This window comes from Leptodactylus fuscus, chromosome 1 (assembly GCF_031893055.1).
Source record: "Leptodactylus fuscus isolate aLepFus1 chromosome 1, aLepFus1.hap2, whole genome shotgun sequence".
NCBI lineage: Eukaryota > Metazoa > Chordata > Amphibia > Anura > Leptodactylidae > Leptodactylus > Leptodactylus fuscus.
In genome coordinates this window covers 270,485,333-270,613,832 of record NC_134265.1, presented here as the reverse complement: position 1 = coordinate 270,613,832, position 128,500 = coordinate 270,485,333, and the positions used below count along the sequence as shown (strand labels likewise).

The 128,500-nt window shown below is 42.6% G+C and overlaps 1 protein-coding gene across 4 annotated transcripts; it reads right to left on the bottom strand.

Annotated features, from left to right (window-relative positions):
• Positions 1–9,883: 9,883 nt before the first annotated feature.
• JADE1 (jade family PHD finger 1) lies at positions 9,884–70,462 on the bottom strand. Of its 4 annotated transcripts, none has more exons than XM_075287497.1 (11): positions 70,190–70,462; positions 43,871–43,949; positions 33,196–33,275; positions 31,918–32,075; positions 25,146–25,336; positions 23,188–23,399; positions 21,369–21,536; positions 20,968–21,084; positions 15,573–16,094; positions 14,517–14,637; positions 9,884–12,253 (listed from the first exon to the last, which is right to left on the bottom strand). In XM_075287497.1, exons 2-11 carry the CDS (start codon positions 43,920–43,922, stop codon positions 11,370–11,372), a joined length of 2,505 nt encoding a protein of 834 aa, XP_075143598.1. In that variant the 5' UTR covers positions 43,923–43,949; positions 70,190–70,462; the 3' UTR covers positions 9,884–11,369. The 4 variants fall into 4 exon arrangements, with proteins under 4 accessions (XP_075143598.1, XP_075143617.1, XP_075143609.1 ...); XM_075287516.1 differs by lacking the exon at positions 70,190–70,462 and adding an exon at positions 69,852–69,952; XM_075287508.1 differs by lacking the exon at positions 70,190–70,462 and adding an exon at positions 69,331–69,949.
• Positions 70,463–128,500: the final 58,038 nt, after the last annotated feature.

The window sequence follows — 128,500 nt, the reverse complement described above, 5'->3', positions numbered from 1 at the left end:
CAGACAATGCTTCAAATACATGTACATAAGCCCCATCCACCCAAAGTCCCCAATGGCCGCATAATTCTACAGTTAAAGGGATTCTACCATTAAACTACTTTTTTTTCTAATGAACACGTCGGAATAGCCATAGAAAAGGCTATTCGTCTCCTACCTTTAGACGTGGTCTCTGCCGCGCCGTTCTGTAGAAATACCGGTTTTAACCGGTATGCAAATGAGCTCTCCGCAGCAATGAGGGCGGGCCCCAGCACTGAAAGGCCGATGAGCGCATCCCCATTGCTGCCCGAGAGCTCTTTCCTGCGCCGCCTCCTTCTTCTGCAGCAACTCCGCCTCTTCTGGCTTCTCTTGCTCTTGTAGTTCGATACAGGAGCATAGAGAGGCCACCCCAAAATGGCCACCGGCCGGCTCCTGTATTGAACTGCAAGAGCGGCTACCCCATTTTGGGGTGGCCTCTCTATGCTCCTGTATCGAACTACAAGAGCAAGAGAAGCCAGAAGAGGCGGAGTTGCTGCAGAAAAAGGAGGCGGCGCAGGAAAGAGATCTTGGCAGCAATGGGGACACGCTCATCGGTGTTTCAGTGCTGGAGCCCGCCCTCATTGCTGCGGAGAGATCATTTGCATACCGGTTAAAACCGGTATTTCTACGGAACGGCGCGGCGGAGACCACGTCTAAAGGTAGGAGACGAATAGCCTTTCTTAAGGCTATTCCGAAGTGGTAATTAGAAAAAAAAAAAAGGTAGTTTAATGGTAGAATCCCTTTAATACTTCAGTCATTCTTAAAAAAGTCCAATAGTGTGCTCATTGTGTGCAGCAGGGATGTTAGGCTTTGGCTGTGTCTGTCACAATGTCTGAATGGACTTTGCTTTGGGTTGTCCTGTGGTTAGATGGAAGACATATCAGCTGTATAAATTAGCCCAGGTTCAGGGACATAGCTATAGGGGTGCAGTGTCACTACCAGGCCCTGGATCCTGAGGGAGCTCCATATGTCCTACTGCACACAATATACCACTATTCTAAATGGCATGATGTAGGAAGGAGCCCCATTACAGATTTTGCATTGGGGCCCAGAGCTATATGAGACTTGTCTTTGAAGCGACTAGCATAGGGGAATAGTCTGTGATGGGGTAGCACAGAGTATTAGGGTATAACGGGCTAACCTGCCGCAGAGGTTGACAGAGGAGACGTAATGTAATACATTAATATAGGGTGACACTGTCTGACTGATGGCAGCATATGAAACAGAACAGAACCAATAGTTAGAACGATGGACCCTTTGCACCAAAATACAACTTCCTCCCTTTGGTGTATTCATAGGAGTTAGAATTTTAGATTTTTTTCTTTTGGCAGATTTCGCTACTTTCAATGTAGAGCGATTACATCTGGAGTAGAATCATCTGCAAAACCCACATGTAACGCAGTATCACAGATTTTGGGGTGTTTAGTCTGAATCCCTAGGGCAGTGAGAGCTGTAAATATAGCCCTGACAGCAAGCACAGGAATACAGTAGTAGGTGAAGCACAAGCAAAAGTTGAACGTATTCATTAAACAGATAGGAATGGCTGCCGAGTTTGCCGAGGGAATCTGCAGCCAGTTGGACATTTCCTGTACAATGACCTTTCATGCAATTCCTGTATGTCTTGTGCCCTAGAGCGGCTCTATGTTCTGGCTCCTAGAGGGATTCTGAGCAGGGGATCTCCCTTATGGCATCCATATACTCTGACAAGGTATATTAACAGGAACAGGAGGGTTATCTATTAGGTTTCACCACCCACTGACTCGAAATCAACTGATCCAACCTTCTTCAGTCTTTGTTTATGGGTATCCTAGCTTTACAGGTATCAGAAAAGTCGCTTAAAATTATAAAAGTCATTCTTGTATTTCTAGATCCTTTTAGTTGTAAAAGTTGCACCATTTTATTTAGGATGATTTAAGAAGCTTTTCCCCTCTTCAGTCTCTTCCACTATGCAGTGTGAAGTGTGAAATACATTAATGGCATAGGGAGACTCAATTATCAGTGAAATGACTCTATGGTGAATAAAGTGGTCCTTGCCAGGGGGTTCCCTCTGCGATGACGGACTTTCTTCTGAAGGCTCGTTCCCAAGCATTAAACCTTTGAACAAACAATTCTGGAAATGTCATGTTATACAAGATCAGTCTTCACAGAAATATAGAAGATTCCAATCACGAGGAAGAAAAGATATATATATATATATATATATATATTTTTTTGGGGGGGGGGTTCTCCAAAACTGGATATTGATGGCCTAACCTAAAGATAGGTCATCTCTGTACAATCTCTCACACTCACTACACAGTATATATTGCTGTCAAACCAAGGACAGTTTTCATTTCTGCTTTCACTCCAAATACTGTTTTTTACTTGTAACACTGCGGTGCTGTCTTCTTCGCCCACATGACATCAACAACCTGCATAAGCTCTGAAATGTACTTGCATTTATTTATATACTATGAGAGTGCTAGACTTTGGCACTGTATCTATTTATATTATATTTAATTAATGGGAGTCTGTGACCAGGAAATAGCACAGGACCTTACACTGTGAGGATGATGTCACAACATGTTTTGTACATTCCTTGTAAAGTTGCACCAACTGCTGTTTGTAATAATCAGGGCCAGCGTCAGCATCCAACAAACCCAGGATGATGCCAGGGCCTATTGAGCTCAAGGGGGCCAACTACTCAGCTGAGAACTGAAAACAAATCCCTTGCTAAACTTGCTATCATCAGTCAGAAAACCATTTTTCTTCTCCAAGTGACACATAATGCTTATGTAACAGTTGGTATGTGAGTGACCACAGATTAAAGATAAGCAGTGAAAGCTTTAATACTGTTAATTTGCTAATGTTTATTAATTTGTTCACCATTCATTTATTCTGCTCTGGGACTTGTAGTACCGTACCTCACACCGTTGTTATACAGCGAGTGTCAGTGTATATATCTGTAGTTATGATGAGGAATTCTCACAACAAATGTCCAGTGTAAGAGCATGAAATGATAAGAGTAAGACTTAATAGATCACACTGTAAGTCAATGGGAATCTGTTGGGTAAAGGTAGGGTCTGCCATGAGTGCTTATAGTACGTTACAAGTAAGGCGAGATTCACACTTTTCAGTTAGTTGCTCTGACAGACGCTGCACTCTCAGTTTGCATTCTCCAAAAGTCACTGCAAGGTTATATTTAAAAAAGAAAAAAGGGTAGGGTGTTGTGTGTCCACTCAGGAAAAGCAAATATGATGTTCTTTTAGGAATTCCAGCATTCTGGATGTAACAGATTGGGCCTCTTACCATGATTGACAGGACTCCATGTCACCCATAGGCCCGCTGAAACCTGGAACCAGCACTAGTAACAGTGGTGAAGGCATCAGAAGCATGGTGACCTGACTATAAGGGAGGGGAGGAAACAAAACAAAACAAAAAAAACTAAACAAAAACAGTGGGCACAATCCTCATGTGTGAGGTCACATGGTAGCTCTGAATAGCATCCGCAGGCAACAGGGAGAGATCTCTTTTTCTAGCAGTGGTTGCTGTGTAAATAAAAAAAAGTCACACTGTGATCATGTGACGAAGAAGGTGAAAAGCACAGTAAGAGATGGTAGACAACTGGGGGCATGTTCTTTCAGACAATATAATGAATAAAAATAAATCAGTGGTGTTTCCCTGTAAAGATCTTAGTTTACATCTATTGAACAAAATGAAAATTTGCACGCATGTACAATTCCATCAAGCGAGAATGTGGCTTTTATCGTTCTTAGGACTGGTGTGACACAGTACACTTATAGAGATGTTATACACTCACCGGCTACTTTATTAGGTACACCATGCTAGTAACGGGTTGGACCCCCTTTCGCCTTCAGAACTGCCTCAATTCTTCGTGGCATAGATTCAACAAGGTGCTGGAAGCATTCCTCAGAGATTTTGGTCCATATTGACATGATGGCATCACACAGTTGCCGCAGATTTGTCGGCTGCACATCCATGATGCGAATCTCCCGTTCCACCACATCCCAAAGATGCTCTATTGGATTGAGATCTGGTGACTGTGGAGGCCATTGGAGTACAGTGAACTCATTGTCATGTTCAAGAAACCAGTTTGAGATGATTCCAGCTTTATGACATGGCGCATTATCCTGCTGAAAGTAGCCATCAGATGTTGGGTACATTGTGGTCATAAAGGGATGGACATGGTCAGCAACAATACTCAGGTAGGCTTTGGCGTTGCAACGATGCTCAATTGGTACCAAGGGGCCCAAAGAGTGCCAAGAAAATATTCCCCACACCATGACACCACCACCACCAGCCTGAACCGTTGATACAAGGTAGGATGGATCCATGCTTTCATGTTGTTGACGCCAAATTCTGACCCTACCATCCGAATGTCGCAGCAGAAATCGAGACTCATCAGACCAGGCAACATTTTTCCAATCTTCAATTGTCCAATTTCGATGAGCTTGTGCAAATTGTAGCCTCAGTTTCCTGTTCTTAGCTGAAAGGAGTGGCACCCGGTGTGGTCTTCTGCTGCTGTAGCCCATCTGCCTCAAAGTTCGACGTACTGTGCAGTCAGAGATGCTCTTCTGGCTACCTTGGTTGTAACGGGTGGCTATTTGAGTCACTGTTGCCTATCAGCTCGAACCAGTCTGGCCATTCTCCTCTGACCTCTGGCATCAACAACGCATTTCCGCCCACAGAACTGCCACTCACTGGATGTTTTTTCTTTTTCGGACCATTCTCTGTAAACCCTAGAGATGGTTGTGCGTGAAAATCCCAGTAGATCAGCAGTTTCTGAAATACTCAGACCAGCCCTTCTGGCACCAACAACCATGCCACGTTCAAAGGCACTCAAATCACCTTTCTTCCCCATACTGATGCTCGGTTTGAACTGCAGGAGATTGTCTTGACCATGTCTACATGCCTAAATGCACTGAGTTGCCGCCATGTGATTGGCTGATTAGAAATTAAGTGTTAACGAGCAGTTGGACAGGTGTACCTAATAAAGTGGCCGGTGAGTGTAGGTGTTCAGCTTTACCTTCCAAGTCTGAAAACCCCGAACAGAACAGAATTGGACAATTAAATAATGAAAAAGGACGAGACTCAATCATGTAGCAAAATGTACAGCATTTATTCACATACGGACAAAAAGGCACAATTCTACGTAGTATCAGAGCTGAAAAAATAAAGCTGTATTTTACTAGCTTATAAATATTTAAATAAACAACGAAAGGGACAAAGCCGTGAAAGCAAGTTCAGCAGATTACATAATGAAAGGACATGGCCATAATCCTTGTGTTACCTTTAACATTGTACACGTTCTGCAAGGTGACAAATCAGTGAAACAGAGGCTGATGATCGATGCATGAGAAGCTAGACATAGGAATAAATGACAGACTTCATAACATATTGCGTTAGATCTCAAGATTTTACCCTTAAACGCAAAGGGTGGCCTTCTCCTGCTCCCACCAATGTAACCAGCACTGATCCAGAATGACAGACTCCAGGATCAGTATTCCAGTGAGCAGTATGTTACATCAGTATAGATGACAGGGCACCCGCGCTTCATCCATTTAACTGGCCATCAATTGTTTAAAAGGTCAATAAAGTAAGCTAGAAAGCTACTAGTGGGGAACCTGCATCCCTGTTTAGCCAATCTCAAGACCTGATACAGTGCCAGTCTGGTAAGATGGTTCGAATATGAAGGAAATACAATAGTTTGCAAACCCTCCTTTATATTTCTGACCTACTGATCAAACACAACAGCCGATTTTAGGACTGGCAAATAAAATGAAGCTGTACAGAATATTGTAGCCTTATAGTACTGGCACAAGATTTGACCCTGGCACAGCCCAAACTAAGGCTTACAAGTTACATATCTGTGGGGAACTGGGAAAATGGAGCTGTCAGTTGCTCCTCAGCAACAGGCTACAAAATGACCAGGCTGTGGAGGTGAACTTCCATTTCTAAACAACTCTACATAAAACAGCAGGTGAATATAAAACTTTGTAATATATTGTAATAAAGAAAATACTTCTCCACTTCCAGAGTTACTTTCTACATACAAGTCTAAGAAGAGGGGAGGGTGAGGGGAGACTGCGAGAAAAGACAATGAATTACTGTTGCTACATTCTGCTACTCTGCGAGTGAATGGAGTTCTTCTGACACTGCTCCATAGAATGAGGCAATAATAAATCAGTTACCCAGCCGACAGCAGCCTCCTCCTCCTCCTCCCCTCTCCATAGAGTTCTATGAGCTAGGCTGGATAAGGATACAGAGTTTATGTAAACAGTCGAAAGATAAGGAGGAAGGAAGCAGCCTAGTAAGTGGCAAAGTAAACGTATTTCTTTAATAAAATATATGATAAAGTTTCTTTGAAAAAGTCCATTTAAAGCATACCTCCAGTTATATACAGCTTTTCATAAATGAATAGTACTGGTGAATATTCTACACATTATCTTTAATAAGATGTATTACAAACTTTCTTATATTCACTTGTACCATTTACTTATGAAAAGAGGTTGATAACTATTAAGTAGGCCTTAATGGACTTTTTAATAATACAGCACCTAGAGTCAATCTGCGGCAGGCTGGAAATTATGGAGTGTCAATTTAATTCCTTATTCCTAAATAGGATGTGATGGCATGGTTGGTCACCAATACTTCTCTTGTACTTCTCAGATCACTTTAAGTTAAAAAGAAAATATATATATATCTCCCCATGACGTCAAAGGCAAACAGCTTGCATCCTTGTAGAACCAACCTCGATTACAGCATGCAACCTGACTGAGAACACTTCAACGTATCGTCTCTTGCCAACTAAAATTTTATACATAGAAAACTATTTTTACAGGTAACAAACGCTTTAGAAATAAATGAAAGTTTTGATTATCTGTCACATAGGACTGCATAGGACATTCGTCTTTAGAAAAAGTTATTGAGAAAAGGGTCTGGCATGTAAAGAAGTTCATTTGCCACTATCATTACAGATAGTTGACAGATACAATATATCACAGTGTAACGCTCACATCTACACCCATCTCTCCCCTCCACAGAATACAATACAATCTGCACTTCTCCTCTACCAAATCTCTACACCTAGAAATCCTATGCGGAGTCAGTAGCACAACTACTAGTCAGGCACATCTCTAACACACCTCACTCATTCAAGTGGCCATGGACAGATGGATAGTACAATTACTGCAGATGTTGTAAACTGCTATACAAGCTTCTAGTCTTAAAGAGGTTTTGCAGGCTTACAGTATCGATGGCCACCAGATCAGTGGGCTCTAACTCTCACCTCATTGAAATTAATGGGACAGAGTTGTAATACTCTACAAGTACAAAGACCAATATAAACAAAACCTTGGCTGAAGTCCATGGCTCTCTGTAAAAGCTGATCGGCAGGGGATAGGCCAGTCATCCAATACTGTGACCCCGCAAAACCCCACTAAAGTTCACTTTCAGTTTGGATAGACACTTCCTAACATAATAGGGTAGTGCATTATATGTAATGACCTATTATAGACCCTGTTCAAGAACACTAGAGCAGCTAAGCTATAGGTACCCTCGGAGCCTGTAGACAAGCGGCGCTCCTGTTTATGGTGGTCAATAGTTTCTCTATGAAGATAGAACTGGCTGCAGGGTAGAGCGGGCCATATGCTTACCTCATGGGTTTCCCATCCCTGTTTAGATCACGCCTACTGATTTTAGGAAGTATCTAATGCAGCTCCCCCCCCCCCCCTAATATTACACAACTGTATTTAAAATCTATGGGGTACAATTTATTTAATGTTTTATCTGTAGCTGCACTAGAAATATTGAGAATGGGTGGATAGAATAGCAATGTTCAGCAAACATTTTCCCACCTGTCTGAATTTCAACCAAAAAGGGAACCAATCACTACAGAAACACACGCACAATATATGGGCAGCTGGGAGGGATAAGGTGCTGGATGGTAGCATGATGTACATGTGAGTGACTGCTATCCCTCTATAGGCTAAGTGTTATGGAGAGGAGCACAGGAACCCTTAGGTAAGTGGTCACTCACTGACATCTATAGCTGTTTGTATTCTGCTATAAACGTGTCCCAGTCCTACACTATCCTATTGGAAGCACTCTAGTGGGCGAGCAGGGTGTTCAGGTTGTTTCAGGTGCAGCAACATCACTGCATAGTGTTCATATGTAGCCTCTTGTATTATATACACTTTACAGGATTAGCAGCCAGCATGGGCTATTCATGACCAAGTCACTTCTTGAAAACACTGGAAGAAAAGCAGATAGATAAGGCATAGGTTCTAAAACGCAACAACTCACAATAGTGCAAATTAATGATGCAAGTCATAAAGTGTCAAAACAGGCCTCATCGGACAGCTTTATGAAATGGCTTTGGAGGCTACAACTAGACTTGTCATTTTGCTTGTGACATTTGAATGGATTAAACATATAGTTTACAATTGTCAACATTTATGACAGAAAATTAAACTGCGGCAAACCCTCCTACCAAAAACTGTAAAGTAACAAAAAAAAAATGTAGAAACATTACAAACTGGTGTGAACCATAGTAACCAGCAACTTAATAGGACATTCATTGATAAGGGTCCAAGCTCCTGGACCACCAACCACTGGGACCCTCAAATAAGTGTCCATAAAACAAAGCATTGCAAAATTGAATGGCGTCTACAAATAAAACAATCCTGGTAGTGATAAAGACCAAATAGATTCAGGGGGAAAGCGCTCAAGTGTTTAAGGCTAGGGCTGTGTATTCAGTTTGTTATGAAGGATCCTTCAAAGTTTAATGGTTTGCTCAGATGAAAGAATCCCCAAGAAACAGGGGACACAAGGAAGTCTTAGGCTGAGGCCCCACATTGCAAAAATGCAGCTTTTTTTTGTTGCAGTTTTTTGAGCCAAAGCCAGGATTGGATTGTGCAGAAGTTAGAAGTTCTTCCTATATATTTTCCATTGGTTTTCAAGCCACTCCTGACCTTGGCTCCAAAAAAAACACAGCAAAATCTGCAAGAAAAAAACGTGGCGTTTCCGAAATGTGAGGCTTCAGCCTTACTGTATTTGAGGAGCTAGTCCAATAGAAAAAATAAGCTATGTCTGATACTGAACTTAACCCATATTACAGTGAATAGGGCACAGCTGACATACCAGACACGGCCTATGGACATGAGCGGCCTGATTTATATTGCGTAATAGGAAACAAGCAATGTACTCAGCCCAATCTGCAGACAGCAAGTTAGAGAGCAGAAGATCAGAAGATGAATAAATAGTTTTGTGGGAAATCTTTAAGTATAAATTGTATTTTATTCATCAAAACCCACCTCTAATTTTAGGAGTCCAGTGGGTGGTCCTTAGTGCCCGACCGCCATCTCACTAAGTATGACCAACCATTAGACTCTTCAGTATAATTTGTCATCTCAATGTTCTTTCTAAAGAATTGCTCCGAAGCATAAAAAAAATAAAATTAAACAAATATATTTAGGCAAAAATTGCCCAAACCTAAGAGATGGATAGATCAAATCAAAATTAAAATAAAAAGAGATGTTCATGTTTTTGCTTAAGAAGTAAAAAAGTTGAGTGAGCTGGCATAAGGAGAAGTCCCATATGTCTGATGCAGGCTTCCTTGTCCTACCACACAAATGCAGGAAGAGAAAGTCTTCATGAAAGATATCAGACTCCTATACATATATATACACACACCGTACATCAGGCTGAGCTCAGATAACATGCTGTCTGCAGATCGCAGCACTACATTAGGTTTGACGTGACAGATTTCCTTTAAAGTTAGTACAAACACACGTTTATGACAGGTGTACTAGCCATTATCAGGAAACCATTTTGGAAAACCTTATAAGGTTAAAAAAAAAATGGTCAGCGTAACCAGGTAAAGTCACTGGACCTGGTGAAATGGTTAAACATTCTTTAAAGGACTGTGTGATGAAAGATCATATCATAAGGGCGGGCTTAGGTGCTCCCATTACCTATGTAAAGGCTCTGATACGCATCCCAGCTACAAGATAAATAGTGCAGGGCAGTGTGCGGACGTGCCCATCATCAGCTAATCTGACTGGCTTAAGCAGCTTATTTGGACACTTCATTTTTACTGCATATATACTGCCCCTGTGAGTGCACCAGAAGCAAGTACACCATGGATAGATTCATTTGCATGGCCAGAAAAACCAGCATTCACTGTGTGTACAAACCCTTCATCCTCTAGGAATGGAAGGAGGTCAATTATTATTGTCTGCATTCAATAGCCCCAACTAAACGGAACAAATTATGTAGTAGTGAATACCCAAAAAGTGGGAGCGGAATGCATATTCATAAGTCCCCCGCTGTAATGATCCATGTATACCAATACACAGGAACATCACTGTCAGTATTTTGTATAAGTCAGCATCATTAGTTTTGCATGTGCAACCACCTTCAGAGCAATCTGACACCATAAGAACCACAAACACACAATATCTGGGTCTACCTGAAATAGTCTGTCAAGTACAGCTTAGAATCTCACCCCAAGAGATTCCCAGAATATTCTCGCCACCATGCCAGTTTAGTGTAGCTTGATAGTTGTGTTTTGGTTGCATTGCTGATGCTAGACATATAGCAAACCAAGAGATTATCTTGCAAATAAAAGATGGTATACAAGTGCCTCTATAGCCTAGGAAGTTTCCTTCCACATGAGCATGAAACCCAGACATGCCATAGGGCAAAGTAGTACGGACAGCTCATCAATACATGTGTACAGTGCAGTTTTATTTTGAGGAAGGAGGTGCTCCCTTTATTCCAGTTCCCCAAACTTCCAAAATCATTTCAAGTGCATATTGCCTCACGCACCCATAAGGTGGTGAACCAGAGCTTCTATACATTGAATTATATTATTGATTCCACTCCACCAAGTACCCAACACAATTGGCCATTGTGCTAACAGAACAGCTTAACAGGCAAATGAAAAAGATACTTAAGACCATGCCTGGGTAGCAAAATAAGTGCAAGGAAATGTAACGGGCCAGAAGTGCAAGTTGGTGTACCCAAGAACCAAACTGTGTATTACTCCAAAATGTCTTCATTGTGCTTCCAAATGGACAAATGAAAGCACTTCCAGTGCAACCTACCCTCAAGCCTGTAAAGCTGCCCTTGGACATACACTATGTCCAACATAAGCAGATATACTTCAGTTTTTCAGAAAAGTAGGGAAGAAAATATTGTGGGTAGGAGGAAAGTCCTGGATTTTCAAGTGCAAGTAAACACACTGGAGCAAGTATAGGAAGAGCAGACTATCGACCTGTCCATCACAGACATTATAACACGTCTCCTGTAAAGAACCAGTCTGTCCTGGACTATATGACAAAGTTGTCCAGTTAAGAGGCTAGGATGCTTCTCCTAATAATGTCTGTCTCGTACCCTCTGCTCATGGTGCTACTGGATGACAGCCTTTGTAGCGGACACTTCTCTGCTGATTCTGGTTCAGAGTCACTCATCTCTGCGTCGGGGGTGTAGCCATCATTGTCACTGACTAGCTTTAGTTTACCTTTTGTCCTGTCATTTGATGAGACAAGTCCTATGTATTGGCAGTTTGTGTTGGACTGACAAGTTTCTGATTTTTGTAGCTGCCTCTCTCCTTTCTTTGGAATTCGGAATCCCCCCCAGTTTTTCACAGGGCTTGTAGGCACTTTTACTGAAGTCTGGTTGCAATGTATTTTGATGATGGAGCCACTGTACCTAGGCAAGCTGTTTCCAGCTGAGCTCTTTTTTGTGGCTATGGCAGTTGTCTTACTACTACACTGGTTTAGGGTTCTCTTGTTCTCAGCCTGCTTATCCACTGGCTCTCCTGTCCTCGGAGTCTTATGGTGTTGCTTATGGGGTTTCTCCTTTAGCTCCGCTTTAATAATATCACACCGAGGGCGGCTGTCACGTCTTTTCCTGTGTTCTGGCATACTGGCCCCATTTTTCTGCTGTACTGGTGAAACCTTGGCAATGGCCTTCTCCATAGATAACGTAGACTCAGCAGAAATTCCGTCCTTCCTCTTATCGCTGCAAGTAGATCGAGAGTACTGAGTTTTCATGCGACTCAATGATCTTTCTCTTTCCCTGCTCTTTTTGTGGGACACTTTCATGGAGCGCCCCAATGAAGAACCAAGTTGTTTCCTGAAGTAAGCAGAATGCCACTTCAAATCCTCAATTTTTAGATCATCTGGGCCAGAGGGCTGTGTGTTAAAGAGAAGGTCGCTGTCTGAAAAGGCACCTTTAAAAAAAAAACAAAAAAAATACTACAGTGAGAAGCAACAACGGAGTAGGTCAATACCATAACAATGAAAAGGTCTACAGGCTAGCACTGCTCCTCTCATCACTCAAACTATGAGGCCGATTCTATAAGATTGACATGTATTGTGACGCAAGATGCAGAAATTATTAAAAGAATTCAGTTTTCTGTTGTAAGCTATAGTAAATCTGTTTGGTTGAGGTGTTCCCTCCCACCCACCTTCTCGCAAAATTGGTTAGGATGGTGGAAAAACCTCAAAAATTTTCAATTTTTCTCAGAAAAAAAACATTGCACTGTCATCATGCCTTGGACACCAGTTTTTTTTTCCTTTTTCGTTGATTAACCAACCGCTGGTCATTTCCCGCTCAGCGTAAGGGATTAAAGTTAGTTTATCTTTATATATCTATCATCCATCAGGATTTTCCTACTGTATCCCATGCTGAAATGAATGGAGTGTGCCACTTATAGAAGAAAGAAGCCTATTTATAGCATAGCAAGCTCGTGTAAATTCAAGACCAAAAACTTGTAACAAAGTATTTGTCAATGAAGGTTTAAAAACATATGAAAAGCTTATAAAGGTATGTTCACATGGTGGAATGTTTCTGCTTTACCAATAATTCCACGTCCAATTCTTGACCTGCCAGGCAGAATTTTCTACCTCCCATTCACTTCAGTAGAAGTTATCAGGTGGAGCCCGCCTGAACATCTAGCATCCAGCTCAAAGCTAGTAAGTTCATACACTTGAAAAAGGGCGGACAGCCTGAAACGCGTTGTGTTTTATTGGACATCAATAAAGAATATTTTCTTTAACGTATGGTGGAGCGCAGTGATCTATATCATCTGGTCCTATTGGCATTTCATTGATACTGAGAGTGGCACGGATCCTGCAGCTGTAACGCCTAGGGAGGGGCCCCCCTACAAAGTGGTTCATAGGCTTTCATAACAGTTGTGGTCACAACCGCTGAAGGTGAGAAGCTCTCTTTCCTTACTATGTTTTACATACCAAACGGTACATCACCATATACAGCTTGGTGCTGTTCTCTATTTTAATCTCTCCGTGAAAATCTAGCATGACTTTTTTCTCTGCCTTTCATAGATTTCAGTGGAATTTGGTTTCAGGCGGAAGCTGGAGCCGATTTTGAAACTAAATCTGCCTCAAATTCAGTGCTAAATTCCGCCATATAAAACATACCCTAATTGTACTTCAATAACCATACAAACATCTGACCACTGAAGCAGGGTATCCAAAGTGGAGACTTTAAAGATTTACTATACTGTATTGAAAATAGAAAAGGGAATCAAGTTTATGAATTACTGGTTATGATGTAGAATAAGCAGCAGATTCTAGGGGCCACACGGTGGCTCAGTGGTTAGCACTGCAGCCTTGCAGCGCTGTAGTCCTGGTGTTCAAATCCCGCCAAGGGCAAAAAAACATCTGCAAGGAGTTTGTATGTTCTCCCCGTGTTTGCATGGATTTCCATCCCATATTCCAAAAAAAGACATACTGAGAGGGAAAAATGTACATTGTGAGCCCTATGTGGGGCTCACAATCTACATTTTAATAAAAAATAAAATAAAAATAAGCAGCAGATTCTGACAATTCCACCTGACCACAGCCAGGCTGAATGTAGGCATGCTCATGCAGGACAGAACGCATCCACCCTCCCATTCACTTCAATGGGAGCAATGTAGATAGTCAAAGTATAACACTCCGCTATCTCCAGCACACTGATTGAAGTACATGGGACGCGGATGGGTCTTGCGCTGCATGGGCATGCCTGGCTGTGGTCAAGATAAATTCATAAGGAGGAAAAACACCCCCAATTTCAGGATGGGTGGGGTCTCTAACTACAGATAAGAGGATAAAAATTCTTGGTGGCATAATCCCTTTAATGATTACTGACCTTCCCCACTTGTGTCATACAAATTATAGTTATTGCCCATATAATATATTGGTAAATGTTGCTTATAGTGACCCTGATACTATGCTTCTTTCATTCCACCCCCAGTAATAGTATCAGTGATGGAAAGATCCTCAGCACTGACTTCTTAAACCAACAATATCTAGAGGTTTTAAAAACTTTTTTTTAATGCAACAGGGCTGAAATTTGAAAACAACCAAAGAAAAAAAAAAATATTGGTAATATTATAACTCAATTTTTCAGTCTCCTGACTTCACAGTCATTCCTGAGGAATACAGAGTGGGGGACAGATGACATTTGTTATAGTTAACCACGTATCCTACCAGCACTGCTTCGTTCCTGATCCATAAGCTTTGTGTAAAGATGAAAGATTTGTTCCTGAACTTTACAGACAGAGCGCTTCATCTTCTCCCTTCTGGTCACCATGTATGTCAGGTTGCGTACCTAAAACAAAAGAAAGGAAATCTCAGTTTGCGGCTAGAACATTTGTTTAGCACACAGGATGCACTTGACTTGATGCCAGAATCCTCCCTTGGCTTGATCGGGATTACCACACCACAGCAGATGTACAGACGACAATGTAAAGCCACAGGATTCATGTAACAGGATCCAAGGGATAAGCTCTGTGGGGAGACAATCCAGCCAGTTTTCAAGCACTACTGCAATGCACTATTTTCCTGAAACTTCAGAAAATAAGCAAGGCCTGAAACAGCTACTGGTCAGTTAACTACTGGGAACTCTGTATCTTGTGAACAGCCATGTTTACTTACTTGTGTGAACATTTTTTCCCCTGTTTTACAGCAAGTATAGCTACGCTATAGAAACACAGCATGTGGGATCGAAATAAGCAGCTCGCCTGATCTGCTAAAGCCATTTTGATAATACTCTAATGCATCGAAAATGAATATAAAGCAAAAGTCTCTATTAATAAAAATGCCCTGTTCTATTTCCATACCTCTCTAGCCTCCAAGATGACAGACTTGAAGGAACCTACAAACAATTTGGAGCCTGCATCTTACTAAACTACCAAATGTATGAGGGCAGGTAGAACTACACAGGGTTTGTTTGTTGTCCTTTGGCATGGAAACGGTAGACACAACACAATACAAAAAGTAGAATTTTGGATTATCTGTAACCCACAATAACTACAGAGGATCTGTGGTTTAGGGCTAAACAGCCCATTTTCTACCTATGCCAACAAGGATTATACAAGTGTGGTGATGTGTTGCTGGGCATGCCAGGAGGTTTCTGTGAGGATATAAGGTACATGCCAAATACAGTCTAATCCTAAGGGTAATTTGTAGTCTATTTTGATTCCTTGTAGAGTATTTTGAGATTTTATTGCTTGTTGTTATTCTGAAGAGGACCCAAGTCCTTACCCTTTCTAGATCCTGTCTCAGGTGAGTAAATAGTTGCAAGCGACGAATCAAAAAGTCTTGTTCCCGTTTAGCCAAATTGTCTTCCTCATCCTTCTTAGGAGTTATAAGTGGCTTGTTGAAGTTGGCTTTCCTTTTCAGTTTCCAGTACTGGTATACAAAGTCTGTGACATCATATGGGATTTGCATGGCCTGACTCACATCCTGTACATTGACAAATGTATAGAAGTCGTCTTCGAGCTGCTGGAGTTTCAGTTTACGCTGGCTCCCATTCTTGGCCTCCTGCTGGCAGGCAGCAAGACCTTGTAAATCATCCAAACAAGCTGGGGGAGCCTGGGGTGTGCCATTTACATCACTTGTGCTCTCAAGGATTTGCCCGTCCTCTGTTTTCTTGCTTCCACTATGCTTTGGGCAATAAGACTTAAATTTCACTTCATCTTCTTCTGTCAGAATAGTCTTCATCTCCAGGCCGCGATCAAAGGCGCATGTCACGTGGAAAGCAGTTCGGCAGTTTTTAACAGAGCACTAAAAGAAAAAAAAAAAAAAGAAACCTGGCATTAGAAAATTCTAAAGAGCAAGTCATGAATTAAGATAATTAATTAGAAAAAAGGCAGGAGAGCAGGAGGAGAGTTATCATTTCTGATTTACATAAACATATCAAAATATGGGAAAACCGCCTGCACATATAACTTTCCCAACACTTTATTGTACTATTAGGTGCCGGACCATATGACTACCAATACTGCTACAACACAGCACCTGCGGGGACAGCAGCCGAGCTATACAGCAGTATTCACTGCCAGGCTGGGACTCTTGGCCTCATTCCTCTACAAACAAAACAGTGCTGTGAGGTGTACTCTGTTCCTGCACCGACACCATGCAAAGGATTAAAAAGCACAATGATCTACAAGAGCAAGTGGCTAGGACTCAAGATCTTTTTGGTATCCACTCTACAATGCAATATAACACTTTGCATTTTCCACTGGAAAGGAAGACCTAAACTCAATTGTGAATAAAAATGAACAAGCCACAATCTTCAGGATATGTTCACATGGGTAAAATACTTGGCACAAAAGTCAGACGAGTACTTTGGCTACAGGGGCAGAGCTTCGGTTTTCTGGCATGGCTTTGTACAAAGCTTAGACCCAGCCAATGGACTAACCCCTGCTCATAGTATTTCCTACACTATTTCTGCAGTTGATGGCAGCTATAGTGAAAGACACTCCATTTTCTCAGTACACTGAAGAGAAGCATTGGGAGGCAGATTCATGTGAATCCTGCCTTACAACATTTTTTTTTAAATCTAAGTCTTGAAATAAAGAGTGTATTTTACACACCACAGTAGAAGCTTGAGACACTGACTTCTGCCATGAGTCCCAACAGGGATTAGCCCCATTGCCATTTAATAGAGCGAATGTGTTACTTGTCTGTGTGGATGAGACTTCATGCAGAATAATTCCAATTAACTTGCTCTGGATGTGGAGCATTGGCAGATATGACATTTATATGCAGGGAATCTGCACTTGAATCGTTATCAGAGCCTGATCATGTGAACATAGCCTTAGAAATGTACTAAGGATACAGATGAATTTTTAGGTTCTCTCAGAGAAGTACATTACTGAACAGCAATAATAAGTCTGGGCCATACAGATGGTGCACAGCCTACAGGCCAATAGTTACATATACCGGGCTGTGGTGGTGTTAGGCCAAACCAACGACTGACTCCAACCCCTCCATTTTCCCATACTCAACTCCAACTCCTTCATAAATAGCTGACAGCCAAAGTCAGTCAAAAGCAGTAAAGCTTCTCTAATTCATTAAAAAGCCAGTGATTGAATAAATATGGGAGTAAATCTGCAACACAATATGTATCTAATTATACAATACTAATAATTGTATAATATAAGAAAACATTTTATTTTGATTAGTCCCGACTCAAACTTCAGAGCCATGTACAACTATAATGTCCACATGACTCCATCTTCAGACCAGTAACTGCTTTCACTGGAGCTTGCACAACATATACAAGCAGTCATATTGCTCCATAGTCCAGACTCCTCTATACCTACATTATGGATTTATATAATACTTTGGGGTTAAAGAAATAAAAAAATACATGCATGCATTCATTCAATGTGATACTGACAAATCCCCTATGCTCGCTAGTACTTTAGTTATTCTCTACTCCTAAGGCTTCATGTCCCAGAGGAGTGTATAAATATGCAGCAGTGTCGAAATATACTAAGTATATCTGTTAAAATCTCCAGCGTATTGAGCCCTGGAAATAAGAAGTTTATTGCCACAGGTATATGTTGTGGGGGTTGTGAGTAATTTAACAAGGGATGTACTGCTATTGAATGGTTGTAAGGAAGTACCGTATTATATATATATATATATATATATATATATATATATATATATATATATATATATATATATATATATACGCACCGGACCATAAGACGCACTAAGGTTTTAGAGGAGGAAAATAGGGAAAAAAAAAATTAAGCAAAAAAAAATTGGTGAAATATTTAATAACCTAATAATATAATATTTCACCAATGTAAATAGAACCGGGGGCTTTCGGACACAGGGATACCAAATGTGTATGTGTTTCAACCGTAATGTTTTTGTTTTATATGTATTCTAGGGATATGGGGGTGATTTGAACTATATATATATATATATATATATATATATATATATATATATATATATATATATATATATATATATATATATATATATATATATATATATATATAATGTTCAAATCCACCCCCATAGATGGAAAGAGACACCCTGCAGTGAAGCTATGCAAGAAGAGAAAAAGGGGTGGGCCAGACGGGTGAAGGAGGTGTGGTTTTCTAAGCAAACTTGAAAACACGCCTCTTTCACCTGTCTGGCTCGTCCCTCCTTCACTGCCTCTCAGATCTTGCTCCTGCAATGAAGCCACACAGGCAGGGAAGTAGGGGCGGGCCAGACGGGTGAAGGAGGCATGGTTTCAAGCTTGCCGAGAAAACCACGCCTCCTCCCGTTTGGCCCGCCCCTCCTTCCCTGTCTGTGTGGCTTCATTGCAGGAGCCAGATCTGAGAGGCAGTGAAGGAGGGGCGGGCCAGACGGGAGAAGGAGGCGTGGTTTTCTCGGCAAGCTTGAAACCACGCTTCCTTCACCTGTCTGGCCCGCCCCTACTTCCCTGCCTCTCATATCTCGCTCCTGCAATGACGCGACACAGACAGGGAAGGAGGGGCAGAGCAGGCAGGCACCGTGCTGCTCTCCTTTTGATTCTCATAGACAGGACACAGATGCTGCATTTGGACTATAAGACGCACACACATTTTCCTCCCATATTGGGAGGAAAAAAAGTGCGTCTTATAGTCCGAAAAATACGGTAAGTAGGAAAATACAAGGTGCAGATACTTGTTGGACTTGGTCTACGTTACTGGAAAAAATGAAGTGCATTCATTTACTGAATATATCTAGCAAGAATGGGAAATACAACATTGATATTAGTCCTACTCATAAACCCTGTAGAGGTTTATTTGAGCTATTTTATATTTATACTGTATTGCCAGGCTATTAAACCCATCTGTGGCAGCATGCGTAAACTGGCAAAAGGTCCCTTAAAGCAAAAGTGCATGTTCAAGGCTGTGCTACATGACAGCTTTCTAACCTCAGAGACTAACACACAATGACAACAGAATATTTCTACGTTCCCTTGAAAAGAAGCCAATTCGCCTTCCTCTGGGTTTTCCTGCTCAGGTTGATTCAGCACGCAGATGAAAGGGAAAACACACAAGACAGTTATTAACTGACTTTACATCATCCAAGACTATGCTGTTCTGGAGTCAGAAATCAATACCGAGGAAAAAAAATGAACATAAAGGAGCAAAGGAAACAAGAAAATACAACACCATAAACTACAAAAGAGGTTATTGGAAAATGAAGAGAAGACTGCGGGGTGTAGAGAGGTGATCAATACGACATAGCACAGATGACTGCGATCACCTGGCCAATGGCAAACAATTAGACCACGGAAAGGTTTGATTCATTATCCCCTGGCATTTACATGACTGCCAACAATTATAGGGATTGCCACCGTGTATTCAGAGACGCCACTATATGGGCTGGATCTAGGTATACCTGACAAAGCACATACACAACAGGGTAACCAGATAGCTACATCAATTTTCTATCCCCAGGGATTATCAAGTAAAAATAAAATAAAAATAAAGATAAAAAAAGCTTCTATAATTACATCTGTGATTATGCAACATCCCTAGAGAAATGAAATTCATCCTGTTTTTCATGATGCCCACAGGGAATAATATGATAATGACGGGAATACATATTAAGGCTGAATTTATTTTTAAAAGGAAGCAGCATTTAACCCTTTTCCTTCTCAAGGAATTTGGGGCAATTTTCACACTTTTGATGCATAAACAAAAGAAAAAAAAAAAACTTTCTTGTTGCATTTTGTATTAATGTCAAACTTTACACTAATGAACATTTTCATGCAATTTTGCATCAACTATTTTGGACAAAAAAAAAAAGAAAAAAAGTTTGTGGGTTAAAATTTGGTCCAAGAAGGGTCACAGATTTAAAAACATCTCTTAAAACATAAAAACAACATAGTAAAACTACGCAAAAGGCAAAAAAGGAGAATATACAAGTTCACCAGTTCTGCGGCGCCTTCAATGGCTTCCCATGGATTAACCGTGTAATGGAAAGCATGGCAATAATAAATCCCATGGTAAACATGTAATTCCATGGAAAAAGCAATCTAGTCCACAGCAATATAAAGGTTAAGAATTAGAGATGAGCGAACACTATTCGAAACAGCCGTTCCGAATAGCACGCTCCCATAGAAATGAGTAGCTGGCACGCGGGGGGTTAAGCGATCGGCCCCCGGCAAAGTCTGCATGCCAGTCGCTTCCATTCATTTCTATGGGAGCGTGCTATTCAGAATGGCTGTTCCGAATAGCATTCGCTCATCTCTAATAAGAATCCAACTTTATTGTAATATCCATGTTAAAACACACACTCCATTCAATGTCTATAAGGTTGATGAAAAAGCTGAGCACAGCACATGGTTGTATCAGTCAGCCCCACTGGCACTATGATATTATTTATTATGCTTACTTACATAGCGCCATCATATTCCGCAGCGCTTTACAGATATTGTCAGTCACTGTCCCATATAGGGCTCACAATCTAAATTCCCTATCAGTATGTCTTTGGTGTGTGGGAGGAAACCGGAGTACCCGGAGGAAACCCATGCAAACACGGGGAGAACATGATACTGCACGTGACCACTACTTCATTGAAATGAAATGAAGGAGGGGGATCAGGACCCCCAAAATCACCTTAACAGATGTTGAGTTCTAGCAGCTCTTACCTGAATGCATGCCCCAAACTTTTCACTGCACAAATTGCAGAGAAGAGCCCAGCGACTGCTGGGTATGTGAGACACCTTTGTAATGGGCTCCATCTTCTCTGGACTGCCAATGCTCACCTAGAATAGCACATATAAAGAGTTATAAAGTAAAAGCTCAATATCCGTAGCTTCAAAACAGATTGTTATTAAGGCTTTCAAGGGAGACATTTCCAGGCAGTAAATTAACTGAATGCACATAAAAAGTCAAGTATAAGAGATAATAGGCTTTGTTCACATCATGGCTGAAACGTACATAAACATAAAGTGCCCTATAGACTTGTATTAGCCAGAACTGGACAATCAGGATAATAACAATGATTTATTAGACTGCTGATATTTCTGCTACAGTACTTAAAACTTACCTCAGGAATCCACAGAGCGCAGCTTACATGTACCCACTTCGTGCCACTCCTTGTAGGCTTCATGGCACCTCCTTTCTTAGGGCACAATAAGCATTTTGGCTGTACCCCTAAAGCACAAGTCCGGCACAACCAACTTCCTTCTGGTACTTTCAATATGCCATAACACGCCTGCAATCACGAGAAGAGAGATCATAAAACTGCTGCAAATACAACAACTACAATACACCCAAATAGAGGTAAAAACACACATATGCTTTTCCAGCCACATCCCAACTGAAGCAGCTTTTACTCTATGGAATTTCCATCAGTTTATCTATGAGCTGGAAAAGTTCTTTGCAAAGTTTTAAAAAGATTGCAGAAATGGATGTCATTGCAAGGAATAGCAAACGGTGCGGCCTTCCACCTGAACAGAAGCTTTTTAGCCTCCATTGGGTAAATGGCGGTCTACGCATCAGTTTACCACAGGCAGAGCATCCAGATTGACTATTTCTTACAGAACAAATTCATTATTCAGATTCCCGCTAAGCCCCATGCTTATCTGGCCATGATTTAATTAAGTCATCACATTTCATGGATAATCTATCTGGCTTTACCCAAACAGAAGGGACCGGGGGGAATGATGTGAGGCCTGGGGAAACCTGTTCCAGCCATTTACAAAGTGGGATATGTCAAGCATGAAGTGTCTATTGGACAGGCTTCTCATCACTCAGCTGAAGTGAAGATGAAGGTTCTTCCTGCAGCGCTTTCAACAGAAAGTTTGCAGAGTTTTCCTCCGCGGACTTTCTGTTACAATTACCGTATATACTCTAGTATAAGCCGACTTTTTCAGCACATTTTTCATGCTGAAAAAGCTCTCCTCGGCTTATACACCAGTCAGGGTCCACGGAGCACAGAAAACTGGAAGGACCTGGAAGAGGGAGGTCCTTTAGTGCTATTGCTCTGTGATTGGCTTGTCATGAGGTCACGTGACTGTGAAGTCATCAACGGTCCTGTAGCCAATGGTATGTAACATCTGCAGATAAGGTGGAGTCTAAATCCTAGTAGCTCCGCCCACACCAGAGTCCAATCACATGGTCACCACGTCCTCAGAGGTCCTTTAGCACACTAGGATTTAGCATTTACCTTGCAGATGAGTGGCCAGGATTGATTGTGTCTTATGGAAGATGTCTGTTGTATGGAGGAGAGGAAGCTGCAGTAAAGTGACATACACAGGGACCTACCTTTAGTTACTCTGCCTATTAATGTCAGGCATTTGGGGTCATTAATTTAGTTTCAGTAACTCCATGTGCCTCACATTAATAATAGTTAACCCCATCATGTCCCTCATATTAACCCCTGTGTGCCCCATATAAGGGTTACTAATATGTGAGACATGAGGGTACTAATGAAGGACCTTAATTATGAATCATACATAATTATTACCGCCATATGTCCCACATATCAGTAACTCTTATGTGAGGCACACAGGGGGTTAATGTGAGGGACATGATGGGGTTAACTGCTATTACTATGATCCCCATGGGGTTACTAAGCTGTAATGCACATGACCAGACTTTTTATCTGCAATGGTGCTTCCTCAATGGATGATGGGTCGCCATGTACATAGCTCATCCATAGTCAGCTCGAGTACGTAAAAAAAAACCAAACATCATTACGATGCTATGAATTGAGCGGGTTATGGCAATACTTACAGCCAGAAAAGGGCAATATACTAATGCATAGTTCACATTCAACAGACAAGCCAATGACACATTTCACAGCCCATTTGGTCTTATGACATTTTTGCAGTTTTTACAGAATACATAACAGATGTGCCTACCTGATGTACACAGATGTTACATTTATCACAGAAGACCATTTCATTGCCATCCTCTCCATCCGGGGACTGGCAAACGTCACATACAACATCTTCGTCATATTCTATCCCAAGGCCTTCCTCTGTTTCAATGGCATGGTTCATATTGTCATAGCACCTTTGCTCAAGCTCCTCCATTATTCGCTCCATGACGTACTCATCCAGTTGTGGCATACCTACAATTCAACAAGATAAAATCAGCTCTCATAAGGCGCCATAATATAATTAGAATAAGGCTCTATTGGCAAACTGCACTACTAGTTGTATCAGATTTGACAGTATTCAATGCCAAAAACCCAGTTAAGGTTATTTGTTGCGACGGGAATTTTTTTAATGTAATTTTATTAAGTTTCTTTTTTGTTTTTTCTTTTGCCTTATAAGACGAACAAAAGAAAATTATATATATACACACACACACATTATATTATATATATATATATATATATATATATATATATATATATATATATATATATATATATATATATATATATATATATATATACACACACACACACACCCTTAAAAGGTTTTTCCCATCTTATCAACCTAGCCTAAATCCACGGTCACTTAGCTAGTTGTAGTGTTCAGCAATCTTCACGGTGCCACTTTCGTCAAGAAATAGACATTTCAGAAATGACTTTACAGACACCAAGTATATTTATGCTTCAAACAACTAAAGGTCCAGCAAGTAGTTGCTCTGCACCTAAAACTTTAACCTTTACTCCAAGAACATTTAAAAGACATTGATTTTTAGTTTGCAATATATTACATGGTCACCTATGCAGGAGATGAGCGGAGTCATTGAGCTTCCAAAGGCAATAAAAGCTTAATCATATGAGGCTAATGATGCAGAGGTGGCTCTGGTGTCAAAGAGGTTGTACCATCTGGACACAGACTACTCATATGACTATACTGTATTGCATCCAATGGGTTTCTCCAATTCACAGCAACACAGCTGAATTTATACATGTCTTTCTTTTGTGTTCAATGTATACACACTAAGAAAAAGAATAGTTTCCAAAGCAGTTCTCAAAAATAAGCATTCATGACTGTCCCCAGACAAACCTCTAAAAAATAGGGCCAAGCTTATCAGACTGAGAAATCATGAACAATTTGCATGCTCCAGCGCCAGTAGCGCACCAGAGGGAGCGCTACTGCGCACACGTGTGACTTCAATAGAAACCACCGACAATGGAGGTGAATAACCAGGAGGGCTTGGAGGCAGCGGTGGGCGTCCAGAAGGTATGATGTAAGGGGGTGCACGGAACGTCCACTGTGCACCCTGGAGTTGATTTGCATATTAATTTCCATGGTAATTAACAAAAACGAGGGGGGGGCTCTTTCTACAAACGATTAGCAGCACATGAATAGCCTTTTTAATATATTTAGCTAAAAACACCAAAATCTAGTGACAGAGCCCCTTTAATGGTTGTTTTACATGGGCAGATGAATTACTGTACAAGCACTGACCAACAGGAAGTCAATCGACACTCACAATCATTTTCACTTAGCAGTTATTTAGGGGGATCTGAATTATTGTTGGGGTGCTCTGTGTAGGTGGACCACACATTTCTTCTAGTAATACAGCCCACAAGTGACCAATTTTAAATTTCATAATCTTTATTACAATGACATCAAGTCATTCCCTTTACATGCTGGTGATTTGAATGGAGTTTGATAATAGGAATATCTGCGATATGGGGTCTATGTTCCCTAAAGAGCCCTTCTATTTCAGAAGTTACTGGTGGTCCAGTTTTACAGATTTCACCAATGTGGTCTTTTCAAATGCATCTAACAATATGAAAAATGAGACTTTAAACCTTGACTGTCACATGGAAGCCTGTATTCTGCCTATGTGGCAGTAGAAATAAGCTTTTGTTACAGGGTAGCAAGTTAGAAGATAGGTTAGAATTATTTACCCATGTCTTTGAAGTCTTCATTAATCATCTCCAGCCAAGCAACATCCATCTCATTTAGGTCATAGCGACACACACCATCTGCCAGAGTGTGGATATCAACGTATCCCAGCTCAGGAGGATCTGACCCTGATGAATGAATATACTTTCGAGGTCTAGTGTATGTGACCACCTTGTCTTTCTCAGTAATAACCCTAGAAAAGGAAACAGAAATCGATAAATGAAGGTTTAGTGCTGACATTATTAATAGTTATTGAACATTACTAGTATACTCAAGTATACTATGGAGGATTTGGGAAGGAGAGGAATTGGAGGTGGTTTTCCGCCTCAGATTCTATTCCAGGGTTGTGGAACCCAGTCACAGGTTTGCTCCCTGACTAAGCTTGAGACACAATGGGTTAATCAGGGATTCTGCTGCTGAATCAGCCATGAAACGTGCAGGGAAAAAATTGGGCAAGATGCTTTCCTGCCTCCTCCTACTGTGTTGAGAAACCCCCCCCAAAAAACAAACAAGTAGTGTCACCACCTCCCAATGAAAATAAAAAGGATTCCATCTGAAATTTGGAGCCAGTTTTTGAAATGTACCGTAAAACCAGCTCCAAACTCCTCAGTATGAGCAACTGATCCTCTAGCCCTTATTACTACTCTCATAAGACTTCATAAACACTTATATAGTGTGAATACCCCTTGGCATAACAGTTTTTCAAATACTAAGTTAGGCGAAAGTAATGAAGAGAAGTATACAAGATATATGCTACTGTTCATACTGCTAGGACTCAAGTCACACTGGTTAACAGCTGGCGTTGCGTGTTTTTTTTTTTGTTTTTTTTTTAAAAAAAAGCTTAAAAAAAAGAGTACTATATACTGCTGGATAGCAGACAGTGCGCTGAATTCAGCGCTCTGTTGGCTTTCCCGATCTGTGCCCCGGGTAAAGAGCTATTGGTCCCGGTACCGTAGCTCTTTACAGTCAGAAGGGCATTCCTGACAGTCTGCCAGGAACGTCCTTCTGCACAGCAGGGCCTATCGCCCTGTACAGTGAGACCGGGGCGGAACGCCCCCTCCCTCTCCTCACAGTACTTGTCCATAGAAGAGTATTATCAGGAGGGGAGGGTGTGTTCCTCCCCGCTCACACTGTACAGCGCTATAGGCACTGCTGTGGAGAAGGACGTACCTGACTGACTGTCAATAACGCCCTTCTGACTGTGAAAAGCTACGGTACTGGAACCCAGGGGCACAGATCGTGAAAGCCCACAGTGCGCTGAATTCAGCGCACTGTCGGCTTTCCAGTAGTATATAGAACTGTCTGTGCCCCAAACCATGAAAGGTCCTCTTTAAAGGGGTTTTACAGTCTAACAATATTTATGACCTACTCTAAAAACAGGTCACCAATATAAGAGCTGTGGGTGTCTGACACCCGGCACCCCCACCAATCAACTGTTCTCACACAGAAAGATATAGGAAGCAGCCAGTCCTGTTCTCTGTGTAGTGGCCAAACTGAGTTGGTGCAGCTTAGCACCAATTCAAGTGAATGGAAGTTAATCTAAAGAAAACTGGTGTGGCCACTAACTACACAGAGAAGAGACCTGTCTGATGCCTGCTCCATTTTCTGTGCATCAGCGGCTGAGAACACCTGATCAGTTGGGAAGTCAGCTGCCGTTCACACTAGTGTAGGCTTATGCGATGTTCTGGTCAGTTAGAGGACCAGAATAACAGAAAGGCAGACCACTGTTCTAGCGATTACACATGGAGCCTGGCAGACCTCATTGACTATAAATGAGTCCATAGGGTGTCCGTCGTTTTAAAACTAAAAATGGTTGTGGTAGAGAGTCCTTTGTGCTGGAACTTGTCGCAATATTAGTCTGAAATTGGTGGATGAAATAGTCTCCAGTGGAGACTCCGCTGCAGATGTGAACTAAGCCTTCGGTGTACATTCCCATACTCGCGACTGCCAGGGTTTTTCAGAGTTAGATATAACGTGGAAACGGATAAATCAAAATTTATAGCAACTAGACCAGTAACTGGTAAGTCAACTTATCAGGGTAAAGGTATTAAATAATTGCCACTATCAGCATTACATAGAAGTGGTAAACATAACAGTATTGGAAGAAACAGCTCAGTAGGTATTTAACAGCCTTATCCAAGATACCTGCTTTCCCAGTAACCTGCAGGTATCATGCCAAGTAACCTAATCTGTATGAAAAGTAAAAAAAAAAATAAAAATGAATCCTGTCTTGTGTCAGAAAGAGGAGCGGAAGAAAATACTAAGTAATTATATGCAGGTAAACAGCTGCCGTATCTCCACAGGAGCCCTCTAAACAAATCTGAATGTGGAATAATACACAGGCAAGCACACTGATTTGCCTTCCCACGCATGCTTGCAAACCGCTGTTACAAGTCATCACTTCTCAGTTTGCAGTCCCTCAAAGTGCATCCAACGCTGAACCCAGACTAGAAATTAGACGTCAATTTTCACCTTTCAGGCGCAGCTGGGGAGGATCAACTGGGGGCTAATTTGTCCAGGATGACTAGAACCATGTTGGTGGCAAGCTGGAACAAAACGCACGCTTCATTCAATAAGACGACCAACTAAAAATAATTACATGATGAGCTCACCCAATCACAACATCTCATGACATGCCGCGCAAAAGCTAGCAGTAATACAGAGAGTCACAGTATACAGGGAATAAACTAGACGAATACAGTGTTGGCCAAAAGTATTGGCACCCCTGCAATTCTGTCACATAATACTCCTTTCCTTCCAGAAAATGATTGCAAGCACAAACTCTTTGGTATTAATATCTTCATTTATTTTGCTTGCAATGAAAAAACACAAAAGAGAATGAAAAAAAAAAAGTCAAATCATTGATCATTTTACACAAAATGCCAAAAATGGTCCGGACAAAAGTATTGGCACCCTCAGCCTAATACTTGGTAGCACAACCTTTAGACAAAATAACTGCGAACAACCGCTTCCGGTAACCATCAATGAGTTTCTTACAATGCTCTGCTGGAATTTTAGACCATTCTTCTTTAGCAAACTGCTCCAGGTCCCTGAGATGTGAAGGGTGCCTTCTCTAAACTGCCATTTTGAGATCTCTCCACAGGTGTTCTATGGGATTCAGGTCTGGACTCATTGCTGGCCACTTTAGAAGTCTCCAGTGCTTTCTCTCAAACCATTTTCTAGTGCTTTTTGAAGTGTGTTTTGGGTCATTGTCCTGCTGGAAGACCCATGACCTCTGAGGGAGACCCAGCTTTCTCACACTGGGCCCTACATTATGCTGCAAAATTTGTTGGTAGTCTTCAGACTTCATAATGCCATGCACACAGTCAAGCAGTCCAGTGCCAGAGGCAGCAAAGCAACCCCAAAACATCAGGGAACCTCCGCCATGTTTGACTGTAGGGACTGTGTTCTTTTCTTTGAAGGCCTCGATTTTTTCCCCTGTAAACGCTATGTTGATGCCTTCTCCCAAAAAGCTCTACTTTTGTCTCATCTGACCAGAGAACATTCTTCCAAAGTGTTTTTGGTTTTCTCAAGTAAGTTTTGGCAAACTCCAGCCTGGCTTTTTTAAGTCTGGGTAAGAAGTGGGGTCTTCCTGGGTATCCTACCATACAGTCCCTTTTCATTCAGACGCCAACGGATAGTATGGGTTGACACCGTTGTACCCTCGGACTGCAGGGCAGCTTGAATTTGTTTGGATGTTAGTCGAGGTTATTTATCCACCATCCGCACAATCTTGCGTTGAAATCTCTCATCAATGTTTCTTTTCCATCCACATGCAGGGAGGTTAGCCACAGTGCCATGAGCTTTAAACTTCTTGATGACACTGCGCACGGTAGACACAGGAACATTCAGGTCTTTGGAGATGGACTTGTAGCCTTGAGATTGCTCATGCTTCCTCACAATTTTGCTACTCAAAACAGTTCTTTGGTCTTCTTTCTTTTCTCCATGCTCAATGTGGTACACACAAGGACACAGGACAGAGGTTGAGTCAACTTTAATTCATTTCAACTGGCTGCAAGTGTGATTTCGTCATTGCCACCACCTGTTAGGTGCCTCAGGTAAGTAACAGGTGCTGTTAATTACACAAATTAGAGAAGCATCACATGATTTTTCAAACAGTGCCAATACTTTTGTCCATCCCCTTTTTATGTTTGCTGTGGAATTATATCCAATTTAGCTTTTTGACAATTCTTTTTGTGGTTTTCCATTGAAGACAAATTAAATGAAGATAATGATACCAAAGAATTTTGTGATTGCAATCATTTTCTGGAAGAAAATGAGTATTATCTGACAGAATTGCAGGGGTGGCAATAATTTTGGCCAGCACTGTAGGAATAGAAGTCTAAGCTTTCTCACCCCCCAAAAAAGACTACATTAAATGGACACCAATACACCCATCATAAAAGCTTACAAAAAGGGCATCACTCATCTTTCCTATATCACAGAATGGACAATCACTGGAGTTATTCTCCTGTACAGTAGGCAGATTTTGCATTGCTATTCTATGTGGATGCTGTAATGGCAACCATGTCAGCGGTTACCCAGCTTTCCCAGAAAAAAAAACAAAAAAACAATAATGATATGGTAGATGACTCATCAACTGCAGCTGTCTTTAAAGGGGTTTTCCTACGTCACTGTTTCAGCAGTTTGCCTGTTGTCTCTTCTTCTCACATCCTGTATTTCTCCCCCCTCTCCTCCCACTTGCTGAATGGGAAACTGAAGTATCACAATACTTATGCAGATCAGATCATATGCACATGCTTGTAAAGAACTGACTCAGTGTTATCTTGTGTTTAGAGAGAGATAAGAGACTATGCTTAATCAGCAAACTGCAATTATTTGAACTCATTGTCCTGCAGCAGAGCAGTAGTGAGTGATGTCACGTGTCCTATCTCACAGGTCCGTGGTTATGGTAACGCTGTGTAAATGCTGGGAGGAAATAGCAAGAGTTGTCAAGATCTGTAAAGGATCAAAGCACCTAAATTCTATTCTGTGGCATGTGGGAGGGGCATAAAGGCCAGACTGAAAGCATTTTTTTTTTCTTTTAGTAACATGAAACCTCACAAACCAGATCTAGTTGTGTGCAATGCCTCCTGTTCATCGACATACCAGTTAACTTTGTCTACAGCAAGAAGACAATAGATGGTGGAATGGAAGTTTAGTCCCTTCAGCAATGAGTTCCACTTGTGTGTCAGATGCAATGATAGCATGATATTGGGCTGGAACCCTGGGCAAAGCCATGAAGAGGTATCCACAAGGGAATACTACACTGGTCCTACTTCAGGCATTAGGGTGTGGGGCAGTATAATGTATGGTAGCTGACCCCTCTAGTTTTTATTTCAAGTAGTCGTCACCTGGCCAAAATGTGCAACCGTGACCTTTAGCGTCTCCAGACTTGGCTCCTGTCAAGCACATCTGGGATGTCAGTCAGCAAATGCAAGCAAAGCTGCCAACAGCCCAAGTGAATTCAGCATGGCATAACATTCCTCAGACTACCATTATTAACCTCTATCATAGTATGACAAGGCATGGAAGTGTATGGTGCTCATACTCGACAAAAAAAAACAAAAAAACAAAAAACCACTCAAGATGTTCTGAATATTTTGTTACCATTTTTTATCATTTCCATATCATTAGCCTTTTAAGGAAGTAATGTAGTTAGTACCGTATATTATGATCGACGACATTTTTCATGTATAATGTTTTTATTAGCTTTTATTCATTTCATTTTTTTAGTGGTCAATGTTAAACCTCCCCCCAACAAATTTATCATAATTTTTTGAACTTTGTTTTTATGGAATACACTCATACACGTGGGTCATTACAATTACGGTGATGCCATATTAATTTTGGTTTTATGTTTTACCGCGTTAACTTTATAAAATGAACAATTTTCCTGGGGTCATTATATTCTGACGCCTATAACTTTTTTTTAACCATTTTGTTGACAGATGTCAGGGCTCTTTATTTGCAGGACAAGTTGTACTTTTTATTGGTACTCATGTTTGATATGTATGACTTTTTAATCACTTTTTATTTCTATTTTTTGGGGAAAGTGAGGTGACCAAAATGTGTTATTTTGTTAATTGAAGTTAATTAATTTTTTTATGGCATTCATCATACAAGATCAATAATGCTATTTTTGCACATGGGGATACCCAACATGTTTTGTTTTTTTTTCTTAGTTATGGGTTGTTTTATGTAAAAGGTGGATTTTTTTTCTAACTTATTTGTTTATTCTTTATTTTTAGTGTTCGCAATGGCCAATGGCTGGCTTTTGTCTGCCGAAAAAAAAAGAAAAAAGTTTTCTGTCCTGTTGAGAAGTGTATGGCATTATGAGCTGAATTTGGCCAATCACTGTGTGTCAAAATTAACTTTGTGTAACTTGATGTTGGGACTGTTCACATAAAAGATCCCATCATCGATCAATCTGCACCATCACAGCTACTAATTTTTCTGATGTGTTTGGCCAGCTTCTGTGTACCAAGTAAATCTTTTAAGAGGTAGTTTAATTACCAACTTGTATATATTAAGCATATAATTCTAAGACTGTAACGTTTTATCCAATAAGTCAACACTCATATACGCTAGGCCAGAAAATACAGGCCTCACATTCACATCAGACTACAGCCAGCATTTATACAGGATCAATGAGCAACAGGATTTATGTTTCTGCTTCACCATGCACAATAACTGAGTGCAGCATATGGTGGTTTCCTGTGTGTATAATCTGCTGCTGTGCCTGGTCTTACAAAACAAGTTCCATTTTCTCACCTGGCAACAGGCTCCAGAATGAACTCTGGGTTCACAGGCACTTGCACCCCCTTTTCCCAATCCTGCCGCCATGGATCAGCCAGCACATAATAGTCTTCTGGGTTGAGCTGGTGGGAGTCGTGCAGTTTCATGGCCGTGATCAGGTCTGTTCGGAACACCTGCATGACAGCATGGAGCGATTAACATTTTAATACATTCCATTACAATGCTGGCAGGATGAAGATGATCACCAGGGTGGACATTAACTGTAAAAGGCCTATCCCACTGGGCCAAATAATAGCTGCATGGGATTAAATATGACTCATCCAGTCAGCCGTATTGCTAGACACTGGAGAAAATGTTGTGAAATTAAATGAGAAAATAGAAAGACACAAAATAAGCCAATCACAACATTAAAGCCAAATGAATAAAACCGTATAAAAATCTAACTCCAGATAGGAACTCCAGAAATAAATGCCATCTATACATACACTGTTGAAAAATTCAGAAAGGAAGACATAGTTCATATAAATATTTCATTACATGGTTATGGTGCATATAATGTACCAAGATGAAATTTAAGAGTATATTTGATAAACGCATTACATAATAACAGTAAATGGCCTTCATTTTTGCACATTTACCGTTTAATGTTTTGGTGGAGTTGTATTTATTAGTGTTGTAATAGAATTGTACTTTAGTTTTTGTTTAAGTAATATAAAGCAAGGAAGATTAAGATTTCTGCATGAGGGGGCGTTCACACTTGCGCCCCTGTGCACCCTGTTTCAGTCCGCTGGGTCTCTGTCCTATTCCCCAGGGAAACCGGATAGGGGTCGGCTTCCCGGCGGTCAGATTTAAAAGCAAACCACCGGTATTCGTATGATGCCTCTCTGCGAGGAAACATTTTGTTTTTTTTTTAGGGGCAGGACACAAAGCCAACATGCAGGACTTTGTGTCCAGCCAAAAAAACGGTTTCCCCGCGGAGAGGCTGCATATGGACACAGGCGGTTTGCTTTTAAAACCCATTCAAATGAATAGGTTTTAAAACTGACTGCTGGGAAGCCGTCCCATATGCAGTTTCTCTGGGGAATAAGACTGAGACCCAGCGAGCGGGCATGGGCACAAGTGTGAACACCCCCTTACTTGCATCTCAGTCTGAGGTTCAACAGGTCTGAATACTACCAGAGCCAGCCAAAAAGGCCACTTCAACCTATAGGTCAATACATTGTGGCCTTAGAATGAACACAGACACCACCAGCTCTTATCACTGTACACAGTTATAGACTATCCACACAGTACCTCAGAGGGCTTCCGATCTTCATGTCTTGACATTCTGCTATGTCGAGACCTTGTCTGCTGAGACCAAGACGTAGACAGGCCTGTAAAACAAGCAATAAATTAGCAACGCAAACAAATCATCACAGTTCAATAGAAGATGTGTACAGAATTTGCAGACACCTTTGGTTTGTCCGTTTCTAAGGGTCTATCATGGGTAAATCACAATTTTTGTCAGTAAATGCACTATGACTGAAACATGTGAATAGGCCCAAATGACAACATGTCTACTAGTGACACGTGAAATTCGTGGACAAGTCATTATTTTAGGTGGCTGCTTTCACATTACATTATTGGAGTCACTTATGCACTGAGAGTGCCCCTCGAGGATGTGTTACAATACCTGAAAAGACATTACCATAGAGTGGTATTTACCTTCCATACTGAAAGCAAAAATGTACCGCAATTGGATGCAGCTGCATAGAATAGTGCAGTCTGCAAACATCCTGTGTGGTGAAAAAATGCAAACCCTGACAGATTCCACCTCAACAAAGGCTGTTTAGTCTCTGTTAAATGTGAATGTAGGTTTAAGGATACATTTATTGTATGCACTGGAAGCTTTCCTAGTACAGAAGGTAGACAAAGTATGTGTAAATGTGTTCTGATAGAAACCTTCATGATAAAGAGGCTCTGGTCAAACTGGACTATTGTATTGTATATAGTGAATATATTCTATTCACTGAGAAAAACTATGAATGAACATGTGACATAGAAATTATGTTTACTATAAAAAAGGAAAATAAAAAAACACATGATGATCAATTACATTACTATTTATAGAATGAGACTAAGCTCCTACATGCTCTGGAGAAGTAGTGACTCATTTGAGATTCTCAAGAAGTCCATGTTCTATAGAGAAAGCTTTCTAGTCAACACAGCTTCCTATTAAATACACGTTCAGTCCTTGCAAGTATCACAACCAGAGGTTACAAGTATATTAGGATGTCTCTGATAATCGTTGGTTCGGGCAGGTCATTGCTCTGGCTAGCCATTGCTCTCCGATTTTATTTTGAGACATAGGAAATGCCTAGTGTGGCAAACAGGAGCAGCGAGGGGAGTAACTGATACCTCTATTGTGGTTTTAACCCATTTTTTTCTACACTGGACAATCCCCTCATCCCCTTTCTGAAAATCTGAGAAGTTGACGCATTTCACTGTACATGTAGGGCGCCATGATGGTGTGGACTGTCATTGCGCTAGCCAGGTTTTTCACGGTTAGCACACTGACCCATACATTCTCTCTCAAAGTAGCCAAATAAACCGTTTTACTCCTCCTCCCCCCCCCCACACACAAAAAAAAAATTAGCAAAAAAAAAAAAATGATCAAGACATCAGATGTTCCCTAAAATGGTATAAAGACTGTAGGCACAGAAACATAAAAAATACAGGCTTTAGAAAAAAATAAAAAAAATTGTCAGAAAGTTTGTATTTTTGCAAAGGTGTTAAAACATTAAAACTGTATAAAATGCATTTTTGCTGTGACCATGGCGACTCGTTTTAACCACACAGTGGACTCTATATAAACAAAAACCCTAAATTCGCCAGTTATACACGGAAGACAGTTCTAGTAATGATTTCCCTGCTTAAATAGCCACAGGAAAAAAAAAAAAAAATCACTTCAAAAATAAGAGCAATATTTTTACTCCTCTGGAAAACATGCAGTGCTATCTCCTGCACTCCCACTGAAGTTAATGCGAGAATGAATGACTCTCCTCCAGCAGGGGGCACAACTACACACAGTCAGCGACTAAAGACAAGCTGAGGTAAAATGAACCCAGTTCTCAGGATTGGTGGGGGCCCCCAATGATCACCTATAGATAGAGGATAAATATTCTTTGAGGCATAACTATATTAAGCTGTAGAGGAGAGGGAAAACAACAAAATGTTGCACATCATTGTGAAAATATGACACGTGCCAAAATGCGTGACTTCATAACGCAAGATGACTTCATAAATTCCCCAAATAAGACAAAGCTCATATACATCAGATTTGTTGTGACTGTTCCATTTATCTGAATGTTACTTGAAAGAAATGTAAAATTAAGGAGGACTGGTCACCAGGCCTGACATATCATCCGAGAGATTAGGTCACCCTGAGCATTTCGGTGTTTTGTTTATCCAAATCTATTCAGCGGTACAAAGATAGTAACCTGCTAGTGTCTATACAAAATATGGTCTATTAAAGTGTAGAATTCCAGACGGTGAGAATTCGTTAAAAGACTAGCCCTGCCACAGAGCTGTCAATTTTTGAAAAAAAAGCAGACAGATGCGGCAAACCCAGCTGCATAACAAGATGGCCAATGTCAACTTTATCTGAGTTCTTAGGTTACAGATAGAGATGAATAGAATGGGGACGCAGAAAGAGGTTGTGCAGGATCCAAAAATAAAAATGAATGAAACTGACCTGCAGCATAGCCATGTGACCAACAGACATGATGTCACTTCCTGAGAAGAAGTAAGCAGCCATGCTTTCGAAGTCCTGCACAACCCCTTTCTGCTCCACCTTTCAGGTTTCCACTACTACAGTCTGTGACTCGGTTCAGGCCTGCTGCATTCAGCAAAATTTCTACACTCTGACCAGCACTCCATAGGAACTGAGCTTGGCAAGTTATATCATACAGTGTTACCGGCCACCAGGCGCCTATCAGATGAGGGATGGCATTGGGCTTTTCAGGCCTGCTGACAGACCTGCTACATCAAATTTGCTGTGTGTCAATGTACTATATTAACACTGACTATGACTGCAGACAAAGATGAAACGGAGACTAGAGCTGTGTGAACAGAGTGTAAGAAGAATCTGATAAGTAATACTCCACGGACACTTGAGGTTAAGGCTTGTGATGCAATGCAATGCTTTTCATTTCAGAGCTACTGTGCTGAAGAGGCTTTGGCCAAATTGGTTGAACTTCCAGATGTCTTCTGGGCAGTTACTTTTCATGTCAGCGCGGAGCAGCTCTGCTGGCTTTCTAGACATCTGTGGGCACTTTTCAAGACATTCTTTGTGCACTTACTCATCACAGTAAACATCTTCTATGGAATAAGGGATTATACTTGCTGTATTCCTGGCATGTCAAGTATGGCTTTCTTGCTGAACTGAAATATGACCTTAGCTCCATTCCTACTCATTTCACAGCACTGGTGAATGCTACTGTTCAGTGCTCTGCAAAAATGGACTCATGCTTGCAGTATGGTCACTGTGCTGCGTAATACATAACTGGAATTTCACATTACATTTATGGTGACAACAGCATCAGTGCCTGGTGACAATATCAGATTTCCTCTTTTTACATAAACCTCCTGTGTATACATCTACAGCAGCTTTTTCCCTCAAACTATATACTTAAAGGGGCTCTATCAGCAAAATCATGTTGATAGAGCCCCACGTATGCATGAGTAGCCTTTAAAAAGGCTATTCAGGCACCGTAAATGTTATATTAAACTACCCCCCCCCCCCCCCGTTTTAAAATTAAACCCTAAAACAGAATGTGATAAACTTACCCATCGTGCATGGTGGGCGGGCATTCAGGGTCTGCCGTCTTCTTCATCCACACCTCCTCTTCCTGCGATGTCCTCGGGTCCAGTCTTCCTCCGGCACTCGCAAACTGACATGGCTAAAAAAAATAAAAAATGGCCTGGGCGCATGCGCAGTAGCCGTAGTAGAAGCAGCATGCTACTGCGCATGCGCCCAGGCCTGTTTTTTTTTTTTTTTTTTTAGCAATGTCAGTTCGCGAGCGTCGGAGGAAGACGGGACCCGAGGACATCGCAGGAAGAGGAGACTTGGAAGAAGAAGACGGCGGACCCTGAATGCCTGACCCCCGTGCACGATGGGTAAGTTTATCACATTCTGTTTTAGGATTTAATTTTAAAACGGGGGGGGGGGGGGGGTAGTTTAATATAACATTTACGGTGCCTGAATAGCCTTTTTAAAGGCTATTCACGCATACGTGGGGCTCTATCAGCATGATTTTGCTGATAGAGCCCCTTTAAAAAAACAACACATGCATAAATGTATTTTTTTTTCCTTTCACTACTTCCACCATCTACAGTTCTTAGCATCTCTCAATAACCTCTGCTATACTAATTCCAGTGCAGTTGGAGTTTTTTTTTCTCTATGCCCCACCATTCCTGAGCAATCAGTGCTGTTAGTTTTGGGGCCTGATGCTATTTAGCCTCTGTATGTCAGGGAGTGGTCTCAAGCAGTAAAAGGAGAAGAATGATGATTCAGAGATTGACAGTGTGATTGTCTACGCCTGCCAGTACAGAGTGTAAATAGCACAATCTCTGGGATTGGGAAAGGTGGGGGCTAGACAAAAAAAAAAAAAGAAAGAAAAAATTACAGCTGTGCCAGAATGAATGGGTCAGCACCTTGTAAATGGTGCAAAGAGCTGGACGTGATGAAGATGGTGAAAGGTCGTCTTTAAAGTGCTGAAGGTTTCACCATTTGCCCTTTTCCTTCCTGTGTACTAGCAGATTTTACGTGTGCAATCAAAAAAAGAAAAAAAAACAAAAAAAAACATGACCCCCTCCCCCCCAAAAAAAAAAAAAATAAAGAAAGAAATACAAATTCACTCAATGCTCGCAAATAGCAAATTGACTCAAATGGTAACCAAAATTTGGCAAGCCATATAAATATGCTTTAAAGGAAGTCTTGTCAGCAGGGGAACAACTATGTAACTAGCCCCCATACCTTTCAGTAGAAAGTCTGCTGGGTACAGTCATTACTATTACTCTTTCACTATGTGCAAATGAGCATAAAGTGCTTTAGGGAGTTCGGGTTCCCCTGCTGACAGACCCCAACTCTTGTTTGTTTTGCTAGGCATTCTGCTAACTCATTAAACAGTCTAGCAAAGAGAAAAAAAAACGCACCACCAAATCGAAACAAGCAGGAAGAGAGCTAGGCCTGACATGAAGACTCTGGTCAGTATTGGTAGCTTCCCTTTAAATGCTTAGTAGATTCCCAGAACATCTGATTGATGGGCGTTCTGGGTGTAAGACCCGTACCGATCAGATAATGGATAGGCCATCAGTATAAAATGCCTGGGGAACTCATTATGTCATAGGATAATAGTGTGAAATGATTTACATCAGAGTTGTTGTGACTGTGTCTATCATCTGTGTGGGACTTGCAGGAATCCATGAGTAAGCTATGGAATTAACCTCATTCACAGACATGGAACAGATTTTGTGTCACAGAAATCTCTACAACAAATGTGTGTGTCAATATACTACCTTAGCACTAAGGCTATGGCCACATGTCACTTTCTGGGTGACACAGAGGTTATTAGTGGATGGCACTATAATGGTACATTGACATGTGACAGATTTATTGCAGACATTTCTAAATGGGGATGTTGTGGTGCAAGCACAAATTTCTGCACACTCCATTTATACTATAAGAGATTTCTGCCATCCATACAGCATCAAACACAGGAATACCAATAACAGAGCTCATGACACGCTCTACGTTTTAAAGGCCCCTTGTGAAACGTGATCCGAGTCATATGGTTTCAATGACATTTCTTGACAGCCCGTGATATAGATCAGCCAGAATTTCCAGTATACGGGAACGCAGCTGTAAACAACTGTCTGGTGTGAAAATGCTACACGGAGCCACAACTGGCGTGCCCCTATTCTGCATATATACCGTAACCTGTAATACTGCAAGTGTGTAATACACCTAACTCTGGGGCACAGCCATAAGCAGACATTGTGTGTAGGCACACAAAGGGAATATATTGGCAGAAAATGACCTCTAGACCAAGTTTGTGTGTTTTACATTTTCTATGTTAACATCTGTATTGAAAGAAATCCTAAAATCTTGAAGCTTTTCTCTAGGCTCTGGGTCCAATAATATGTTAATACTTGCTATTTTGTAGGAGATTTCTCGTCTGCCAGAACCTCATTATCAGCACAGGTAAAATTACAATGACGCTAGGTTCACACTAGTATTTGAGTTTCCGTTCTTTAGGTCTGTTTGGGGACGCCCACTGATCAAGAAAAAGTTGTTTGGGCAGTGCACGTTCCCTCGATTAATTTCAATGAGCGTTCCAGAGCTGGCTGAGCATTGAACTTTGGCCATCTCCAGCACATTCTTTAAAATGAATGGAGCATTACGAATGATGCCCCACCACCACTCCATTCCTCTCATTCTCCTGGGTCTGACTGCTCGGACCCCCACTGATCTGCAATATAACCCCTATCCTATAGATATGGATAACATGCTTTTGAGAAAAAACCTCTTAAAAGGACCTTTTACCTTTGACAAAACTAGTGTTTGGATGGTGCCATGTAATGTACTGTCTATAGTAACATCCATTCCCTGGGCGGTCAATGCTTTTACTGCTCTATAAGTGAAATGCTAATAATTTCATCTAGATATTACTACTGGCCGCACAGTAACAGAAAAACTAATGACTAGTAATTATATACATGAGAAATTAATCAGCGTTTCACTTATAGAGAACTGACAGCACCAGCGGGCCAAGAACCAGATGCAGCTATAGCTGTATCCAGTACATCGTATGGCACCACCCTTTATGGGGAGGGTGAAGACGTGATTGATTATTACCGTATATACTTGAGTATAAGCCGAATCTTTCAGCACAGTTTTTGTGTTGAAAAAGTCCCCCTCGGCTTATACTAGAGTCAGCAAAGGGGTTAATAGGAGCACTACAGATACCCTATATTCAGCCAGGCTGAATTCCAAGTGGGGGGGGGAAACCTCAGTCCTGAAGCTCAGGGAAGGGGCAGACAGACAACCAAAACACCCCCTCCCCTTCCCCAGCAACTACTGCACCCAAAAAATTTTTCCAGTAGCTGCTGCATTTCCCCCCCTCGGCTTATACTCGAGTCAATAAGTTTTCTCAGTTTTTTGTGATAAAATAAGGGGCCTCGGCTTATATTCAGGTCGGCTTATACTCGAGTATATAGGTACTTGTTTTTTTGTTACAGAGACACATTTTTACCTACAAAATTTGTAACAAGCAATAAAGTAAAAATAGATAGTGAAATCATTTTTTTAACACTGCTTTAGCTGTGTAGATTTTTTAGTTCTATTTTCAGTATAACCTTCTCTGCTCTGTTAACATTAGTAATATGCTTTACAGCAGGGGTCTTCAAACTTTTCAAAAAGGGGGCCAATTCACTCAAACCACTGGAGGGCCAAAATATAGTTTAATTAAAAAGTTAAGATTACATGCTCCCCACACACAGTATTATCTGTGCCTTAGTACCGCCCCACTATATTATATGGTCCTCAGTACGCCCCCCACATACAGTATTATCTATGCCTCAGTACACCCCCCATCCCACTGTATTATATGCTCCTCAGTACACCCCCCACTATATTATATGCTCCTCAGTACAACACATACAATCACACACACTCTATCATACTTACCCATGAAGAGCCGCCGCAAGTCCTCCTCCTCCAGACTGCGCGTGCAATGACGTCATCGCGCCTGTGACAGGGCAGAGGTCACTCTCTGCAGTCAGTGTAGGCCGCCCTACACTGATAGCTTTCGGTTGTATGTGTATTTGCACATACAACTGAAAGCAGCGACTCGCTCACTATAGGGGAATCGGATTCCCCGTTAGTGAGCGATCCAAGCAACGACGTGCGGACCACATGCAGTGGGCCGGATAAATGTCCTAGGCAGGCTGCAAGTGGCCCGCAGTTTGAGGACTCCTTCTTTACAGCAACAGTCGTTGGAAGCATGTCGCCCTATGTAAAAAGATGATGTACTGCCAACATAGCAGAACTGTATAGATGCTGAACGATTGTGGTTCTGACTAATCTTAATGTACATTGTATGCACTCACCCATGTAAAGGCTAATACAAATGAGCACTGACCAACATCGTCCTTCCAAAGCACCGGCCTGTGTAAGAGGGCCCTGACTTATGCTCTTGATTTTTTTAACCCATCAAAATGAACCCACATAAGAATCATTTCAAAAACACAAACACAGTAACAGTGGCCAGCTACGGAGTCAGACATGTCCGAGATATACTGTAGGTGACAAGTCGTCTTTTAGGAAATAATTGTATTCCCAATAATAAAAACGATTCTAGAACACCTTTTCATATAACTCTGTCACTCTGTTATTTGTGCTAGGAAACTATGAATAAAGAAGATGACAGGTCAGACGAGATGAAGAAAGATGACAGGTCTTCTTGAAGAAAGACCCACTGTCTGAATGGAGGGGGGAGTCCAGCATCCACATTGCTGCGCCTTTCAACTCTGGGACTGCAGACGAGAAGCAGAGGACAATGCTTAACCACTTCCAGAACTCCTACAGTGTTCTCATGATCATGGGTGTCCCAAGAGAATCAGACCCCCACAGATCAGACACAGGGAATAGGTGAAAAACTTTTCCGTGTGTGTTCTTTATTTTAAGTCATAGATCTATTTGTTTTGTCGTTAACATTTATGACTTATTTACTGTATAAACAATTCCATTACAACAAGAACATGTAGGATACAAAATGTCTTCGTATAAGATTCCCACAACAACAATCATTTTATATGGAGGGGCAAAACAGAAGTGTCACCCACTGAAAGTAATTGGCCAAATCATGTATATCAATAAAAGAGAAAAAAACAAATGTTTATCTACCAGTGTGTGAGCACTGCTGACACTGGATACGTCCTATAGTTCATAGTTTATCTGCATGGCTGCCCAAGTTTACAAAAAAAAAGTTGGATGGAAAAACCCCTTTAAATCCACACAAATAGCAAAGACAGATCAACCTATTTGGTCTCTTCTATTTGACGAAATCCATGACTGCAGGATGGACACCTGTGCCTAGCCACATGCTACTGTCAGGACTTCAGCCAAATCATGACAGGTGAGTAAACAAAGAGCACAACCATACTGCCAAAATAAGCAACTCTCTGTTCTTCTATATGTGACCCAACACTAATCCTTCACAAACTACAGTAGGAGCTTCGGAAAACATTGTTTAATCCAGTCCAGCTGTAATACAAGACACCATCAGCTACAATTACATAGTAAGGAGCAAGGATCCATGTTATTTTATCTACTATATGAATATTTGATGTATAGGTCTATGATGTGTATGTGTATATAAGTTTATACTGTGTTCTACTTTAAGTTATTAAAGGAACGCCTAAGCTAAAGTGAAAGGTAGAAGTAAACAGAAGATTATCTTTCCCTCACTGTTTGATTCAGGAACATACAGAACTGCTGCAGACTGACAAACAGTGCTGTGGAAATCCTGCAGAGGACACAGGGGTTAATCTCCTGCTGATCTGTTTCTTTTCTGGCACAGGAACATGTTTGTGGCTCCTTCAGTGGAGACCGGAAGAGACACTTGTGAATGTGATGGACGCAGGTTATCAGGATTTCAGCTAGTGGACCGTGTGATTCACTTATCACTTGGCATATTCCACTGTGTCTGGGCTTTTTTCTGGAGTGCAGGGTTTTCCTACAGAGGAGGCGGAGTGCCCCCATATAATTACATGGTTCTCTAGATGGGAACACCATCCACAAAACACAGGGGGTCAGCAGAATAGGAGTGGGGTGACCTTATCTACAAGGAAAATGGCACCACAAAGTCAGTGGCAATGCAATTCACTTACAGCCAGCAGTCTAAAGCCAACTGAAAGAGGCCAACCTCTTTAATGGGAGTCTGTCAGCAATATATTGGTTATAAACCTAACCGTTGCACCTTGTATAGATACAGTATCCAAACATGTCTCCGTTTTTCATCCTTGGAGCCCCATGTTCATGTAAACCACTTTGTCATATGAAAAGGAAGGGAAAACTGCTCAGGAATCTAGAGCCGAAAAAAACCTAAAAACATCCAGGCAAGCTATGGCAAGACCCCAAAGAATCCCCCTAAAAAAAATGAGACTCCACAGATGAATAAGGGCTCATTCCATACGGCAGGATTTTCAGTCCGGCCGTGTGCTGGCGGTTATATTAATAGACATAGACCTCCATAGATCTATTGACACAACTGTTATTTTTTTTTCTCAGATCATTCACGCTGACCATTACAACAAAACATGCTATTCCTTGGGCCATTTTCACAGATTCCCTCAATAGGCTCATGTGAATAAAGCATCAGTGAAGACAGACCTGAGGTGTGAAGGAGACCTAACCTATTTGGAAACCATACAAGCACCTCTACAGGGTACAGAGATTAGGTTTACAACCTGTTTACTGCCGAAAGACTTCCTTTAAACATGCAGAGATTTCAGTGTTACCCGAAGACTTGCTCTTCCATGCTAAATAGCTACTTATTTTTTCTTTCAGACAGATGTTCCTTTACTATAAAGAGATCTAAAAGTATTAACCAAGTACTTCAATTTAAAAATGCAATCCAAAACTAAGCCTTTAGGGCTGCGAGGGAATAGATATACTAGATATCCCCCCATCACTGTCCTATACATGCAGCTGACAGAACATGGCCACATTTTTTTAAATTCTTTTTTAGCAGTCTAACCCATATCAATACAGTGCTGGATAATAATTTGAGATTAAAATATACCATAGGGATCTTCTTTACCCATGTACATAAAGTTTCCTCTTTATAAAGAACTGTAGTTTCTTTATGGTAAAATGCAGATTACAAGGGGAGAAAAAAAAAAACCAACAAAAAACACAACTTACTGGCATTGTCATCAGAGTCTTCACTGCTGCTTGGCAGTCGTGTACGTTTCATGGTTTGTACAGGAGTACAACAGGTAACCTGTAAGAAAGACAAGCATGTCAATAGTCAGACGCACTTAGATACATGTGCCATATAGCTCTGTATGTGTAATACTCCAGCTGGGCTGCCACACAAAGTACAGAGATGTCTGTTTTCAGCTCTATACACTATGCTCAGAACAGCTGATCGGTGCCGGGGATAGGTGTTAGACTTCCACTGATCTCAATGACCTGTCCTAAGGATTCATTTTTGGTCTTGGATACCCAATTTAATAGAAGGAAAATGACTATGTGACTTTGGGTTGAACAAATACAAGCCAACATGCTCATTCATACAATAAAGAGAAAATAGCAGGGCTTTAAGATTATCGCAAAAAGCATGAATGCCTGAGAGTCAAACAATATTTCCCCATTTTAGGGTTTTTGGTTGGTGACAATAGGCAAAATGGTTGCGGGTTATCCACCACAAATTCACTGGACGCTAACCTGCAGCAGACTACAGTTACAGAACAGTGAAAGGGATTTAAAGAAAAAAAAAAAAAAAAAAAACACAGCTCACATCATGTCAAGTAGGTTGTCCATAGGCTTCCACCTCTGCAGTGGTAGGTGGTTTGGCTGCAGAGATTTTGGTGACAAATGCTTCTGAATGTATTTGGCTATTCTGCAATGTTTTCACTACGAGTGGTCAATGGATGAGTGAACAGATACATGTTGGCCTAGCACCACCACCAGCTGATTTACCATAGAGGTAATAACATGAAAGAACTACTGTAACAAAAAATGGACCTGGACAGAAACGGAACATCCTGAGGATCACTGTCCCAAAATGTCCATAATACAGGACTATTACTTTTAGCTTGATCCCTCCACCAAACAAACCGTGAAGTCTAGGCTGTGTCCGGGACCATAAGGGGCACTATATAGCAGGCTCGGCCCAGCATTTGCAAGGTTTTTATCTCTCTTGTGTTCATTTATGAAAGAAAAAACATGTTGCTGTGAAGATGCTAGAGATATCAATTGTATCAGGAAAGGATGGAAACAATGAATATCGGCTGCGAATATCAATATAGTCATTCTAATTGCCTCCCGAATGCAGATTTTTTTTCTTCAGTCCCCTAAAACATAGTCTAATATAAGGATTACTTTAGGAAGTAGCTCTACTATATCTATAATCACATTGTGATTTTACAGAGCCCTTTTTTCGTTTAATTATTGTTATTAAGGGTTATCAGAAAATAAGGGTGATATAGAAATAAAAAAGGTGAAGCAAGGGTAGAAAATTCACAACCAGTGAAGTAGCACATAGTCATACATACAAATGCTAAATGAGTGTACTGCAAGAGTGAATATAGGGCACAACCCTACCCTAAAATGCTACCACAAACCATCCATATACAACAGATGATCATGAGTATTTAGCAGGGGTTAACCGGTGAGCCCCTTTAAATGGCATAGTAAACACAATGACAACAGCAAGGTTCCCTCTTTTCGGGAAAACATCCTATCAACCCATGACTTTCATGAGCGTTTATTAACGTAATGACATATTTATTATAATAATGTTTACTTTTCCACTGTAAACCTGTTCAGACTATAAAACGTCAGCACTAGTACCTGCACAAGAGACCTATGTCATCTAACGCTGGCTTCACACCAGCGTCTGGTCTCCGTTATGAGGTTTCAGAAGAGGGAAACCTGTCAGACCGAGTCCGGCCGTGAGCGCTGTATGCTCTCCGCAGCTAAACTGTTTTTTTTTTTTTTTTAAACCAGACACAAAGTCCTGCATGTCCAACTCTGTGCCCGGTTAAAAAAAAACCAAAAAAAAAACCGGTTTCGCCACAGAGCGCTCACCGAAGCTCACTGCGGGTTTCCGTCTCCTACCCAGTTTCGTGCAGAAAACAGAAACCTGCAGAACAGAGGCCGGGACGCAGATGTGAACCCGGCCTAAGAAGATAATTTTATAACTCTAAGTTCACATAATGTAAAAAAAATATAAATAAATTACATGCTTTTTGGATGCTTTTACAGCTCAGACATCTACAGGGATATGAGTTTGTGTACATACAATTCCACCTAGACTAATTAATACGATTTTAAGTAATTATTTCAATTTATAATAATTGACTAGAGACTGCTAGAGCTGTCACTGACAGTAGAGAGGAGGGGCCAAAAAGTTCAGGACAATTCCTGAGCGTTCACAAAAACACTTATCTCACGATCATGCAACCTACAGACAGGTCACACATGCCTACAGTGCTGTCAGCAAGCTTTCAGGGGTCAAACTGCTGACACTAGGTTCACACCTGCGTTCAGCTGTCCGTTCTGTGGTTTCCGTCTTCTGCATGCCAGAAGACGGAAACCACAGACCGGGTCCGGCCGTGAGCGGTGGTGAGCGTTTTATGCTCTCCGCTGCGAAACCGGTTTTTTAAATCCGGACACAGAGTACTGTATGTCCGACTCTGTGTCCGGATTATAAAACCCAGTTTCGCGGCGGAGAGCATAAAACGCTCACCGCCGCTCACGGCCGGACAGCTTTCTCACCCATTCAAATGAATTGGTGAGAAAGACTCCTGCAGGTTTCTGTCTCCTGCTCTGTTTTATGCAGGAAACGGAAACCTGAAGTACGGAGTGCCGGCGCAGATGTGAACGAGCCCTGATATATTAACTTTAAGGCCAGGGCCCCATGTGACGTAAAAGCTGCGGTAAAAAACGTGACATTTTACAGTCAATGTACACCGTGGAAAAATATGCACAGCAGACACGCTGCCATTTACAAAACCGTTGCCGTTTTGGAAATCACAGCATGTCAATTATACCTACAGAAACCTTGGCGGTTTCCCTATAGGTATAACGGAAGCAGAAAGTCTTTCTGTGAAAAGTGCTGCAGGAAAAACTGCAATGCGTTGCTAGTACGATTTTTCCTGCAATGCTTTTTTGCCGCGGTTCGCTATGTGGGGCCTTAGCCTAAAGGTGTTTTCCCCATGAATACAACCATAGTTACATTTATAAACCAAACTTTTTTTGCAAACATAAATAATTAAAATATTTTGCAGAGTTTTACAGATTTTCTCTAACCACCTCAGTGGGGACAATCTTTTGTCTTGATCAGTTGCCATTCAGGAAGTTAATATTACTTGACACTTGTCAGAAACGCAGCCGTGACTTCCTTATTGTGGCCAGGTTATATCCTCATGCCTGTAGTGTCTCTGCCTGATAACCTGGCCACAATAAGGAAATCATGGCTGGGTTTCTGACAGACAGTCTTACAGACGGTAATGCTGTGCAATATTACTTTGGCATTACACACTACCGAGTGGGCATATTATAGAATGGCGTAGTCCTGGAATGATAATACTGTGGACGAATGTAGACAAGCCAGAAGTACCGTCTTATACGTGAGGGTGTACACGTAAATAGCAGTGCTGCCATGGGCACCTATATGTTTAGTAACACCCCAACATTTAATGTTATTGAAGGGAAAAAGCAGCAATAAAAGAATATGACACACACAATATATAGTACATAGGCATTCTGTAGCAGTTGAGGGCTGTGAATGCTTTTGTTTGGCACGCTTCTTCCTGGGGAGAAGCCGCAGTCATTTTCCTGCATTCACCTCATCTGTCCATGTGCAGGCAGTCTGTGAGGAGCATATGAGCAATGAAGGGGGAGGACATTGATGGAAGTCTCAAAATGGAAATTGCTTATGTTCTTCTTTAGAAATAATTCTTTATCTGCGTTTTCACATTGACAAGAAAACCATGTTGAGCCGCTGCTTGACTAAACTGACATGTTTTGCCTGTAGGGGCATTTGCATTTCTAATATAGCATGCAAAGTAGTTATCAGAAGCAGGCAGCATAAACCAGCAGTCGTAGGCGACAGGACTTTTGGTCTTTCCTCTTTTACATGAAATGTCCTCAGAAATGGACTGTCTCCAGAATACCTTTATAAATATGACTGTACCAACAGTATTAACCCCTTCCCGCCGCAAGCATTCTTCAATGTTTGTTTTTGACACCCCCCCCTTCCAAACCCCATAACTTTTATATTTTTCTACATATTATGTCTTAAATGTTTGTGGGACACAATTTTCTTCATGATGCTACCATTAATTATTCTGTACAATATACTGGGAAGCTGGGGAAAAAAAAAATCAGAATGGGATGTATTTAAAGAAAAAGTGCATTTGTGCGACTTTTACGGGCTTCGTTTTTACGGCATTCACTTTGCAGCCAAATGGACACGTCACCTGTATTCAAGGTTTCGGTACAATTCTGCGGATATCAAATTTATATAGTTTTTATTTACGTTTTAACCCCTTAACAAAAATCCAAAACTGCCAATTTTTTTTTTTTTTAATAAAGTCGCCATATTCTGACACCTGTAACTTTTCATACTTCCATGTACAGTGCAATGAGGTGTTTTTTTTTTCAGGGCCTGGTGTACTTTTTAGTTCTATCATTTTGGGGAAATCGCTATTGCTTTGATGACATTTATTCAAATTTTTAGCAGAGGCAAAACAGTGAAAAAACTACGGTTTGGCACTTTTATTTCTTTCCCGCTACGGCGTTTACCATATGGGAAAAATATTTTTATAGATTTGTAGACCGGGCATTTTCAGATACAGGGATACCTACCGTATTTTTCGGACTATAAGACGCACTTAGGTTTTGGAGGAGGAAAATAGGGGGGGAATTTTGAAGCAAAAAATGGTAAAATATTTAATATATGGGAGTTGTAGTTTTGCAACAGCTGCAAGGCCACATTATATTCTAGGGAAAGGAGGTGATTTAGAACTCAATTATTTCATTTTTTTTATTATATATTTTTAAAGCTTTTTTTATTTATTTATTTTTTAACTATTTTATTAGTTCATAGGGGGCTTGAACCTGCAGTCATTTGATTGCAAGTCCCATAGACGGCAATACAACTGTATTGCCGTCTATGGGACATTTTGTACATTACTATTACGGCTGGACATAGACTAGCCGCAATGGTAATATATCAGTGACAGGCCTGGGAGCCTTCACTAGGCTCCCGGCTGTCACCCGAACAGGTCGGCTTCTGTGATATCGCCACGCAGGAGCTGGCCTGCAACTTTACAGGTATGGGGGGGGGGGGCGCCAATACAGACCTGGCATCCGCTGTAATAGAAAGGCGGATGCTGGGGAGGGTTAGACGCCGGCACATGTGCCGGGGCCTGAGACATCGCTACGCTCCTGCCCTGCAGGAAGCCAGCAGCGGCAGGAGCGATGCTGCTATTTGGGGGGGGGGGGGGAATCGGAGGAGCGGAATAACAGCATTGCTCCTGCTGGCTTCCTGCCAGCACCCTTTGGGAAAAAAAGTGCGTCTTATAGTCCAAAAAATACTGTAATGTGTTTCACACTTTATATGTGTTCTAGGAAAAAAGAGGGGTGATTTGACCTTTTATTATATATATTATGTATTTATATTATTTTTTTTATTATTTAACCACTTCCGGACCGCCCATAGACTATATACGTCCGGATAGTGGTTGTCTAGTTCTGCCAGGACGTACCTGTACGTCCAAGCCAGAACACAGCAGCTGCACAAGATCGTTCAGCTGCTTTCACTAGGAGCCAGCTGTAACTTCAGCCGGAGCTCCCAGAGAGATAACAGGGAAGGTTTATTACCTGCTCTGCTATCTCGATCGCTGTGTATACAGCTGAGCGCTGTATACACGGCTATGGACGCAGCCATAAATCAGCTGCCCTCTGACCCGGCAGACACGTGATCTGCCGGGAGCAGTGTCCTGCCAGAGCTTCTGGGTCCTACAGGACTCAGATCAGCTCTGCATACTGTGTATAGCAGTGTGCAGGAGGTTGTATTCCTCCTGTAACCGAGATTAAATGTAGCAGCCTCAGTTATAGGAGAAATCAGCCTCAAGTACAAAAACAAAAGTGATCAGATGTCCCCAAAGGTCTCTTATCACCTTATGGGGACACAATCTGGGAAAAAAATAAAATAAAAATATAATAAAGTTTTAAAAAAATGTAAATAAAATAATAAAAAACAAATAAATAATAAATACGCTAATAAAACGCCGTTATTAAAGGTTATAGCCCCACCCCCGACGACACCATACAAAATAAAAATTACCGTAACGGAGAGGAAAAACTATATTATAAAGTTTTTCAGTGACACTCTGTGTTATTAAATAAAAAAAAATTATAAATTGAAAACCAGACACAATTTCCCTCCTATTTTGTTTATATTTTCCTGGATATAAAAAAAATTAAAACACATTTGAAAATAAAAATAACATAAAAATAAAGCCCTATGTGTCCCCGAAAAAAGACGCAAAAATTAGTTGACTAAGACATACGAGAAAAATTTTACAGACCTCAAAACCGCACATAGAAAATAAAGCTAAAATGTGTCTGGTCCTGGACCACAAATTGGCCCGGTACTGAAGTGGTTAAACAAAAAAAAAAAAAATTATGCATTTAATAAACCAGTAGGGGTCTTGAACTCCACGGGGTCTGATCACTAATGCAATGCATTCCAATGCTAATGCACAGGAATGCTTTGCAAAGAGAAAAAACAAACAAAAAAACCCAAAAAAAACAGCCAGGTAGACACCCAGGGGCTATGCTGGCCGCCCAGCTCCTGAGTAGCCGCCATGTTTAAACACCCGACTAGTACGGCGGATGTCAGGAAGGGGTTAAATACTCTCTGGGAAGAGATGGTTTCCTATATTGACTACACTGGCACCGATAGCCCATTTTTACCTAGTTTATGAACTCTTCAAATTTGGAGCTACACTATTTTTCATAAAACTGTAATATTCTAGCATAATGTCCTGCTAGGCTCACACTAGCGTTTCTCTGTTCGGGTTCATTGGGGGATCGCTAAAATATCAGTTACACACAGAGCTCGGCAGATCCTACTGACTTCAATGGAGTTCGTCGTTTTTAATCTGAAATTGGCCGAGGAAAAAAGTCAGTCAAGGACTTTTCCCTTCACCAATTTTCAGGCAACTCTGCGACACAGTTTCCAATGGAGATGTGATTGCAGCCTTATACCTGCCATCAGCCACGTTGGAGACTCTGTTGCAATGTCCACCTCAAATTGGAGGATGAAAAAGTCCTGGATGGAGGACTTTATCCTCCACCAGTTTCAGTCTTAAAACAAAAGAGTCAATAGGGTCCTATTTTAGAGGTCCGTCGAGCTGTTCTTCTGGTCCTCCGATGGACCAGAACATCAGATACACCAACACTAGTGGGAACTAGTGTTACTGTATATGAGTTTGGTTTTATTTTTTAAGGTGGGACAGGTTGTAGTGTTTCAAGACACTATATTGGTGTAGATGTATCATACTGACTTGTATTAACTATGTTTGGAAAAGAATATAAATGTAAGTTCTGCATCTAGTAATAGGCTCCGCTCCACTGATTCCTATGCTGTTGGACTTTTCTCTCTAACCCCCACCATGCCCGCACAAACAATGCTGTTAGTTTTGGTTAGTTTGGAACTCCAATCAGAGGCAGCCAGTGTCAGAGCTCAGAATCACATCCCTTGTCTGCTTCTACCAGACACCGCCCTCCTGACAGTACAGAGCGTAAATAGCACATCAGGCACCAAAAATAACTGCATTGATTGCTCAATAATGGTGGGATTAAAGAAAAAACTCCCAACTGTGTCAGAATCAGAGGAGCAGCACCTATTAATTGATGCAAAAAGCTGGATTTGTTGGAGATGGTGAAAGGTCTTTTTTTTTTTTTTTTAAATGAATGTGATTGAGCTGCAATATCAAGCACAGTCACTATAAAATGTATGGCACTGTGCTTAGTAAGTGGCAAAGAGGCCACATCAATCACGATCATAGTCCCAAATAACCCCTTTATGGACAATCTGCCAGGTACAAAATGCACCCCTCCAACAATACTAGTGTAGAGTAGGAGCCTTTAACAGAAGTAGAAATCACAATGTAACAACGCAATGAGGGCTTTGAGGTAAAAGATATTTGAGGTAGAAAAGTTTTCATAGGTTTCACTAGAACCAGCAAGAGTAATCCCTACATTATTTCAAAATACCCCTAGTGTGCCTGCTATCTGTGGTGATATGGATGGCGTTCTCCATATGTCTTTTTCCTCTGTGTGTATTCTTTATGTTAGTGGAGCAACTGAACAAGGGCTGAAGGGAAGGAGGTAGTGGGCGCAGCTATAAAATGCTAAAAACAATTGGTGAGGAGACATCTTGAGTGATAGGAGCTCCTAGTGGGACAGCGAGAGGTGAACCCCCGAATATATTGGCTTTTGTCCAGCACTATATATATATATACACACACATACAGTATATATACACACACACAGGTTGGAATTCTGCAAGTTGAGTTGGTTCCCTGACTTCAATTGTATATCCTACTTCAGAGCCTGAAAGTGTGTACAAACATTTTGCGGTTTACAATGTGAAGTTATCTGCATAATAAAGATAATACTTGCTAGATTATTTGGGCATTTATTATCTTTATATGTAGAAATCTAATAGAAGTTGTAATTTTGTTGTTTGGGTATATGACAGTATAGGGGAATGAGGCCTTGTCTTATATAGAAGTTTTTTGCCTTCCCCTGGATCAACACTGTAGGGGACTGTAGGGTTATAGGTTGGACTTGATGGACTGATGTCTTCATCCAACCTCATCTACTATGTAAAGTTTCTGAATATATTTATAGATTTTCTTGTAAGAGTCTTCCAAGTGTCCTCTCAACCCAAATAAAAGCAGCAGGGCCCCAGCCAGTATCAGAGGTGCTGCTGCCATGCACTTGTAGCACTTTTACTCAATGAGAATGACAACAGGGCATCTTTACAAGGTCAGCGCTACCCCCAATCCCCCCAGTGACTACTGCCTATTATTAGACAGTGCAGCTAGAAGATTATTCATTGGGGAGCTCTGAAAGACTCCCTAATGAATAAACAGTGGCCTAGGGTTTTACCATTATTTCCATAGTATATGACGCTCCTAGGTAAACAGTTATAGACTAACACCGTACATATCTACACAAGCTACGGAACTTAAACCTGCAGGTCTGCATTTTGTGTATTTCTGCCCTCCAGCTGCAAGTCAGAATACAGAGTATACTGCTAAAGTCGCCTTGGGGACAGCAAGATCTACATTACAAGGTGCATGTAAGATAGAAAGAGGACCTGAAAAGGACCACAAGCTGACAGACAACATCAGTACATGATCACACTGGGCAGATATAAAGCAACAAGGAAACGTTATGACAGATGAGACTCCAAGTACAGAGCACATCGCCACGTGCACCCCTTGTAGTGACCCATTGCCACATACATACGAGGACTCTATTCCAGGTAGCTCTCCCGACAGGTCAGATTTACTTTCATTCCCTTTGAAGTAACTATTTCTTATAACTCTGCCTTGTGCTGTTCCTCTGTTATTCCTCCTAGAACTTTATGAATAAATTGATAACTGGGTGTTAATATTCCCCTTGTCAGTGGGTTGCATTCCTACAGTCTGATACTGACAGCATAAATTAGACAAAGTAAGGACAGACCCCTAATTGTAGAGCAACACCCAGTTGTCTATATATTTATAGATATTCTGGAGGAATATCAGAGGACCAGCACAATATAGAATTGAAAAAGATGCTTGAGACCTGTCTGAGAACAGGACAAACCAAAAAAAAAAGAAAAAAAGTTATCCATGTAAAAAGAATGCAAACGCGAACGTCTCATTGTTTTCAATGGGCGTCAATGATAGCTGCTTCTTTTTGTCACTTTGCACTGTCGCTGTGTGAACATATCCTTAGGCTTGCATCACACGCAGTTTTGTGCCTGATTTTTGGAGCTTCTAAATCACCAGATTTGGTCAAACCATTTTCCCTCTCTATAGGGAAGTCAATGGAAAAATACCTGAGACACCACACAAATACAGCATACTGCCTTTTGAGAAAATTATATAGATCCAAAATACACTGTAAAAGTAAGAAGAAAAAAAAAAACTACAAAGAAGTGTACAGTTTGTACTACATTTCATATTTCACTACTGTCAAATCTGGTTTTAGTTCTTTATGATGTAATATAATCGGCCCCGTTCAAATGGGGCAAGAGGGGGCGTATTTTGGCATGGAATCCTCAAAATTCACCCGCTCACAATAGAGGTCTATGTAGACCGCTAGCAGTGTTTTTTCCGCTAGCAGTTTCTTCCCGCTAGCAGGGAAAAGTAGCGAGCTGCCCTTTATTGAGGCGGATTCCGCCTCACAAAATCAACACAAGTGAATGGGAGATGGGAAAATCGGTAGCGGTTTTTGGCAAAAAAAAAAAATATATACATGTATATAAACACGTCACAATTTTTTAAGGTTCGTTCGCTGTGCTGGAGGGAAAAACTGCCTGGCGATTTTTACCAAAAACCGCCTCAATGTCAAAACCGCTTCCTAATTCCAGAAGCGTCCGGACCAAATACCGACACACCCTATTCACATGTGAACTAGCCCTTAGACAGGGGAATTACTTTTTCACAAAACCTTTAAGATGGGGCTTGACCAGGAAATGGGTTCTCTACCCACCAGGTAGGGACAAGAAACTTAAGAAATAATTTTTTTGAATGGGAATTTAGAAAATGCCATCATGGAGGTTTTTGTGAAAAAGGAATTACTGGTGAGTATAATTCCTGGTGGCAGCTGAACATAAGGACTACCAGATACAGTGCTATGTTTTATGGAGGGACAATAGCCTGGAAAAATTTTCTGCCAAAGGCCAAATCCTGTTGAGTATAAATGTCCACTCTATAATGCTTCACAAAAGTATGGGGATATAAAACAGGTAGCTGTCCTATAAATCTGCTTTATCAAAGCTGAATCCTTCAAGACAGACGGGGTTGTAGTAGAATAAGACTTTTGTTTTTCCAAAGGCTGCTTACCAATAGTTATACAAGTCTCAGAAATTGCTTGTCTGATTCAATGGGCCAAAGATCCTTTAATTCCCCTTCTTATTCCTAGGAATAAAGGGGATGTTGGATTTCCTCCAAGATTTGGTACATTAGAGAGAGATACTACCCATCTCTTTATGTCAGTTTATGAAATGTTTCCCCCCTGCCCCCATTTCAGATATTAGATTCCCACTGAAAGAAGGAAGTATCCCTTCCTCTTGCCCATGAAAATTGGTTGTAACTTTAGGAAGAAAGGAATGCTCAAGAGAGCTAAAAAGAGCTTGTCAATCCAAATGGCTTGTATTCACATACTGTACGGCTAACGCAATGGCGTCCAAAAATACCTGTTTTAAGGGGATATGTTTAATGTATGTCACTGATGTGGTCTCAAACAGTAAGAAGGTCAAATCAATATAGCACCAAATTCAGACTCCAAGGAAGTGTATCCTGGAATTTATTCAGTTTTCTCCTTTAAGAAATCAACTGACCCGTGGATGAGACAGCAATGTTATCATAGACTGAGCGTAAAGTACATTCATGCTCTGTTAAAGGGTTAGGTTCAAAAGACCTTAGTAAAATCTTACTACCGGATCCTGTATGGCCACACCAGAATCCAGAATGAAAAGGTCTTACAAATTTTGTCATACATTTTATTAACAATTAGAGCCAGTCTCTCAGATACCAAACAATTAAATGGGATGAAGTAATGGACCTTTTGTAAAGGATCCCTATGCCAAGCAAACATACACGGCTTCTCTATAGCCATATTCTTCTACAGAGAAAATTATGGGCAACCCAAATTGAAACCACAAAAAAATCTGCACTCTTCTTCCTGGACGTTCCTTAGCACCTTAGGAATAAAACAAAATACATACCCCAACTGGAAACTGCAGGGATGTACCAATGCAGGCAATGCCTACAGTCCTGGGCTTAGAGAGGAAAATTTGGGTAGTTTTGAAACCTTTGCTGAAGCAAATGGGCCTTCTTATGGAAAATCCTATTTCTGAATCTGTAACTGAAAAGCCGATGGACTCAGAGCAAATGGTCTCTGCTCAGAAAATCTGCTTTTATGTTTAAGGTACCCTTTAAGGTTAAAGTAGATGAATACATTAGGTTCATCACTGCCCAACAGAAATGGTTTTCTGCCAAAATTTGCCTGTAAAATGATACTACCATCATATTATCAATAGATTTACTGAAAATAACTTTCTGAAATATACACGCAGTGGAGCAGGTGGGATTTTTCATAGTTTACTATTAAACCTAAATCAGGCTAGAACGTGACAAGTCTGTTCTATGTGTAGACTTCAGGAACACCTCTGATTCTACTGTTTGGACAACCTCCTTCTGATGGCAAATTATCATAGGAAACTATCACATTGGACTTTGTCAAGAAGCCACTACATTCAGCCATATATCTGGGAACCATGGTGATTCCATAAGGTATAGCAGGAAACTAAAAAAGATAATGCTCCATTTCATGCACACTGCTAATCGCAGGGATTTTAGATCTGACACATCCTGAAGATCCAGGGAAGCCATGAACATCCTGTTCGTTAAAGAGGACCTTTCACCACATAGGGCACATGTGGTTTTATATACCGCTCGAAAGCCGACTGTGCTCTGAATTCAGCACACGGTTGGCTTTCACGATCTGTGACCTCGGTAAAGAGCTATCGGTGCCAATAACGTAGTCCTTCACCATCAGAAGGGCGTTTCTGACAGCCAGCAAGAGACGCTCTTCTTCACAGCAGCGTCTATAGCGCTGTACTGTGAGAGGGGTCGTTGCTTACCGCCCAGCCATGACGCTGAGTAGTAAGGAATGTCCCGCCCCAATCCTCGTCTATCGACAAGTACTATTAGGAAGGGAGGGGGCGTTCCTCACCGCACTCACAGTACAGCGCTATAGGCATTGCTGTGAGGAAGGACGTTCCTGACTGACTGTGAAGAATGCCCTTCTGACAGTGAAGAGCTACGGTACCAGCACTGATAGCTCTTCACCCGGGCACAAACCGTGAAAGCCAACAGTGCGCTGAATTCAGCGCACTGTCTGCTTTCTAGCGGTATATAAAACCACATGTGTGATGAAAGGTCCTCTTTAAAAGGCTCACAGTGGATTTCATGGACTTTGTATGGAACTTTTCATATCGATTCAGCTTGTTCAGACTCTTTATTATCAGGTGAAAGGTCCAGTTTGATCAGAACCAAAGAAAACTTTTTTCATCAGGGAAACAGCTTTTTCTAGGATTTTTTCTGGTCTAATCCCCATAGAAAGAAATACAACTTTATCTTTAATATACCTCTATATTAGACCTAATATCACCTGACCAGGCTGTCTAGACAGGGATCTAGAAACTGAAGTATCAGCTACATTTGCCGTTTCTCATGTCTCCCTATCCAAATGATTCTGCAGAGGATCCTCAAAGACAAAGCCTTATTCTAAGGCAACTTTAACAGGAAAGTGTCCAGTTTTGGCCAAACTTTTTCATCTTTATCATCAAATGAGCATCTTGTTCGTAGTATTAGGGGTAAAAGCTATCCTATCCAGAACCTTCTATTCCATTTAATAAGTGCATGTAAATGTACAAAAACACCTTTGTCCTCATCAATAACAGAGTGACTGCAAATGGATAGACAGAGGGGGCTCCATCTTGTTATTGTCCATCAATGGGTAAAACCTACAATAGCTGACATGCTGCAGGTTTTAGTCGCAGTATGTGAATGAGATTTATTTAGTCTGTAGGTTCTCCCCAAGTTTGTGTCGGTTTCCTCCGGGTATTCCAGATTCCTCCCACACTCCAAAGACATATTGATAAGAAATTCAGATTGTAAGCCCTTTATGGGACAGTGACTGACAATGTCAGTAAAGCACTGCTGAATATGTTGGCGCTATACAAGTAAAATAAAAAATCATTGTCTCATCCTCTCAAGGGAAAGAATATGCACAAAGTATAGCAGGTCAACAGAAGAAAATCATATTCATTCCTTGTCATGTCCAGCCTAAACTGGTCCCAGCATCAGGTGATGACCTCTACTATGATGGCCCTCACCAAGTTTACCATAAATAAAAAACAAAAACAAAAAAAAAAAAAGTTATAAGTTTTTTAAACCCTTATTTCAGCAGATAGTTTCTCTTAACTAGTCCTCACACTAAATATCACACCCTGTGTGAAGAGATCTACAAGTCCCTCCCGGTCAGACGTCAGGCTGGTATCCTACCTACCTGCTAGCCTCACAGGGTAACACCTAGAACTTTACAAGTTGTTTTTGTAGATTTAGTTGTGTGACAACTTATTTTTACTAGTACTATTTGATGCTATTTATTACATCATAAGAGAGGAGGGGTTTTATGAACTTTGAATTTATTTTTATAAAATTATTTACAGACTTTCTTTCTAAAGTCAATCCCACAATAGAACTTGAATATAGAATCTCTTGTACAATATAATGCAATTTTTTTTCTTTCATTTCAGCAGATCCCTATTAGGCTCTGACTCTGGCTGGGCCTAATAGGTATTCCTTAATGTTGTTGTGCCAGGCAAGGGAATTACCATGAGACTAGTTTAGAGCCCTGTTGTGGGTCTGGTGTCACTGCAAAATCCCGGACCATTGGAGCATTTGTGCTGGAAATTCAGGAGAGAATGAGATTATAACTGAAGAAATTAGCAATGATTTTTGGACATATTTAGATTAAAAGAAAGATTATGTCTGGCAATTAGTTTTCCTCTAAAAAAAAACTTCATATAGTTGGTAGCTTTTGAGGCCTTGTGTTCTAGTAAATGCCATTATTTCAGAGTTAGGCCTTCTATTGGAAGTATATATCTGTAATATTTCCTCATATATGCTTTTTTATTTTTTTTGCCTGTTATATCTACATGCTGTGACCCCCCCCCCTCCTCATGTCCTCCAACCACGGTCGGGCTGTATTATTAACATCACTTCACACAGAGAACTAAATGATCCTGCAGTGTGTCTGTGTTTCTTTCTTTTTAGTTGCTATGATTCCTAGGATTTCTCTATCTGCCATGAGCTTGTATGTGTTTTCTCTCTTGTTATATACTACTGTACCATCTATGAAATTGTATCACTGAAATTTCCCCATTGTGGGACTAATAAAGGATTATCTTATCTTATATCAAAGTCTACAATGTATGTCAGTGTATAGCCATAGAGTGGAATAGGTCAGATATAGAGTCCCTGTACTGAATAGTATAATCAATAATATTATTCCATACAGTAACACAGAAAAAGGGGAAGCACAAGCCTCCTCTTCATGTTACCTAAATGTAGAAGCCATTTCGGGTACATTCAGGACAGTTCTATTACCTTACTATAGAGTATTCTGTTTGACATGCATTTTGCTAACTGTAGTACTGTAGCCGTGGATATGATGCATCAGTTTCTGTGCCCACCAAAACCTCAATTAAGTGAGTAATTGACAGGGAGTGAATCTGCTTGTGAGAAGCATAAACCATCTGCTGTCCTATCCCCATACAATCCCCCTGGTCTCACAGATCGGCTAAAGATGCTGATCAAAGAGGAGCTGTCACTCTCTTAAATCACCGTCACTGCTGCCAATTCTCAGATTACGCCAAATGAATGTAAAAAAAAAAAATGCAAATAAATAGCTCTCGGCTTTATTAATCTTTTCCACTAGTGCAAAATGACGGGTATATCATGTCATTGCTAGTTTATGCCACAAAAATAAGAATTACAGTACTAAAGTCGCCACCTAACTTCTTAGGGGGACTGTCCTTCTGCCAGGAGCACACTGATACAGAAGATCCAGGCTCTCAAGTTAAAGGTATAGTGCAGTCATTTTTTTTTACTATGAAAGACCAGAGATCGTCTACTCAGTGTCATTCCACAGCCTGCTTTAGTCTCAACAAATCAATTTTCACAGTGTAACCTATTTTGCATTGCATGGGTTGTGCCACCTGTGAATATTATAGAGAACCATGGGACCTCAGAGTCAATGTCCTGTCCCCTTGTTCTTCCGCCTCCCACCTACTGCCCACAGTTAGTTCACCTTCCCCAGTGATATCAGTAGTAGTTGTTGCAGCTTCCAGGACCTGGGGTAACATCTTCCTCACAATATGGGGTCCTGGAAGGTATACAGCATTACAGAAACAGAAAATAAGCATGGGTACAGGATGACAGTACCAGAAATAGCAGATGCTGAATTTATGTCAATGACTACCTTGCATACAAAAAGAAAACAAAAAGAAAACCAAAAACTGAAGCTCTGCTTTAAGCAACAGGATCAAAACAACAGCCTAATGTAAAATGTTGGATGTAGATAGAATATGCATCCTATACATCTATCATCCTTGTCTTCATTGTTAAAAACACAGAAAACTAAACTAACAGAAGAAAGTTTGTAACGGAAGAAAAGTCCTTGAAGAAAAGCTTCAGTCTTCTTTTTAACACTGAAGTCAATGATAAGAGAAGTATGCACTACCTGCATCCAGCATAATGATGGATCAGAACAACAGACACTATTATCAGAAAGTGGACTTGGCATGTGCCAGGACCATGGTAAAACAGCATGGACAGCTATTAAAATGACGACAGACGCTTATGTCCTTTGCAGTAATTCTCAGAACCATGACCCTAAAGATGGTAGTGTGAAAGAAACCATATAACTTAATGGACCGCATGGCATGCAGAAGACGGAAACCACAGAACGGAGACCCTGAACGCAGGTGTGAACCTAGCGTATGTTTGTTATTGCATTCAACAATGAATAGTGATCACAACATACAAAGTGTTGAACTATGAGGTCATGAAAACCTGTCATTTCCATCATGGCTGTGGCTTCGCTCCTTAAAGGGGTTGTCCCATCACAAGGATCCTATCTATACTGCTTGTTAATGTGAATGTACCGTATTTTACGGACTATAAGGCGCACTGGACTATAAGGCACATTGCCCATGAGCGCCTTATAGTCCGTCTCGGTTCATATATAAGGCGCACCGGACTATAAGCCGCAGTCCGGTGCGCATTATATGTTATTGAAAGCAGCGGCAGGCAGACTTTGCCAGCGGCCGCTTAACCCCCCGCGTGCCAGCCGCTTCTATTGGAAGCGCTCGGCAGGCGAGGAGGGGCTCTATCAGCAAAATCATGCTGATAGAGCCCAACCGTAAAAGTTAGATTAAACTACCCCCCCCCCCCGTTTTAAAATAAAAGCCTGAAACAGAATGTGAAACTTACCGAGCGGTGCAGGGTGGGTGGGCATTCAGGCCTCCTCTTCCTCCGATGTTCCGTCCTCCTCCTCCGCCGCTCGCTATCTGATAATGGCCTGGGCGCATGCGCAGTAGCCGTAGTAGAAGCATTATGATATTGCGCATGCGCCCAGGCCATTATCAGCGAGCGCCGGAGGAGAAGGACGGAACATCGGAGGAAGAGGAGGCCTGAATGCCCGCCCACCCTGCACCGCTCGGTAAGTTTCACGTTCTGTTTCAGGCCGGCGTGACAGCAGGGCTGCCGGACACTTCCCATTCATTTCTATGGGAGCCGGCATGCGAGCGCTCCCCATAGAAATGAATGGACTGCTTTTTTCCATTCATTTCTATGGGGAGCGCTCGCATGCCGGCTCCCATAGAAATGAATGGGAAGTGTCTGTCCATTCATTTCTATGGGGAGCGATCGCATGCCGGCTCCCATAGAAATGAATAGGAAGTGTCCGGCAGCCCTGCTGTAACGTCGGCGTGTACGGCTGTGATACACGCCGGCGTTCCGTAGTGTGAATGCCCCCTTACGGTGCCTTTTATGTATGTATGGAAGCGGCACGCAGACTTTGCCGCCGCTTCCATCCATATATAAGGCGCACCGGACTATAAGCCGCACTTACGATTTCTGAGGAAATCGTAGGTTTTTATGTGCGCCTTATAGTCCGGAAAATACGGTAAGACTTTTCCTAAATACATTGCTTCAGCAAAACTGCTTTGTTTGTCCACTATATTACTTTATTTTTTTTACACATCCCTTGACTTATCTGGTCATAAGTCAAGTGATGTATCTGCTGCTCTGAGGGGGAAGGGAGGAGGGGCTAAGTGCACGGGAGTGAGCCTGGAGGGGAGGTAGTTTACACTTTGGGGGGAGGGAAGGGGCCACCAATACAGACTCGGCATCCGCTGTAATAGAGAGGCGGATGCCGGGGAGTGTAGACGCCGGCACAGGTGAAGCCAGCAGTGGCAGGAGCGATGCTGCTATTCCGGAGGAGAGGGGAGGGGCGGAGGAGCGGAATAGCAACATCGGTCCTGCCGCTGCTGGCTTCACCTGTGCCGGCGTCAACACTCCCCGGCATCCGCCTCTCTATTACAGTGGATGCCGGGTCTGTATTACATTGGGAAGGCTGTACGTCTGATGCCTAGTGCATCGGCAGCACACACTCAGAGCCAGCGGCATAGAAGCGACGACTTCTCGCCGCTGGCTTTGCATATGTAACCCGCCCGCCAATGACGCAACAAAGCCGGAAGACAGAAGAATTTGCTGCAGCGAAGACTCGTGAGTATGCGACGTGGGACAACCCCTTACTCATAACCCCCTCCCCCCCATTTTCTCGTGGCCTGTGGGCATGCGCAGTCTGCTCTGCCCGAGGCCTAGAAGTCAGAAACCTGCGCTGGAAGAAGAGGATGAAGACGCTGCTGACTAAGATGGAGGCGGTGCTGGAGAGAGTTCTCTCGCAGCATTGGGACTGCCCCCAGTGCTGCAAGAGAACTCATTTGCATACTGACAAGAACCAGGATTCCTACGGAACGGCGGCGCGAAGAAGACAATGAAAGGTAGGAGAAGAATAGCCTTCTATGATTGGATCCCTTTAAGGCCCGATTCACATCTGCATTCGGATTTCTGTTTGTGGAGTCTGATTGGGGACCCCTGAACGGAGACCTATACGCATTAAAAAGCAGTTATCTGGGAAACCAGTTGACCACTTAGACTAGAATGGGGTCCGTGTGGTTTCTGCACAACACATGAGGAGAGAAAAGTCCTGCAAGCAACAATTTTCTCTCCGCATGTTTCGTGCAGAAACAGAGCAGAGACCACACACACACCCCATTATAGTCTATGGGGTCTGCGGGTTTCCTTTAGCTGTCTGCTTTTTAATGCGTATAGGTTTCCATTCAGGGGGTCCCCAAGTGGACTCCCTGAACAGAAACCTGAATGCAGATGTGAACCAGGAATAAGACATAGTAACGGTACTCATCATGATGCTATTGCTAGGCCTATCACAGTAGCTTTATACTCACTACAGTTTAGTCTGGAATACAAGCATCATTTTAATACCAAGTGCAGAATAACAGTGAAGAAAGCTATTCAGGCCACTCTACACGGAACGGACAGAGAGAATTAAAAACAACATTACAAAATAAGGCATATAAAAGTAACATTTCTGAAGGTCTCAACATACCCTTAATAAATGCTGCAACTCAAGTTATCGGTACCACTGACAAAAATGGCATCAAAACTACAGTCTTGGAAGAATGGGCATACAAGACCTTCATCTGGATAACCATCAAGCAAACTGTGTGTAACATACCTATCAGTTACTGTAAAGTGAAACACCCTGGTGTGCTGCCAAACCCTGTGCACTCAGCATTGTTACTATGTTTACATGGAGTCAGCTGATCCGACAGTACAAAACATCAATGGGAGTGTTCTCCACAGCTGATGGCACCAGGTGCTCCCTCCTCATGGATGATGGGAGGTGTGCTGCAGGGAATGCTACACCGTTCCTCCCCACCCACTTATCTAGACAGTTCTGGAAAGCACAGTGCTCCTGACTCTGCACAATGCATGCTGCTCCAAGATGACGTGCATGACACAAGCTGGAAGCCGGCCAGAGACATAACAATCATCACTGCAAACACAGGAACGGCTCAAAATAACCAAAGTCCCATACATAAGATGAGAGATTACAGCTGCTAAGAATAGCTTCTACATAATTCATACATAGTACTGAATGTTAGAAAGATACCAATAGGGCCCCACTGACCCCACCTCTGACCTCTAGTCATACATCAGTATCAAAACCATCAGAATATACTGCGTAGCGTAGTTTTTTTTTAAAGTATTTGGAGTCAAAGGATGTATAATATGCCACACCATATACAGTATGCAAATTTCCACGTGGGTGTTGATAAGATTTGTAAAACCCATCTACAGCCCCGTTCCCACGGGGTAACGCGCTGCTCATTTAGACACGTAAACACGTGTCAGAGCGAGGCGCTTCAAAACATAGACTTCAATGGGTGCCGGCTTATGCGCGCTACACATCGAAATAAATGGGTTTAAAAGCCTCCCATTGATTTCAATGTGTAGCGCGCGTAAGCCGGCACCCATTGAAGTCAATGGGATCTGTTTTGAAGCGCCTCACTCTGACACATGTTCACGTGTCAGAATGAGCGGCACATTACTCTGTGGGAACGGGGCCTACTACTGCAAAACGCTCATGATTTTCTGCCAGTAATTCCACAATGTCAAATCTGAAACATATCCTGTGTGGACATAACCATAATGACTGAACACAACCTAAGGCTGCGTTCAGTTTTTTTTTTTGGTCAGGAAACTAACTCAAATATCTCCTCCAAAAAACGCCTCATCATACAGTTCTATGGTGAGGCGTTTTTAGAAGGAGGAATTTGAGTCAGTTTCCTGACCAAAAAAACTCAGTGTAAACGCAGCCTAAGGGCTTCAAAATCCGCCCCTTTACAATGGTGGTCTATGCAGACCGCCGGGCTTCTTTTTTTCGCTAGCGGCGGGCTGCTGCTAGCGGAGAAAAGAAGCGACATGTCCTTTCTTCAGGCGGAAGCCGCGGCGCGCTGGACCGCGGCTTCCACCTAGCGTCAGCACCCTCCTATGTCGGCTCATTCATTTGAGCCGACATAGGAGGGGAAAGCCACGACCGTGATGGTCGCGGCAGGCGGGTTTTGACCAGAGAGAGACGCGGCTCACCACGTCTCTCTCTGTGTCAAAACCCGCGCGGACAGTTCACATGTGAACTGACCCTAAGAGTCAATAATGCACACAGGAGTTTTTTGGTGAGGATTGTGACGCTGAATCTGCCTCCAGAAAAGCCTCACCATAGAGAGTTCTTTGTATTCCGCTAGCTTTTTTTTTTGCTTTTGGATTTTTTCCACTAGTGGAAAAAAAAGGGACATGACCTTTCTTCAGGCGGATTCCGACTGAAAGAAACAACGGGAGTCAATGAGATACGGAAAAACCGCTAGTGTTTTTTGATGCTGTTTTTGCAAAAACCACTTCAAAAACCGCTATGGGTTTTTTCAAGGTCCATATACTGTGCTGGAGGAAAAAAAACATTTTCTAATTCCTGAAGCTGATTTTTTCCTCTCTAAAATCCTCGCCTAAAAACTCTGTGTGTATTGACCCTAAGGGGGAATTCACAAGGAGCAAATTCACGCCAAAATCAGTGGAGCATCCATGCTATTTTCCTCCGTGTGAATGCCCCCTAAGGGTCCATTCACACGGAGGAAAATGGTGAGGAATTTGGTGTGGAATTTCAGCACTGAAAAAAAAAAAAGAAAAAAAAAGCAGCCTCCCATTGACTTCATTGGGTTCCTTTTTCTGCTCCTCCCATTGACTTCTATGGGTTCCATCTTCTGCATTGAAGTCAATGGGAAGCTTTCTTTGCAGCCCTGAAATTCCACGCCAAATTCCTCACCATTTTCCTCCGTGTGAATGGACCATAAGGGTACGTTGACACAATGGAAAATGGATTCCATGTGAGAACATACCACGTGGCTAGCCGTGATGTAATGCCGATGCAGTGCACCAGCATTCCACTCCGGATTAGGCCCGAATGAATGGGAATCCGTGGGAAGAAGTAGAACGTGGGGAGAAACATCCAAGTTGTTTCACACAAAAAAAAAAACAGAAAAAACTTTTTTAAATTTTTGTTAATGAAAAAAACCCACACAACTGGTATCCATAATAACCCCTAAAATAAAATTAGTATGTTGTTTATTCTGCATGATAAACATAAACCCTAAAATTCAGATGCCAGAATTCTTGTTTTCTGCTCATTTTATCTTTTAAAAACTAAAAGTAATAAAAACTGATCAAAAAAAATCCCAGGTACCCACAAAATCCCAGGTCTTGTAAAGTTGAAAGAAAGTTAAAAACTTATGAAAGTGGGAATGCAGACAGCGATAAAATGTTTCTGCCTTAAGGATAAAATATGTAAGGCCCAGTTCACATCTGTGTTCGGGCCATTCCGTTCCTCTCTCCACATTAAAATTTTTTGTGCGGAAACTGAGCAGAAACCACAAGGACCCCATTATCGTCTATGGGATCCACGGATCTCCATAGGTAACTGCTCTTTTATGCAGATTAGTTTCTGTTGGGGGGGGGGGGGGGTTCCCTAGCGGACTCCCCAAATGGAAACCCACATGCAGATATGAACCAGGCTTTAGCTTGCTAAAGGGTTAAAGGGATCCTATCATTCAAACACATTTTTTCTGCCTACCACGTAGGAATAGCCTATTCTTCTCCCACCTTTAGAAGTCTTCTCAACGCCGCCGTTCCGTACAGATCCCAGTTTTTGTTGGTATGCAAATGAGTTCTCTCGCCGCACTGGGGACGAGCCCCAGCGCTCAAACAGCACTAAGGGCATCCCAATGCTGCGAGAGAACTCTCCAGCGCCACCTCCATCTTCTTCAGGAACGTCCTCTGCACGCGTCTTCTTCCAGTGCAGGCGGTCAAACTTGCAGGCCTCGGGCAGAGCCGACTGCGCATGCCTGTGGCTACAAAAAAAATGTCCGCTTACACAGTAAGCAGCCAACGAAAAAGGGGATTTCTATGGAATGGCGGCGTGGAGAAGACATCTAAAGGTAGGAGAAGAATAGCCTTTCTTAAGGCTATTCCGACGTGGTAGGCGGAAAAAAAAATTGTGTTTTAATGATAGGATCCCTTTAAAGTGTAAATAATTACCAGAGTTATATGCTAGCAAGATTTACTTAAGCCATAAATTCAAAGTCTGCAACAAGGACATTTTCAGGAGGGTTTTTACAATTTTAATGTGACTTGTTAGGGGGTTGAACACAGTGTCTAGTGCACGTGGTATTACAATGCTGTAATGGCTACACATATTTTAGGCTGCTGTCACATGGTGTACCAAATATAACTGCATTCAGTGCTGGGGCCACTAATGCTTTTGCTTCTCAGTAAATAAGACACCAATTAATTTCAGCTATTTCTCATTAGTGGGTGTGCCTAGTTTTATAATCACAATTAAGTATTAGTATTCTGGTGCATCCACCTATCCACTAGGGCTACTGACAATGTTACTGCTAGTGTTAATGCACACAAGGTGGATCCTACCTGGAGCCCATGGGTATTACTCTAGTTTGTATCCACCTTGGCGAAGCCCCGTTACTCTAGCATGTCTCCACCTTGACAAACACGTATCCCCATTAATGTATACTTCACATTACTGTGTAAGCGGCCATTTTTCTTGTGGCCGTGGGCATGCACAGTCGGCTCTGCTCGAGGCCTAGAAGTTTGAACCGAGCTTCGGAAAAGGCGCGTAGAGAGGCTGTTCCTGAAGAAGATGGAGGCATCGCAGGAGATTTGTTTCGCAGCACTGGGGACGCCCCCAGTGCTGCGAGAGAACTCATTTTCATACTGACGAAATCCGGATTATATACTGAGGGCGGTAGGCATTACTGCAAATAAAAGCAGTGTAAACCCAGCGTAATAAGAAATAGCCTTATTAAGGGCTCATTCACACGGAGTAAACGCGGCGCGCAATGCGCCGCGTTTACGGGACGTTTGCGCCGCAATTTTGATGGTGCATGTTTGCGGTCGCGTTAACACCGTGTAAATGCGACCGAAAACATGCACTCCGTGTGAATGAGCCCTTAGTGATAGCGCCTGTGGCCCCAGAACTGAGCAAAGTCATAACTGCAAGTTTGTGGGCAACATCAAAACTATACATTCAGAAAACACATCCACACTTACACTGGGAAACACCTACGGTATATACTTGTGTGGGCCAAACGTCAACATAGTTTGATAAGATATTGATTGAGGTGTTATTTTCGCTGCATAGAGTTACGGTAAGTGAGCCACTACAGCAAATAACTGATTCACTTGAGCTAGCTACATGGCGACTTTGATTGCAACACAAGGCCAAGGCATGCGGTATAGCATGGTCTTCACCATGTGACACATAACACAACTGCATTGACTTTCATTTGTTACAATGGAGAGTCACACCCAAAGTAGCCGAAGCCTATAGTCACATGACCTAGCCATTTTTTTTTTTTTTTAATGGCTGTTTTGAATAGTCTCCAATGGCCAAGTGTCATCCATTAGATGGATATTAAAAATGGACCTTCTTTAGCCAGATATGCTGCACATGTGCTTTTTAGAGTACTTTTACAGTAGTGTCTATTTGTGATGTAGACTCCCCTACATGTTAAATGTAGTGCACGTTTTAGTCTAGATGTGCCCTTTTTAAAAAAAAAAATAAAAAAAAATTGCCATTTTTTTAATACAGTCTGAACTGACAGTTATGCTGCTCATGTACTACAGTACATTTGCATTTCTTTTACCCCCCCCTTTCAATATAGCGTAAAAAAGGATCTTGTTAGGCCACACCCCCTTCTCCCAACAAAAAGCAAAAAAGTGGCAAGAGCAACATAATACCTGGAAAAAAAATGCAAATACTTCAGAAATAAGTACAGGGAACAAAACGGTACAACATAGGGCTCATTCACATCTGCGCCCGGTCTCCATTTTACAGGTTTCCGTTTCTTGCCCGAGAAACTGCGCAGGAGACGGAAACCTGCAGTCATTTTTCAAACCCATTCATTTCAATGGGTTTGAAAAAGTGTCCGGCCGTGAGCGCTTTAAGCTCTCAGCGGCAAAACCGTTTTTTTTTTTTTTTTAACCGGACACAGAGTCGAACATGCAGGACTTTGTGTCCGGTTTAAAAAAAAAACCGGTTTCGCCGTGGAGAGCATAAAACGCTCACGGCCGGACCTGGTCTGACAGCTTTCTGCATGCAGAAGACGGAAACCTCAGAACGGAGATCGAATGCTGGTGTGAACCTAGCATAACACCAAAAAAAGGGCCCAAGTAGCTTAATAAATGTTCCCCATTGACTTCAATAGGAGCAGCGTGGCCATCAAGACAAATGCAAAACATCAATTTTTTTAATTGACTATTTTCAGTCCATCAATATGAACAGACACGTGAATACACTCATTCACTAGCCATTACACAAGCGGCCGTCACTTGGTCTTCTGAATAGCGCCTTATGTCATTGACAGCTAGGTTTCCATTCACACAATGCACTTTTAGTGGTTTCTGACTTCCATGTGACAGTACTAGCTGCAGGCGGCTTCACTAGATGAGGCAGAACCTGCACAGTTGCCAACAGTAACCAGTCAGATGGATGCTTTCAGTTTTCCAAAAATGAAAACGTGACTGTGATTGGCTGCCGAGTGCGAGGCATTGCCGGCGCTGCCCTGTGTGTCTCACCTCCGGGGACACATTCCTCCCGCACGCAGACAGGCAGGCGTGGAACTTTCAGCAGCCACGTGTTGCACTAGCATTTGTCCCCCATCTCCGGCTGCACACACCGAGGCGACAGCTACATAAACACTGGCTGCTCTCCCCAATGACGGCGCACCACGCAATTCAAACCTGCCACACCACACAGCCTGCTCATTGGCTAAGCGGCGTGTGTAATCCGTTACATGACGGGGGGGCCGGGCCACAACGAGTCGTTAACCCCTGGCGGCCTGCGGCAGCCCGTGCACCTGCCCCGCCACGCCCCTCCCACCACGGGGTAACGCTGTGTTATTGAGATAGTAATGGCTTTATTAACCTGTGGCCCTCCCGTGGAACTACAAGTCCCAGCGAGGCCAGGCCGCACGTTAAGATCCAAAAAGCTGTAGCAAAACAACACGTGTATCCAGGGCGCCCGCCAAGCGGCCGTCACTCGGAGGGGGCGCCCTTCCTTCCTTCCTTCCCCGTAGCCATGTTTACAGTCACTTTACCTCAGCAGGTCACATTTGGCAGTGAACTTCACGGCCCCGCACTGCTCTGCGGGCATGTCCTAGCACAACTATGCCCAACCCCCCGAAAACTTCGTCCGTGTCCCTCACGGCATCCCTTCCACACCCCCTCCCGGTGCCCGGACTCGGTGACGGGATAGTGAGAGCAGCCAGTGTCTGTTACATGAGCGTTTTGGCGCCATATTAATGACGTACTCGATTATTTTTTCCACTAAGCAGCGACCTTGGCAGCTCCGATGAGCCGGGCTCCCCCCCAGCCTGCACACTGAGCACACTCCCTCTCCGCCGCCCGCAGAAATAGGGCGCACGGGTGTCCGTACCTGCGGGCAGTCCTGCGCCACCTTGTCTGGAGTGTGGATCCGGGTCCCCCCCACACTGCTCTCCAGTGGGTGATGATGTGCTGAGAAGGTCCAGCCCAGCGGCTCCTGGTGCCAGGGGGAGCAGATTGTGGCTCCTCTCTCACACACACATGCACTCTATGACTGACGTTATTTACTTGTTATGGAGGAAGGACTCAGTGAATCAAACTCATTTCTGGGTCACTGCTGCCACAGGGGGGAGCACTTTGATCTCCTGCCAAAACACAGAGCTACAGAAGGGAGGGGAGAGGAGGGGAACACCGTCGTGTGGCTATGGAGAGCCGAGGAACTAGCACACGTTACATAAACACACATTCACTAGTGACACTTTCACTCCATCCAAAATGGATGTGTCTGTGCCAGTTCTGATCAGGTACAAATGGCTCCCATTAAAGTGAGAGGTGTTTGACATATTAGACTTCCTGAAAATGCCATTTCCTGTCATATCATTCCAGCCCTTCAGTAATGACAAATTCTTTTTTCTAAATGAGTCATAGGTCCTAAGATGGCTACACACATGACATGTCTTATGCTGAGATGTTATGTTGTGTCCAGAAATGCCTGAAATGGGGAGATAATGCAGTAAAATGCATTGGGTAACTCAGAATAAATTGCCATGCTGCAGACAGAAAATGCACGCAAGTCAGTTAATGCTGCAGGTATATTGCACTGCTTACGAATGACATTAGCCCAGATGCCATGCGGTAAGGGTGCATGCTCACGTATCGGTCGCCACATGCCAATGAAACCCTGCCTGTATATAACTGTCAATAATCAGGCAATGATTTGGTGCAGCATATGGGCAAAGTTTCAGCCACATGTGGTTGCCTGTAAGTGAACGTGAACTCTTAGTGGCCCCTAGATGATCAATATTATTGCGCAATATTTTGGTTTGTGCGATATAATTGATCGTATGTGGGCAATATCGAAAGGTTGTGCACTATATTGTGTGATGTTCATAATCTTGAAAATATATTGTGCAAACGGGATAATATTGTGCCGTCTGTTGGCAATATTGCGCATTTTTTTGTGTTATTGGTGCATGTGTATTTGGGCTTGATAGTGTTTAGAGATGAGCGAACACTAAAATGTTTGAGGTTCGAAATCCGATTTAAACAGCCGCTCACTGTTCAACTGTTCAAACGGGTTTTGAACCCCATTATAGTCTATGGGGAACATATAATCGTTAAGGGGGAAACCCAAATCCGTCTCAGGAGGGTCACCAAGTCCACTATGACACCACAGTAAATGATGCCAACACCTCTGGAATACAACTGGGACAGCAGGGGAAGCATGTCTGGGGGCATCTAACATACCCAAGTCCCTGTACTACTCCACTATCACAGCCTAACAACTACACCCTTTATACACTCAATACCACCTCTCAGACAGTAGAAAAACACCTAAGGGTCAGTTCACACGTGAAAACCGCCTAGCTTATTTGTGCGAGGTAAAAAACCTCGAGGAGTTTTTTTGACGCTGTTTTTTTGCATTCCACGCGGTTTTTGACGAGGTTTTTGACGCGGTTTTCGCTAGCGGTTTTCGCTAGGTTTTTTTTTTCCTATATGTGCTATAGAAACTGCAGGCGAAAACCGCGCGGTTTTTTGCAAAAAACCGCGCGGTTTTGTGTGCAAAAAACCGCGCGGTTTTTTACCGCGCGGTTTTCGCCTCCCATTCACTTCTATGCAATTCTTCAGGCGTTTTCCGCCTGAAGAAAGGTCATGTTGCTTCTTCAGGCGGAAAACGCTAGGAGGAAAAAAAAAGCTAGTGGTCTACATAGACCACCATGTTAAAGGAGAGGTTTTTGAAGCGAATTCCGCTGTCAAAAACCTCCCCTTTGCCCACGTGTGAACTAGCCCTTAAACATTCTTTCTGTCTGGAAGTGAGTACAGCCTGTCACCCAGCAGTGTATTTGGCCCATGGAGTGAGTACATCCTGTCACCAGCAGTGTATTTGGCCCTTGGAGTGAGGAGAGCCTTGCACTAGCATTGTATTTGGCCCTTGGAGTGAGTAGAACCTTGCACCAGCATTGTATTGGGCCCTTGGAGTGAGAAGAGCCTGTCACCAGCATTGTATTGGGCCCTTGGAGTGAGGACAGCCTTGCAGCAGCATTGTATTTGGCCATTGGAGTGAGGAGAGCCTTGCAGCAGCAGTGTACTGGCCCCTTGCACTGAATAGAGCCTTGCACCAGCATTGTATTGGGCCCTTGGAGTAAGGAGAGCCTTGCACTAGCATTGTATTTGGCCGTTGGAGTGAGGAGAGCCTTGCATCAGCAGTGTACTGGGCCCTTGCACTGAATAGAGCCTTGCATCAGCATTGTATTTGGCCCTTGGAGTGAGGAGAGCCTTGCACTAGCATTGTAAAAACGCACAAGTCACAGTATCACCCCACTAGTATAGCCTAACAACTACACACTTTACGCACTCAACACCACCTCTATGGAAAGTGGAAAAATACCTGGAAACCTTCTTTCCTCCCCAATTGTATGGACAGAAACCCCAATTTTATGCTAAACAAAGATTAGCATGTGCTCCTCACAATTCCTGATAGGACAGAGGCATTAAGCAGGGTACAACGCAGACCAGGCCCAAGCACCAGGAACAGGTGTTACAATGGATGGTGGATAATGCTTCCACCACATTCTCCACCAGCCGGTCAGCCTCTACCTCAACTGCTCCTCCTACCCAACAGTCTGGTCCTCCTTCCTCCCAACATGCCCAATCTTCCCAGTAGAGTCATCCCACATTTCCTCCTTCCCAGGAGATGTTTTCAGGTCCCTTAACTGTCCCTCACTCTGTCCAACCACTTCACCAATCCCAGGAGCTACCAGACGACTTTGTGTGTCTTGATGGCCAAACACTGGAGCATTCGCCATTTCTGTTCAATTTTGTGGTTGTGCCCCCCCCCTCCCCCAACCAGCATTTCTCTGCCTCAGTGTTGAGGACGGCACACTTTGCAATGCTAGACTGAGTAGGGGCTTTAAAAAGAGCAACTTTACGACCTCTGTCATGTGCAGTCATTTCTAAAGCAAGCACTGGGCTCAGTGGGTGACAGCAAGCGCAGGATAATCGTCGTCTGGCGTTGCTGCCACTGCCTTTCCCACTGTTAACAGTGCTGGCGCTGCAGTCCAGACCACCATCCAGGTCACCTCCAAATCTTCCTCTGACACTTTTGGGAGTTCACCCTCATCCTCCACTTTTCCTGCCACTGCTACTTTTGCCTGTGCCATCATGCGCCTCTTCCCAGCAACTCCCCATCTCCCAGGCCTTTCATTTCAGGCTAAAGTACAGCACAACCCACCCACATGCCAAAGGCTTCAACGGCCTCATCTTAAAACTTCTGGCCCAGGAGATTTTGGCGTCCCGGCTTGTGGACACTCTGCCCTTTTTGGGCCTGCTGGCTACTGCGCCATCTCACTGTGCCGTCCACACCTTTCACCAGCACTTTTCCCCAAACATGATGCGGTCCCTAAGTTCAGCGCTTTGCACAAAGTTCCACTTGACCACCTACGCATGGACAAGTGCATGCGGACAGGGACGCTACCTTTCAATCTTGGCACACTGGTTGAATGTACTTGAGGTGGGGACCAGGTCGCAAACTGCGGTGGACTGACTTGTCTCCCTGCACAACATTCCTGGGAGGAGGGCTGAAACACCACCCTCCTTCTCCGCCGTTAAGTGGACCCCAGCACACTGCCTAGGAGATGAGGCATGCCATCCTCGATGACACGGCAATGTGGTTTTTGCGACTGCACCTGGACCCAGACATGTTTTCGTGTGTGATAATGGCCGTAACCTGGGATTGGCTCTGTAGCTTGGCAGCCTGCAACATGTTCCATGCCTGGGCCACGTTTTTAACTCAGTGCTGCAACGGTTTTTAAAAAGTACCCCAATGTTGATGATCTAGTTGTGAAAGTGTGGAGCTTGGGGGGCCACTTTCACAAGTCTACATTAGCCGCTGCTAGCCTCAATTCACTCCTGCAATGCCTATATCTGTGTGAAGCTCAGGATGTTTTTTCGAGGTCACCACACGCTGAAACCCTATATAATATGTGTTGAGCAGAGTGTGTGAGCAGCAGAGACCTTTGATGGAGTTACAACTCCAAAACCATAGACTTCGTCAAAGTCAGTCATGAGGGTAAGCAATGGTTATGTGCGGTTTACAGAAAGAGGAGAGTGAGCAATTGGAATTGGTGGACGACGAGGCCAACAATCCAACATGGACAGAGGTGATGTCTAGGGGGGGAAAGCAGTGTAGATGTGGAGGGAAGTGCAGCACCAAAGAGGGTGGCTAGAGGCAGAGGCATGTCCATAGGCACAGGACAGGTGAATCCCAGAAGCAAGGCCCTAGATGTTCACTCTTTTAGCCACCCCAGAGAAACCACCAGCCTGGACACCTCAACATCTGCCTATGACACTTTGGGGAGTTCCCCCTCATCCTCCACTTTTCCTGCCACTGCTCCTTTTGCCTGGGCCATCATGCACCTCTTCCCAGGAACTCCCCATCTCCCAGGCCTTTTATCGCAGGCAGAAGAACAGCGCAACCCACCCACATGCCCAAGGTTTCAACCACCTCATCTTAAAAGTGCTGGCCCAGGAGATTTAGCCGTCCAGGCTTGTGGAGACTCAGGCCTCCTGTTACCTGCTGGCAGGTGCGGCACCTCATTATGATGGCCCTAGCCGACACTACCTCTGTTGGTGTGCCGTCCACGTGTCCCCTAACATAAGTGGGGCCCTGAGTTCCGCACTTTACTGTAAGCTCAACTTGACCACAGACGCATGGTCAAGTGCCTGTGGTCAGGGACACTGCCTCTCAGTAATGACAGGCCGGCTGAATGGAGTTGTGGATGGGCCCAGGCTGCAAACTTGGGTGGCCTATCTCCTCTACCAGCCCAAAATTCATGGCAGGGGTTGACTGAAAGCCTACTGTGCTGCAACCTCGACCACACCTGCGACCTGAACGTGCTTCAGCACTGGGGTGTGGAGACCACAGCAGGTCATGCTAAAGCAACTCAGCTTGGCCGACAGAAAACACACTTCCCCCGAGGTTAGGGATGCCATCCTCAATGCGACGGCAATGTGGTTTCCGCCGCCGCACCTGGGCCCAGGCATTTTTTGTTTTGTGATAATGGCAGGAACCTGGTATCAGATATGTAGTTTTCCAGACTCAAACACGGCCCAGACATGGCCCACGTTTTAAAATAGTTGGTGCAATGGTTCTTTGAAACCTACACCATTGTGGCTGATATACTGGTGAAAGTGCGGCCTTTTTCAAAAGTGAAAAGTAGAGCATGCTACGTTGAAAACATTCATAGCACACTCCTGTCATCTTCGCACCGTTGGCTGACGGAGGAAGACGAGCGGGATGAAGTGGCATTTGATGACACTGTCCCACCCAAGGCTAGTGGGGGAAGTTCAGTGTATCCCCTTCAGCACGGATGGTTTGAAGGGAAGTGGAGGAAATGGAGAGTGACCCTTCCAGTTGGGGGCAGGAAAGTCATGCCAAGTAACACTCTGGCACACATGGCTGACTTGATGTCTGGTTGCTTTTCAAAAGACAAACGCATACTTCACATCATGGAGAGCAAATAATACTGGATTTTTGCACGCCTCGACCCCCGGTATAGGTCAAATGTATGTTCTTTTGTTATATTAGGGGAGAGGAAAAAAAAATTGCAAAAATAATTGGCACAAGCAACTGGTGCAGAATATGATGGAAATGTTTCCGTAAACCCTCTTGGGCATCAGAGAGGATATTTCCTCCATGAGGCTCACAACTTCCATCCGCTGCACAACCACCAGGGGAACACTGTACAAGGTCTGGTACACGTTAATGTTCCCCCCCCCCCTGCCCAAACTACTGCCAGTTAGGGGCCTAGTGTCATCATGAGGGAAAAGTATAGGCGCATGTTGCGTGAGTACCTGGCCAACCACAGACCTGTCCTCTCCGATCCCTCTATGAATTACACTAATTGGGTGTATAATTTGGTCCTGTATCCCTTGGGTTGAGCGTACATAGCCTGACAATTGGTGTGTATCCCACTTAGGTTTTGTGGGGACACACCGTGGAATGCTGGGTTTAGCGTACATAGTCTGACAATTAATGTGTATCCCACTTAGTGTTGGTGGGGTTACACACCGTCACAACCTGGCTAAAGATTCTATAGCCTGACAATTAGAATGTATGTATGCCAAGGTTTTGGGGGGTTACACACTGTCACAACCTTAGTGAAGCTTCATTAGCCTGAGAATTAAAATGTATGTATCCCCAAATAATTTGGGGAATGAACACTGACAATCCTAGTGAATATGCCAATATCCTGAGATATAGGGTGCATGTATCCCCAAATAATTTGGGGAATGAACACTGACAAACTGGTTGAATATGGCAATAGCCTGAGATTTATGGTGCATGTATCCCCAAATAATTTGGGGAATTAACACTCAAAACCTGGTTGAATATGGCAATAGCCTGAGATTAATGGTGCATGTATCCCCAAATAATTTGGGGAATTAACACTGACAACCCAGGTGAATATGCCAATAGCCAGAGATGAGGGTGTATGTATCCCCAAATAATTTGGGGAATGAACACTGACAACCTGGTTGAACATGGCAATAGCCTGAGATTTATGGTGCATATATCCCAAAATAATTTGGGGAATGAACACTGACAACCCAGGTGAATATGCCAATACCCAGAAATTTTAAATGTATGTATCCCCAAATAATTTGGGGAATTAACACTGACAACCTGATTGAATATGGCAATAGCCTGAGATTTATGGTGCATGTATCCCAAAATAATTTGGGGAATGAACACTGACAACCCAGGTGAATATGCCAATACCCAGAAATTTTAAATGTATGTATCCCCAAATAATTTGGGGAATTAACACTGACAACCTGGGTGAATATGGCAAGAGCCTGAGATGTAGGGTGTATGTATCCCCAAATTATTTGGGGAATTAACACTCAGAACCTGGGTGTCTATGCCAATAGCAAGAAATTAAGGTGGTATGCAGGCCCCAATTTATTTGGGGAATTAACACTCAGAACTTGGGTGAATATGGAAAGAGCCTGAGATGTAGGGTGTATGTATCCCCAAATAATTTGGGGAATTAACACTGACAACCCAGGTGAATATGCCAATACCCAGAAATTTTAAATGTATGTATCCCCAAAATAATTTGGGGAATTAACACTGACAAACCAGGTGAATATGGCAATAGGCTAAGATTTCAGGTGTATGCATCCCCAAATAATTTGGGGAATGAAAACAGTCACAACCTGGGTGAAGCTTCATTATCCTGGGATTTTGAATGTATGTAGAGGAAATCTGCTTTAAGGGGATTACACACAGTGACAACCGTGATGCTGCATATATGCTCTGAATATTCCAATATATATAAGTTAGGTGCAGGGGGGTTGGGGGCACACTGTCATACCCTATATACCCTTAATCCACATTCTATGGGCTAAGCATTTCAGTGTATACCAGTTAGCTACGTAGGGGTGGGGGGGCACACTGTTAGAACGTGGATTGAGGGTATATGGGCTGAGCATTTCAGTGTATGCCAGTTAGTTCCGGGGGGTACACTGTTAGAACGTGGATTAAGGGTATATAAGGTATGTGGGAATACACTTTCAGTGTATCCCACTTAGTATTTTCCCCACCACAGAAAGCTGGGTAGCGCTGATGCAGCCTGTGAATCCCACGTTAGCATTAGTGGGTAGACACTGTGACAATCTTTTTCTGATACTCCCTTCAATGTAGCTCTTAAAAGAGCTGTTGGTTTTCTTGTCCTCTCCTATCCTATTCTATCCTTGCCTAGCAGAATCTAATCCCTATCTATATTGACGGCTACTTCTGTCCCTGACGAAGTGCAAGCTCTGACTGACTCGAAGATGGCCGCCGCTGTTCTTCTGAATCAGAGGTCACATGTTTTCGGCAGCCAATGGGTTTTTACTATTTTTTTCAATGTCCCTGTTGTCGTAGTTCCTGTCCCACCTCCCCTGCGCTGTTATTGGTGCAAAAAAAGCGCCAGGGAAGGTGGGAGGGGAATCGAGTTTTTAGTCAGTTTACCACGCGGTGTTCGATTCGAATCGAACATGGCGAACAGCATGATATCCGATCAAACATGTGTTCGATAGAACGCTGTTCGCTCATCTCTAAAGGTGCATTCACACTATGTAACGCCAGCGTGTTTCACAGCCGTACACGCCGGCGCTACAGCAGGGCTGCCGAACACTTCCCATTCATTTCAATGGGAGCCGGCATGCGAGCGCTCCCCATAGAAATGAATGGACTGCTTTTTTCCATTCATTTCTATGGGGAGCGCTCGCATGCCGGCTCCCATAGAAATGAATGGGAAGTGTTCGGCAGCCCTGCTGTAGCGCCGGCGTGTACGGCTGTGATACACGCTGGCGTTATGTAGTGTGAATGCACCCTAATAGTGTTCCTTTTACCGATTTCAGGAGTAACCAAAGCGAGGAGTTCATCAAATAATTCTCTGTCCATTCGTACAAAGTTGTGGAAATCATTTGGTTCAATTACTCTCAGTTCATTGAGTAATTTGTTGTGGGTGAACAACAATGCAACACAATTCAGTTTCACTCAACATGTTGACTTCTGGCAGGGACTGTTTGCACAATGTGGTTGTACTTCTGTGCTCGCGATTGCGCAATGTACTGCACAACCTTCAATATCGCCTCCATACGGTACAATCTTTTGTACAAACCAAAGTATTGTACGATAATATTGACCGTCTAGGGGCCGCCGTCAAAATATTGCGCAACTCACATTGCACAATAATATTGAACGTCTATGAGCCACTTTAGGTAGGGTTCACACTATGGTTGGTATCCACACAGAAGGTGTCCATTTAAAAAAAAAACGGACAGTAACTAATGGCCATCAGTTACTGTCCGTTATATGTCCGTTGTCCATAGACCTCAATGTTAAAAAAAAAATAAAAATTGACACTTACTGTCTGTTTTTTTAAAAAAGACAGAAAAGTTCATGTAGGATTTTTTTTGGCTGCTTGAAAAAACGGACATGGTTGTAAACAGACACTAAAAGACACTAGATAAAATCCCATTGAAATGAATGGAAATTGCAAATCGATCAGCTAGTGTCCGTTGCTAAAATCTTGTACAGGCAATAGCCACGAACACTGCTGAGCAGACACCAACGGCTCTGTGAACGTCCCTTAAATCGCCACTGTGAAATATAATTGTTTATCCAACTGCAAGTGTGGAGTGACTAACCTGCTGCATATATGTCTGATGTGAACGTACCCTTAGGATTTCTGCACCCATAAAGGTATTTCAGTTAGAACCAGTTACCCACTGCTGGGCAAACTTGAAAGTATTCAACTTTCCCTGATGGATACGATTGAAATGAATGGAGCAATGGAATTGTATGATCATCCACTCCAATCAGAACTAGGACGTAAAACAGCCTGGTTCTTCAGATCGCAGGGGGATCCTAGCAAGTGGAAACATACTGATCAGCAAGTTCTTTGGATATGGGGTAAATTGTTCTAATTGGAATAACCCTAAGGTTAGGTTCACACTAGTGCTCAGTCTCCATTGGGGGTTTCCATCCCCCATTCCGCTTGAAAAATGTGAAGAGAAAAGTTCTGCAAGGGCGGGCACCCAGCGAACACCATTATAGTCTATGGAGTCCGCAGGTAACGGCTTTTTAAGCGGATTAGGTTTCTGTTCTTTGGGATCCCAAGTGGACCTAAAGAACGGGAAGCCATGTGCTAGTGTGAAACTAGCGTAAGAGACACAGGCTGCTTAATAATTGTGGTGCATCTGGGAAAAATTGTGCTCCATAAACTGACAAATACTGCAACCAACTGGAGCTACAGTAGATTTCAGGTGTTAATTATGTCAGAAAACTAGGGTAAGTGATAGTTAAAGGGGGGGGATTTATTAAAGAGGTTGTCCAGGCTAAATAATATTTTCTAATTGGGCTGGTGGAGTTGAAAAAATTTAAAAAACATATTCACCTGTCCCTGATGCTCTGGTGTCCTCCCAGAGCGGTCCGGTCAGCTGCTTTATTTCTTTTCGCCGGCTATGACATCCCCAGTTTCCCTCTTGAGGCCGCTGATTGGCCTCAGCTGTCACATGCAGTGGGTTCTTCTGTCAGAAGACAACGTTGGAGCTGTAAGATCAGAACATGTGGAGAGGTGCCAGAGCAGTGGGGACAAGTGAATAAAGTGACTTGTATGAAAAGTATTCATACCCCTCAAACTTTTTCACATTTTTTCACCTTACAACCACAAACTTAAATGTATTTTATTGAGATTTTAAGTGATAGACTAACAAAGTAGCAGATAATTGTGACGTGGAACGAAAATGAGACATGATTTTCAAAATTTTAATCAAATAAAAATCTGAAAATTGTGACCTGCAAAAGTATTCAATCCCTTGTACTCTGATACTCCTAAATAAAATCCAGTGTGCACAATTGCCTTCAGAAGTCACTTAATTATTGAAGTCCAGCTGTGTGTAATTTAGTCTCAGTATAAATACACCTGTTTTGTGTTCTGTGAAGACCTCAGTGGTTCATTAGAGAACAAACAGCATCATGAAGACCAAGGAACTCACCAGACAGGTCAGAGATAAAGTTTTGAAGAAGTTTAAAGGGAGGTTAGGTTATAAAAACATATTCCAAGCTTTTAGCATCCCAAGTAGTACTGTTCAATCCATCATCCAAAAATGGATAAAGTACAACTGCAAACCTACCAAGACATGGCGGTCCACCTAAACTGACAAATCAAGCAAGGAGAACACTGGTCACAGCAGTAGCCAAGAGGCCTATGGTGACTCTGGAGGAGTTTCAGAAATCCACAGATCAGGTGGTTGTGCACTCCACAAATATGGCCTTTATGGAAGAGTGGCAAGAAGAAAACCATTATGGAAAGAAAGACATAAAATCCATTTGCAGTTTGCCACAAGCCATATGGGAAGGTCAGCAAATATGTGGAAGAAGGTGATCTGGTCAGATTAGGCCAAAGTTTAACTTTTTGGCCTAAATGCAAAGCGTAATGTGAAAATACTGCTCATCACCCTGAACACACCATCCCCATGGTGGTGGCAGCAGCATGCTGTGGAGATGCTTTTCTTCAGCAGGGACAGAGAGCTGGTCAGAGTTAATTGGAAGATGGATTGAGCTAAATACAGAACAATCCTGGAAGAAAAACTGTTGGAGGCTGCAAAAGACTTTAAACTGTGAAGGAGATTCATCTAGCAAGACAATGACATAAACATATAGCCAGAGCGACATTACAAATAAAGACACCTTACTGTACTTTGAAATATCACAAAAGTTACAGGTGTCACAATGTGTTGACTAAAGGAAATTTTTTATTTTTCTAAATTTAAAATTTTTGTGAAGGTATTACAACTTGAAAAAAACTATATAAATTTGGTAACACCATGTATATACGATGTCACTTATTATTGCACAGTGTATGTCATCAAAATAATACCTGTAAGAAATTGGCACAATCGGATTTTTTCATTCCAAAACATTTACATTTTATCCAGCTTCTCAGTATATTGTTCAGAATATTAAATTTTGTCATAAAGTACAATTTGTTCTACAAAAAAAAAACCCTTTGCAACTCTGTGAAAATTAAAAAAGTTATGGCTTTTGGAAGGTAGGAAGTAAAAAGTGAAAGTGGAAAAACTAAAAATTGCTGTACTCTCAAGGGGTTCAACTGTCTGATCTATGTTTTTTCCACCTATTAGTTGGGTTAATGTGCTAAAGTTGTAGTCACATTTTTGGCACATATTATTGCTTCATATGCCATGCCCCTTTTTGTATATACCACATCTCTTAATTGCACAAAAAAGTGTCTAAGAATTAAGGAGGTTTTCACATCTCCCTGTCTCAGCAACTTTGCCTGCTGTCTCTTCTTCTCACTTCCTAAATTCTTCAACAAGCTGGTGAGAGATCTTTGACTGATGAACAGGATACAGTGAAGTATCACAATATATATAGACTTTGCCATGATAGATAATTTATTATGATTACTAGAAAATTTTATATAAATGTAGATCAAGTAATATGCACAGTAAAAGTATATTACATTACACAGATTTGTATAGAACACTTACCATGCTTCTACAGAGAACAGACTCAGTGTTATAGATAACAGAGGCACAGCTGAACATCATAGTGAGAGCACTCACCCCCTCCAAAGAGCAGTGAGTTATTCCTCTGTCCTGTCTTCTCAAATACAGGCTGTGCACCATGGAAATGCTGTTTAAGGCCTGGTCTGTGTTTGGTATTCCATTCATGGAGTCCGCTTGAGGACCCCCCGAATGGAATACAGAACGCATTGACAAGCAGTCCCCAAGCAGACTCCCTGAACAGAATACCGAACGCAGATGAGAACCAGGCCTAAACAATTGGAGGAATAATCTAACATAGCAGTCAAACAATGCAGTATTGCTACAGCAATGTATTTAGGAAAACACTTGAATTTACATAAGCTAGCAGTGCAGATAGGATCCTTAAGCTAGGAATATTCCTTTAAGAAACCAGAGTACCAAGTGTAACCCTTACTTAATGCAGACATTTTTCATTTTTGTGGGTTTTTGGCTTTTACTCTCTGCACTCCAGAAGCCATAACTTTCTAATTTTTTCCGCTTGTGTAGTCTGTGGGCACCACAGAAAATAATAGTTTCTCATGGGTGATGAACCCAAAAGTTTAGGATTTGGGCAGACCCTGAAACTTTTAGAACAGTTTATCCCTACCCAACAAAAAAGGGGGCAGTATATTGTTTGGGGGCAAAAAAGAAGAGTGCAATGTTATGTTTGGATGCCTTAAAAGTGCAAATATATTGGGGGGGGTGTCAGTAAAGGGGCGTTATGCTGTGCGGGGGCCAATAAAGGGCACTCTTCAAGTCCCTGCAGAGTCAGTTAATATCCACGGGGACCTGAAGGGCCAGAAAATGGAAATCTATTTCAATTCCTCTTCATTTTCTGCCATTTAAATAGGCCCATATTCTTCCCTGCCTCTCTGAGAATTACAACCCCCAGCAGCCCCAGATCATCAGGACTTGCCTAGAGTTGTAGTTTTATTCTTGCCAACCACTTTACAATTATGCTACAATGATAGTTTCTACTGTAATGGCTGAAACAACCTGCTACAGTCAATACAGATTGTGACACCTCTAAGTAATATAGAAAATATAAGGGTTAATTTATCAAGAACAATGTTTTCCACCTGCTGGAGTTTCTGTCTAATTTATAATGAAGTGTACATAAATTAAACGCATCCTCAAGGGTCTGTGCGCATAAACAGAAAACTGGCATAAATGATGAGAAATCTGACGGGGCCAAGAAAGTGGTTTGACTTCTATGGCTTGTAGCAGTAGAATGAATTAGTTCCACGGGTGTATCATAGACATCCTGTGGAACCTTGGAGGAAGGTTCTGGAGATTTATCCACCTAGGCCACACAGTGGTAGAAGTTCTTTGCCAGAGTGCAAGTAAAGAACTAGACTCTAGCACAGTATGGTAACGTCCTATAGGAAATCCGCGACGACTCGCAAACAATACTAAAGACCAATGATGCCGAAGTTGTGCTATAAGATTGGTTCATCATCGAACTGAGTGACCACTCCCTGAAGAGGGTGCTACAGAACTGGGGACTAGAGATGAGCAAACAAGTCAGCGTCACAGGTGCTTCCATTCATTTCTATGGGAGCGTGCTGTTCGGATCGGCTGATCCGAACAGTGTTCGCTCATCTCTACTGGGGACCAATCCTCCTCATTAAAACTTGACAAAATATATAAAATTTGGTAGTGCTGTGATCATGTTGACCAAAAAGCAAAATGTCATTATGGCTACACAGTGAACACTGGAAAAGAAAGCCCATGAAAAAAATGCAGTTTTTCTCTAATTTCACCCAATTTGGAATTTTTTTCTATCTTCCCAGTACAGAGTATTATATGGTACTAATACAAAGTACGATTTGTCCCTCACAAAATAAGCCCCCATTTTGCTCTATGAAAGGAAAAATAAAAATGTGATGGTTAAAATTGGGGTTAGGAAGGTGGGGAGTGAAAACTAAGATAAAAAAAAAAAGAAAATGGGCTGCGATGGGAAAAGGGTTAAACTAAAATGGCCTCAGTTGAGTGGAAAATTGCAGAGAGTGTCACCAATCCTCTAAAATAGAAGTTGCAGAGGTGATGAGAATAAGTCTAGTAATCCATACAAAGATCCATGCACTAGAGCTCTCTTCTCTGGTACCATCCAGCGTTTTAAAGAGCATTTCTTTTTCTGTGTTATGGTTGGGAGATGCACAGTGACTGAATTTGAAGGGAGCAATCAACTTGCTAAACTGGAAAGTGAGAGTGATGTGTGCAGATATTGAAATGTTCTACTCAAAAGGGCATAGTAGTATTGAAGAAACCCATGGATCCCAGAGTCCTGGTGATTTGGGGGATGAACATCCTGAAGGTGCTGAATTGGCTGATACTGCAAGAGTTAGGCCTGAAGTACTGGAAAGTTATCACAAGTCAGAAGACTCCAAAAGTGACTCTGCAACAAATTTTAGAACTGTCAAGTCTAAGTCATGAGGATACTTTCTGCTGCACTGATGAAACTGCCTCTCAGTTGTTGTCCTTGGCAGTGGGCACTATCATGGTCAACAGTTGCATACTGTGCACCATGCAAGAAGGTTGTGCAGGTGAAAGTTAAAAAGTTTATTTTTTCAAATAATCCGTTCATTTAGCACTAAAATTTACAAATTCATAAGGGGTTAAAGGAGAAAATGCATCCCACAGTTTGTTAAGCAAATTCTCTCAAGCATGGAAATTCCCCACAAAAGCGTATTTTGCTGGAGTAGTTTTCAGGTGTCATACCTCATTTGCAAAGCCCCTGAAGTAGTAGTACAATGGAAACCCTCCAAAAGTGACTACATTTTGGAAACTACATCCTTCAAGAAATTTATTAAGGAGTGTAGTCAGCATTTGGACCCCACAACTGTTTAACACAATTTATTAACATTGGGACTTATGAATGGAAAATTACTAAAATGTGATTTTATCCCCCTAAATTTTCATAAGGGGTTAAAGGAGAAAAAGCACCCAACAGCTCATTAAAATATTTATCATGAACATGGAAATACCTCACATGTGGTTGTAAACTGCTTTATGGTACTTGGTGGGACTCAGACTGGAAAGAGTGCTCTTTGGCTTTTGGAGAGCTGATTTTGCTGAATAATTTCCTATCTCCATGTTGGATTTGCAGCGCCTCTTGAATACCAAAACAATGGAAATCCCCCAAAAGTGACTTCATTTTGGAAACTACACCCCTCAAGGAATTTCTCAAGGGGTATTATTATAATTGATCTCAAGAGTGCTTCCAAAAATTAATGTGCAAAAAGAAAATTGAAATTTTAAAGAAATATGCCATTTCAGTGCCCAGTATGTTGTCCTTACTTTGTTTTATGTTTAAACGAGTTTGATTGAGAATTAAATTACATATAAAACAAGAAAACTGTGAAACATAACATAGCAAATAACAACCGGAAGGGACTGGGGGCCCATAAAGCAGATGAGTCCAAGACCGATGCATCCACCAGCAAGCCTGAAACAATGGTCCCATGGAGAACAGTAACAGAAGTGAATGTAAGTGGGGTACAGTCTCAAGTACAAATATGTAAGGCCACACAGAGGCGCTCATCCCCACAAGGCGTAACAATAACATATAGAGAACCTCAAATAGGGGGAAGACAAGGGGAAGGAGATGAAAGGTGCCTAAACACCCCCTGAAAAGGGGTCACAAAAGTGCAGAATCCACATCTTATGCCTGCAAGTAACTCACTTCCTTACCTCTCATATAACGAAGATAAAAACCCTATATTACACTGAATGGTACCACAGTAGTAGCTTCCAGGAACAGACTAAGGGCGTAGCCATATTCCTCCACAAGAGTCAACACCTTATTGTCAAAGACTTATTTTCTGACCCTGGGGAATGCTACCTATTTTTCGTCTGCGAGTTCTATAGAGTTATGTATATGATTCCCAGTGTTTACACCCCAATACTGGTCACATCTTCCTTTGTGGAAACTTTAACCTTGTGTACAACCCTCTCATAGACACCACCTCAGGCAAGATCCAGATCCCCTACAATGTTCTCAATAAATTATGCAAGTGTCTGAACTTTATGCTGCTGTGCGATGCTTGGGGTATCCTATACCCGGACTCGAGAGATTACATAAGCAAACCCTTCAACACGCCACCCTCACAGACTTGACGACAACTTGTCATGAGATCAAACACTTCTCGTGAACAGTGTGTCCGCTACCTGGACCAATGCTCATTTTATGAATGGAGTAACAAGGCAAGGCCGTCTGCCTCCTAGTCCTAGCAGTTACTGGTCAATGTTCTGCCCAGCATGTAATGTCTATCAGAGAGCCTGAGGGATGCACTTCTCACCTAACTCTTGACATAGCTTCCGCTTTCAGAAACTACTATAATTCCCTCTAATGCTACTCTCTTTGGATGCAGAGAAGGCCTTCAATAGAGTCAACTGGGGTTTTCTGGGGACCACCCTGCATCAAATAGGTTAATAATAATAATAATAATAATAATAATAAAGTTTATTTATATAGCGCCAACATATTCCGCAGCGCTGTACAATTTGTAGGGTTCAAATACAGACAGAAAGATACATTACAAAGAAAGTCATTTCACACAATGGGATTGAGGGCCCTGCTCGCAAGAGCTTACAATCTATGAGTAACATGTGGATGGAGCTTGGACCTATAAAGTTAGCATGAGATGACATCATATCATGTGGGGAAAAGTGGGAGCGGGGACAGAGGAGGGTTAAGGGTTTACGTTAGACATTGTGATAGACTTGTCTGAAAAGATGTGTCTTTAGTTTGCGTTTGAAACTGTAGAAATTGGGAGTTAATCTGTCCGGGGTAGAGCATTCCAGAGAAGTGGTGCAGCTCGGGAGAAGTCTTGTATACGAGCGTGGGAGGTTCTGATAATAGAGGATGTAAGTGTTAGGTCATTGAGTGAGCGGAGAGCACAGGTTGGGCGGTAGACAGAGATGAGGGAGAAAATGTAGGGAGGTGCGGCATTATGGAGAGCCTTGTGGATGAGAGTGATAACTTTATATTTTATTCTATAATGAATAGGTAGCCAATGTAGCGACTAGCACAGACCCGAGGCATCGCTGTAGCGTCTAGCCTGATAGATGAGCCTGGCCGCTGCATTCAGAATACATTGTAGAGGGGAGAGTTTAGTGAGGGGAAGACCAATTAGTAAGGAGTTACCGTAGTCAAGGCGAGAATGAATCAGAGAGACAATAAGTGTCTTTAGTGTATCTCTGGTAAGGAAAGGGCGTATTCTGGAGATGTTTTTGAGGTGGAGGTGACATGAACGTGCGAGTGATTCAATATGAGGGGTGAAGGAAAGGTCTGCGTCAAACATGACCCCGAGGCAGTGGGCCTGCTGCCTAGGAGTTATAGTAAGGCCTGAGACTGCAATGGATATATCAGGGACAGATCTATTAGATGGTGGAAACAGTAGTAGCTCAGTCTTTGAGAGATTTAGTTTCAGATAGAGTGAGGACATGATATTTGAGACAGCAGAGAGACAGTCGCTCATGATCTGTATGAGTACATGGGTGATGTCACGGGAAGATGTGTATAATTGGGTGTCATCAGCATAAAGATGGTACCTGAAGCCAAATCTGGCAATGGTTTGTCCAATGGGGGCTGTGTAGAGAGAAAAGAGCAGGGGGCCTAGGACCGAGCCCTGAGGAACACCAACAGCAAGGGAAAGAGGGGAGGAAACAGAGCCCGCAAATGATACACTGAAAGTGCGGTCTGAGAGATAAGAGGAGAACCAGGAGAGCGCAGTGTCGTTGAGGTCCGACTGAGCGGAGCATAGTGAGGAGGAGTTGATGGTCAACAGTGTCAAAAGCTGCAGAGAGGTCCAGAAGAATAAGAAGAGAGAAGTCACCATTGGATTTAGCCATTAGGAGATCATTGGAGACTTTGTGAGAGCCGTTTCAGTAGAGTGCAGAGTGCGGAAACTAGATTGTAAGGGGTCAAGCAGAGAGTTAGCAGAGAGATAGTGGATTAAACGAGAATAGACCAGGCGTTCCAAGAGTTTAGAGATGAAGGGGAGGTTAGAGACGGGTCGATAGTTAGCAGCACAGGATGGGTCCAGGGAGGGTTTTTTCAATAGTGGAGTTATAACAGCATGCTTGAAGGAGGATGGGAAGATTCCAGAAGAGAGAGAGAGGTTAAATATTTTAGTAAGGTAAGTAGTGACAGCAGGGAACAGAGATTGGAGAAGGTGTGAGGGGAAGGGGTCACTACTGCAGGTTGTAGGGCGAGATGAAGAAAGTAGTTGGTTTAAGGTCTACCATGCTCACAAGCATACAGACACTGTATAAAATCTCACAAGCATAGATTTAGGTCAACGGCACCCTCTTGTCCCCTTTGACCATTTACAACAGTACGCACCAGGGCTGTCCCCTCTCCTCCCTATCCTCTGCACCCTTGTAATGGAACATCTCCAGGTGGTAATCCGACGCATCCCAGACTTACCTTACCTTCTACAGTTTTCTCTCTGATGTCAAACATGACCCACTGCCCTCATTTATATCTGCATGGGAACAGGAGCTGGAGATTTCTTTCCCACTAGTTGTGTAGCTCATAGCCAGTCATGCCATAAATTTTCCATCTCGCACAGAGCCGAGGAAACCTACTTTATAATCCTATCGGTAAAGCTGGTACAGAGTTTCTGCATTTCAACAGAAGATCTTTACTACAGTCTTTGACTCTTGCTGGAGATGCAACAATGACCATGGCACTATGCTTCACAACTGGTGGAATTGCCCCAGCTTCATTTTTTTTTTTGGCATGAGGTTTGCAGATTTATTAAGGAGGTGACAGGTGTTACATTGAAGGATGACCCTGCATGTCACCTCCTCTTCATTTTTCCCCACAAAGCATGATGCTTTGTTTTCTTTCCCTCCCCACCCTTTTGTCCCTGTCCACATCCTGTTTCCTGCTCCCCAGACTCCCTCCCTCTTTATCCCTGTTGTGCATTCATCTACTTTCTTCCATATACCTCTTTTGTATGTTGTTATGAAAATCTCAATAAAATTTTTAATGACAAAAACCAACACTCTAAATCTGCACTCCAAAAGCCACATAGCGCTCTTTTACATCTGCGCCCTGCTGTGTGTCCAAACAGCAGTTTATATATCCGAGGTATGTTTCGGATTCAACTCATCTACGTCCGGAGAAGACGCAGATGAGTTGAATACAGTGGTGAGGCAGGAGTGGACAGCTCCTGCTTCACCACTGTTCCCCTGCATGCTCAGGCTTCATCGCAATGTCCCTCTCCAGCTACCCCAGTTTAATCTACCCCTCTATTTGTCCCCAGTTTAAACTGGGAAAGCTGAAGGGGGATATTAAACTATGGACATAATCAATTTAGAAGTGGGTGGAGTTTAATTTGGGGCAGTGCGCTATGTGCACACGCACATTGTGTCCCTCTTTCTGTCCTTTGAAAGTTGAGAGGTATGGTTTATACACACGTGTATGATGCTTCTGTACCCAGGATAACAAACTTAACAATGCTATATGTGAATAAGAACTACTGTTTGGGCACACAACTGAGCACGGAAGGGAGGGAGCACTATTTGGTTTTTGAAAGTCATGACATTTTTGCAGAGCGCCTGAATTGCCAGTAAAGTGGAATCCACTCACGTGAACTCATTTTGGAAGCTACACCCTGCAAAAGATTTATCAAGATGTGTAGTGAGAATTTTTAACCATTGTGGGTTGTATAAGTTTAGTTTCCAGAAGTGAATGCGCACCTAATAGTGAGAAGTGAAAATTGCAATTTTTCCAGAGGTATGTAATTTCAGTTCATATACGTTGCACACAGCTTGTGTCAGCAGAGACCCATGCTCCAAAAACTGTCTGGCTAAGGCCATGTTTTCTGTGGAAAATGCAGCATTTTCTGTTACAGATTTTGCTGCATTTTTTGGAGCCAATGTCAGAAGTGGAAGGAAAACGTGTAAGTGATTCCTTTATATTTTCCATTCCTTTTAAAGCCATTGCTGACTTTGGCTCAAAAAAAGTTGCAAAATCTGCGACAAAAAATGCTGCATTTCTGCAATGTGGGGCCTTAGCCTTAAGTGGTTTTCCCTGGTCCCAATTGAAATTTGCCATTTTCACTTTTCATCATCAGTTGAGCATTCGTTTCTGGAAAACAAATTAATGCCACACTAAGGGTGAGTTCACACTACGTAAATGGCAGCTTATTCTGAACGTAAAACAGGGTCAGAATCAGCGGCGTATAAAGCAGTTCCCATTCATTTCTATGGGAGCCGGCATACGAGCGCTCCCCATAGAAATGAATAGGTTGCTTTTTTCACTAAGAGCACTCCCATTGAAGTGAATGGGATGTGCTCGGGTGTACGGCTCGGCATGAGCAGAGCTAGCCGTACACGCCAGCACATCCCATTCACTTCAATGGCACTGCTCGTAGTGAAAAAAGCAGCCCATTCATTTCTATGGGGAGAGCTCGTATGCCGGCTCCCATAGAAATGAATGGAACTGCTTTATACGCCGCTGATTCTGACCGTGTTTTACGTTCAGAATAAGCTGCCGTATACTCGGTGTGAACTCACCCTTAGGGTTAAAAATGTTTACTGTACCCCTGGATAGATTTCTACAGGGGTGTAGAAATGGGGTCATGTGTCAAGGGATTCCACTTTAGTGACATTTCAGGGCCTGGGAATGGTGTCCAAAAACCATCTAATTCTGTGCTCCAAAAACCAAATTGTGCTCCTTACCTTCTGTACACAGCAGTTTATACCCACATATAACATTAAGCACATTATTCTGGGTACAACAGGATCCTACATGTGGCATAAACTACAGTTTGGTGTGGCTTTTGGATGTCATGTCATGTTTGCAGAGTTTATTCAGATGCAAATGTACTGCGGATGGTGGAAACAATATAGCTGTGCAGACTACATTGGGTACACCAAATTCTCTACTATTTTCCTGGTAGCTCCTATGATTGTGGGGTCACTGTGGGGGTCTCTTCTGGTGCCTTTTCCTTCATAAGCTCTGTGGTGTATCCTGATATACGCTAGCACAACTTATACATGCCACAGTCAATTTTCCCCTAAAGATTTGGCAATTTGGGGGGTTCATGTCTATACATTGTACAAGCCATATTTTTTTTTATTTTTCTGGTGATATAGCCATATACATTTTTTGCTGTTTAGAGTACAGCATAAGTAACATGTTACTTTTATTCTATGAGTAAGTATGATTACAGCGATACCTAACTTATATACCATATTTTCCAACGTATAAGACGAATGGGCGTATAAAACGACCCCCAACTTTTCCTGTTAAAATATAGAGTTTGGGATTTACTCGCCGTATAATACTTCTGTGGAGTACCTCTTCTTAATGCACAATTACCTCTTAGCATACTCTTTAATGCTTTTTTTATTTGCTTTCCTGTCCCGAACCATCTTTTCTATAAAGGAGGGTTCACACTACCGCCACTGCCCAGCCCTGGGTTTCCGTCCTAAACACCGGAGAAACTGGACAGTCGAATCAATTGGACATGCTTGCCAGCTGTCTGCTATACAACCTAGTCATTTGAATGGGTTTTAAAGCAAACCGACGGTGACCGTATGCAGCCTTCCCGCCTGGAATTCGTTTTTTTGCACAGACAATCTGGTTTAGTTAAACCATTTTGGGGAATGTCTATTTCTTAGATCACCTTTTATTTAAATCGGAGGCGAAACAATGAAAAAAAAAACAAACAGCAGTTTGACACTTTTGATTTTGACGTTCACCGTACAGGAAAAATATTTTATAAGTAGATTAGGCATTTTCGGTCCAGGAATACCTAATGTGTATGTGTATCACAGTAGTTTTCTATTTTTGTATGTATTCTAGGGAAAGGAGGTGATTTCAGAACTATATATATATATATATATATATATACAGTCCTATGAAAAAGTTTGGGCACCCCTATTAATCTTAATCATTTTTAGTTCTAAATATTTTGGTGTTTGCAACAGCCATTTCAGTTTGATATATCTAATAACTGATGGACACAGTAATATTTCAGGATTGAAATGAGGTTTATTGTACTAACAGAAAATGCGCAATATGCATTAAACCAAAATTTGACCGGCGCAAAAATATGGGCACCTCAACAGAAAAGTGACATTAATATTTAGTACATCCTCCTTTTGTCTCTAGTCGCTTCCTGTAGCTTTTAATCAGTTCCTGGATCCTTGATGAAGGTATTTTGGACCATTTCTTTCTACAAAACAATTCAAGTTCAGTTAAGTTTGATGGTCGCCGAACATGGACAGCCCGCTCTCAAATGATCTGAAAACAAAGATTGTTCAACATAGTTGTTCAGGGGAAGGATACAAAACGTTGTCTCAGAGATTTAACCTGTCAGTTTCCACTGTGAGGAACATAGTAAGGAAATGGAAGACCACAGGGACAGTTCTTGTTAAGCCCAGAAGTGGCAGGCCAAGAAAAATATCAGAAAGGCAGAGAAGAAGAATGGTGAGAACAGTCAAGGACAATCCACAGACCACCTCCAAAGAGCTGCAGCATCATCTTGCTGCAGATGGTGTCACTGTGCATCGGTCAACTATACAGCGCAATTTGCACAAATAGAAGCTGTATGGGAGAGTGATGAGAAAGAAGCCGTTTCTGCACGTACGCCACAAATAGAGTTGCCTGAGGTATGAAAAAGCACATTTGGACAAGGCAGCTTCATTTTGGAAACAAAAATTGAGTTGTTTGGTTATAAAAAAAAGGCGTTATGCATGGCGTCCAAAAAGAAACAGCATTCCAAGAAAAACACATGCTACCCACTGTAAAATTTGGTGGAGGTTCCATCATGCTTTGGGGCTGTGTGGCCAATGCCGGCATCGGGAATCTTGTTAAAGTTGAGAGTCGCATGGATTCCACTCAGTATCAGCAGATTCTTGAGAATAATGTTCAAGAATCAGTGACGAAGTTGAAGTTACGCCGGGGATGGATATTTCAGCAAGACAATGATCCAAAACACCGCTCCAAATCCTCAGGCATTCATGCAGAGGAACAATTACAATGTTCCGGAATGGCCATCCCAGTCCCCAGACCTGAATATCATTGAACATCTGTGGGATGATTTGAAGCGGGCTGTCCATGCTCGGCGACCATCTAACTTAACTGAACTTGAATTGTTTGTCCAAAATACCTTTATCCAGGATCCAGGAACTGATTAAAAGCTACAGGAAGCGACTAGAGGCTGTTATCTTTGCAAAAGGAGGATCTACTAAATATTAATGTCACTTTTCTGTTGAGGTGCCCATACTTTTGCACTGGTCAAATTTTGGTTTAATGCATATTGCACATTTTCTGTTAGTACAATAAACCTCATTTCAATCCTGAAATATTACTGTGTCCATCAGTTATTAGATATATCAAACTGAAATGGCTGTTGCAAATACCAAAATATTTAGAACTAAAAATGATTAAGATTAATAGGGGTGCCCAAACTTTTTCATAGGACTGTATATATATATATATTTTAAGCTTTTCTTTTTTTTTTAACTATTTTAATAGCCCTCACCTATGGGGCTTGAACCTGCAAGTCCCATAGACAGCAATACAGGTGTTTGGGGGATTCTGTACATTACTATTGCGGCTGTCATAGACCAGATGCAATAGTAATATTGCTATGACAGGCCTGGGAGCTTTCAGTAGGCTCCCAGCTGTCACTGGAACAGGTCGGCTCCTGCAATATCGCCACACAGGAGCCATCCTCCAACTTTACAGGTATGGGTGCGGGCTATTCTTACACTTTGGGAGGGGAGGAGGGTCTTTGCAGTATTATTGCCCACGATCAAAGTGGACTCTGATCGCGGGCATTAGCTCCGGCGTCTCCGTTGTACATTACAGTGGAGAGCCGGTTGCTATGGCCACTGTAATAGCATGGCGGATTCTAGGGAGGGTTAGTGCCACCAGGGCCCACAGTACCGCCCCACTCCTTCCGCTGCAGGAAGAAAGCGGTGGCAGGAGCGTGGTGATGTTACGATCCTGCTCCTCTGCCCCCCTCCCCTGCCAAAAAAAAGATATACCGTATACATGGCATATAAGACAATCCCCAACTTTGGAGAAAATTTTCAGGGGTTAAAAAGTCGTATTATACACCGGAAAATACGGTAGTTTTTTTGTATCTCACTAATTTTAAAGACAAAAACTCAATTGGAAAAATCAATCAATTGTTTTTGCATCACTCTCTTCTGAGACCTATAACAATGTTATTTTTCTATTGACAAAGTTGGTTTTGGCTTATTTTTTGCATGATGAGTTGTGTTTTTTATTTGTATTGTTTTGGAGTGCCTAAGACTTTTTGGTCACTTTTTATACCATGTTTTGACGAGAGATGAGATGTTGAAAAATCATTACTTCCAGCGTTTTATTTAGTTTTTGTTACAATTTTCACCGATCAGATTAAATTCAGTTTTATTGTTACATGGGATGGCTATACTATGACACGGCCATACTACATATGTATTCTTTTTATGTTTAGGGGTTTTTTTTACATTTTATATTGAAAAGGGACCTTTTCTGGGCTTTATTTGTTAATTTATTTTTAACATTTTTGATTTATTTTTACATGTTTTTTTCATTTCCCACTGGGGATTTGAACCAATAATACAGTGCAATAAAGTATTGCAATGTATACAGGATGGCAGCCTGTGCCAACACATAGCCTGACTTCCTTTTGTCTCGGCAGGATCTTCCATGTATGTGGCTCTGTTAGATCCAGCATCCAGGGTCACTACTACTTAGATTCTGTAAGTAACAGCTAAGGACTCGTTCACATCTGCGCCCGGGAGTCCGTTCTGCAGGTTTCTATTTCCTGAGAGGCCGTCCGCTCAGTAACAGTACAGTGATTTGCCTTTAAGCCTTTGGTAGCTGCGCCATACTATTACAGTCAGGGGTGAACCTACCCCTTTCACCGCCCGAGGCGAACTACAGAAAGCTGCCCTCTCCCCCGGAGGAGGGGGCGGAGCGAAGGGGCGTGGCCGAGCGAAGGGGGCGTGGTGGAGCGAAAGGGGGCAGGGCTTATTGCCGTTCGCAGGCAGAGAGCAGGCACAGATAGGACCTGCTCTCTGCCTGAGTGTGAGGGGAGGCTGCTGGAGCAGCGCTGCTCCAGTGGCCTCCCCAAACCACCACTCGGTGCTAAGCCAGTCCAGGACAGCTTGTCCTGGACTGGCTTAGGTAATCAAAAATGCCACCCTCCCTGGGGCCCTGACATAGGAGGTGCGGCGCTGATTACAGCACATATCACTAAAGGGTGAAAAACCGACAATCAGTAAATCAATAATGCAAATCACTGCTTGGGTCAGAATACTACCAGAAATAATAGTCTGTGAACACAGTTAATTATGCAATCCACAAATGCAAGTTAAAGCTTTATCACACAAAGAAGAAGCCTTACATCAAGAAGAACCAGAAACAGAGGCAGCATGGTGGCTCAGTGGTTAGCACTGCAGCCTTGCAATGCTGAAGTCCTGGGTTTGAATCCCACCAGGAACAACATCTGCAAGGAGTTTTTATGTTCTCCCTGTGTTTGTGTGGATTTTCTCCCATTCTACAAAGACATACTGATAGGTAAAAAGAAAAAAATGTACATTGTGATCCCTATATGAGGCTCACAATCTACATAAAAAAAAAAACAAGACCCAGAAACAACATACTACGCAAAAACGCATTTAAAATGGAAACTGTTCTGTGATCAGATGATCCAAAATTTGAAAATCCTTATTGAATGTCCTGTACACTCTGCTTTAGGCCCAGCAAGACAATTCTAAATCACATATCTAAATATTGATATTTTTAATCAAAATGTAAAAATGTCCAACTCTTAACTTCTGATATGTATACTATTTTCTGTTGTCAAATTTTTTAATATTTCTTTTTATATATATATATATATATATATATATATATATATATACATATATATATATATATATATGATATATATATATCATACAATTTCAAATCCATTTCCTACATTACATATAAAATAAAGAATAAGCAAATCTGTCTCCCACGATGTAAACAGGGAGACAGTGCCTCTGTTATGCTGCCCTCTATAGCAAGCACCCTGAACATCATGCCCGACTTCCCAGAAGTCTTCACTGCATGATGCGAGGTTATAACCAAATAAGTCTCCACACACCTGAGAAGGTGGTCTCTCCCTAAGGATAGACGTTATCCCTATAATCTGGTCTCTCAGCCTCTCACTTAAACCAAATCAATTCTCTCTAGGCTGCGCTGATGAAGTCCAAAGAGACAGAAACGGTGCCGTCCGTAGCTGAGAAATTGATTTGGTTATAACCTCGTATCATGCAGTGAAGACTTCTGGGAAGTCGGGCATGTTGTTCAGGGTGCTTGCTATAGAGGGCAGCATAACAGAGGCACTGTCTCCCTGTTTACATCTTGGGAGACAGATTTGCATATTCTTCCCATGCTCCCTTGCAGTGGAGCAACTATGGCTGTATAAGTCTCCACACACCTGAGAAGGTGGTCTCTCCCTAAGGATAGACGTTATCCCCATAACATAAAATAAACAAATACATCAGATATCCATATGTTTGAAACAAAAAAAAAACAAATGGCCAGACCAATGTTTTTTTTTTATTATTTTATCCCACCCACTTTTCTTTTCTTTTTTTTTATAAAAAGTGAGCAAAAGAATAATTCCAAAAATGTTATAAATAAAAACTACAGCGCATACTGTAGAGAAGACATCTTACCCTGATCCATACACAGACATGTGTAAAAGTTGTGGATATCACAATACATCAACTCCATAAAAAAAAAAAAAAAAAAAAAAAAAGAATTGCAGGAAAAATTGCACTTCATAATGATGCCATTTAATATTCCTTAACATGTACTGGGAAGCTTTCCCAGTACAGTTTCCCCATAGGTATAATTGAAACATAAAGTCGGCAGAGGAAACCTCTGAGAATTTTCTATCTAAAGTGCTGGGGGAAGAACTGTGATGTGTTGTCACTGCAGTTTTTCTCGAGGTGCTATTTCGCTGTGGGACGCCATGTGGGGCCTTAGCCTTATAGGGATTCTATCATTAGAATCCCTTTTTAAGCTAAACCCACGTTGGTATAACCTTAAGAAAGGCTATTCTTCCCCTACCTTTAGTTGTCTTCTCCGCGCTGCCGTTCCTTAGTTATCCTGGTTTTCGTCCTAATTAGTTTTCTCTCAACACTAGGAGCATCCCCTTTACTGCGAGAAAACTATCCAGCACCATCTTCTTCTTGGTCTCAACCTCTGCCCCTTCTTTCTTGTCCCGTCACGTCTTCTTCAAAAAGCGCCGACGGCGCATGTCCGTCGCCATTTTCCTGTGGCCGAACGAGAGAGGCCACAGGAAAATGACAGATGGAAATGCGCAGTGGGCACAGTCAGCCATTTTCCTGTGGCTGAACAAAAAAGAAGAGGCAGAGGAGGTGAACAGAAGAAGGTGGTGCTGCATAGTTTTCTTGCAGCACTGGGGATGCTGGGGAGCCCTCCTCCCCAGTGCTGCGAGAAAGCTGATTAGCATATGGACTAAAACCAGGATATCTAAGGAACGGTGGTGCAGAGAAGACATCTAAAGTTGGGGGAGGAATAGCCTTAAGAAAGGCTATTCCTATGTGGGTTTAGCTAAAAACAGGATTCTAATGGTAGAATCCCTTTAAAGGGGTATTCTAACTCTTAATGTATGTTTCATACAGATGACCTGTCCACAGGATAGGTCTTTATTATGTGATATCATGGGGTCTGACACCCAAAACTTGCAGAGATCAGTTGTTCCAGAAGTTGACAGGCACTAAAAACTGTTCTAGTGGATGAGAAAAGGAAATACTGTAGTTCAGCTCCTATTACTCGAATATGTGCAGACTGCATCTGCTCCCTGTCCACTACAGTAGCTTCTGCTTGGCTGTCTTCTAGAGGGTTTCTGTTATGCCAACTACATCATAATTTGTATTTGTCATTAAAGGAATTGTCCCATGAAAAGCATCCTATCTATACCACTAGTTTATGTGGATTTAAGACTTTTCCTAAATACATTGCTTTATCAAAACTGCTTTGTTTGGCCGCCATCTTAATTTATTCATGTTAAATATCTTGTATTTGCCGGTGAGACTTGTGTCCACTGTTAAATATCCTTGAAATTGTGGGATAGACTTGTGTCACCTGTTGTAGGCCTTATCCACGATAGGAAGAAGTCAGCTTGTTATAAATCAGTGTAGAGGTTTATTAATATCTTGAAGTAAAACACAGGAACAGGGAAAATGTCCAAATAACACAAATATCAGTCAATTGTCAATAGCTTACATCTTTAGAGAAGTTAAATCATCTGGATATCTTGTAGTTACAGCTTGGTTCATGCTTGTCATCTGGTCTGGTCATCTGGAATATTCACGACATCTTGTCCAGGATGACAGAGAGGGATAGCAGACAGACCTGCCATAGATTCCCCATGGATTCCCCTCATGGATGACAACAACGACCCCCGACGTGTGTGTCTGTCACTCATTTATGTTCATGAGAGTGGGCTGTTACCTTCCATCTTACAGCTATGTAAGGAGATTTCTACTATGGTGTACTCTAACCGCACCCATGTACCAGAATATAGCAGTATATGATGTCAGTAGAGTGTTAACCCCATGTCTGCTAGAGAATATTGTAAATATATAATATTTAACAATTCACTTCATTGTTTACACTCAGTTTCTATGGCCTCGGGACTGATCTGCTCAGTTCCCAAGTGATGTAGCTGCCTGCTCTCGGGGGGGGGGGGGGGGGGGGGCTGAGTGCAGCTCTGAGCTGTTTATGTCTGACAAGTGACGGAGCTCTTCAGATAGGGGAGGGGAGAGGTGAGAGCTTCAGCATTTCTGATTCTGGTTTAATTGAATTTGGCTGATAAAGGCTGAGATAGGGAGTCCAGTACCTCTGTATGTAATGCAAGCTGACTCAAATCCAGCTCTGCTACATCAACTTCTATATCAGCTTCATACTGTGGTAATACATTTACAACCAATCCCTCATTACTGACAGCAAACCTAGCAGATAGCAGAGTAAGTAAAACCCCACCCACCAATGTGCCGAGAAAACCAGGAAATGAACAGAGCACAAAGCCTGCAGGTTGGTGAACAAGGGTTATGGGAATACCCCTTTAAAGCTCCCCTTTTATTTACTAGTGATAAAGGCATTAGGTTAAGGACTAAAAATCAGTTGATCATATATGGTGTGCCTTTGCTGGAACTCTACTGATCAACTGTATTTTGTAGACACATCTACAACAATTTCTGGAATCTGCTATGGATTCGGAGGCAAAATCCACCCCCAAACCCAGAGCAGATTCCTCTATTGTGAATCTATTTTCAGATCTTTGACTTCTTTTGAAGCCACTGAAAATCACAATAAAATCTGTAACAAAAAAAAAGCAGCTTTTCTGCACCATGAAGAAGCAGCTGAGGCCCCACGTTGTAGAAATACAGCTTTTTTTGTTGAAGATTTTGCTGCAACAAAGACAAAAATGGCTACAAACTGAATGGGAAATATATATAAAGTACTCCATACACTCTTGGCTTTGAGTAAACGAAAATGCAGCAAAATCTGCAATAAGAATCTGCGTGTCTGCAAAAGCCTTAGGCCAAGGCCCCACGGGTCGGGAACGTTGTGATTTGCCCGTGGCAGAAATGCTGCATGAAAACTCGGTCCGTTTTACAGTAACTGCAAAGTAGATGGGATTCTTACGAATCCCATGCCACTTTAGGGGGAAAAACGCAGTGGGACATGCCGTGATTTCCAAAACTGCGTGGTTTTGTAAATCGCAGCATATCAATTATTTATACAGAAATGGCAGCAGTTCCCCCATAGATACAACTGTAACAGAAAGTCTGCAGAGGAAAACATCACAAATTTTCTGTTTAAAGTGCTGTTGGAAGAACCGTGATACGTTGCCACCACGGTTTTTCCCACAGCGTTTTATTGCTGCGGGTCGTCCCATGGGGCCTTAGCTTTAAGGGTGCATGCACACTACGTAACGCCGGGCGTGTATGAGAGCCGTACACGCCGGCGTTACAGCAGGGCTGCCGAACACTTCCCATTCACTTCAATGGGAGCGCTCGTAAACGCCGCTGTTACGAGCGCTCCCATTGAAGTGAATGGGAAGTGTTCGACAGTCTGCTGTAATGCCGGCGTGTACGGCTCTCATACACGCCCGGCGTTACGTAGTGTGCATGCACCCTAAAGTGCAAATTTTTGGTAATTGTATTCAGTGTCACATTTGTAGAGCACCTGAGATGCTGGTCAAGTGGAATCCCCTGGGACATGATCCTATTGTAAAATTTGCATCCCTCAAAGATGGAAGGTGTAGTAAGCATTAGTTTCCCCAGAAGTGAGTGCACAGCAAATGTTGAAATGTGAATATGTAATTGATGTGGCGATTCTTTTTTGTTTTTTTGTTATTGCATTGTACAAGATATAATTATTTCATTTTCTGGTGATATAGTCATATGAGTGCTTGTTCATGAGTTTTACATTTTAATTATGCCATTTATTGACTAAATTTTACTAACTGCTTCTGGGCAGGATAGAAAAAAACATACAGTAATTTTTTTTTTAATGTAGATTGTGAGCCCCATATAGGGATCACAATGTACTTTTTTTTCCTATCAGTATGTCTTTGTAGAATGGGAGGAAATCCATGCAAACATGGGAGTAACATACAAACTCCTTGCAGATGTTGTTCTGGGTGGGATTCGAACCCAGGACTCCAGCGCTGCAAGGCTGCAGTGCTAACCACTGAGGCACCGTGTTGCCCCTCATACAGTAAATTCTGTCATTGCTTTTTAACATTCAAAATCAGTGCAATTACAATGATAATTTATTGACGGGTGGTTATATTTTACTAATTGTTTTTTCAACACCATCTTCTGAGCTGGTTGAGGTCTTGTTTTTGTGTGCAGAGATGTACTTTTTATTGGTACCATTCTGGAGTAGATTTGACTGTTTGATTACTTTTTATTCAATTTTTTGTGAATGATATAATAATTATTTTTCTGATTTCTGAAATTCTGCACAGTTTTAAAGATTTCTTTCTAACCATCTTAAGGCCCCACATAGCGAGCCACAGCAAAAAAACAAAAAAGCTGTGGAAAAGAACACAGCGGAAACGTATTGTGCTTTTTCCCACAGCGTTATTCACAGAAAGTCAGCAAAGTTTTCCTCTGCAGACCGTCTGCCCCTATTATACCTATATGGAAAGAGGCATCGTTTCTGTATGTATAATTGACATGCTGCGATTTTCAAAACTGAAATATGTGGATGAGCCTAGCCAGAATCCCATACACTTTGCAGGTGATGTAAAATGCAGCATCTTTTGCTGCTGTGTTTCTGCCATGGTCAAAACGCTACATTTTTGAATGTGGAGCCCCCCCTTAACATTGACAGACTTTTGTTCTGATAGGTTCTGTTTTAAAGGGGCTCTATCATTGGGAAAAGTAATTTTAACTATTCACATACTTGCAAAGCCTTTAGAAAGGCTATTCCACACCTAACTATTGTATGTAAATTGCCTCAGTAGTTTTTGAATGAAACCATTTTTATTCGTATGCTAATGAGCCTCCAACGTGCACCCAGAAGTCTCTTTTTATTCAAAAGTTTTATTTATTTTCAAAAAGTGATAATACAGAAATCGTAAGAACTGTCGCTTACAGAGTGTATGGAATTAAAACAACACACAATCAGCAGAAGTTCAATATTCACAAGGGCGTAAAATAGAAAACATTACAAAGTCGTCAAATAGGCAGCATTTCAAAATCACAGACAGTAAAGTGAAAGGTGAAAGAGGACACAGACAAAGAAGGAACATTGAGGAGACGTAAGACAAGAGGCAAAGACGAAGGGGGGGGGGGAGAGGGAGGGGGCGTAGTCCAGTCGCTAAGTCAGCGCTTTTGTATCAGCCAGGGTGTCCAGATCCTAAGGTACTTATCGTGTGTGCGAGAGGACCAGCAAAGCAGCTCTTCAAATCTGGCGATCTGATTGACCTTGTTTTCTGGCGATCTGATTGACCTTGTCTACCCAGAAGTCTCTTTGTGCACTGTTTGCTGCGTATACAGCACAGGCTGCTGTTGCTGATGACTCCTCCTCCCTGCTCTCATACACAGCACACAGCAAGGAGAGGAGAGCTGGCTGAGAACTTCCTGTGCACGGAGGAGGCTAATTAGCATATAAATAAAAAGTGACTTATTCAAAAACTACTGAGGCAATTTACATACAAAAAGTATGTGTGGAATAGCCTTTCTAAAGGCTATGCAAGTATGTTATTAGTTAAAAATGACTTTTTCCAATGATAGAGCCCAGTTTAAAGTTTTCTTAAATTCCGACCACCCCCACACACACACTCACATACACATAATTTAATGCTTCTTGCCACCCTAGTCACCATCGGATAAATATTATATATAATTAAAAAAAATAAAAATTATACTCAGCCTGCTATTCTGCCTTGGCTTCATTTCAAGATTATGCCAAAAGGTTTCATAAAAAAAACAGGCGTTGATCTACTTTCCAAAACCTGGCACTAGAGCAAGTTTCCCTTTTTCCACCAAGGAGGACTTATTTGCATATTCCTTTTCCAGAATTCTTAACAGGACATGCATGGTCCAATAAATCCCTACATACCTACAGATGGCCTAGTAAAAGGAACATCTCCTTAAGGCGGCATAGCACCCCTTCTGACCTATTCCTATTCAACAAACTAATTTTTAATTAAACCCGTTATGACACATCCCAACATATTCAAGCATGTTTTGGAATATAACCAAAATAAACCCAAGAAATTTCTACATGCATGATCTGTTAACATTTCTCCATCATGTTTTCAAATTGTGTATGACAATGTTGTGTTTGGCCGTTCTTAAACAATCTTTTCATGTTGTGGAAAATACACAATATTTAACAAACATCGTAATGTTTTAATTGGATTTCTTGAAAAAATGTACAGCAATTATGTTCAAAGCAAACATCTGTCCTATTGGTGTCTCAGAAACAGAGATTTTCTTTATTGAAAGGCTGTTATGGAATGTATCTCTATATTTAGATCAGGCTGTATGTCTAGTCAGTAAAAGAGGAGATGTCGAAATACAGGAAGAAACAGATGGTCTGGAGGACAACAAATTCTAATCTTTGTAGTAACTGGGATTACATATGTACTGTATTCCAGTAGTCCTTTTCATGCATTAAGTCATAATGCAAATTTTGTAGGATCCTTGATTATAAGAGGGGATTCTAATTGTGTTAGACAAGCTGACTTCTAAGGGTTTGTAAGGGTACGTTCACATAGCAGAAAATGAAGAGGAATACCTCTTCATATTCCGTCGCTGTTTTCCGAGCATGGTCTAGCCGTGACGGGATGCCGATACAGGGCATCAGCATTCTGTTATGGCCTTCTTCTGCTGAGTAGACCTAGATGAATGGGCTTGATCAGCAGGGAGTCTCGAGACGGCGGAATCCACAGCTGAATCAGCTACAGTGTCTACAGCAAGATCAAGCCAGATGCTTATTTTGTAAGTGACCTTTGGTGATCTCAGCCTCACATTGAAAACAATGGGGGGCAGAATCTCAGCAGGATCTACTGTGGATTCGGGGGCAGAATCTGCACCCAAATGCATGGCTAATTCCTCTGTGCAAACTTACCTTATACCATCTGTACCAGTTCCTGTTATAATGTCTTATGGGGCAACCACCTAGTCGAGTAATAATCGTGTACAAGTTTTCAGAATGCTGTAATGTGGTCTTTTTTTGGCCCTCATTTCATAACTCTGGATGATCTTGTTGTGTTTAAGAAATTAGGTTTATGAAGGAATCTTATAGGATTATCAGCCTTTCTCCATAACATTGGGGCATCACACAGACAAGGTGGCTGTGACGGCAAACTGATCTACACTCTCTCTCTGAAATCAAACATACTAAACTAATTTTTATTTAGCAGAGAGCTTATTTTTTTCTAACCCAACTCCTTTATTTGTATTTACCTACCCTTATTGGGTTTTTTTTTTTTTTTTCTTTAAATCTCTTCTTTATTTTTTATTATGTGAATTAAGTTGCATTGCCTGAGGTATCTCTTTATGTACCAAAAAACTGTTTTCACAGCTATTTCAGAAATGTTCTCTTTTGAAAGCTCCTGATTGCTTATATATTGTGGTCACTATGAAGCAGACATAGTTTTACTTAGCTATTCAGGTGACAAGTAACCCATGTGATAAGGTATGTTTGGGAGTGTATGTTGAAATAACTCGACTCTGGTGCATTTATAGCTCATCTCCATATAATGGTTGCCAGATGGTCCTTTGTATACAGTGTCTTCCTTCCGCTCCACACATGGCTATTTCTCTCTGCACATGTTCACAAATTTCCAAATAATGTATACATAGGTTTCTTTGTCTGACCGGGATAATGTATGCATTCTTTTGTCTGAGCAAGATGTTCTCTTTACACATAGCACCATTCCTAATGTACACATAAATTGCTTTCTACACCAGTGACTTAAATGCGTGTATGCTTTATATACTATGGTGATTCTGATTGGATGCAATGTGACAAAAGCGCCATTTCCATTGTATAAAACCTAGTATGAATTGTAAGTGCTGAAAAAAGTTTGTGCCTATGAATTGTAAGGCCTATTACTATAAAATAAACAGATCTTGCCATGTCTTGTGTTATCTTTGTCTGGCCTGGATCTATCTTCCTTTCCCCCACAGGGCACGTAAGAATTGGAAGGTCACAAACAATAAGGTGAGATTCCTAGTTTGGGGAGCATAAGCAAATTCCACCACAAAACCCATGGTGTGGGTGGGAGAAAGAATGGGCAGCACAACCTGCGCATGTGAATGTTCGAGAAGAGTTTTAACTGGTATGGTACTAGAAAAACACAGAAAGCAGCTTCACCTGTCCATTGGTTACATGTGGTTTGGTAGCACAACGACACTCACTTCATTGGAGCTGAGCATCAGTACCAGACATAACACATGACGTGGAGCTGTTTCTGGATAAAAGCAAACATGTTTTTCTAATACTGTAGAACCCATTAAAATGATTATTAAAATTGGGAAGTTTTCCTTAGGTTTTGTCCCACAGTCTCTCCATATTGCTTCAGAGGGTACCAAAGATTAAATTTGACCAAATAGAACTGATGGACCTGTAATAATGGGCTTTGGTTTTGTAAAGACATCAGCTGCCTTCCTCATAAGGTCACCAATCTAGATATCCCCATTAAACTTCACAATATACCCACTTCATGCAATGTCCCAAAGCCTCCAATTCTTCCATTATAAATGAGTGCAGTGCAGTTATAGGAGAAATCTCAAAATGTACCAGGACAGCTTCCAGTTTGTTTGTGGTTCCACTCTAACAAAGATATAGGTTAAGGCCCTACATTGTGGAAATGCAGCGCTTTTTGTTATGGAGTTTGCTGCCTTTTTTGAGCCAAAGCAAGGAATGGATTGCTCCAAAATGCTGACTTTGGCTCAAAAAAACAGAACACAATCTGCAACAAAAAACACTGTGTTTTTGCAACGTGGGGCCTTAGCCCTAGACTGCATTCTGGGATATAGACTATAAATGATATACCCTGATGACAAGCTGGAATGCCAGCTGTATGCAATTTGGAATTTCCCGGCAGTCATAGTCCATTTTCAGACTTTTAGACCTGCTAACAAGTATTTCTGTTTATGAAGGTATTAGGCAATAGTCATGTATCCAATGTCCTGATATAACAATCTACAGAACTGTCCTTTTATCTACTAGAATTAGCAGCTAAAGATTCATGCGCATTTAGGATCTGTATCACATGGATGCTGAATCTTCAGCAAAAAAGTACGTTTATTTAAAAGAGACCCCTCCACCTGTCGTGTCATAGTTATAATACAAATTTCTTATTATTTTTCTATGTGCAGAAAAACATTTGCGTCCCCTCATATACCAGGGCGTGGGTCTAACTGTTACCTCGGTGCCTCCTACAGTATATCTATGCATGTGTATAGAAGCTCAAAATCCTATTTGGGCACAGAAGTGTGAAAACATGTAAAAATCCTCATTAAAAAGGCAGAAAAATAAGCTTTCTAAATTTTATGACATCTTGCTTACTTCCTCATCCGTGTAATATACAACATGATGTTTAAAAATGTTGTCTTAGGATCTTAATGAAATTTTATTAATGGAATGGCAAAAAATAAAACACAACACTTATCATCTTTATACTGTATATTCAATAGAGCATATTATACTTCATGGAAGTTGCTTAGGCTAGGTATACAGGTACAAGGTAGATGTAAACCCCCCATTTGGGACTTTGCAGAGGCAAAAAAACCCAAAAACCTGATGTTGTCTTTTTTTTTTCAATATCACTTAATAAAGAATATTTAAAAAACAGATGACACTGTGCGCTCTGTTTTTCATCATAGATCCATAGGCCAAGGTGAGTACATAAAAAAGAAACAATAGTGCATGCCACAATTTTTTTTTATCAGTGTGTGAATGACTCCATTCACTATAGTGGGTCTCTGTTTGCTTTTCATTTTTTTTTTAACAGACAGCAGGCGGATAGAAAAATTTAGTGTGAAAGGCCCTTGTTAAGGAATTGCCTGTTGAGCAATTCCCCAGTGACTGCTGCTAAAACCTGGGAGGAAGGGAATGACAGAGACAGTGAGTCCTAAACTTGACCCAGCACCTCATATACATTTTGTCCCTCTTTCGGTTCTTCAAAAGTTGGGAGGTATGCAACACAGAAGATGAGCCAGCAAGCCAAGGTCAAACCAGAGAGACAAAACAGTACCAAATCAAAAGAGAAGTAGAGGTGAGTAAATACAAGAAAGAGCAAGCAGAAACGCTTAGCAAGGTCAGAGACACACTAGCCAGCAAACATGTGTGGGCAGATGACCCATACCTCCCAACCGTCCCGATTTCCGCGGGACAGTCACGATTTGGGTGACATGTCCCGCGGTCCCGGTTGGAGGGAGGTATGTCCCGATTTCAACTCAGATCTGCGTCCAGAGGACGCAGATCTGAGTTGAACACATATGCGGCTGAAGCAAGGAGCTGACACAGGTCAGCTCCTCGCTTCGCCGCTGATCACCTCTCTCACTGACACATATACGGCTGAAGCGAGGAGCTGACCTGTGTCAGCTCCTCGCTTCGCTGCTGCCGCCGGCTACTGGCTTGTAGACGCGATGTGATGATCGCGTCTACAAGCCAGTAGCCGGCGGCAGCTCCTTGCTTCAGCCACATATGTGTCAGCGAGAGAGGCGCGCAGAGAGCTGCGAGGGAGCGGAAGAGAAGGTAAGTGTAATGTGGAGGTGGAACATGAAATTGGGGGCAGATGAAGGAGAGGACGGCATGACAGTGGGGGCAGAGATGGAGAGGACGGCATGACACTGGGGGCAGAGATGGAGAGGACGGCATGACACTGGGGGCAGAGATGGAGAGGACGGCATGGCACTGGGGGCAGAGATGGAGAGGACGGCATGACACTGGGGGCAGAGATGTGGGGACATGAATCTGGGGGCAGAGATGGAGAGGACATGAATCTGGGGGCAGAGATGGAGAGGACATGAATCTGGGGGCAGAGATGTGAAGACATGAATCTGGGACAGAGATGGGGGACATGAATCTGGGGCAGAGATGGAGGGACATGAAACTGGGGGCAGAGATGGAGGGGACATGAATCTGGGGGCAGAGATGGGGGGACATGAATCTGGGGGCAGAGATGGGGGGACATGAATCTGGGGGCAGAGATGGAGGGGACATGAATCTGGGGGCAGAGATGGGGGGGACATGAATCTGAGGGCAGAGTTGGGGGGACATGAATCTGGGGGCAGAGATGGAGGAACATGAATCTGGGGGCAGAGATGGAGAGGACATGAATCTGGGGGCAGATGAAGGGTGTATATGAAACTGGGGGAGAGATAGAGGGGGGACATATAATTTACGGGTGACTGTAGGAGGATTATACTGTGTGCGGGCACATGAAAAATTAACGAGTGGGTGGAGTCAACACAAAAGTGGGCGGGGTTAAATTTACAGCGCCGCGCTACGCGCGCCGCACATTTTATCCCTCTTTCGGTTCTTCAAAAGTTGGGAGGTATGGATGACCTGTTTATAGAAAGTCCATAACCCGCTCCAGGTAGATAGGCTACAAAAAACACAAAATGACCAGATCCCAGGAGCAGGTAATCATAAGTGGACACACCTCCTGGGCCATACAATGCTGCCAAAGGATGGCACAGAAATTCAAACGTGTGACTATGTAACAGCCCTTATATCCCCTATGTTGTAGTAAGAAAAAAAAGACTGATTAACCCATTGATATTATATGACAAATTTACGTTTATTAAGAGGAATGGATTGGATGCTTTTAACAAAAGCTGGAAACTATGGCTTACTTGGAGTTTCTTTTTCCTTTTGTTTTTTTGTGTGTGTTGTTTCCTATTTTCAGTGTATAAGACAGAGTAGGATTTGGAAGAGTAATATCAGATAAAATCTAACAATGGGTTAATCGGCTAATTGAATTTTGCTGATAAGGGCTGAGACAGGGAGTCCGTTACCTCTGTATGTAAACACAAACCTAAAACCGAGTTTATTGCAAACTGACTCTTGGTCATGTATCATGTAAGTTTGGGATTCTCATCACCTATCAAATCCATCTCTGCTACATCAGCTTCATAATGTGCATCTTCCAGTGATACTGTGCTAATTTAGTATTGCAACCATCCCTCATTACTGACTACAAACATGTACTGCTATGAAGAGAGATAGCAGAGCTGGCTTTGTCTGGGAGACAGCAAGTGAAACTCCGCCCACCAATTTACCGAGAAAATCAGAAGTGAACAGAGCATACAGCTTACAAGTTGGTGAGCAGGTGAGTTGGGAATACCCCTTTAATCATCAGATGTGCCCTACTGTTGTGACGTCAGCACCCTGCTTCACTTCTGGCTTGTGCTAGACGCACTAATGGAGTGCCAAAGAAGGAAACACTATTGTTCTCCCCCGTGTTTGCATGGATTTCATCCCATATTACAAAGACATACTGATAGGAGAAAAATATATGGGGCTCACAATCTACATTTATTTAAAAAAAAAAAAAAAAAAAGGAAACACTATCCAGTAAGGTTAGAAATGCAGCCAGGGCTAGAGCTAACAGCAAGACATTGGCAAACTTTGTAATTCACCCCTATGAGTAGATTATATATCTTGGATATCCCAAGAGGAGAGCTGGATAGGAGAGACCAATGGGAGGCAGTGTCCATGTTGACCTGTATATAGCATAAATCAAAGCGACAGACCAGGGACCCCAAACTTTGTGGAATTTTTGGGGGCAGCTTCTACTTTTGTACACCATTTGGTTGTATGGTAAGACCGAATTGACCAGTTTCCTCCTCATCGACAGTGAAGGAGAATGGAGAGTCATCCATTGCAAGGTAATAACCTTTCTAGTAACCTAGAAATAGGGATTCCCATAAAAAGATTCAGAGATGGTGTTGCCATATTTCCTCATCTAGAATACCGAAAAGGCAAATCTCAGGGGTGAGCGGGACTGGCGAAGCAAAAAATTTCTGACAGGAGGCCTACAACCCCTTTCCAGTATATCTTCCTATTTAAAATACATTTACTTTACATCTCCCCCACCGACATACTGTACACACACAATTCAGGGTTTGAGCAGTTCACTCAGAACATGATAGAGAGACTGCAAAGACAGAAGTCACTTTAAACAGTTCTGACTCCTGCTCTGTGGGGGCTGGAGCCACAATCTTGGTTTTGTTTTAAAGGTAAGAATCTTCAAAGCAAGACCAATATCATGTCTGTGGCCCACTAGATTTTGAGATATCACTGGTTAAAGTAGTGTTGCATATGACTGCAACTTCACATTGACCAGTGTACAGAAAACATGTAGGGAGAAGAGAAAGTTATTTTATTATTATCCTCTCCCTGTCACTTCAGATGACCCCAGGGAATGGGGTATCTTTGTTCATGATATCACCCCCTATTATCAGTTAGAAGCATACTCGCCATTTAACCCTTTATATGCTGCGTCCAATGTATGTCATTTTACAGACAGAAAGTAAATGTAGACTCTTTTCCCCTTGTTAATGGAAGACAAAAAGCAAAAAATTTATATCACCTCATCTGCAACAATCCCTAAAATTAAATTAGTACATTTTTTATTCTGCATGATAAACTCTATAAACCTTTAAAATCACATGCCAGAATTAATGTTTTCTGGTCATTTCACCTCTCAAGAGCAAAAAAGTAATAAAAACTGATCGAGCCACAAAATACAAGGACTCGTAATGGTACATTGAGAGGGAAAACTGCAAAAAAGAGACATTTCTGGGAGATGTCAATTAATAAATGATAAGTTATCTTTAATATTTTCTAATAAACTATATATCTTAAACTGCTCAGCTCCTTCCACTCTATAATATGCTGCCTGCGGACCAGACAGGTGCACTTTAACCCCCTCCCGACGGTTGTTTCATACAGCAGTCACCATGTGCCAATACTCACGATGGTGCCCGCATCGATCGTGGGCATCAACCCTTCTGGCGCCTTGGTCAAAGCTGACTGAGGCGCCATTTTCCCGGCAGCGCAAGCTCCAGGGCCGACATCACGTTGGCATGACAGCCGGAATACTTGTAAAGGATCCCCGGCCTATCTACAGTCACTTTCTTTTGCAGGCTTCTCATTAGCATTGTAATGCATTGCATTAGTGATCAGACCCCTGGGGTTCAAAGACCCCTAGGGGATCTAATAAATGCAAAAAAAATAAAAATATTTAAAAAATTCAAAAGTATTAAAAATTCAAATCACCCCCTCTTTCCCTAGAACACATATAAAAGAACTTAAATACTGTGAAACACATACACATTAGGTATCTCTGTGTCCAAAAACCCCCGCTCTACAAGTCTATAAAAATATTTTTCCTATAGGGTAAACGCCGTAGTGGGAAAAAAAGTCAAAAGTGCCAAACCACCGTTTTTTTCACTGTCTTGTGTCTGATAAAAATTTGAAAAAAAAATGATCAAAGCAATAGCATTTCCCCAAAATGGTATTGCTATAAAATGTACATCCGGCCCCGCAAAAAAAGATGCCTTATACTTTCCTGTACATGGAACTATAAAGAAGTTACGGGTGTCAGAATATGGCGACTTTTAGAAAAATTTTGGTACAGATTTGGATTTTTGTTAAGGGGTTAAAATGTAAATAAAACCATATAAATTTGATATCCTTGTAATCATACCGAAACATAGAATACAGGTGACATGTCATTTTGGCTGCACAGTAAATGCCGTAAAAATGAATCCTGTAAGAAAATCGCACAAATTCACTTTTTCTTCAATCCCTATTCTGAATTTTTTTTCCATCTTTGTACAGAATAATTAATGGTAGCATCATTAAGACCTCATATAGCTCTGAGAGTGGAGAAATAAAAAAGATATGAGGTTTGGAAGGGGAGGAGGGATTTAAAAAATGCCGTCGGCGGGAAGGGGTTAAAGATATAGGAAGCAAGACTGTTAGGTGGCTCAAGAGCTGCTGGTTTGTCACATTGTTATAGATAGTTGTGTGGTTTCATGCTTTAAACATCAAACATAAAAATCTTTTCATATAACAGACTGACACTTCTTTAGTAATCCCAAATCTGCATTCATCTGGTGTTTATAGTGAAGTTTGGATGAAATAGAAATAAACAGAATAGCTGAGAAGATATGGCATCACAAAGGCACAGTATTACATTTACTAGCAAAGTACAATGATAGAAATGAATGTCATTAAATTCATGCAGTTTAATATATTCAGCTAAAGAACTGGGAATTAGGTCAGTGTTTATAATAATAATTACCGTAAATTCATGAAATTACATTTTATTATATAAAAATATAAGTTAGGTAACTATTAGAGATGAGCGAACACTAAAATGTTCGAGGTTCGAAATTCGATTCGAACAGCCGCTCAATGTTCGTGTGTTCGAATGGGTTTCGAACCCCATTATAGTCTATGGGGAACAGATACTCGTTAAGGGGGAAACCCAAATCCGTGTCTGGAGGGTCACCAAGTCCACTATGACACCCCAGGAAATGATGCCAACACCTCTGGAATGACACTGGGACAGCAGGGGAAGCATGTCTGGGGGCATCTAACACACCAAAGACCCTCTATTACCCCAACATCACTGCCTAACAACTACACACTTTCCACATTCAAAAAAACCTCTATCAAAGTGGGAAAATACCTGGAAACCTTCTTTACTCCCCAAATGGATGGACACAAACCCCAATTTAAGCTCAACAAACAGTAACAACCACCCCTTTAAATCACGTTCCCCATGACAACCACAAATGGAATAGGCAATGGGAATTCCAAAAGCCCTCACCCTTAACTGTCATTTTGAGTGTGTGTGTGTGTGTGTGTGTGTGTGTGTGTGATGTGGTAAGACCTTCCAAAATTCACTTTTCTAGCCCTTAACATGAGCCCTTCCAAACAAAGTTACATGACCTTAAGCTGAGCTACCAGCAGAAATTGAGGCCCTTGGCATGAGTAGAGCCTTGCACCAGCAGTGTTTTTGGCACTTAGGGTGAGTTGAGCCTTGTACCAGCGTGTGTCCCTTAACATCAGGCGGGCCCTAAGTTCTGCGCTTTGCACAAAAGTTCCACATTAACTAGGCTGAATGGTACAAAGATTAGTAGGCCCGAGAACCAGGAACAGGTCTTGCAATGGCTGTCGGATAACGCTTAAAGCACATTGTCCACCAGCCAGTCAGCCTCTACCTCCTCTTACCCAACAGTCTTGTCCTCCTTCCACCCAAAATTCCCAATCTTCCCAGAACAATAACCCCAACTGTCCCTGCTCCCCAGAGCTGTTCTCCCTTCCTTTGACTGTACCGCAACCTGCCCCTCCATTTCGCGATTCCACGGACCTAACAGACGAGTATCTGTGTCCAGATGCTCAAACACTAGAGTCTCCTCCATTCCATCTCCGGTCGATTTGGTGGCGGATGACCAGCAACCCACCCTCATCGACGACGATGAGACGCAGTTGCTGTCAGGGCAGCCAGTTGACATGCGCATTGTGCAGGAGGAGGAGGCGAGACAGGAGTTGGAAGAGGAGGTGGTGGACGACGAGGACACCGACCCCACCTGGACAAGGCAGATGTCAAGCTGGGAAAGTAGTGTGGATGTTGAGGCAGGTGCAGCACCAAAAAGGGTAGCTAGAGGCAGAGACATGTCCAGAGGCAGAGGTCAGCTGCTTTGCCGAAGCCAGGCCAGACCCGGAATGTCCGAAGATGTTCCCTTTTGTACCCAGCCCAGAAAAACTCCCCCATCGAGGGCACGTTTCTTGAAGGTGTAGAGTTTTTTCAAGGAATGCGCCGAGGACAGATATAGTGTCGTCTACACAATTTGCCTCTCGAAATCGAGTAGGGGCCCTGAGAAGAGCAACCTGTCCACCACTTCAATGCACCGTCATTTGGAATCCAAGCAATGGAATCAGTGGCAGGCAGCAACGGCAGGACAAAGGTCGCCCGCCGTTCATGCCACTGCCTCTGCTCACAGTGCTGGCGATGCACTCCAGAGGACGAGCCAGGACATTACTTCATCTGCCTCCGCCACTTTGTTGACTTCTCCCTCATCCTCCCCTGTTTCTGTCTTAGCTCCTTCTCCTGCACCATCAAAGGCACCATCAGGCGCTTCTTTACAACAACCCACCATCTCTCAGACATTGGAGCGCCGGCAGAAATACACCGCTAACCACCCACCCACGCAAGCCTAGAACGCCAACATCGCTAAACTGCTGGCCCAGGAGAGGTTGGCGTTCCGGCTTGTTGAAACTCCCGCCTTCCCGGACCTGATGGCAACTGTGGCACCTCACTATGCCGTCCCTAGCCGTCTCAACTTCTCCCGGTGTGGCGTCCCCGCCTTGCACCAGCACGTGTCACTCAACATCAGGTGGGCCCTTAGTTCCGCGCTTTGCTGCAAGGTCCACTTGACCACCGACACTTGGACAAGCGCCTGTGGTCAGGGATGCTGCAGTGCTTATCTTTAATGACAGGCAGGGTGAATGTGGTGGAGTCTGTTCCCCGGGTGCAAACTGGGGTGGCCTATCTCCTCTCCCAGGCCAAAATTCATGGCAGGAGTAGACTGAAACCCTACGACGCTGCAACCTCCACCACAGCTACTAGCGGCAAACGCTAAAACACTGGTGTGGGGAGACGTCAGCAGGCGGTGCTGAAGCTCATCAGCTTGGGGGACAGACAGCACAGTGCCTCCGAGGTCAGGGATGCCATCCTGGCTGAGATGGCATTTTTTTTTCCCTGCTACACCTGGGGCCTGGCATTTTTACGCCTGTGATAATGGCTGGAACCTGGTAGCGGCTCTGGAGCTTGCCAGCCTCCAACACGTTCCATGTTTGGCCCACGTCTAACCTAGTGGTGCAAAGTTTTTTAAAAACATACCCAAATGTACCGAAGCTACTGTTGAAAATGCGGCGCTTGTGCGCCCACTTTTGCAAGTGCACAGGAGTCGCTGCTAGCCTAAAAACACTCTAGCAAGGCCTACATCTGTCCAAACACAGGCTGTTGTCCGTCATTCACACACGCTGAAACCCTACAATACCATATCTTGAGCAGGGTGTGTGAGCTGCACAGACCTTTGATGGAGTTCCATCTACAAAACCCAAGGGTTCCTCAAAGTCAGCAACCAAAGTTTCTGCACCATGAGTTTCCAGGGGTGGCAGAGTTATGGCTAGGGGAAGAGGCATGGATAGGGATGATGTCTAGGGGCAAAAGCAGTGTGGATGTGGAGGCAAGCTAAGCAGGAAAAACTGGGGGTACAAGCTAAGGCATGGACTGGGGTGATGTCTAGGGGCAAAAGCAGTGTGGATGTGGAGGCAAGCTAAGCAGGAAAAACTGGGGGTACAAGCTAAGGCATGGACTGGGGTGATGTCTAGGGGCAAAAGCAGTGTGGATGTGGAGGCAAGCTAAGCAGGAAAAACTGGGGGTACAAGCTAAGGCATGGACTGGGGTGATGTCTAGGGGCAAAAGCAGTGTGGATGTGGAGGCAAGCAAAGCAGGGAAAATGGTGGCTAGAGACAAAGGGATGTCCATAGGCAGCAAGGGCAAAGATGCAAAACTCTCCCGTTTCAAGAATTTTCCTGACTTGTTTCCCCACAAAACATTCCTGGGAGGAGGGCTGAAACACCACCCTCCTCCTCCTCCGCTGTTAGATTGACCCCAGCTATGAGCTGAAAACGCTGCAACACTGGTGTGGGGAGACGTCAGCAGGCTGGGCTGAAGCTCATCAGCTTGGGAGACGGACAGCACACTGCCTCTGAGGTCAGGGATGCCATCCTGGATGAGATGGCAATTTGTTTATCCCCGCTGCCCCTGGGGCCAGGTTTTTTAGCTTGTTGGAGGGCTCTGGAGCTTGCCAGCCTCCAACACGTTCCATGCCTGGCCCACATGTTCAATGTAGTGGTGCAATGATTTTTAAAAACATACCCCAAATTAGCTGAGCTAAGGGTGAAAGTGCGGCACTTGGACACCCACTTTCCCAAGTCTACAGTACCTGGAGCTAGCCGCAATACACTCCAGCAAGGCCTACATCTGCCTGAAGCACCTACTGTTGTGCGAGGTCACCACACGCTCTAACCCTAGATACCGTATGTTCAGCAGGGTGTGTGAGCAGCAGAGACCTTTGATGGAGTACCAGCTACAAAACCCAAGGGTTCCTCAGAGTCAGCTCCCTCACTTTCTGCACCATGAGTTTCCATGGGTGGCAGACTTATGGCTAGAGGCACAGGCATGGATAGGGGTGATGTGTAGGGGCAAAAGCAGTGTGGATGTGGAGGCAAGCTAAGCAGCAAAAACTGGGGGTACAAGCAGCCGGTGACATCATCACTGACAAGCACAGCTGTCTGTCAGCTGACAGGCTGACTTTCACCAAAATGAACAGACAATGGATAGACTCATCATATACATGTCAGTTACATGACAAATTTAGTGCAATTTGCAAGTCCAAGATGGTTTGGAGATCTGCGGAGAGGAATCTCACCACCTCTTGCGGGTGCCATCATTTGGAAGGCAAGCCCTGGGCTCAGTGGGTGAGAGCAAGCGCAGGATAATCGTCGTTTGGCCTGGCGGCCACTGCCTCTTCCACTGTTGACAGGGCTGGCGCTGCAGTCCAGACCAGGAGCCAGGACACCTCCACATCTGCCTCTGACACTTTGGGGAGTTCACCCTTATCCTCACCTTTTCCTGCCATTTCTCCTTTTGCCCGCGCCATCATGCGCCTCTTCCCAGCAACTCCCCATCTCCCAAGCCTTTCATTTCATGCTAAAGTACAGCGCAACCCACCCACATGCCCAAGGCTTCAACGGCCTCATCTCAAGAAATCTGGCCCAGGAGATGTTGGAATCCCGGCTGGGGGACACTCTGCCCTTTTTGGGCAGAGTGTCTACTGCGCCACCGCACTGTGCCGTCCACACCAGCACTTTCCCCCAAACATGAGGCGGTCCCTAAATTCAGCGCTTAGCCCTAAAGTTCCATGTGACCAGTTACGAATGGACAAGTGCATGCGGACAGGGACGCTACCTTTCAATTTGGGCACAGTGGTTGAATGTAGTTGAGGCGTGGACCGGGTCGCAAAATGTGGTGGCCTGACTTGTCTCCCCACACAACATTCCTGGGAGGAGGGCTGAAACACCACCCTCCTCCGCTGTTAAATTGACCCCAGCTACGAGCTGGAAACGCTGCAACACTGGTGTGGGGAGACGTCAGCGGGCCGTGCTGAAGCTCATCAGCTTGGGGGCCAGACAGCACACTGCCTACAAAGTGAGTCATGCCATCCTCGATGAGACGGCAATGTGGTTTTTGCCACTGCACCTGGGCCCAGGCATGTTGTCATGTGTGATAATGGCCGTAACCTGGGATTGGCTCTGTAGCTTGGCAGCCTGCAACATATTCCATGCCTGGGCCACGTTTTTAACTCATTGCTGCTAATCTTTTGAAAAAGGTACCCCAATGTTCCTGAGCTACTGGTGAAAGTGTGGCGCTTGTGCGGATAGTTTTTAAAGTGTATAGTTGCCGCTGCTAGCCTCTATGCACTCCTACAACGCCTGTACCTGCTGGAACAACGGCTGTTGTGCGACGTCTCCACACTGCTGGCACTAAACATATCATGTGTTGAGCAGAGTGTGTGAGCAGCACAGACCTTTGATGTAGTTCCAACTCCAAAACCCTCGGGTTCGTCAAAATCAACTCCCTCAGTTGCTCAACCATGAGTGGCCATGGGTGGCAGACTTATGTATAATCCCATCCCATCCATTGCACTGGACACGAAACATTAGCATGCGCTCAGCACAACTTCAGATATGGCAGATGCGTTAAGCAGGGTGCAGGGTACAACACAGACCAGGCCCGAGCACCAGGAACAGGTGTTAGAAATACTGCAGCATCTGCCATTTCCTTCCAATTTTGGGGTTTTGGACCCGCCACCGACTTGTCTGGACCTAAGTGGGGATCATGAGACACAGTTGCCATCAAGGCAAGCTGTGGTCATGTGCGGTTTGCAGTAAGGGGGCAGTGCGCAATTGGAAGAGGAGTTGGTGGATGACGAGGCCACCGACCCCACATGGACAGGGGTGATGTCTAGGGGCTAAAGCAGTGTAGATGTAGAGGGAAGCTAAATCAACAAAAAACCTGGGTAGAAGCAAAGGCATAAACTGGGGTGATGTTTAGGGGTGAAAGCAGAGTAGATGTGGAGGGAAGCTAAGCAGCAAAAACAGTGGGTAGAAGCAAAGGCATGCAAAACTCTACCCTGTTGGAAGACTTATTCCTAGGTCTGGAACACGTTAATGGCCCCCCTGGACAAATTACTGCCACTCAGGGGCCTAGTGTCACCAGGAGGGACAAGTATAGGCGCATGTTGTGGGAATACCTGGCCGACACCAGCTCTGTCCTCTCCGATCCCTCTGTGCTCTACAGCCTAAACTTATTTTCTCATCTTTTTTTCTGAACTGCACATCTCTTGCCTGCTTCCTTTGGGATCTTAGAAATGGTGGTCCACTTCCACAGATGGTAACTTCAATAGACAGTGTAACGGGAGTAGCTGAGGGATCGCTGTCTTAACCACTTTTTGGCACAAAATTAACTTCCAAAGCCAAATATGGTGCAAGTATATGATGCAAGGACACCTACACACCTATCTCTGACACATTGGGGAGTTCACCTTCATGCACCCTTTTGGCCTGCACCATCATGCGCCTCTTCCCAGCCACTCCACATTTCCCAAGCTTTTCATTGCAGGCAGAAGTACAATACAACCCACCCCCATGCCCAAGCCTGTAACAGCCTCATCGATAAACTGCTGGCCCTGGAGATGTTGGTGTTTGTTTATGCTTCTGGAGACCCAGGCCTTCCGTCAGCAAATGGCAGCTGGGGCACCTCCCTATGCTGGGCCTAGCCGTTACTACTTCTCTTGGTGTGCTGTCTCTGCCTTGCGCCTGCATGTGTCCCATAACATCAGTCGGGCCCAGAGCTCTGCGCTTTGCTGCAAGGTCCACTTGACCACCGACACATGGACAAGCGCCTGTGGTCAGGGATGCTGCAGTGCTTATCTTTAATGACAGGCAGGGTGAATGTGGTGGAGTCTGTTCCCCGGGTGCAAACTGGGGTGGCCTATCTCCTCTCCCAGGCCAAAATTCATGGCAGGAGTAGACTGAAACCCTACGAAGCTGCAACCTCCACCCCAGCTACTAGCGGAAAACACTGTAACACTGGCATGGGGAGATGTCAGCAGGCCGTGCTGAAACTGATCAGCTTGGGGGACAGACAGCACAGTGCCTCCGAGGTCAGGGATGCCATCCTGGCTGAGATGGCATTTTTTTTTCCCTGCTACACCTGGGGCCTGGCATTTTTGCGCCTGTGATAATGGCTGGAACCTGGTAGCAGATCTGGAGCTTGCCAGACTCAAACACGGTCCACGCATGGCCCACGTTTTCCAACTTGTTGGTGCCATGTTTCTTTGAAACCTACACCATTGTGCCTGATATACAGGTCAAAGTGGGGCCATTTTCGTAAGTGAGAACTAGCCTCTGCTAGGCAGAAAACATTCAGAGCACACTCCTCTCATCTTCGCACCGTTGGCTGGCGGAGGAAGACGAGGGGGTTGGAGTGGCATCTGATGTCCCTATCCCACACGAGGCTAGAGGGTGCACTTCAGTGCATCCCATTGCTTCACCACAAATGGTGTGAAGGGGAGTGGAAAATGGAGGAAATGGAGAGTGACCCTTACAGTTGGGGCCAGCTAAGGCATGCCAAGTAACACACTGGCACACATGGCTGACTTCATCTTGGGTTGCTTTTCAACACATATTTCACATCATGAAGAACAAATAATACTGGATTTTTTCAAGCCTCGAACCCCGGTCTAGGTCTAATGTCTGTTCCTTTCTTATATTAGGGGAGAGGGAAAAAAAATTACTTCAGTGATACGTTTAGCGTACATAGACTGACTATTAATGTGTATCCCACTTAGTGTTGTTAGGGTTACACACCGTCACAACCTGGCTAAAGCTTCTATAGCTGTTAATAAAGTCAACATAACTTTACGGTATCCAAAAAGACAGCTGGTACCGACAGAGAGCAAGACAAATGTCACCCAAAGCTGTGAGCTCTGAACACCCACAGTGACTTTGGCGTCATCATCATTATAAGGGAGCGGGTGGTAATAAATAACTTGGCAGTGCCTAAAACCCAAAAAGCTTATACAACTATATTTACATTAAGATACACAAATGAAACTTTTCAGTAGCATGTCATGAGACAAGCTGATAAGCTCTTCCTTTGTGCAGTGCTATTTGAAAGTTAAACGCTGCCTTTATTTTAATTCTGGAGAAGGTGCAGACATTAGATTTAGAACATGTTGTCTTCATTGTCCAAATCCTCTATATAGGTAACGTGTTTTTCGGGCCGAGCTGTCTGGGAACGAGCTGGTGCAGCACTGACAACCTGGGTGAATATGGCAAGAGCCTGAGATGTAGGGTGAATGAATCCCCAAATTATTTGTGGAATTCCCAGTGAGACAATGGCACTGTATACCAGTATTAAAAATTGTGGGTGCACATAACCCCCATATATTCTTTGAATTCCCAGTGAGACAATGGCACTGTATACCAGTAGTAAAAATTGTGGGTGCACATAACCCCCATATATTCTTTGAATTCCCAGTCAGACAATGGCACTGTATACCAGTATTAAAAATTGTGGGTGCACATAACCCCCATATATTCTTTGAATTCCCAGTGAGACAATGGCACTGTATACCAGTAGTAAAAATTGTGGGTGCACATAACCCCAATATATTCTTTGAATTCCCAGTCAGACAATGGCACTGTATACCAGTATTAAAAATTGTGGGTGCACATAACCCCCATATATTCTTTGAATTCCCAGTGAGACAATGGCACTGTATAGCAGTAGCAAAAATTGTGGGTGCACGTAACCCCCATATATTCTTTGAATTCCCAGTCAGACAATGGCACTGTATACCAGTAGTAAAAATTGTGGGTGCACATAACCCCCATATATTCTTTGAATTCCCAGTGAGACAATGGAACTGTATAGCAGTAGCAAAAATTGTGGGTGCACGTAACCCCCATATATTCTTTGAATTCCCAGTCAGACAATGGCACTGTATACCAGTAGTAAAAATTGTGGGTGCACGTAACCCCCATATATTCTTTGAATTCCCAGTCAGACAATGGCACTGTATACCAGTAGTAAAAATTGTGGGTGCACATAACCCCCATATATTCTTTGAATTCCCAGTGAGACAATGGAACTGTATAGCAGTAGCAAAAATTGTGGGTGCACGTAACCCCAATATATTCTTTGAATTCCCAGTCAGACAATGGCACTGTATACCAGTAGTAAAAATTGTGGGTGCACATAACCCCCATATATTCTTTGAATTCCCAGTGAGACAATGGAACTGTATAGCAGTAGCAAAAATTGTGGGTGCACGTAACCCCCATATATTCTTTGAATTCCCAGTCAGACAATGGCACTGTATACCAGTAGTAAAAATTGTGGGTGCACATAACCCCCATATATTCTTTGAATTCCCAGTGAGACAATGGAACTGTATAGCAGTAGCAAAAATTGTGGGTGCACGTAACCCCCATATATTCTTTGAATTCCCAGTCAGACAATGGCACTATATACCAGTAGTAAAAATTGTGGGTGCACATAACCCCAATATATTCTTTGAATTCCCAGTGAGACAATGGCACTGTATACCAGTAGTAAAAATTGTGGGTGCACATAACCCCAATATATTCTTTGAATTCCCAGTCAGACAATGGCACTGTATACCAGTATTAAAAATTGTGGGTGCACATAACCCCAATATATTCTTTGAATTCCCAGTCAGACAATGGCACTGTATACCAGTAGTAAAAATTGTGGGTGCACATAACCCCAATATATTCTTTGAATTCCCAGTCAGACAATGGCACTGTATACCAGTATTAAAAATTGTGGGTGCACATAACCCCCATATATTCTTTGAATTCCCAGTCAGACAATGGCACTGTATACCAGTATTAAAAATTGTGGGTGCACATAACCCCCATATATTCTTTGAATTCCCAGTCAGACAATGGCACTGTATACCAGTAGTAAAAATTGTGGGTGCACATAACCCCAATATATTCTTTGAATTCCCAGTCAGACAATGGCACTGTATACCAGTATTAAAAATTGTGGGTGCACATAATCCCAATATATTCTTTGAATTCCCAGTGAGACAATGGCACTGTATACCAGTAGTAAAAATTGTGGGTGCACATAACCCCCATATATTCTTTGAATTCCCAGTCAGACAATGGCACTGTATACCAGTATTAAAAATTGTGGGTGCACGTAACCCCAATATATTCTTTGAATTCCCAGTCAGACAATGGCACTGTATACCAGTAGTAAAAATTGTGGGTGCACATAACCCCCATATATTCTTTGAATTCCCAGTCAGACAATGGCACTGTATACCAGTAGTAAAAATTGTGGGTGCACATAACCCCCATATATTCTTTGAATTCCCAGTCAGACAATGGCACTGTATACCAGTATTAAAAATTGTGGGTGCACGTAACCCCAATATATTCTTTGAATTCCCAGTCAGACAATGGCACTGTATACCAGTATTAAAAATTGTGGGTGCACATAACCCCCATATATTCTTTGAATTCCCAGTCAGACAATGGCACTATATACCAGTAGTAAAAATTGTGGGTGCACATAACCCCCATATATTCTTTGAATTCCCAGTCAGACAATGGCACTGTATACCAGTATTAAAAATTGTGGGTGCACGTAACCCCAATATATTCTTTGAATTCCCAGTCAGACAATGGCACTGTATACCAGTAGTAAAAATTGTGGGTGCACATAACCCCCATATATTCTTTGAATTCCCAGTCAGACAATGGCACTGTATACCAGTAGTAAAAATTGTGGGTGCACATAACCCCAATATATTCTTTGAATTCCCAGTCAGACAATGGCACTGTATACCAGTATTAAAAATTGTGGGTGCACATAACCCCCATATATTCTTTGAATTCCCAGTCAGACAATGGCACTGTATACCAGTATTAAAAATTGTGGGTGCACATAACCCCCATATATTCTTTGAATTCCCAGTCAGACAATGGCACTGTATACCAGTATTAAAAATTGTGGGTGCACATAACCCCCATATATTCTTTGAATTCCCAGTCAGACAATGGCACTGTATACCAGTAGTAAAAATTGTGGGTGCACATAACCCCAATATATTCTTTGAATTCCCAGTCAGACAATGGCACTGTATACCAGTATTAAAAATTGTGGGTGCACATAACCCCAATATATTCTTTGAATTCCCAGTGAGACAATGGCACTGTATACCAGTAGTAAAAATTGTGGGTGCACGTAACCCCCATATATTCTTTGAATTCCCAGTCAGACAATGGCACTGTATACCAGTATTAAAAATTGTGGGTGCACGTAACCCCAATATATTCTTTGAATTCCCAGTCAGACAATGGCACTGTATACCAGTAGTAAAAATTGTGGGTGCACATAACCCCCATATATTCTTTGAATTCCCAGTCAGACAATGGCACTGTATACCAGTAGTAAAAATTGTGGGTACACATAACCCCCATATATTCTTTGAATTCCCAGTCAGACAATGGCACTGTATACCAGTAGTAAAAATTGTGGGTGCACATAACCCCAATATATTCTTTGAATTCCCAGTCAGACAATGGCACTGTATACCAGTATTAAAAATTGTGGGTGCACATAACCCCCATATATTCTTTGAATTCCCAGTCAGACAATGGCACTATATACCAGTAGTAAAAATTGTGGGTGCACATAACCCCCATATATTCTTTGAATTCCCAGTCAGACAATGGCACTATATACCAGTATTAAAAATTGTGGGTGCACGTAACCCCAATATATTCTTTGAATTCCCAGTCAGACAATGGCACTGTATACCAGTAGTAAAAATTGTGGGTGCACATAACCCCCATATATTCTTTGAATTCCCAGTGAGACAATGGAACTGTATAGCAGTAGCAAAAATTGTGGGTGCACGTAACCCCCATATATTCTTTGAATTCCCAGTCAGACAATGGCACTATATACCAGTAGTAAAAATTGTGGGTGCACATAACCCCAATATATTCTTTGAATTCCCAGTCAGACAATGGCACTGTATACCAGTAGTAAAAATTGTGGGTGCACATAACCCCAATATATTCTTTGAATTCCCAGTCAGACAATGGCACTGTATACCAGTATTAAAAATTGTGGGTGCACATAACCCCAATATATTCTTTGAATTCCCAGTGAGACAATGGCACTGTATAGCAGTAGCAAAAATTGTGGGTGCACGTCACCCCAATATATTCTTTGAATTCCCAGTCAGACAATGGCACTATATACCAGTAGCAAAAATTGTGGGTGTATATAGCCCCAATTCTATTGCTAGGGGACTTGCAGGGTATTTCTGAGGTGAAGGTGGGGGGGCACACCGTTGGAACGGGGATTTGGGGTGTATATATGGGGTATACGGGAATACACTGTCAGTGTGTTCCATTCAGGATCCTGGGAAAGCTGGGTTGCGGCGATTGAGCCCGTCAGTGCCACGTTACACTGACAAGCTTCTCCCTGGAATTGAAGTTATATGTAACCCCAATATATTCTTTGAATTCCCAGTCAGACAATGGCACTGTATACCAGTAGTAAAAATTGTGGGTGTATATAGCCCCAATTCTATTGCTAGGGGACTTGCAGGGTATTTCTGGGGTGAAGGTGGGGGGGCACACCGTTGGAACAGGTATCGGGGGTATATATCGGGTATACGGGAATACACTGACAGTGTATTCCATTCAGGATCCTGGGAAAGCTGGGTTGCGGCGATTGAGCCCGTCAGTGCCACGTTACACTGACAAGCTTCTCCCTGGAATTTAGCTCTTATAAGAGCTGTTGGTTGTCTTCTCCTTCCTATCTAGCCTGTCCCTGCCTACCCAGAATCTAACCCCTAGCTAACTGGACGGAAACCTCCGTCCCCGGTGAATTGCAAGCTCAGAATGACGCGAAGCTGGGCGGCGCTGTTCTTTTAAATTAGAGGTCACATGTTTTCGGCAGCCAATGGGTTTTGCCTACTTTTTTCAACGTCACCGGTGTCGTAGTTCCTGTCCCACCTACCCTGCGCTGTTATTGGAGCAAAAAAGGCGCCAGGGAAGGTGGGAGGGGAATCGAGTAATGGCGCACTTTACCACGCGGTGTTCGATTCGATTCGAACATGCCGAACAGCCTAATATCCGATCGAACATGAGTTCGATAGAACACTGTTCGCTCATCTCTAGTAACTATAAATATAAGTTAGGTAATATACAGAAAGCAAAGCGCATACAATGCAAGTTTTATTGTGGTTTATGGTTCATATTAAATAAACTAACAAAGTGCATACACACGTACTATCATCATCCGCTACAGTAACTAATATGATTTGAGTCCCTGGGCTGGAGCCCTAGGTACTCAACCTTTACTTCTGATTTAAATCAATTGCTTAACAAGGGCATTTTTTTCACTGTTTAAAAAAATGAGAAAAATTCAAAAATGGTGTATAAAAAAACTAAAAAGCTAAAGTTTTAGTATCGACTTAACTTATTGTAGATTTCTATACAAAATATAAAATTTAATCCCTTCATACATTTTTTTATTTTTATTTTTACTGCCTGCCTTCCAAACCCCACTGCTTTTTTATCTGTCTGTTCACGGAGCCATACGAGAGCTTAATGTTTGGACAAACTGTATTTTGTAATGGTACCACTTTATATTCTGCATACTGGGAAGCTGTAAAAAAAAAATTCCAAATGGGGTGGAATTGGAGAAAAACTGTGTTTATGCAACTTTCGTATGTGATTTGATTATGCTGTGTTCACTGTGCAGCCAAAATAATGTCACCTACATGGGTTGGTATGATTCTGGAGATACCCCATTTGTATAGTTTCATTTCTATTTTAAAGGGGCTCTATCATTGGGAAAAGTCATTTTTAACTAAGCACATACTTGCATAGCCTTTAGAAAGGTTATTGCACACATACCTTTTGTATGTTAATCGCCTCAGTGGTTTTTGAATGAGCCCGCTTTTATTCATATGCTAATTAGCCTTCAGCGTGCACCCCGAAGTCTCAGTGAGCACTTTCTGCTGTGTGTGTGAGAGCAGGGAAGGCTGATGAGGCAACAGGAAGCAGCAGCAGCCTTCCTTCTTTCACACATACATAAGGTAACAGACAGTGCTCGCTGAGACTTCCGGTGCTCATTTCTGGTAAATTAGCATATGAATAAAAGCAGGCTCATTCAAAAACCACTGATGGGATTAATATATAAAAAATATGTGTGGAATAGCATTTCTAAAGGCTATGCAAATATGTGCTTAGTTAAAAATGACTTTTCCCAATGATAGAGCACCTTTAACCTCTTAAAAAATGTAATTAGAGTTGCCATATTCTGACACCAGTAACTTTTTTATATTTCCATGTAGAGGGCCAGATGTATTTTTTAGTTATACTATATTGGAGAATGTCTATTGCTTTGATCACTTTTCATTAAAATTTGACCCCATGAATCTGATCGCTAATGAAATGCATTGCAATGCTAATGCATGGCAAATTGACAGCACATCTAGTACGTAGAAGCACCTGCAATAGAAGTTGCCAAAAAAAGTCTAGGGGCCTTCGATAGGCTCCCAGCTGCCATGGCAGCAGATTGCCCACCCTGGATCTTGTTCTGGTGACTGGCAATCCTTCCCAAAATATGTAGAGCAAAAAACAAGAAGGGACACCGAGCGCTCTGAGTGCAGTTTTGGGATGACAAGTCGTGAAAAAATGTTGAAAAGCAATGAAATGACCAGTTGGCCTCTCACATGATAGGGTTGCAAATAGTCACAATCCCTTTGATGGCTTTTATAAAGAGAATCCATGTGAGAGTGACAGCGGATCTGGTGGTGTACTGGATGAAATGGAAGGGAAATGCGTAGAAGACAAGAACCAGAGGTCCGTGGTGGGAAGGAGACCCGCGTTCACTGGTGATGAGACAATACAAGAACCGGAATATCCAAATATTTATTGAAGGGGGTAAAAACAGCACGATGCGTTTCAGGCCAAATCAGGCCCTTTCTCAAGTGCAAATGTACAGGTCATGTCGGGCCAGATGCGTCTTAGCTATCAAGAAGAGAACCCTTACAAGCATGTCCCCAATGCCTCTTGCAATCAACATTTTTTTTGCTCAATACGTTTAGAATACAGCTGAAGCATCTTAGCCATATACCTTGACTAAAATGTTATGTATCTACAGCTCATATGCAGAACTACTTGTCTCCATGACTACTAACAAACTGCTATGTCTGCTAAATATAGTGATGTGTTGGTGATAAGTGGTATGACTAAAGGGATTAGACTGCAGTTGGTTTGCATATAGTCTATTATTATGGAGATGTTTAGCTCTAAATAGGAGATGTAGACTCAAAACAACATTTTATTCAAGATGTATTGTAAAGTTTTATTTTGCAATTTTAAATGTACTGGAACAATAGAAGAAAATTTGTTGAAAAGATGGACATAGGTTGTAGCCCTTTAACCACTTCCGGACCGCCCATAGACTATATACGTCCGGGAAGTGGTTGCCTAGTTCTGCCAGGACGTACCTGTACGTCCACCAGAAGACAGCAGCTGCATGGAGATCGTGTAGCTGCTTTCACTAGGAGCCGGCTGTAACTTCAGCCGGAGCTCCCAGAGAGAAGACAGGGCAGATTTATTACCTCCCCTGCCTTCTCGATCGCTGTGTATACAGCGCTCAATGAGCGCTGTATACACGGCTATGGACACAGCCATAAATCAGCTGCCCTCTGACCCGGCAGACACGTGATCCGCCGGGAGCAGTGTCCTGCCAGAGCTGCTGGGTCCTACAGGACTCAGATCAGCTCTGCATACTGTGTATACAGTGTGCAGGAGTCTGTATTCCTCCTGTAACTGAGGTTAAATGTACCAGCCTCAGTTATAGGAGAAATCAGCCTCAAGTACAAAAAAAAAAGTGATCAGATGTCCCCAAAGGTCTCTTATCACCTTATGGGGACACAATCTGGGAAAAAAAATAAAATAAAAATATAATAAAAAAGTTTTTAAAAAATGTAAATAAAATAATAATAAAAAATAAATAAATAATACGCTAATAAAACGCCGTTATTAAAGGTTATAGCCCCACCCCCGACGACACCATACAAAATAAAAATTACCGTAACGGAGAGGAAAAACTATATTATAAAGTTTTTCAGTGACACTCTGTGTTATTAAATAAAAAAAAAAATTATACATTGAAAACCAGACACAATTTCCCTCCTATTATGTTTAGATTTTCCTGGATATAAAAAAAATTAAAACACATTTGAAAATAAAAATAACATAAAAATAAAGCCCTATGTGTCCCCGAAAAAAGACACAAAAATTAGTTGACTAAGACATACGAGAAAA

What these genes read in the sequence shown, in the direction of transcription:
- JADE1 (XM_075287497.1), bottom strand. Translation starts at nt 43,922, where the DNA reads ATGAAACGTACACGACTGCCAAGCAGCAGTGAAGACTCTGATGACAAT. An exon ending in GTAACATCTGTGTACATCAG is followed by an intron (nt 21,537 to 23,187) that starts GTAGGCACATCT and finishes TCGTGATTGCAG; the next exon opens with GCGTGTTATGGCATATTGAA. An exon ending in GCGCTCTGTGGATTCCTGAG is followed by an intron (nt 21,085 to 21,368) that starts GTAAGTTTTAAG and finishes GTGCTATTCTAG; the next exon opens with GTGAGCATTGGCAGTCCAGA.